General features: G+C 40.4%; 3 protein-coding genes across 8 annotated transcripts; 1 reads left to right on the plus strand and 2 right to left on the minus strand.

The window, feature by feature from the left end:
* Nucleotides 1-39,195: 39,195 nt before the first annotated feature.
* On the minus strand, nt 39,196-80,442 carry LOC111150652 (torsin-1A-interacting protein 2-like). 4 transcript variants are annotated; one of them, XM_022508144.1, is made up of 7 exons: nt 79,235-79,684; nt 75,788-75,921; nt 62,261-62,436; nt 51,346-51,524; nt 47,911-48,390; nt 45,357-45,458; nt 39,196-42,419 (listed from the first exon to the last, which is right to left on the minus strand). In XM_022508144.1, the coding sequence occupies exons 4-7, from the start codon at nt 51,377-51,379 to the stop codon at nt 41,653-41,655; spliced, it is 1,383 nt and encodes a 460-aa protein (XP_022363852.1). In that variant the 5' UTR covers nt 51,380-51,524; nt 62,261-62,436; nt 75,788-75,921; nt 79,235-79,684; the 3' UTR covers nt 39,196-41,652. The 4 variants fall into 4 exon arrangements, with proteins under 4 accessions (XP_022363852.1, XP_022363853.1, XP_022363854.1 ...); XM_022508145.1 differs by lacking the exons at nt 62,261-62,436; nt 79,235-79,684 and adding an exon at nt 80,215-80,277 and having other exon boundaries at nt 75,792-75,921; XM_022508146.1 differs by lacking the exons at nt 62,261-62,436; nt 79,235-79,684 and adding an exon at nt 80,215-80,277.
* Nucleotides 60,980-62,029, minus strand: LOC111150653 (torsin-1A-interacting protein 2). Its single transcript, XM_022508148.1, has one exon. It carries the CDS (start codon nt 61,760-61,762, stop codon nt 61,367-61,369), a length of 396 nt encoding a protein of 131 aa, XP_022363856.1. The 5' UTR covers nt 61,763-62,029; the 3' UTR covers nt 60,980-61,366.
* LOC111150651 (torsin 1A interacting protein 1) lies at nt 79,919-121,653 on the plus strand. 3 transcript variants are annotated; one of them, XM_022508140.1, is made up of 12 exons: nt 79,919-80,554; nt 82,175-82,252; nt 86,068-86,127; nt 87,052-87,096; nt 97,446-97,487; nt 98,313-98,399; nt 100,842-100,898; nt 104,017-104,058; nt 104,577-104,645; nt 115,957-116,001; nt 116,364-116,420; nt 119,253-121,653. In XM_022508140.1, the coding sequence occupies exons 1-12, from the start codon at nt 80,080-80,082 to the stop codon at nt 120,035-120,037; spliced, it is 1,842 nt and encodes a 613-aa protein (XP_022363848.1). In that variant the 5' UTR covers nt 79,919-80,079; the 3' UTR covers nt 120,038-121,653. The 3 variants fall into 3 exon arrangements, with proteins under 3 accessions (XP_022363848.1, XP_022363849.1, XP_022363850.1); XM_022508141.1 differs by lacking the exon at nt 115,957-116,001; XM_022508142.1 differs by lacking the exons at nt 87,052-87,096; nt 115,957-116,001.
* Nucleotides 121,654-121,896: the final 243 nt, after the last annotated feature.

Consider the following 121,896-nt stretch of genomic DNA (forward strand, 5'->3'; position numbering starts at 1 on the left):
CACTCCTCTAAGGCCTGGATTCTCCAGATTTTACCCGTTTCTGGGTTTCTGGCTTCCCTGAATTGAGCGGCGGGTGCTTGTGCATTAAGGAGGCCATCAGCCACCCTGGGGCTACCTAGACCGTCCAGGCAGGTGGAACTCCGGCAGGTCCCCAACCAACTGCATGGCCTCAAGGGCAGGAGCCCAACCACAAAATCCATTCTGAAGCAGCAGCTTTTAACAGGGAGAGTCCAGATGGGTCCCAGCTTACCAGTTCAAGGCTCCCAGGCCTCTCTCGGTGAAGGACAGATACTCCAGCCCTGTCTGCCCAGCGGTCCTGGCAAGGCAGTCCAGAACCCTCCAGCATTGCCTTCAGGGGAAATGTGCATATTGGTGTAGCTTAGGGCTTAGAATCAGGCACAGGCTCTGCTGCCCCATGCCTCAGGTTTTCCCAACTCTTGCCCTATTTTACTTCCTGCCTAGCCTGACCTACACTGCCCACACGTTTCCGGTTTCCCCCCATCAGCTAGCCTTAGGCTACAGGGGCAGCCAGGCCCCGTGGAGCTCCAGCTGACTCCAACCAACCTGAGTAACCTCAGGCTAGAGCGAACACTCTCCAGAAAATGCTTTCTGAGGCAGCAGCTTTAAACAATCAACAGTCAGTCCCCATTTAGAGAAGCTGCTTGACGGGGTCCCAAGCTCCTCCAGGAACCAGACTTCTGGTGTCTCCTCATGGACGATCCCCTATCCTGCCCACCAGGCCCCTGCCTGGAAAAGCAGTTTAAAAACCTGCAGCACTCCCTGTAGGAGGAATATTCCCCAGTGAGCCAGTAGGCCTTACGATCAGGCTGGCATGTGGTACCCCCAAGAGCTCCTCCCTGTGACCCAGCCATTCCGGACGCTCAGCCTGGTAAAAGAAGATTCCGAAGTGAAGTAAGCATCGCTAAGAGAGTCATTCCAAACCGGGTCTGGATGATATTGAGGGGGAAAGGCCTATGCAATGCCCATCTCCTTTTTCAAGTCTCAGAACACCCTGAACTTTTTGGCCTTTGTCAATTGCAACTTGTCAGTTGCAACTCCACTACCTTCTGGATCCCATCCTACTTGGGGCTGAAATAGAGACTATGTAGCACTTGTTAGCTAAAGAGCCAATTGTGTATTAGTTTAATCTTGCAGGCACCAGGCATTCTTTCAAAACAAGCTCTATACCTGGAGGATTGGGCCTTTGCAAGCCTGCTGTCTCTACTCCCTGTTTAGAGCAGGCTTTCCATACTGGTCAATTCAGTGCCTCCCAGATTGCAATCCCTGAAACCCCAAATTAAATGTTTTGGTTGTTTTGCAGCCTTGTCTGGGTCAATACCCTGTTTTAGGAACCTGGCTACCCAAAATAGAAGCTCTCCACCCACACCCTGCATTTCCAGAGCCCCAGGCTTTTCAAGGGAGGGCGGGTCCCCACCCATATACCCTGTGTCCAGGATGGAAGAAGTTCAACCCTGAATATCAAAAACCACTGGGAGGCACCAGCAGGTTGGGTGATAGTCTGCCTCCACGTGCAGCTGCGGTCTGCAGGGGTCCCGGGCTTCTGCTGTAACCCCAGGCTCCCAGAGGTCTCCTACTGGAGGGTGGCCCAGCCCACCCACCTGGCCCAGTCCTGCAGGGCCTTCGGATTACTCCAGCTCTGACTTCAGAGGTTACACACGCATTGGTGTAGCTTAGGGCTTGGAATTGGGCACATGCCAGGTACTCCTTTAAATATAAGTAAAGGACACCAAATTAAAAAAAAAAAAAAAGAATCAGAGGGGTACACAGTCGGTTAAGTGGCTGACTCTTGATTTCTGCTCAGGTCATGATCTCAGGGTCGTGAGATAAAGCCCCTGGTCAGGGTCCACCTGAGCATGGAGCCTGCTTGGGATTCTCCCTCACCCTCTCCCTTTGCCCCCAACCACCTCCCCACCCCACGCCACCACATCTGCCCTCACCCCCACCCCAGCTCAAGTGTCTAGCTCATAGCTCACTCTCTCAAAAACAAACAACAAAACAAAACAACAACAACAGAAAAAAAACCACCAGCATCAGAAGCCCTGAAGAGGGAGCTGTCATGTCCCTACAGGTACATGTAGGGTACAAGTGTCCTTGAGAGGACACTTTTCACATTGAAATTTACTTCCTACTTTTAAGAAAAGAAGATCCCTCCCTGTCCCAGTAACAAGCACTGACCCCCATTTGCAGCTAATGGGACGCCACACCTCAAACTCTTCTCTGTTATTCAAAAAACCTTCCACAATTTCTTCCCAAAACTAAAAGCTGACCTTCCCTTTGCCTCTTCATACTTGACTGTGGTTTGCCCTACTTTGCTTGTCCCAAATTGCAATTCCTCGGCTATTCCCAAATAGACTCAATTTGCTAGGAAAATAACTGGCTATTTCATATTGAAGGTTGACTTTAAATGGTGTCACAGAAATGAGATCCAGAGAAAACCCCCAACAACTCCAAGGCTGGTGAGCAGACAGGTGCCCACAGAGATGCCCAGGGATCCTGTCCGACTCACTGCTTTGTTGCTGACTCTGGAGTTGGGTAAGTCCCTCATGGGCTTCAGCTTCTGGAGCTCTCAGGCTTTATACAGGATCTGCTTTTTATGAAGGCATCCCCCTTGCGGGTTTCTGTTGCTGAAGCTTACTCTAAGTCACCCATCCTGTTCAAGAGGTGGGGGGGACATAATTCCCAGTGTTTCAGCATCGCTGCTGGGAAACAGGGCCACTTAAAGTTAAGATATTTTAGGGACTTCAAAGGCAAAATAGGTCCCACCTGCTCCTTGGACTAGGCTCTTGTGCTTTTATGGAAAAACAGGTGAACTTTCGGATATTTTGAAATCATAATGGCCATTCTGGAGAACCCCTGTTTTAGATAAGTCCATCTTAAGGGGTACCCTTAAAAAGAGGATTCTAAGCCTCTCAGACACAATGGAATGTATTCTTTGATTGACATGTAGAATCTTCTAAAAGATAAAACTGACTCTAACAACAATTCTGAAAGAATCCTTACAGTATGCAAACTTCCACCATGGAGCTCATAACCTTAACTTACTTAGACCATCTGCCAGAAATACAGCCTGGATGCAGTTATTTTTCTTCTGATTTATATACCTGAGACATGTTTTTTTTTTTTTAAGATTTTATTTATTTATTTGAGAGATGTGGGGGGGAGGGGCAGAGGGACAAGCAGCCTCCCTCCTGAGCACGGGGGGCGGGGGGGGGGGGGCGGGGGGCCCTCCCTGGGACCCTGAGCCAAAATCAAGAGTTGGTCACTTCACTGATGGAGCCACCCAGGTCCCCTGACATGGTTAACAAAAGCTATGAGATCTCTATGCCTACCTACATGTTACGTATTTCTATACTATATGTGTTTTAGGTACATCATATTTTTCTATCTCTAGATGGTATGAAATTTAATTATTTAATTTAATTTAATTTAATTAATTTAATTAATTTAATTAAAGAGCTCTAAGTAATTGGCCTAAAGAAAATTAAGAATTTATAGAAATCAGGTATACTCTAAAGAAATATAGAAACCATCCCAAATCCTCTTCAAGTTCATATGATCTTAGATAATCTTTCATAAATAAAACCTGAATTTTAAATTGTTGCTTTAATAAAAACGGGCATGTCCTCAGGGTTATTTTATTAGGTTTATTACACTTAATGTAGATAAACAAATTTTTCTACCTGGGTTTACAAATCAAATAAGCTAATACTACATGTTACAAAATTTGTCAGTAAGAGAAATAAGATGGTGGTTAGCTGTTTGATGAGTAATCCAAGTATAAGAATTGAAAGCAAATAATTCAAATAAGTGTAAATAAGATCACAGTTTATATTAAATTATACTAAATAAAGGATAGCCATTGAAAATCTAACTTGTTTCCAAATAAGACAAATATTAAAGGCTAAACGTAAGTTTATCTACTTTTGGCTCTGTCATGAACACGCTATAAAGGCACACACGTGAGTTGTGCCTTTCCACAATGTCAGTTTTATTTGCTCATAAAGCAAAATGAATCACAATTATAAAGCAGGATCTGGACCCCAAATTCAGTAGCATTTCACCATGTTATTAAACTTGACCTTTTTGGGTTTGGTTTTGTTTCGGACGTACAGGTCTGTGATTCATCCGTCTTATGGAATGCGCAGAGCTCATCCCAACGCATACCCTCCCCAGTGCCCATCACGCAGCCACCCCATTCCTCCTGATGTGTGGAATTTGAGAAGCAAGGTAGAGGAAGAGAGGGGAAAAAATGAAACAAGATGAAACCAGAGAGGGAGACAAACTGTAAGAGAATCTCGGGAAACAAACTGAGGGTTGCTGGAGTGGAGGGATGTGGAAGGGATGGGTCTTTAGTCTTTTACCCCCCCCAAAACATGACCAAGGCTAAAGTACAGTTTTAAACTATCCCAAGCATGAGACCTTTTTTTTTTTTTAAGTAAGCTCCACACCCAATGTGGAGTCCAACACAGGGTTTGAACCCACAACCCGGAGATCAAGACCTGCACCAAGATCAAGGGTCCAACACTTAACGTACGGAACCACCCAGGCACCCCAAGATGTGACCTTTTAAATATCAAACTGAAATTTGCTTATTAGCACCAAAGGAGGTAATCTGCGTGAGAGAAAACCAAGATGTTCTCTTCCCCATGAAAGATGTTCTGGCCTGAAACATTCTTTTCCTTTGTAAATAGCTTCTTTACAATGCCTCCTTCCTATAAACAAACAAACAAACAAGGAACCAACCAACCAACCAACCTTACATGTGTGCAACGCCTCCCAGCATCTCTCTACTTGCTGGATGGGATTCTGTCTGATACATGAATTGCTTACTATAGCCAATTAGATCTTCAAATTTACTCAGTTTAATTTTAACAAAAGGTACAGCTCAACTAAATTTGAACTTTGTTCCTTTCACTTCCCCTTGCTGAAACAATAGTGTGATTAATCTTTCATTTGTTTGGAGTATGTTATTTCTTTGTTGGCTTATTAAAAGACATTATCCTTAATGCTATTGGCTCATGAAATTCCACAGTGAACCTGTGCTGACTATATTTTTGGTGAAGACAGAATCAGTCTCTGAGTGTTAATTTGCCTCCCGAAATAAAACATTTGGCGATGTCAGCAACCCAACCCAAAGTAATAATTAGCATTGGTCAGTGCCATGGGATATATCATACTTCATGCCAAATATGAAATTATAAATATAAATGATGAATTATCTTAAATTTGTAATTGACCAAAACCTGCTAGAGCCCATTACTGGGGTTTGGGTTTGCTATTCGGGTTTGGGTCTTGGGTCTGACAAACTTTAAATTTAATATACTGTTTACCATCTATAGCAACCTCCTGAAATTATAAACAGCTTTTGAATAGGCAAAACTGATTAGAGCTGTTTTATAGCTTGGATGCTAATGTTGACCACAATCATTTTTTTTTTAACAAGACTACATCAGATTTAAAAGCATACAGACAGAAAATCCACACAGACATGGAAATTCCAAAGACAGGCAAAATGAATTATTTATGTCATCTTGAATTAAGGAGAAGTTAAGGATCTGTGTCTTCAAAGGTAAGGAATGTCATCTTCAGAAAGAATTAAAAAGAATAAATGGTATATAAATGTTTGCTGGGTGACTCAGAAACAATGGGACAGAGAGAAGACCTTGATCTAACAGGCCCTGCTGGGTTCCTCCCTGTCCGCCATATCTAGCTCATAATGTAATGTAGTTATCTCTGGTGATAGCCCTCTTCCTGAAGTAGGTTCTCCATTTAATTTCTTTTTTAGGCAGTTATGGGGGAGGTAGAACTTTTCCTGAATCTGCTGGGATTTGAATGCTTTTTGTTTATTTATTTATTTTTAAAAATTTTTACTTATTTATTTATTTGATAGAGAGAGACCCAGCAAGAGAGGGAACACAAGCAGGGGGAATGGGAGAGGGAGCAGCTGGCTTCCCACAAAGCAAGGAGCCCTATGTGGGGCTCCATCCCAGGATCCCGGGATCATGCCCTGATCTGAAGGCAGACGCTTAACGACTGAGCCACCCAGGTGGTCCTTGATTGCTTTTTAACTCAAAAGAATCTTCATGCCAAAGTGGCCTGTCTTAGGGTCGCCCACCCTTGGCCCCTACAGTCCCTACTCCAAAGCATCCTTGAAGTTTCACAGATAACCGATTGAGCTGGTCAATAGCTTCATCTTGTTGAACCCACAGAAATTATCTTAATACTGCTTTAGTATATTATAAACTATTTGGAACTTTCTATTAAGCGTCTCTATAGGAGTGCCCACAATACTGACTCCATTTTTGGCCCTCCATCTTGCTCATGTTCACATGATGACCTTTCTTTGGGCTATGTGTTCTGGGCCCCTTGGAGATTAGTAGACATACTTTAGAAATATCCACCAAGGCCAGGATGGGGAAGCTTGCTTTGATCTCCCATGAATCTGTTAGAGATAACATAATCTTTCCCCCTTCCTGATGCACAGATGGTGCCACAAGATCTAATTAAAGGTTAGCTGTCAATTAGGTGCGTGCAAACTCTTTAATCTCACTACAGTGCCCTTCTGCATGTCCCCTCACTCTGTAAAATTGTTCCTGAATGATCTATCACAGCCACTAACTTAGGAAACAAATGGTAAGTCTTGGCATGCTGCCCTGGCCAACTGCTCCATCCTAGAGAATCCCAAAATTCTGGACAAATAAAAACATGGTTCTTGGATGGGTTTGCCAACAATGTTACTGAACAAACTTGGAAAAAAACATTGCAACAGAAGCCAATGACTCAAGAGATGAGGGTTTGGAAAAGAGAAAGCGAGCAATTTATTTCATGTGCCCCCAATCAGGGGAGGTGGCAGGCTCAGGCCTTAACAACCAATGCCTCCACCACCAAGATGGACACCTAGAGTTTTATAGAGATAGGTTTGGGGAGGGGGATGGTATATGCAAGACAGCAGCCAGAGAGCATAAGATCGTGGGTGGGTATCAGTGTATGTTCAGCCCATAATCATAGGCAGGGAAGGGATCATGCAGGGTGTGGTCTTCTAGGCATTCAGTCATTGCTATCAGGGAATTTACAGTCTGGTGGGTGGAATGTTCTAGTCATTGCAAAACATCTTCATCAATGTCTTAAGGTCTTAAGTGCGATATGAAGTATGCACAATGGGTTTTAGTTAGAACATGAGTTAAGTGGTCTTGTCTATTTGTGGTTCTAATTACTAGGGACTATTTGAGTAAGAGGGTCCATTGACAAAATCTGTGGACTAAAGTCTTGACTTTGCAGAGAATATGCAGCTGCCACGGAGAGCCATCTGCCTGATTTCCTGTCAGTAAGTTACCTTGAATAAAACTCTGTGCTAAGTGTATGGGGTTATCTGCTTCGTGTTCTGGTCTCAAAGTGCCTTCTCAGCTTGGGGGATACATTACTGTCTCTCCCCCACCTTCTAACAATCTTCATAAGAAAACATATTTGGAGCACTATTGTTAAAGGCAGGAGGACAATACCAAATATGGCTTCCTCATTAACCCTACAAAATTATTCAAGAGGTGGTTAGAGATAGAACAGACTATGTATATTGATTTCTGAGAATCCCTGGAGTCTAAAGCACATGACTTCATCATTCTTTCACTCTCAATTTCATTATTGGGTCTCCATGCACATATAACCAAATTTGGGGGGTTCTTCCTCCTATTAATCTCTTTCATGTCAATTTCTTAGACCAACTAGAAGAGCCTTGAAAAGTAGAAGAAATTTTCTCATCCCCAAAATCTGGAGTCAAGACTCCCAGTTATCTCTTAATGAAGGGTACCCCAGCTAGCCTACTTGGCCCTGCCCTAGCAAGATGGTTCAGATTCCTCCAACTTTGCCTTCAGAGGAAATATGCGCATTTGTTGAGTTTAGGGCTTGAAATAGGAAATGCCATGGAACCTGATGGCCCATTCCTGAGATCTGGCCTCACCCTAAACTTGGTCTGTTCCATCCCCTGCCTACCATGACCTGTATGACCTACCATGACATATGCACCCTACACACCCTGTCAGCTGACCCTTGGCTGCCATGGTACATTTGTACATTTGCAGGCCTGGCAGAGATTTATTATATAAATGTAATGTCACTCTAAACTGCAATGGAAAGAGTGTTTTTATTTCCTTGCCATCAGACCAAGCCCCAAATTTTGTTTTTACTGTGTTAAAAAGAAAACCACAGGCCTAAAATGACATCACTTAAGCCAAGTCCAAAAACCAAGACTTACTACCTAACTGAACTGCAGGTTCACTCCCCAGGAGGGTAAACTTTCATTAGTCAGCAAGGAAAATCTGGGTCAATACCAGCATAGACCACTTCCACTCCACTTGAGGAGGACAACCTTTCCTAAAAAATGCATTCCTTGCTAACAAATTCCTTCTTTCTTCCTTTCCTTTCCTTTCCTTTCCTTCCCTTCCCTTTCCCCTTTCACCTTTCTCCTTTCCTTTCCTTTCTTTTGCCTTGTCCAAGGAACACCTCTTTTAATAACTTTCTTGTCCCATCCTTCTTCTATAAAAACCTTCCATTCTGTACAACTCCTTGGAGCTCCCTTCTCCTTGCTAGATGGGATGCTGCCCAATTCATGAATCATATAATAAAGACAATTAGATCTTCAAATTTATTCAGTTGCCATTTTGTCCTTTTAACATATTTGGTGATGGCATTGGGAACCAAAGTGAACTTCTGTAGGCATTTGGGGATAATAAGAGACACAGGAGTGGTGCCTCAAGAACCCTTGTAAGTCCACTGTCTTTCTCACCATTTCTGAGAGCTGTTGGTAAGCCCCTCTCCATTTCAGCTCTGTTATTTTGCATTCAAGCTACACATCTAATTGGCTTTCCAGTCTAGGTTAATGGGTGAGTCTAGATTCTGACAGGAGGCTCTAACAGAGTGCTGGTCCTTAGCTCTTGGTTCAGTCCACAATTCCACTTTGCAATCTTTGTCCCAATTTCCCATCTGCAGCCTCCCTGAAGGGAGTCTGCTGGTGTAGCCCATATTGGGAATTGCTCGTGGTGCCTATGGCCTTCCCTTGGCCAGCCTGCCATGACATTTTGGTTACTGGTGGTATGTTGAGGTGTGCATGTTTGTCTTGTGTTGTGTAAATAAAGGCTAGTGCTAGCTGAGATCTCAGAGGTGAAAAAGCCATAAAAATTGGGGAACACAGCTACCCATCTAACTGGTAACAATTAGCTAACATTTAGGAGTTATTAGAGGGCCTATAACCTCCAGAAAACTCCTATGTTAGATTAAGTTTATCACGGACTGGATTAGATTGACATTAGGTCATCCACCAACTAAGAAAACTACTATGCAACAAGGCGCACTATAAAACACGCGCGATCCCCAGCCCCACAGCAGCTGTTTCCTAGTTTTAGTTTGCCTCCGAGAAACCCAAAGACCTAGCTAAAAAAGATGGGATTCTTTTTATCCGGAAGTGAGGAAAGGGATTCTTTATATCCAGTACCTTCTGGCACACTTACTTGTTTTTTATCTCAGAATAGAAAAATTGTACTGAAAACAACATGGAATTACAATGGCCATTATGGGGAACATTCCAACTAGATAAGATCATTTAAAAAGTGCACTTGAAAGCCATTCCCAAATTAAGTGGAATGGGACACCTGTTTTAATTGGCAAGCAGAAGCCTCCCGAAGGTTTCAAAATTCCAAAAGTTTCATTAAAAGATTCATTGCAAATAGTGAATGAGAAAGGGAAAGGACACCTAAACAAGACTACAGGACTGACATAACTCCTCCCACTGCTTCCCTCTCTCCTTTGTTACAGGCTTTCCTTCTCCTCCAGTGCCTGCAGTTCTTGGTCACACCGCTTCAGAGAATGAAGAGGTAGACCAGACAGAGTGGAAGGCAGCAAAGCAAGGTTTATTAAGAGATAGTAAAGTTTGGGGCGCCTGGGTGGCCCAGAGGGTTAGGTCTCTGCCTTTAGCTCGGGTCATGATCTCAGGGTCCTGGGATTGAGCCCCACATCGGGCTCTCTGCTCGGCAGGGAGCCTGCTTCCCCCTCTCTCTCTGCCTGCCTCTCTGCCTACTTGTGATCTCTCTCTGTCAGATAAATAAATAAAATCTTAAAAAAAAAAAAAAAAAAGAGATAGTAAAGTTTATTGAATGATAGGGTACAAAGCTCCCAAAGGGGAAGGGGACCTGAGAGGGCTGCCACTGGAGTTTCTAAGTTTAGGGGTTTATAGTGGGCTGGTTGGCAGGTTATTTTAATCTGATTCGTCCTCCATGTGCCTGTCATCCAATTAGGTTTTTGTCATCTATCTGTCACGTGGGAGAGGATGGGGGGCTCCTTCCAGGAGGGTGTTAGAGCCTTGTAAGGGTGGTTTCCTCTTAGGGCAGGGGCCTCTAGTCCCTGCCTGCTTTTCTTCTAACTATCTTCATCAGTATTCATCCTAGGGATCCTGTCTGAATTGCTTTTCTACTCTTGAGAGGCTGGTAAAATTAATATTTGTTTGTTTGATTGTAAGTACGGTCCACGCCAGCATGGAACCCAATCTGGGGCTTGAGTTCATGACCCTGAAATTAAGTCAGATGCTTCCCAGACTGAGCCACCCAGGTGTCCCAAACATTACCTTTTAAAATAAGATCCTGTGAAGAAAAAAAAGACAAAAGAGAAAATTTATTAATTAATTTGTGGATTCATTAAAAAAAGACCCCCTCAGGCTACAGGTTCTCTTCAGATCTATGTTGCTTAGTCAACTTAAAGAATTTCTTAAACTTCAGGAGGATTCTCACAAGCTTGGGGGCGGGGGTGGTTGAGGCTTTTCTTTTTTAATTTTTAAGTAATCTCCATACCCAACATGGGGTTCAAACATATAACCCAGAGATCTAGAGTCACATGCTGTACTGACGGAGCCAGCCGGGCACACCTAGCTGTTTGTCTTGCTTGTTTGTCTCATTTTACACCCTAAGAACATGACTTGGTTTCTGCCTGCTTGGGATGGGTTCTGTCTGTGGCTGCCTTTGGGAGTGACTCTAGATCTTACAAAGATAGTATCTTTCACACTCTCTTTAAGGACACCTCTTTGGTTCATGAGGTTGTTTGATACCACCAGAAATATTAACTATTTGTCCTGGTTGAAACCTGGTAAGATAGTTTAAAGGATTTAATAATTCTATAATCAGAAATCTGGCCAAATTGGAAGCTGATATCCAGAGCCTTACAGGAGGTTGAGGTTTTTTGGGGGGTTTTTTTTGTTTTGTTTTGTTTTGTTTTTAGGTCTTCTTCCCTAAATTGTATATACCCAGAGGGAAAGAAGGCATTTTCATAGATGGATGGTCCTTTGATACCACTTAGGTGGCAATCCAGTTCTTTGAGGAATTAAAAAATAGTTGTCCTTGTTTTACAAATCTGGTGTTCAAGCAGGATCAGAGGTGTAGTTCCAGAAACAATTCAAAGACCACATATCCTTTTTACAGATTCAAAAACCTTGCCTTTTTTTAATCTCAAACAGCTTGGAAGTATAAAGATTCTGGTCCTAAGGGAACACAAGTCCTTCTAGGGAAAAGTTGCATTTTTCCCCCTGTGCTTTTAAAATGTAAATGTTCAATATTCTGCCTGGTACTCTCCAGGAACCCTATCTAGTGCACCTCTTTTAAATGCAAATTACAAGGAGGTAATTCTTATCAAGAAAAAACAAACGGGGGGGGGGGAATTATTTTGGAACTTGACTTGCCAAGGACAAATATGAATCTTAAGTGTCTTCTCTACAAATGGAAAAATAAGAAAGCTTTAGCCATCTAAACAGGTATTATCCCATCCACCAGAAAAACAAACTCAGATCCAACTTCTGTAACTAGTAAATTTTGTACCTATTTCAATATGGCAATAATTTTAAAACAGAAGCTGTAAGTTCTCTATATCTGTATGTTCATCTGTGTCTATATATATATATATATATATATATATATATATATATACACACACATTATAGTTACGTGGTATTTTCTACCTCTAGATGGTATTGCTAAAATTAATTTGTAAAAGATCTCTATTTAGTTGGTTTGGAGGCAAATGCTTGTAAGGATTGGGCATTCTGAAACTCTCAGGCAGTCGCCTGGGTGGCTCAGTTGGCTAAGTGTCTGATTCTTGATTTTGGCTCAGATCACCCTCTCAGAGTCCTGGGATAGAGCCAAGTGTCAGGCTCCCCACTCAGCAGGGAGTCTGCTTGAGATTCTTTCTCTCCTTCTTCCTCTGCCCCTCCCTCATTTGAAGGCCCCCCCCCTCAAATAAATAAATAAATAAATAAATAAATAAATCTTCATTAAAAATAAAACTCCAGGGGCACCTGTGTGGCTGAGGTGGTTGAGCATCTGCCTTTGGCTCAGGTCATGATTACCAGGTCCCCACGTCGGGCTCCCAACTCAGCGGAGAGTCTGCTTCTCCCTCTCCTCTGCCCTCTCTCCCTGCTTGTGCTGTCTCTCTCTCACTCAAATAATCAAAATCTTAAAAAAAAAAAAAAAGAAAATACACTCCTTGTACTAAGAAGTAAAAAGACATCCTTCTCCCCAGAGATAAGAAGGACTATGAAGCTAAGAAAACTATAGAAAAAACTTTATGACCTTTTTTCTAATCTACGACCTCAGCCCAAATTCTGCTTAGAATTCCTTATGAATAAAAGCTTCTAAACATGCTTTCTTTATCCTGCCAATGTCTCACAAATTTATTGTCTCTTTGTCTAAAGTGCATAAACACTGTCTACCTTGGTCATTTCTTTAGTTCTCAATTTCATTATCTAGCCTCTGGGGGCATATAATAAAATTTTGGGTTGTTTTTTTTCTCCTATTAATCTTCTATGCATTTCTTACTCCAACTGGAAGACCTTGAAGGGTATAGAAAGAATTTTTCCTTCCCTGCGTCTTAAACTAATCAGCCACACACACACACACACACACACACACACACACACACACACACACACACTTTTTTTCTTTCTCCTCTAAATAGGCTCTAAGCCCAAAGTGGGGCTTAAATTTGCAACCCCGAGATCCAGATTTGCATGCTCTACTAACTGAGTGAGCCACGTGCCCCATCAACTAATCAGGCATGATATGTAGATTACACGGAAAACATTGTCAAATAAGTAATACTAAGCCTTCTTTCTACTGTATTTTTGAGACGTGGCACATGTGGATAAAGTCATTCTGTTTCTGCAAAAAACGGCCCCTTGTTGCCAGACTTTCGCCATCCTGGTGTCCTGGTAACAGTCTCCTTCTAAATTAGAAAAAATAAGGTACATAATCAATAGCTACAAATTAAACAAATATTTGGAGCTATGGGAACCCCTAGATGGCCACTTGGTTCTTCCCGGCTCCCTGGCAAATACTGTTTTCCAGTTTTTGCGTTACGTTACCTTCCACGGGGCATTAAGATGAACTCAAATTATGAACTGACGTTGGTAGAGAGACTTCTGTAAAACTGTAGAAATAGTTTACCAGCAATGTCGGATCTGCCAGCCCATAGTACTAGAAAGACGATTTTTGTTTGTTCCCAGAGGCCTCCTCCCTCTGGACCCCTGAAATGCCTACAGTGGGACTTCATTCCGTTGCCACTTAGCATGGGTTATCAATATGCTCCTGTTATGATGCGTGTGTTTTCTGGATAGATTAAAGCCTTCCCCTGCTGCAAGGCTGATGCCCCCACAGTAGCAAAACAACAACAACAACAACTTAAAAGTATATTTCCCACTTGGGGAAATGATCTCCTGTGATCTAGCACCCACTCCCCTGGAAAAATCATCTGAATAGTAACAAAAACCTTGCAAACTTCTTGAAATTCTATCAGGGTACAACCTCTCACTGACCCTTCTTTTTTTTCTTTTTTCTTTTTTTAACATTTTATTTCTTTATTTGACAGAGAGAGACACAGCGAGAGAGGGAACACAAGCAGGGGGAGTGGGAGAAGGAGAAGCAGACTCCCCGCCGAGCAAGGAGCCCAATGCAGGGCTCAATCCCAGCACCCTGGGATCATGACCTGAGCCGAAGGCAGCCTCTTAACCAACTGAGCCACCCAGGCACCCCACTGCTGACCCTTCTTGTCTCCTGCTATGATGCCCAGTTACTGTAACTCTCTAACATCTTATCCTCAAGACAGTCATCCACAGGTCAGAGAGGCCTCTCTGGATCCCAGTTCAAAGGAACCTGTTGGTCACAGCCTGGAGTCTGGTGACTGGGTATTCTAGAAACATCATCAAAGGAAGACAGCCTTGAAGCGCACTAAGAAGGAACCTTACCAAGCGCTCCTGACCACTGACACTACGGCAAAATGTAAAGATGCTGGAGACCTAAATCAAATTGATGAGGAAGAGAAGGAGCGGACATCAAGGTAGACTCCTTCCAAGATAGGTCCAAGATGACACATGAAGACTTCATACTTTATTTTTTTAATTTGTATTTATTTTTTATAATTTTATTATTATTATTTTTTTAATTTTGAGGGGCCCCTGGATGGCTCAGTGGTTTAAAGCCCCTGCCTTCAGCTCAGGTCATGATCCCAGGGTCCTGGGATCTAGCCCGGAGTTGGGCTCTCTGCTCAGCAGGGAGCCTGCTTCCTCCTCTCTTTCTGCCTGCTTCTCTGTGATCTCTGTCTGTCAAATAAATAAATAAAATCTTTAAAAAAAATTTTTTTTGAAGTCTTCATACTTTATTTTTTTAATCATTTTTTAAATTTATTTTCAGCATAACAGTATTCATTGTTTTTGTACTGCACCCAGTGCTCCATGCAATCCATGCCCTCTCTAATACCCACCACCTGGTTCCCCCAACCTCCCACCCCCCCACCTCTTTAAACCCTTCAGATTGTTTTTCAGAGTCCATAGTCTCTCATTGTTCACCTCCCCTTCCAATTTCCCCCACTCCCTTCTCCTAACTCCCCATGTCCTCCATGCTATTTGTTATGCTCCACAAATAAGTGAAACCATATGATAATTGACTCTCTCTGCTTGACTTATTTCACTCAGCATAATCTCTTCCAGTCCCGTCCATGTTGATACAAAAGTTGGGGATTCATCCTTTCTGATGGAGGCATAATACTCCATAGTGTATATGGACCACATCTTCCTTATCCATTCGTCCATTGAAGGGCGTCTTGGTTCTTTCCACAGTTTGGCAACCGTGGCCATTGCTGCTATAAACATTGGGGTACAGATGGCCCTTCTTTTCACTCCATCTGTATCTTTGGGGTAAATACCCAGTAGTGCAATTGCAGGGTCATAGGGAAGTTCTATTTTTAATTTCTTGAGGAATCTCCACACTGTTCTCCAAAGAGGCTGTGTACTCGAGGAACTACGGAACACTCATGAAAGAAATTGAAGAAGACACAAAAAGATGGAAGACCATTCCATGCTCTTGGATCGGAATAATAAACATTGTTAAAATGTCTATACTGCCTAGAGCAATCTATACTTTTAATGCTATTCCAATCAAAATTCCACTGGTATTCTTCAAAGAGCTGGAGCAAATAATCCAAAAATTTGTATGGAACCAGAAGAGACCCCAAATCGCTAAGGAAATGTTGAAAAACAAAAATAAAACTGGGGGCATCACGTTACCTGATTTCAAGCTTTACTACAAAGCTGTGATCACCAAGACAGCATGGTACTGGCATAAAAACAGACACATAGACCAGTGGAACAGAGTAGAGAGCCCAGATATGGACCCTCAACTCTATGGTCAGTTAATCTTCGACAAAACAGGAAAAAATATACAGTGGAAAAAAGACAGTCTCTTCAATAAATGGTGCTGGGAAAACTGGGCAGCTATATGTAGAAGAATGAAACTCGACCATTCTCTTACACCGTACCCAAAGATAAACTCAAAATGGATAAAAGACCTCAACGTGAGACAGGCATCCATCAGAATCCTAGAGGAGAACACAGGCAGTACCCTCTTCGATATCAGCCACAGCAACTTCTTTCAAGATATGTCTCCAAAGGCAAAGGAAACAAAAGCAAAAATAAACTTTTGGGACTTCATCAAGATCAAAAGCTTCTGCACAGCAAAGGAAACAGTCAAGAAAACAAAGAGGCAACCCACGGAATGGGAGAAGATATTTGCAAATGACAGTACAGACAAAAGGTTGATATCCAGGATCTATAAAGAACTTCTCAAACTCAACACACACAAAACAGACAATCATATCAAAAAATGGGCAGAAGATATGAACAGACACTTCTCCAACGAAGACATACAAATGGCTATCAGACACATGAAAAAATGTTCATCATCACTAGCCATCAGGGAGATTCAAATTAAAACCACATTGAGATACCACCTTACACCAGTTAGAATGGCCAAATTAGCAAGACAGGAAACAACATGTGTTGGGGGGGATGTGGAGAAAGGGGAACCCTCTTACACTGTTGGTGGGAATGCAAGTTGGTGCAGCCTCTTTGGAGAACAGTGTGGAGATTCCTCAAGAAGTCTTCATACTTTAGACATAAAACCCTTTCTCTTTCTTTTCCTTTCTTTTACTCTGACGTTGCCCTGGAAAGATAATGCCTTTATCTTTATCTGCCAAGCCATTGCTAGGGGCAGCGCTGGGGGTGGGGGTAGGGATTAGAAAGTAGGTGACCTCTGGAATTTAAAACAACCTTTTATTTTAGCCTAGGAGAAAATCTAACTGTGCCCCTAACTTTTCACAAGCAAAATAAGACATCTCATTGGTCACCTACCCTTAATTTACATTGTTGAGCTTAAAAGGACCTACCAGGAGGCTTTCCGGATTCAGGATTCACTCCTTTTGGCAGGTCCTTTTGTCCCTAGTTAGAGACAAAGGTAGATGAGGCTATGATCAAGAACTTCTCCTTAACTCCTGAAATTATTGCAAAATCTACTGCTAGAGCCATCGCAGCCCAGCAAAGAGCCTCACACTCTCTAGCCAAAGTCATCCTTGATAATCAAAGAGTCTTGCTTGTCTGTTAGCTAAGCAAGAAGTTATCTGTGCTATGGCTAGTACCTTCCAGGCCTGGATTAACACTTCAGAAGAAGTGAAAACTTGATTACATAAAACCAAAGACTAAATCACTTGGTCTAAAAGGGTGACTCCTTCTGTAGAGAGCAAGATGAAATGTCTGATGTCCAGCAGGGGCCGGGGTCAAGCCGTGATAGCGGCAGTTACCGCACTGCAGCCAGAGATATCGCTGAGACCAGCGCCAGTTGCCGACACCCCAGGGCTGATCCTGAGCACAGGCACAGGAGGTCCGCAGGGGCCCCAGACCCATTCAATCCCTTTGAAAAGGGGAAGGTTTTTGCAACAAACTGTCAGCCTCTCCAGACACTGAACTCTCTATGTCCCACCATTGAAAAGAAAAGCAGTTGCCCCTGAAGGCCCTGCCCCATTGATCTGCAAGAGAGCCGAGACCGGTCACCGCCTGAACATCAGAAGCAGTGAGTGCCCAGCGCTGACCCGGACCGGACCGAGGCCTCATCTCCACTGCGCAGCCACAGACGGACTTTGCACTTGGTTCACTCACTTCCTACATCCTTCTGTTACCTTGCTTGTCGCCTGGCTTGTCTTCGGTTCTGCTCTGTGTGCCGTGTAAGAAGTCAAATTTAATTACATGGGGAAATGTCATTGAGTTTGGAATCCTGAACCTGCTTTATAATTGTGGTTCAGTTTCCTTTACGAGTGAAAAAAGCTGTGGACGTTGTGGAAAGACACAGCTCATGTGTGTGCCTTCCTAGAGTGCTTATGACACTTTCCATGAGTCTTTCTATGATTGTTTGATTTTGATTTGTTTGGGTCTTGAGACTATGGCTCTCAAGTGCAGCCCAGGGATGCCTGGGTAGCTTAGTCAGTGATGCGTCTGCCTTAGGCTCAAGCCCTGATCCCAGGGTCCTGGGATAGAGCCCCGCCTCGGGCTTCTTGTTCAAGTGGGGAGCCTGCTGCTTCCTCTGCCTCCCCTCCCCCTGCTTGTGTTCTCTCTCTCTTTCCCTGACAAACAAGTAAATAAATAAATAAAATCTTTTTAACGTTTTTTAAAAAGTAAAGTGCACTCCAAATATTAGGAGTAATCCTGTTTATAGTAATCATGATAATCCCACTCGCACATTGCCTTCTCTCACAAGCTGTAACCGCCTGATTGCTGTCATTAACCATCAAATAAATGATCTGAGACGGCAACGTGTAAGGAACAAAAAGAACGACCAACTTAATATGAAACTGAAGCCATGGGGCACCTGGGTGGCTCAGTGGGTTAAGCCTCTGCCTTCAGCTCAGGTCATGATCCCAGCGTCCTGGGATGGAGCCCCACATTGGGTTCTCTGCTCAGCAGGGAGCCTGCTTCCTCCTCTCTCTGTCTGCCTCTCTGCCTACTTGTGATTTCTGTCAAATAAATAAAATCTTAAAAAAAAAAAAGAAAGAAAGAAAGAAACTGAAGCCATGACCTGTGAATATCAAGGAAAAAAAGTCATGATCCTGATGGGAGTTGATATTAGAGTCTGAAAGTGAACTGTCAAGAATTCTTGAGACGGTTTTGGTGCAAAACGGTGGTTTCATTAAAGGACGGGGGCGGGACCTGCAGGCAGAAAGAGCTGCACGGGGATTGTGAGGAATGACTGATTATATACTTTTTAGTTAGTGGGAGTTGGGGATAGGGTTAAGTCTCTAAGGAATTTGGAATGAGGGCTCCCAGGACCTTGAAAGGTTAGCTGTTGCTAAGATAAGGTTATTTACTACTGTCTAGTAAAACATTCGGCATGAGACCCTTCAGGAGTGTATCACTGGGTGGGCCATATGCTTGGAGGATGACTCCTAACATACATCTCGGTGGGGGGGGGTTACGGTTATCAAAGTGAAGTTACATTAAGCAGAGCAAAGCCTCAGTAGGTCAAACATGAAAGGAAATCCTTGAGGAAGGTGTAGGAGTGTTAGAGTCCGAGTGCCTCCAGAATCCTGCTTGGAGACCCTACACCACAGCAAAGTCTGGCCTTTGTCCCATTTTCCCCCATCAATACCACTCAAAAGAACAACAAAAACAGTGAGAACATCAGTGGTAGCCAAGAGGGAGGCTATGCCTTAAATTTTGACCACGTCTTTCAGTTAAGCAGAGAGCTGATCGGAAGGGGTGAATTCCTAAAAAGAAAATCACAGACCCAAAATGGTATCACTTAGGCTGAGACTCCAAACTGGGGCTTAATACATCATCTCACTGTAGTCTCAACCTCCCCCAGAAAAGTAGTTTTAACTGGTTAGTCAGGAATTTTTTTTTAAGATTTTATTTATTTAACAGACAGAGATCGCAAGTAGGCAGAGAAGCAGGCAGAGAGAGAGGAGGAAGCAGGCTCCCTGCTAAGCCGAGAGCACAATACAGGGCTCGATCCCAGGACCCTGAGATCATGACCTGAGCCGAAGGCAGAGGCTTAACCCACTGAGCCACCCAGGCACCCTGGCACGATGGGTTCTTAAATTCTGCAGGCATTTCTATCACTAATGGGCATATAATTGCTATTTGCCTTCCTTCTAAAATCACTGTTGTTCACTGTTCAGCCCATAAGAAGGAAATGAATGCTAAATCTTTAGGAAACAATAGGGCTGACAGCTGCTAAGTATGAACCCCAGATGGGCCCCCTTATCCTTTCTCCACTCAATTTTCAAACCTACCTTCATCCCCGACTAATACTATTATTAGGCAGGTGCCCCACAATCTGAGAAAGACAGTTGGATACAAAAGGGTGTTGAACAGTTATCAGATGGATGACACGCTGGGCCAAGCTGAGCCCTATAGCCCTTCTTCTGTTAACCTATTGACTCGCCACCAAATGGGATACAAGCGCTGATAGGAAATAGTTAAGGAACTAAAAAAACAATTGGTTTTGTCTCTCATACACACAATTTCTGACCAAAATACTTGTCAAGTTGTGTACGATCTCACCAAAGTTCTGGAAGAAATCAGAATACCTCAGGAAAGTTTTCCAGCACTCCAAATGGATTTGAAAGGTTTGCCACCAGTCTCAAGGCTATTCTCACCGTCTGGATATTGTCTGCCTGTTTAGTGGATGGTCTGACGCTAACCAATCGGACGTGCTCATGCCACAGCAATGGTAAAGAAATTAGTAACTGAGAGGCGCCTGGGTGGCTCAGTGAGTTAAAGCCTCTGCCTTCGGCTCAGGTCATGATCCCAGGGTCCTGGGATCGAGCCCCGCATCAGGCTCTCTGCTCGGCGGGGAGCCTGCTTCCCCCTCTCTCTCTGCCTGCCTCTCTGCCTACTTGTGATCTCTGTCTGTCAAATAAATAAATAAAATCTTAAAAAAAAAAAAAAGAAATTAGTAACTGAGATTATTCCTCATGTTGGCATTCCTTTATGGATTGAGTTAGACCAAGAAACTCACTTTATGACAGAGATAAACCACTTGCTTACAAAAACTTGGGGTCCTCATGAAAATTTCATACTCCATATCATCCTCAATCATGATGGCAAGTAGAACATAAAAATCTAGACATAAAAGGGACCTCAGGAAAGTTCTGTCAAAAAAATTGGACTAAAATGGCCAGAAACATTGCCGTTAGCCCTAAGACCCAGAATACTCCAAACAGGAGACACTATTTTGAAACAGTGTTTTGTTCCCTCAATACCTACTGACATGGCTGAACCTGTCGATGTGACTACCTGGTGGATGAAATATAGAAGATGGATAAATGACAAGGTATGATGTCCATGACCAGAAGAACATTTCCCCTGATGAGCTACTTGGGCTTTAGACAATCTCTACAGAAGCTCAAGGATTATCCCTTGTCTTAATAATGACAACAGTCAAATTTTTTTCCCTTTGCATTGAAAACAGACCCACCATTGGACTTCTCCTGAGTGATACACCAAGACTATATTGCAACCAAACTCTGTGGTTTGATGCTAAAAATGGCATCTTCATTTTTTTTAATTAGATTTTAAAACTTGGGTATAGTTGACACACAATGTTACATTAGTTTTTGGTTTACAACTTAGTGATCTGGCAAGTTTATACATTATGCTACATGTACCAAAGTATAGCTACTATCTGTCCCATTACATTGCTAATATGATATCATTGACTATATTCCTTATGCTCTGCTTTTTATTCCTGTGACTTACTATTCATTCCATAACTGGCGACCTATATTCCCCTCTCCCTTTTATCCATTATGCCCAATGTCTCATCCTCCTCCCCCTGTCCACCATGTTTGTTCTCTGTATTTATAGTTCTAATTCTTCTTTTCACTTGTTTATTCATTTTTTAAAGATTCCATTTATGAGTGGAATTATATGGTATTTGTTTTTCTCAGTTTGATTTATTTCACTTAGCATAATACCTCTAGGTCCATCCATGTTGTCCCAAATGGCACAATCTCATTCTTTTTTATGACTATGTAATATTTATACATACACACACACACACACACACACACACACACACACACACACATTTTCCTTATCTAATTATCTATTGATGGACACATTGCTTCCATGTCTCGGTTATTGAAAATAATGCTGCAATAAACATAAGGGTACATTTATCTTTTTGAGTTAGTATTTTCATTTTTCCTGCATAAATACCCAATAGAGCAATTACTGGATCATATATTTCTATTTTTAATATTTTGAGGAAGTGCCATACTGTTTTCCACAGTGACTATACCAATATACATTCTTACCAACAGTTCATGAGAGTTCCTTTTTCTCCACATTTTGCCTATAGTTATTGTTTTTTGTCTTTTTGATTTTAGCCATCCCCTCCGATGGTGAACGTGACGCCTTCAACTCTGACAAGAGTAAAAGTAACTGTAGCATAGAAGTTTGCCAAATCACCATCTATTTTATGGATCAGCCCTGTACAATATGGGATAGCTCAGCTGATGCCTTGTTAGATGGCCCAATACCACAGATTATATTTGCCTGGATCAAAATTCTGGTCTGATTAGGCCAGGGGACAAAACTAAGCTGTACAGCTGCCTGAACGGAACCACAGGCCTCCTACATCAGATGTTTCTCAACTGGTTTTGCTCTCACAGATTGACAGAAGCACATGGAAAAAAGGAGATGTATGGATGTTAACATTATCAGTGGAAAAGGTCATGGAATGCTCTAGACCTTGAAGAGTATAGGTTCCAACCTAACCTTCTATAAACCACACTAGTCTTTTTTATTTCATGGATCAATCAAGTATATACAGAGTTCCCACCTAAATGGTCAGAGTGATGTGGAGTTGGATACCTAGCTCCTTCTCTCACTGCATACTCCACTCCAAATGCCAGCCAAATTACAAATGTGGGCTCCTTTATTCATGAAGTTGTGCCACATGGATGTGCCATTTGAGAACTTATAGAAAACTGCTTGTGTATCACAACTCCAAGGTTTTTGTTTTTTGTTTTTTGTTTTCAGCCTTAAGGTTCTTACTCCCAATCTTCGGAGATTATGAGTTGAAACAAGCCATCCTAAATCTCTCTTCGGTAACGGAACAAGAGTCAATATCACCATGCAAACTTTGAAAATACTCTAGTCAGAAGTTAACAGCTTAGCCTCTGCGGTACTTCAGAATTGTCACATCTTAGCTACACTAACTGCCCAGCAAGGAGAAATTGGTGCAATTGTCAGTGAAAACTGTTTCTTCTGTGTAAACTCAATGGGACAATATCTAACTTAAATCTACTAAGGGAAAGGATTAAAAATTTTCATCATATAAATGAAGCACAGACATTCTATCAGACTAATCTATTTCCAGGGTGGGGGGTGGAGACTGATTTAATGGGGTGTGGGAAAATGTGTTTTGGTTTGTTCTTTTCTTTTGTTCATTTTCATTCTAATTGGTGATCTTTTCTCTCTTTGCCAATCTCCTACCACTCAATTACTAGCTCGATTTCTTTCTCCACAGTGACCACCTCTGCTTTCAGTATAGGAAACTTCCAGGAAAGTTTCAGAGGAGAGAACTGTCCAGTCCCAGGGCGGGCTGCCTCAGGAGGTACCCCAAAGGCATACTGATTATGTTGAGTTCAAATTACCTAAGAAATGACCAGTGCAGGAAGAGCACTCTGACCTTCCTTTTTTTCTAGGAACCAAGAAATAGATCTCTCATGTGAAAAGTACCCTTCCCCTTCCAAGAGGTAGAAAGAAATAGGGAATTCAGGGCTGAGAAGGCTGTATAAACCAATCTCGTTGCTTTACCAATTTACAACCCAGCTCCAAATCCTGTTTAGAATTTCTTACTATTTGAAGCTCTCAAATATAAGTTTTCTTTGTCCTATCGATTCTTTACAAATGTATTGTCTCTTTGTCTCAAAAGTATATAAGCTAGATGTCCTGGTTATTTCTTGCTTATTCAACTTAATTCTTAGACAAGCTGGAAGAATATTGGAGGGAAGAGTAAAAATTTTCCTCCCCAACAGGGATAATAGTAAGACACATTTATGAAATAACAGAGAAGAGTGGGGAATTTAGATGGACAGAGGCTTAAAAAACAGCCTTTACTTATTTGAAAAATGCTCTCAGAACTGTTACTACATTGGCACCGACTAATGAGGACTTTAGTGCCTATACTCACAAGAGTCTGCAACATGGTCACTGTGGACTAAAACAGCACAGGACCTAAAATCTTATCCAATTGCATTTTGGACTCAGAAGTTCCCATGGTCCAAGAACAGATAACCCCCAATTCAAACATTCATCTGGGCATCCTATAAAGTCCTACAAAATACAGAGCCACTAACAGAAAATAAACTAATTATACTTGAACTGCAACACCCCATCCTGGAGTGGGTAAAGCAGACCTCTGACAAACAAAGGGGAACTCTTTCTCACAATAAGGTCCTAACATGGAAATGTTATATTTCCAAGCAAGGCATACAGATGGGGGGTTGACCCTCCCAAATAAATAAGGAAATCTCAGCAATGCTATTGGTAGATTTTTCTGGGATATCTAAGCTCAGGCCATTGGGCAGTTGGGACTATCCTGGTCCATGACACTCAACAAGGCATGGTTTATAGATGGGTCAGTCCCCATAATGCCACATGGAGTACACTGACAAGCTGTGGTCTTAAGACTAATGATGGTCTGCTGAGGAGAATCAGTTCAATATGCTGAACTAATAGCCATAAAATTGGCTACCAATCTATTAAGGAGAATCAGAATAAGATATTTCTTTTCTTAGACTCATGAGCAATCACTAATGAAATAACTCTTCGGTCAGGAACATGGTCAGAAATCAAGTGGAAAATAGGAAATAGGAAAATATAGGTAAGGACATATGGCAGAAAATATGACTGGCTGAATGATCAGTTTCTTCCCACAAGTCTCTGCACATCAGAAGAATAAGTCTGAAGTAACCACGTTTAATAACCAGGTAGACAAACTCACTAGGAAAATGAGTGAGGTGAAGATTCCTAAAGTTTATGTTTAAAAAACACACTGAGGGACACCTGGGTAGCTCAGTGGGTTGAGCCGCTGCCTTTGGCTTGGGTCATGATCCGGGGGTCTTGGGATGGAGTCCTACGTCGGGCTCCTTGCTCAGTGGGGAGCCTACTTCTCCCTCTCTCTGCCTGCCCCTCTGCCTACTTGTGCACGCTCTCTATCTCTGACAAATAAATAAATTAAATCTTTAAACAACAACAACAACAACAACAACAACACATTGATTTGTGGCTGAGGAAACCAATTAAAAATATAACCATGCATGGGGGCATCTGGGTGTCTCAGTCGCTTAAGCATCCAGCTCTAGATTTTGGCTCAGGTCATGATCTCAGGGTTGTGAAATTGAGCCCCTTGTGGGACTCTGTGCTGGATATGGAGCCTGCTTGAGGTTCTCTTTCTCTCTCTCCCTCTGCCCCTTCCCCCTGCTCCCCATATGCATGTGCACATGTACTCTATTTCTCTCAAAAAATACATTATATATAATGTATTTTATATAAGGTATATATAAAATACATTATATATACATATTATAAACTGTATATTATATATATAGATAAACCATACACAAGAAGGGCAAGGGATCATGCAACCTGAACAGAGATATGCCAAATGATAGGGTCCTTGCGTGGGCACCTCAGCAAACAGCTCATGCTGGCACATGTACCACTAGAACATGATTAGAAAGAAGAAATACGTACATACCTACCAAATACCTCCAAATTCAAACTAAGAAATGTGATTGCTACTGAATATTTAAAGCTTGGAGTCCTTTAATGAATACTCCAGATGTCATGAAAACGACAGACCCCTCCAAAATAAACAAATTGATTCTATAGGAGCCCTGCCTATATCGGGATAGAGTATACACATGCTCCATTGTAGACACGTGGTGAGGAATAGGATTACTCAATCCCTACAGGAAAAATGATCAAAAATGCACCATCGGAGCATCAGAAATCTAGATGCTTGCTGTGGTATCCCAGCCATCGAAAAATCAGACCACAACACCCACTTCCCAGGAAGGGGAATATAAGAAAGCGCTATGGAACCAGGCCTAATATGAAACTCCCTCTTATCCATAACCCAACTGTCTTTGGATCAACAGAACGGTATAATGGTTTATTTGAGCAGAAGTTCAGGTTGCTTACTGATAATCTAGATATGAGCGCTTATACCAAAACAGTCTGGGAGGTGGCAAGAGCTCTAAACCACAGATATAGAAAGGATGGAAAATTCCTATTGAATTAGTACTGCAGGCACCCAAGAGAAAAGAATTAGCACTAACTAATTAATCTAAATTAATACCCTAGAATCTAAATTAAAAGGTAAAGAACTGATTGTTATTAGCAGCACGCGCAACTCATAACACCTTTAGGGAGATCAAAGGAGAAAGCCTATTACATCAATTAAAGAAAATAATTTGATGCCACAATAAAAATTTCAGGCATGAAAAACCCCATCTTTGACAGTAGACGCCTAATATTTAGCCTAGCATGATGCAGAGCAACTGTGCTTGGGCCATCATAACAACAGATTTTCTTGGGCAGCAAGAAGAATAACAATAAAGGATAAAAAATGGACACTATTAAAATAGGACAGTCCCTTGGGCGCCTGGGTGGCTCAGTGGGTTAAGCCTCTGCCTTCGGCTCAGGTCATGATCTCAGGGTCCTGGGATCGAGTCCCGCATCGGGCTCTCTGCTCAGCAGGGAGCCTGCTTCCCTCTCTCTCTCTCTCTCTATCTGCCTCTCTGTCTACTTGTGATCTCTCTCTGTCAAATAAATAAATAAAATCTTTAAAAAAAATAAAATAAAATAGGACAGTTCCTTGATGTTACAGGCAGAAGACTACGCTGCACGGTTAGCTAAGCTACCGCTTGCTATTAGCTGCCATACCCACTGCGGCTACCGAGACTCTGGCCATGCCGGCAAGAGCTGTGCGCCATGGTTCCAAAGTGCAGCGCCACCTTCTGGTCCAGATTCAAAGCCACTGTCTGTGACATCCTCACTTCCTTCACAGATCACCGTCCTGATCACCTGATTGCCAATGAGGGCTCAGCGTCACCGACATCGCCAGCATCACCAAGCCCAACCTCCCCACTCCACCCTTCTTTACCAGCACTGCCGACTTACTGGGAAACCTTCACTCAGTGGAGAAACCAGATACTTCGGGAAGCTGATGGAGCAGGGCAAACCTCCACTTCAACAGGGATCCCAAAGTGGAAAAATGTCTACTGGATTAGTACTGCAGGCATCCACAGTGGTAAGAATGAGCACTAATTCGTTAATCTAAATGAATTCCCCGGAATATAAATTAAAAGGAAAAGGGTTTTGTGGTTTTGTTTTTGTGTTTGTGTTTGTTTTTGTTGAGAGAGAGGGAGAGTGCATGAGCATTAAGGGGCAGAGGGAAAAGGAGAGAAAGAATCGTAAGCAGGCTCCATGCTCAGCGTGGAGCCTGATGTGGGACTCAGTCTCAGGACGTGATTTCATCACCTGAGCCGAAATCAGGAGTCAGAGGCTTAACCAACTGAGTCACCCAGGCACCCCCCAAAGGAGAAGTATTGATTAAAAAACATAATGATACATATAGTACCAGGGAAATTATAGCACCTGCTGCTATAGTACCCCCAAAGGATACTGAGGTGTGGGATGAAGATTGGCCTGAACCACTAGCTGGCTTTTGGTGGTATGACCCAGCCCAGATACCAAGACGACAGGCAGTGACCTTTGTACTTCTCCCTCATCTTGCTGAAGCAAGAGGCATACAGCACACATGGCAAGAGACTCCATAAAAATGACCCCAACTTAATTCCCAGTTTTCATTATGTTCTAGCATTTCGTTGGTAAAAGAGCAGTGGCTGATTTTGCAGAACGGGCAATTAGATCTTTAAATATAAATAGGCCAAAAAATGGATCATATATGCACTTTTTAATCTACATCCACTGTTAGGAAAATAAGAATAGATCCTTAGTCACTATATGGAGACATTAAAAGAGCAGGGACACCCTATAAAGTGTATGGAGGACTCATAGGAAATGCAGCATAGAACACATATCTTCTGTCATGGTACTTATCAGGCTCCTCACACCCCAGATTTCTACCCCAATACTTACTGTATTGGAACCTACAGTAGTAGCCTATACCTTGAAATTTAATATAGAGAAATTTCAAGCCGGATACAGATCTCCAAATGTTGTTCCATTTCACCTACATTTGTTTATGTCCAATTTATACTCTATGACCAAACCAGATTTGCTAAAAGGAAAGAAACGCGTATGGGCGCCTGCATGGCTCAAATGGTTGAGTGCCTGCCTTCAGCTCAGCTTATGACTCCAGAGTCCTGGGATCAAGTCCTGTATTGGGCTCCCCACTCAGCAGGAAGCCTGCTTCTCCCTCTCTCCCTGCCTGTGCGCACGCGCTCTCTCTCTCTCTCTCTCAAATGAATAAATAAAATCTTTAAAAAATAAAAATAAAGGAAAGAAACACTTATAGTTCCTCATTGGACTTGCAGGAGGTTTAATTGGAGGAACAACGACAGCCACTTTTTCTCAACTTCAAATTGATCAAATCACATTTGATTTTAAAAATTTTGAAACCAGGGGCGCCTGGGTGGCTCAGTGGGTTAAAGCCTCTGCCTTCGGCTCAGGTCATGATCCCAGGGTCCTGGAATCAAGCCCCGTATCGGGCTCTCTGCTCAGTGGGGAGCCTGCTTCCACCTCTCTCTCTCTGCCTGCCTCTCAGCCTACTTGTGATCTCTGTCTGTCAAATTAAAAAAAAAAAAAAAAAATTTTGAAACCAAACAATCTCAGTTGAACACATATGCATGGCAGCTTTGTCAACGTTGTATACGCAGGTGGATAAACTTAGCAATACATCACAAAACAGAAATGAATTTCACATGGAAGTAAACAGAGCAATGGAAGTTTGACATAAAGCAGTTGGAGAAAATGCTAAAAATAATGAAACACTTTTAAAAAGTTCATAAACGGGGCGCCTGGGTGGCTCAGTGGGTTAAAACCTCTGCCTTCGGCTCAGGTCATGATCTCAGGGTCCTGGGATCGAGCCCCGCATCAGGCTCTCTGCGCAGTGGGGAGCCTGCTTCCTCCTCTCTCTCTCTGCCTGCCTCTCTGCCAACTTGTGATCTCTGTCAAATAAATAAATAAAATCTTTAAAAAAAATAAAAAAATAAAAAAATAAAAAGTTCATAAACTATGTTTCTCCAAGTGTGGATTGTCAATGTGATAGTTAAACTTGGTTGATATATGAAATCTTAAAAAAGCTATAATCTCAGGGCAGTATTGGTCACCTGAGATCATAGACAGCCCAACGAGAAGCAGAGTAGACACCCCACATCCCTAGTGGTTCTGATTCCTTGGGCAACTGTGAAATCAGATATTGACACCTGAAGGAGGAAACGTGACATTGGGTCCCACACTTTTGCAGTTCCCCAGTATCGAAAGGGAAGGTGGAGTCTACAGGCCACAGAAAGATCCCTTACGAGAGAAGGAAAACACATTCCTGAAGGTATGTTGTTGGAATGGAACCAAAACACCTTTATGACTGTTGGACTTTTGGATATTCATACTTACGAAACAAGGACTGGTAATCATGGCCTTGGTGCCTCCTCCACCAGTTAATACATAACACAGAAATTAGACCAGGATAGTAGGCTCTAAGCCAAATCTCATACTAGCCTATTGGGGTCAGGAAAACATAAGGAGCATAACATGATAGGATGTGTAAAAATAGAATAGGTAATGAACGCATCAGTAGAAGAAAAAATATATTTGAGGTCAATGGGTGATAAAGGAACTATTAAAATAACCAGAGAAATATTTCACATTAGACCTCCTAAAATTAATCTAGTAAATATAGGGGTACCTGGCTGGCTATTGGTGGCATATGTGGCTCTTGATCTCAGGGTCATGAGTTCGAGCCCCACATTGGGTATGGACATTAAGGAAGAAAGGAAGGAAAGAAGAAAGAAAGGGAGAAAGGGAGGAAGGGAGGAAGGAAGGGAAGAAAGAAGGAAGGAAAAAAGAAAGACATTTTGTTTTTAAAAATATCTAATAAAGGTAAATCATACATTAGAAGTAAAATTGTTTTGTTATTGATTAAGGAAAACTTCAACTTTTAAATTTTTATTTATTTTTAAGTTTTTATTTATTTACTTGACAGAGAGAACACAAGCAGGGGGAGTGGCAGGCAGAGGGAGAAGCAGACACCCCGCTGAGCAGGGAGCTGGATGAAGGGCTTGATCCCATGACCCTGAGAAGGTGATCTGAGCTGAAACCAAGAGTTGGACACATAACAGACTACACCACCCAGGTACCCTGACATCTTTAACTTTTAATGTTTACGGGCTGTGTTCCTAGACTCCCAGGGAAGCTTTACTTCAACATTTAACAAGATCACAGTGACTTGGCCAAACCTCAAAGCATGGGCTCTCATGTCTCCCCTGAGCACGCAGTGTTCATCTACTACGTTAAAGAAAGTAACCAAAAAGGAACATTCTGAACACAAAAGAAAAAGGAAGAAAGTTCCCTGGTTTCCCCACACTGAAGTCATTCAGCCCCACGTATACTAGGAACTTAAGGTTTGCAACTTTATGAAATGTCCTTTGTCTAATAGTTTGTAACTTTTTATGTAAAAAATGTGGATAACCCTACCCCCAAATGTTCTTTTCCTGGATTTTTGTGAAGATTGTGTAGCCTGAGCAGCAGCTTGTCTGGACTTGGGCTCCAACAAAACTCTCCTTTTTTTTTTTTTTTTAAGGCATTCTAGAAGGGTTGTTCACTTGGCACTAGCAATACAAACACGAAGTAAATGGTGTCAGGATGTCCTCATCTCATCTGTCCTCATGGATGAGATCTCAGTCCAACAGCTGCTGAGGGCCCTGCTGGGGTTTGTCAAAAGCGGATGAAGAAGTAACTATGGCAAGGGGACATGTAGACGGAGTTTGCGAGGACCGGCCGGCAGTGTTTGGTCTGGGCAAGCCTACCATTTGCTCATCTGAAATCGCGACCTGAAAACCACGGGTCCCAGGGAGTAAAGGCAGTTCTTTCACGAGCAGTGGCCAAAGCCATGCTGCGGCTCTCGGCAGATTCTCTCGCCCTTCAACACCATCCCCCTCATTCTCTAGCAACAGGCGCTGCACTCGGTCACGAGGGACATCTACTTCTGCACGGGCCGCACCTGCTCCCCCAATGCCAACTCACGCAAAGGTGCATCTCAGCTAAAGCTGGACTTTATCCCTTTCATCTCCCTTTACAGGAGTGATTAATCGATCATTGGTTTGGATTAGGTCTTCATGGTTTATGAGGAGACCTCCAGTAGGCTTGTGAAATTCACAAACACAGTGTGTGGTGTACATTAATTTGCCTCCCCAAAGAAAATGGTCTTCAGCAGGAATATGTGCATTTGTGTTTAGGGCCCAGGATTACTCAGCTGCCCGGTGCCATCAGCTGCATCAGTGGCCTGCCCTCACTCAGCACTTTCTCTATAAATTGGTTTCTGGCTGCTGTGAACTGGGAGGCCCATTCATGTACCGGGCATGCTCCTTGGGCCGGCCAAGGGCAATCAGACCCTCCACGCCTGCGGAGCCTGGACCATCCTCAGGCATCTGCATAACCTCCTGGACAAGGGATTCCCACCCCCCGCCAAAAAAAATCTTTCTGAGGTGGTACCTTTAAACTGGTGACAGTCCCATCTGGACTGGCCGCCTGGTGGGGTCCCAGACTTGCCAATAATCAAGATGCCCAGGTGTCTTTTTTTTTTTTTTTAAGATTTTATGTATTTATTTATTTGAGAGAGAATGGGGAGGGGCAAGGAGAGAGAGAATCTGAAGCAGACTCCTCGCTGAGCTTGGAGCTCGACCCCACGACCCTGAGACCACGACCCAAGCCAGAATCAAGAGTCAGACACTCTGAGTCTCTCAGGTGCCCCTAGACTCTCAGGTGTCTTTTCGTGAAGGACCCCCAGAGCAGCCCACGAGGCTCCACCCTGGCCAGGTGGTCCAGATTCTTCCAGCAGAGTCTTCTGAGAAAGATAGAACATCTGTGTAGATCAGGGCTGAGAATCAGGCAGGTGGCGTGGACAACCAAGAACCCACTCGGAGTCCTACATACTCCATACACTTCCCCAGTTCCGAAATCCTGCCGGCCCTGTCCTGCATAGCCTGCCTATGTGCGACACACATCCCATTAACCAGATCTGGGCACCAAGGCCCTCAGCCTGCGAAACTCAGGCAGTCCCAGCCCTCTGTAGAGGCTCCATGGCAGAGTAGCCCACTCACTGGATGTCTTCCTAAAGTAGCAGAGAGAGAGAGCACACATGCGAGAGCAAGTGAGAGTACCATCAGGGGCAGAGGGACGTGGGACTCGATCCCAGGACCCTCAGATCATGACCTGAGCTGAAGGCAGATGCTCAGCTGACCGAGCTGCCCAGGTGCCCCTAAAGCAACAGCATTAAAGGGCCAGCACTCGGGCCCCACGTGGCCTGACTGCCGAATTTCTGTTGCAATCAAGGTGCTAGGTGTCTCTGAGGTGCCCTCAGAAAGCAGTGCTGGCCAGGCAGGCCAGATTCCCCCAGCTCTGCCTCCCACCCTATTCTAGATCCCCGGCTGTCCTGACCTGTGCACACTGCGTGCACAGCCCACCCTGTGTCATTGGGCCTTGGGCTGCAGGGGGCTCTCCCGGCCTGGGGGGCTACACCTAGACCCTAACCACCTGGTCGGCCTCATGGTAGAGGGAGCCCATGCTCTGAAATCTTTCTGAGACGACAGCTTTAAACTGATGACAGTTGGTCCCCCTATGAACTGGCTGCTTGAAGGGATCCCAGGCTTCTCCAGCATTCAAGGCTCCCAGGTGTCCCTTATTGGAGGGTACCCCAGCCATCCTGCCCAGCCTCACCGTGGCAAGGCAGTCCAGATTCCTCCACCACTGCCCCAGGGGAATATTCACATTTGTGTAGGTTAAGCCTTGGGATTAATTGGATGCCATGTTCTCCCAATACCCCGTCTTGTGACCTCGCCTCACCCGACGTGGCCCTGTCCCAGGTCACCGGCTCTCCAGGCCTGCAAGGCCTGCTCATGTGCAGTCCGCACTCTGTCAGCATTTCTCTGGCTGCCGAGGCCCTCTGGCCCTTGGAGCTCAGGCAGGATGCCCACCATCCAAATAGACTTTACAGCGGAGGAAGCCACCTTCAGCAGCCACTCCGAGCCCACAGTTGCAAACGGTGCTAGTGCGTATGTGGACCTGTTGCCCAATGCGGTGCCAAGCTTCTCTACAACCCAGGATTCTCAGGTGTCCCCAAATGGAAAATAGACTTCCCTGCCAGCCTGGGCCCTGCCTGGCCCCGCTGAGAAACCTCCAGCTCTGCTTTCGAGGGAAATATTCCAGCATGGGTGGATAGGCCTGTGCGTCAGGCCTCTGCCTCCTACCCCCCACAGCCTCCTCCTCTGACCTGGCCTCACCCAGCCCTGCCCTGCCCCAGATCACCAGCCCCACTGACTTCCATACTCACTCAGCAAACATCCGGGAAGTTGGCCTTGGGCTGACCTGGCCCTCCGAGCTTATGAAACTACCACAAGGCCCCAACCTTGGGAAAATTGCTTCAAGCCAACAGCTACAAATGAAAGACAGTGAATCTCAACATGGACTTGGTGCCTATGGGGTCACAGGCTTCACAAAAACCAGGCCTCCCGGCTGTCTCCCCGTCAAGAGCTTCTCTGTCCTGCCTACCCAGCCCCTCCTTCACGAGGGAGCTGTAAAACCTCCATATCGGCCTGTGGAGGAAGATAACACAATGGTAGGTAAGCCACGTGATTAGGCCAACATTCTGGACCCCTATCAGCCTTCTCCTGGACCTCAGCCTCTCCTGATGCCTGCTCTGTTCCAGGTTCCAGGCAAGCCTCACCTGCACGTCCCCTCACCCACCACTGGGTATCCAGGGCCCCCCAGGCCTGCGGAGCTAGGACCCAGGCCCAATCACCTGCATTGCCTCAAGGGTGGAGGTAGACCACCCCCCATGAAAATCGAGGGGACTGAAATGGGCTACCATCAGGCCCCTGGAGGACCAGCTGCCTGATGGGACCCGGGCTACAGTGGCCGCCCAGCTCCCAGGTGTCTCTTATTGGCAGATGCCCCAGTCAGCCCACCAGATCCAGCCTTGGCAAGGCAGCCTGGATGAGCCCAGCTCTGCTTTCAGGGGACCATACCTGTTTGTGTAGGTTAGGGATCAGGGTCAGGAAGATGCCAGTTATCCCCCATAACGTCCAGGCCTGTCCCAACATTGCACTGTTTCAGACTCCTGGCTATCTGACCTTCAAGGTTTATTCACATGCAGTCTAACGTCTTTCAGCTGACCTTGGTCTACAGGGCCGCTCCAGGCCTGTGGAGTTCCACCCCGGCCTCAACCACCTGCTTGGCCTCAGGGTGCAGAAAGCCCGCCACCCGAAAATCTTCGAGAGGCACCGGCTTTAAACCAGCCACGGTCAGTACCTGTCTAGACTGGCAGGCTGAGGAGGTGAGGCTCCCACAGCAAGTAGGGCCCCCAGGCGGCTCTGACTGGAAGGTACCCCAGCCCTCCCGCCCTGCCGCCTGGGTCCGCAGCACACATCCCTCCAGCTTGGCCTCTGGAGGGAATATACACATTTGTGTAGAGTGGGACTTGGAATTAGGCAGACGCCAGGTACTACCAATAACCTGGTCCTGTGACCAAGCCTCTCCCACCACTTGCCCTGGTCCAGGCCCTGGGCCAGCCTGCGCTGTGTGTCCCATGCATGCGCCATCCAAATCCGTCAGCCACTCTCCGGCAAGCAGGGCTCTCCACGCCGGTAGAGTAGGGCCCATCCCCAACCGCGTGCATAGCCACAAGGATGGAGAGAACCCACCCCCCAGGCCTCACTGCGGCAGCCACTGAGATGGGTGCAAATCAATGTCATGTAGTCTGACTGTCCTCGGGGGGCCCTGGCTTCAGCAGCAGGCCGGGCTCCCAGCTGTTCCTCTTTGGAGGTGACCCCGGCTTGTACAACCCACTCTGGCCAGGCAGCTCGGGTGACCCCGGTTAGGTCTTCAGTAGGAACATGCACATTTGTGTAGGTTAGGTTTGAGCACTGGGCAGTTGCCCTTTCACCCCAGGAGCCCACCCCAGTGCTCTTGCCCGGTTCGGATCCTTAGCTCCCCTGATCTGCACCATCCGCGTACGTGCCACATGCACCTGTAAGACGCCCGGCAGCCCCGCCCTGCGAGCCTGGGCACCCCAGCCCGGCCTCACTCACCATCGCTCTGGGGTGGCTGCGGCAAGAAAATGGGTAACAGTCGGTCCCCCGTGCGGTCTTGCTGCCTGACGGGGTCCCCGGCTTCACAGGTGACTCCTAATGGACCGATACCCCGTCCTGCCTGGCCGCCCTCTTCCTCACCAGGGAGTCAATAGACTCCAGCTGTGACTTAGGGCGGGGCAGGGGCCATACCCCACCGGGGTAGGTAAGCCTTGCCCTAAGGCTGAAGTTCCGGCCCCTAAGGGCCCTCTCTTGTGACCTGGCCTCTCCTGACAGGTGCCCTGTCCCAGGTCCCAGACAACAACAATCTACTCATCCAGGAGATGCACATTTCATATCGCATCAACCGCCCTTGGGTGGTTGGGGGCCCCCACGCCTGTGGAGCTACAACCCGTCCCCAACTACTTGCTCAGCCTCAAGGATGGAGGGATCCCACCGCCCCTCTGGGGACATGGCTCTGGGGTGGCTGCTGAAATGAGCGACAGTCAGGGCCCACCTGGACTTCCCAGGACTCCCACATGGACTTCCTCCCAGGTGGCTCTTAATGGAGGCTACTCTGGCCCATTTGGCAGATCCGACCCCGGCAAGGCATTACAGATGATGCCAGGGAGGCATTCCTGGGGAATAGGGACATTTGCATTGGTTAGGCCTTGAAGTCAGGCAGTTGCCTTGTAACCCCAAGAGCTCTGAATACCGGAATTCCCCTCGCCCTGCTGGCTCACTGGCTACACCGACCACTGGGATCCACGCACATGCACACTTACACTGTCAGGGGCCTTTGGCAGCCTTGGCGCTCCAGGCCTGGGAGCTGGGCCCCCACCAACTGCTTCGCGTCTTGGGCATCAGGAGCCCACCCTCCAAAATCTTTCTGACTTGGGGCACCACACTGGCCACAGTAAGCCCCTATGTGCAATTTATTATGCCTTTTGGGTCCTGGGTGGATCCGTTGTCAAGGTTCACGGGTGTTCCTTAGTGAAGGACACCCAAGCCATCCCGTACCCCCTGCCACACCCTGGTAAGACCGTCCAGATTCGTCGAGCTCTGCCTTCAGGGGTAATATGTGAATTTGTGTGAGTTGAGGCTCGCAATTAGACAGGGGCCTTGTATTCCCAACAGACTGTCCTCATTACCAGGATTCTCCCAACATTGCCCATCAAGGGCCCAGCTTCCTGACCTGCAGGGCCCACCCACGGGCAGTCTGCCCTCTTTCAACAGTTTTGAACAAGTGGGGGCCACTCCTAGTCTGTGGAGCTCAGACTGGTCCCCACCCATGTATATAACGTCCTGGGTGTAGGAAGACCACCCTTTGAAAGTCTTCGTGAGGCGGCAGCTTTATCCTGGCAACATTCTGTCCTCATTCACGCTGGCTGCAGAATGGAGTCTCTGGATTTCCCAGTTATCAAGGCTCCAAGTAGCTCTCAGTGAAGGAAACCCCCACTGGGTGGGCCAGGACCAATCCTGGAAGGGCAGTCCAGATTCCTGTAGTTTCATCTTCAAGGGAAGTATGCCCATTTGTGTATGTTAGAGCTTGGAAGTACGGAAGAGACCACGGACTCCCAAGAGCCAGCTCTGGACCCTAGATTCCCCTGATGTTGCCCAGTCCCAGTCCCTGGTTTTGCTGATCTGTATGATCTGCGTGTGTGCAGTGTCCAGCCCATCAGCGCCCCCATCCGCATCATGGGCCTCTGGGAGCCATGGCCCAGGCCGGCCACCTTCATGTAGTATCAGGTGTGGAGTGAGGCCGCCCACCATTCAGTGCTCTGAGACAGCTGCTGAAATGGGTGAGCCTGTCCCTTTCGGACTTCCTGCCAGCTGGGGTCCCAGGCTTCTGCAGCAACAAAGGCTCCAGGCGTCTCTGATGGAGGATACGTGGGCCAACCGCATTTTCCACTCTCTGCCTTCCACAGCCCTGACAAAGCAGCCCAGAATCCTCCGTGTGGCCTTTGCAGAGAATATACACATCTGTGTAGGTTAGGGCTTAGAATCAGGCAGATGACTTAGACCCATGGTAGCCCGCTGCCATGCCTGGTCTATCCTTACACTTACCCTGTGCAAGTGCCTGGTGACCTTGACTGCTGTGAACTGCGCGTGCACAGTACGTGCCCTGCCATCCAAACTTGGGCAGCCAGAACTCTCCAGAACTGTGGAGCTCGGGTTCATCCCTAGCCACCCGCATGGTCTGAAGTGTGGAGGGAGCCCACCTGAAAATCACTCTGAGGCATCAGCTAAAATGTGTGGCAGTCCCCATGTGGACTGGCTGGCTGTCGGGTCCTGGGCCTCTGCTGTGATCAAGGCTCCCAGTTGTCTCTTACTGGAAGATACCCTGACCAGGCCTTGAAATCCAGCCCGGGCAAGGCAATCCACACTCCTCCAGCTTTGCCTTCAGGGGAAATATTCACATTAGATGCCACGGATCCCCAAGAGACCCTCCTTGCGATCTTGTTCTCCTGATACTGCCCAGTTCCAGTGACCTTGGCTGCCCTAATGAACACAGACCTTATCAGCAGTCCTTCCCAACCACCTGCACAGCCCCCGGGCAGAGGAGAGTGCCCCTCGGAATCTTTCAGAGGGGACAGCTTTAAACTGGCAACAGTCCCCATGTGGACTGGATGCCTACTGGTATCCTGGGGGTCTCTCAGTGAAAGCTATCGCAGCCAGTGTGCCCACCCCACCTTGGCAAAGCCGTCCACGGTCCTCCAGCTGTGCCCACAGGGCAGTATGTGTGTGAGCATAGATAAAGGCTCAGAATTAGGCAGAGGCTTTATGCTCTCAACAACCCACTCTGGGAGCAGCCATCACCCGGCACTGCGGGGAGCCCTCGTGAAGTCTGTTCACACCCCTGCAGCCTGCCTGGGGCAGTGGAGACCCTCTAGCCCTGTAGAATGTCTACTGGTCTTTAACCATCTGTATGGGCTCCATGGTGGAAGAAGCCTGCTCCCTAAAATCTTTCTTAGCCGGTTGGTTCATACTGGAGAAAGTCCCCATTTGCTGGCTGCCTGATGTGGTTTCGGGTTTCTCCAGCAATCAAAGCTCCCAGGTGTCTCTGTGTGAAGGCGAACCCTACCAACAGCTCTCCTTGACAAGGCAGGACTGAGTCCTCCAGCCTTACCTTCAGGGGAACTACTGAATTGCAATTGTGTAGCTTAAGGACTGAGAATTAGGCAGATGCCATAGTGCCGCCAAGATCCTGCATTTTAGACCCGGCCTCTCCCGACACTCGCCAGTGGCAAGTTCCGTGGTTTCCTTGACCTGCACCGCCCATACACGCACAGCACAAGCTGTTGGCCAGTCTTGGGCAACTAGAGCCTCTGGGCCTGTGGAGTTCAGGCCCGTCCCCCATCACCAGCCCTAACTTGATGTAACATCAAGTCCTCGTTTTGACTGCTTGATGGAATTCAGGGCTTATCAGGAATCTAAGCTCCCAGGAGTCTCTTAGAGGATCTCCCCGATAGCTTGCCTGGCCCTGCCCTGGCAAGATGGTTCAGATTCCTCCAGCTTTGCCTTCAGGGGGAATATGCATATTTGTCGAGGTTAGGTCTTGAAATAAGGCAAATGCTGTGGACCCCCATGGCCCATTTGTGACATCTGGCCTCTCCCTACACCTGGCCTGTTCCATGCCCCTGCCTACCATGACCTGCATGGCCCATGTATGCACCCCCATGAGTTGGCTCTGGCCGCTGTGGTCCTGCAGACCCATGGAGCTCAGGCTGGTCTCCAACCACCTGTATAGCCTTGTCCAGTGGGAGCCCAACTACGGAAATCGTCGAGGCTGCAGCTTAAAACTGGCAACAGTCATTCCCAGTTGTGGTGGGCTGCCTGATGTGGTCCCAGGCTTCTCCAGAAATCAAGCCCCTTGGGTGTCTGTAATCAGAACATACCCAGGCCAGCTCTGCAGGTTCAACAGGGTCATGAGCTGGAGGGGGATAGGTCACAGGCTTGCTGAGCCTTACCACAAAGCTTGGAGGCTTTCAAAGGAAATACATTTAAACTATTTTATTAATTTTTTAAAAATACAAACAGAAACAATAGCATTATTACTTTTAGTGATAGGAAGTCCCTGGAACTTCTCTGCCAATCTTTGAAAACGAACTGGGAAACTTAAATTTACCGCAAAGGTGAAAAACCTCCAAAGTCCAGAGACAGTGTCTGATTCTACACCAGTTTCTTCTAGAAGTCTGGTATCACTCAAGAAGTAATTCGTCTTAAAGCAGAATGTAATTAGAGTTTTTCTGTGATAATAATTAAACAGTGATGTCTGGTATCATGTATGGTATCATATGCCCACAAGTCCCTGTTCTAAGTAAAAAAAACAGACTCCGAAAGTAATGAAAGATTAACTACCAGATACCCAAAAGAAAATCTAGAAACTTGAAAAACAAAACAACTGAATAAAAATTAACTTAAGAGGACATTAGATAATAAATTTTAATTATTTCACATTTAAAAAATATAAAGTTTTATGTTTTAAAAATAATCATTTTATTCATGAACAGAGCCAAAACGAATATACTGCTTCTTTTTAAAAAGTAAGTTTTGAAATAGTAGATAGAAAACTGACAATAGTTTTAGTTGATTGCACTTATACAAGGAAGGAAAAGTGTTTTTTTAACAAAGCCTGAACATTAAAAAAAAAAAAGTGCCATTTTAAAAGCTTTTGCTAAATTATATTGAAAGGAAGTGATGAAAAACCACATTCAACTGAATGAAGAAACAAAAGTTTTTGTTTCATCGGTGATTCAAATCACTGATAGAGGAAATCGTTATACACATTTCATACTGGTTCTTCATAGATCTGAGGTAGCACAGGTCAGCAGGCCATCAGAACAATTCTACAAGGCACCATTGGTTTTGTGTGACAGAACACTAGCTGGCACCTGAGATCTAGAAATACAGAAAAAAATTCAAACGTGATATATAATTTTTCTTCAATTTTCTCTGATTTTATATTGGATTGATACTGATATGATATTTACTATGCTTTGTCTTTTTGTTCAGGCAGGTCTTTCCTCAAATCTACTTGAGAGATTCCTTCACAAAGTTGCAAATGTAAATAGTTCTTTCAGGTACGTCCCTACACTCAACTGAACACCACCTTAAGGCCCCGGTTAGAACAGATTGATATGTTTTTCCTGTGACAGATATTTTCCAATAGGTTCCTCTCCCATGTCTCCGTAATCTCCTTTTCGGGATCAATAAAGATCCCTGTATCTTCCTAGTGTTTCAAAAAATCCTTCCATGTTTTAATCATGTGACTTCCTTCATGCTTTAATCGTCAAAATGCTTAAAGCATGAAGGAAGTCACATGATTAAAGGATGGAAGCGTTCTGGAAACACTAGGAAGATCTATATACATACACACACATATATATTATATATACATACATATTCCACTCTCACAACAGCAGATGCCAAAATTTAGTTGCAATATTCCAAGATCATTGTAATAGTCCCCAGGTATGCCGTGTCATGGAACAGACCTTTCCTTAGGTCAAGATAATTTTAGTAGAGTTCTGCCTTCAGAGCTGCAAGGCCCACCAACTACTATCTCCATGAACACTGTTCTCAATCTTTCTTATAATCACAGAACACGGTTCAACAACTAATATTGGTCACTAAAACCTCTTAGAATCTATTTACCATGTCTGCTTCCTTTTGCAAAGTATAATACCTCTTGCATTTAATTGTTAGCCTAATGGTATTTCTAACCATCTAGTCGAGAAATGAGCTGCATTATATAATGTTCCATCACTGTGTAACAAGTAAACAGCATGGTGCAGTTAGTTACTGTACCCATATAAAACCTACTGTTCAATTAGTTCTTAAAAATCTGCATTCTGCTTAAATGGCACTCAAACTCTCATCCTAGACAATTATAAAATTCCATTCAGGGGAGACAGAAATGATGGTCAACAGAAATTAACAACAGCGTCAGAAATATGCTTACCAAATACTAACTTATACATTCTTCTTTTCATCTGTACGTCTTTATCTTTCATAAATAGCACGTCTGTACAATAAACCTATATTTCATCTTCTTCCAACTCATAAGATTTAATACATTCATTATTTTCCTATCTTCTAATTTTTTTTTTCACTTAATCAGCAATTTTCAAATTTCATTATCAGTGGAACTCTTTGTTCCAACGAAATCTTATGGAGGGAGACTCCCACTATATAAAGTGGTCAAAAGCAGAACTGCTCTGATCAGAAGGGGAGAGCTGTCAGTAGACACAGCTTAGAAACCACTGCTCTAAAACATTCAAGAAGCTGAAGAAAAGATATCGTCCACTGGAACTTCTTCATTTCCAATGATTATAAACAATCTGCCCCTTGTTTCCACTTTTTAAGAACATTTCTTAAGGACAGCTACTTTTACCTCAGCCCATTAATGGAATAAAAAGCATAGAGCCTTATATATAGCTAAGTATTTGAATTCATATTTCTTTTTAAACTATTCAAAAATGCAAATTAGTGTAAGATGTAATCCCATGACTGGTTACTAAAATCAGTTTAAAAAATATTTAAGATGTGATAGAAAAAAGTTTTTAATTACCATTGCTTCGTAACTGTAATTGCTCTAGTCCAAGTCCAACACTAGCCAAAAGGCTCGTTAATCAAGAAAACAAAAATCACTCTGTAGTCATTCTGAGAAGGTTTTATCTTCTCATGAAATGATTCTGTGGCTATATTTTTGGATTAAAAAAAAAAAGTTATATATTCTATGCATATTTTAAACCTGATTGGCTTGAAAGGCCAGGAAAAGAGGTCACGTTTTGTCAAACTTAGAAAGATAATACAAAAGTTAAAAAATGAAAAAAATTTTTTTTCTAAAATAAGCTCCTTTGTGCTTGCCAGGCTTTTCATCAACCTCCTTCCACAGAAACAGGTTTTTACACTGACTTTTTAATAAATCCGTGCCTTCCGAAACCGACTCGGTGCTTAGCTTATAAAAAAACACCCCTGTTCTTCTATGTTCCTCACAGGCTGGACGGGCAGCACCAGGTGTGAAATGCGGCTCCAGAGCCCACTCAGCTTGTCTGAGTCCATGTGGTTGAAGGAGCGGGGAGTGTCGGAGTTGGTAAACCTGGCCCAGAGTAAATCTCTCACTTTTTCCTCAGTTTCTCTTGGGCCAACACTTGCTTCTAACGTTTCCTCCTCCAGGAGAACAGTCAGCACCAGGGCCACGTCTTTGAAGGCAGCATTCTCATGGTCACAATACTTGTAGAAGATCAGGGTAGAGCCCGCGGGAAGGGATTCGAAGTGGTGTACCACAGCAGCCTTCTGGCCATTCTCGAATCCCGAGCTCAGCTCCATGTCAACCAAGTGCTTGACCGTGTCACTGTCCTCCAAGGTTCTTCCAGCCCCGTCGATCTGAATGGCGGAGACTTTCTGGGAGGAGGTGTAGGCATCTGCGACGAGGTGACTCAGGCACTTCAGGGTCTCTCTTCCCTCTTGAGCTGCTGTAAATATGATGGTGGCTGGCTCGGTGGGGTTCGAAGCATTGAGGTGCTTCTGGAGAAATTTACGTCCTCTCTGCCACAAGAAGGAGCTCTGGCCTGGGAATTTATCCTTCAATTGGCTAAACTGAGCCAAAAAGGCCTCTAAAGCTGGATTTTTGGGCACTTGCTGGGCTGGAGAGGAACAGTAGCTATTAACAAAACTTATCAAAACAACAGTCATAACCAGGGAGCAAAGAAAGATGGAGCCTGTCAGAAAATAGGATAAAAAAATACAAAATTAGAACATCGACCAGAAACAAAACCTGAGGTAAACTGAAATGCATTAGAGATACTGTCAGATTTTACTAACTGTGGAGAGTTTCTTCTACCTATATCCTCTAAAGTTTGAGATATTAAGGTCTTCCAAAAATACTTACTCTCTAAGTTCTTAAGTTATTTGAAGATAAAATATTTTTGTTAAAAGGTGTAAGTTAAGTTTATGTATTTGTTGCTATGACTAATGATGTGACTTGGAACTACCGGGACAGTCTTCCACCTTCTCGTTACCCACAATAAGCCAATTCGTTCTTTATGGGTCAAAATGTGGAAATGCCACTTGAGAAGTTAATAAATACTCTGTAATAAAAAGCAGTTTTAGTTTCTTATTTATGAAAAGCCTTTCCTCCTATGGGAATTCCCATTTTGTTAAGGATGGCAAAATACATGCCACGGCCCCTAAAGGAAAAATCCTTAAAACTCTATTGCTCTGGGGCGCCTGGGTGGTTCAGAGGGTTAAGCCTCTGCCTTTGGATCAGGTCATGATCTCAGGGTCCTGGGATCGAGCCCCACATCGGGCTCTCTGCTCAGGAGGGAGCCTACTTCCCCCTCTCTCTCTGCCTGCCTCTCTGCCTACTTGTGATCTCTGTCTGTCAAATAAATAAATAAAATCTTAAAAAACAAACAAAAAAAAACCCCTCTATTGCTCTATTTCACTATTAGTTATTATCAAACACTTTTTAAAAACATATTAAAACAAGCCATAGTAATTAGACACCAAAGAGAAATAAGAGGCTTCTAAATTGGTAAGGAAGTAAAACTTTCACTATTTGCAGATGACACAATATTCTATATAGAAAACCCTAAAGACACGACCAGAAAACTACTGGAACTCATAACTGAATTCAGTAAAGTCGCTGGATACAAAATCAATGTGCAGAAATCTGGTGCATTTGTATAGGCTAATAATGAGGCCACAGAAAGAGAAATCAAGAAAACAATCCCACCTGCACACCAAAAATAAAAAGATACTTTGGAATAAAATTAACCAATGAGGTGAAAGACCTGTACTCTGAAAACTAAGGAACGCTGATGAAAGAAATTGAAGATGGCACCAAGAAATGGAAAGACATTTCATGCTCATGGACTGGAAGAACAAATATTATTAAAATGGCGAACTGCCCACAGCAATCTACAGATTTAATGCAATCCCTATCATGACATCAATAGTATTTTTCACAGAACTAGAACAGATAATCCTAAAATATATATGGAACCACAAAAGGTCCCGAAGAGCCAAAACAGTTTTGAAAAAGAAAAGCAAAGCTGGAGGTATTAGCATTCCAGACTTGCAGGTACATTATGAAGTGGTAGTGATCAAACAGGGCAGTACTGGCACGAAAACAGCCACGCAGATCAATGGAACAGAACCGAAAACCCAGATATAAACCCACGCCTTTATGGTCAATTAGTCTTCGACAAAGAGGAAAGAAAATCCAATGGGGGAAAAAGATGATTTCTCCAACAAATGGCGATGGGCAAGCCGGACAGCGACATGCAAAAGAATGAAACTAAATCACTTTCTTACACCATACACAAAATCAAATTCAAAATGGATTAAAGACCTACATGTGAGACCTGAAACCATAAAAACATAAAATCCTAGAAAAGAACACAGGAAAGTAAGACCTCTGACTCAACCATAGCCACATTTTTCTAGGTATGTCTCCTGAAGCAAAGGATATAAAAGCAAAAATAAACTATTGGGACTACAACAAAATGAAAAGGTTCTGCGCGGCAAAGGAAACAATCAACAAAACTAAAAGGCAACCTACCTAATGGGAGAAGGTATCTGCCGATGACACGTCCGATAAAGGATTAGTATCAAAAATTTATAAAGGGCTTACACCAATCAACACCCAAAAAACAAATAATCAAACTAAGCAGTGGGCAGAAGAAACGAACAGACATTTCTCCAAAGAAGACATCCAGATGGCCAACAGACCCATGAAAAGATGTTCGACATCATTCCTCATCAGAGAAATGCAAATCAGAAGTACAAATAGGTATCACCTTACACCTGTCAGAATGGCAAAGGTCAACAACGTAAGAAACAACAGGTAAAGATGGCGAGGATGCGGAGAAAGGGGAAGGTTCTTACACTGTTGCTGGGAATGTAAGCTCTGGTGGTGCAGCGTCCTCAAAAGTTAAAAATAGAGCTACCCTACTACCCAGTAACTGTGCTATTGTATTTACACAAAAAATACAAAAACATTAACTCAAAAGAGATACACGCACCCCCATGTTTACTGCAGCATTGCCTACCACAGCCAAATTATGGAAGCAGCCTGAGTGTCCAGCAGCAGAGGAGTGGATAAAGATGTGGTGTGTGTGCATATGTACACACACATAATGGAATATTATTCAGCGAAAACAAAATGGAATCTCATCATTTGCAACAACGTGGATGGAGCGAGAAAGTATAATGCTAAATGGAGTCAGTCAGAAAAAGGCAAATACCATATGATTTCAGTCATATGTGGAATTTAAGAAACAAGACAAATGAGCAAGGAAGAAAAGAAGAGACAAACCAAAATCACAGACTCTCTAGAGAGAACAAACTGATGGTCATCAGAGGGGAGAGGTGGGGGGATGGGCACACAGGTGACGGGGATTAAGGAGGACACGTGCCGTGATGGGAACCGAGTGATGGATGGAGTTGCTCAATCACAAGACTGTACACCTGAGACTAACAGAACACTGTAAGTTAACTGTGCTGGAATTGAGACAAAACAGAACAACACGACATAAAACAGTGTTAAAACTGTTGGAATCTGTTAGTTTTCTAGTTCTAGTTTTCTCCTTTTCTCTGAGGATTTCTGAATGTGAATCAACACAACAATAAGACCAATTTTTTTTTTCTCCTACCATAACTCAAAAGATCCTTTTTATCCATCTTTCTTATGGTATCCAGTGCATTCTCTTTGTTTTCTTCCAACTCTTGTGTTTCTTGCTGATGACTCTCAGCCTCTGGGGAGAAAAGGAATATTATTTGCAGAAAATACACTAATGGGGTATCATATACTTTAAAACTCTTACCAAACCAAATCATTAGATTGAGAGGATTTCTGTACTCTGTAAAATCTTATACAAAGCTAACTTTTTTTCTGTCTTTTCCTTAAGGCTAATACTTTTACTCTACTTAGAAGAATAAAATCAAGTGCTGTAAATTCATGTAGGGTTACTGTTGCTACAGTCACTATTCCTCACTGGTCCTCACGTCAAGGACAAAGAAACCAGCATCCTAATATTACAGCCAAACTTATCTACAATGTGTCTCGAGAAAATGTTCAAAATCAAAAAGGGATTTAAGAAGTGTTAGCTGCGGGCACCTAGCTGGCTCAGTTGGGAGAGCATGCAACTCTTGATCTCAGGGTCATGAGTTCAAGCCATACACTGGGTACAGTAGAGCTTACTCAAATAAATAAAGCGTACATAATAAAACACTTAAAAAAATTAAGTGTTAGCTGAACACAAGACTCATTATCACAGGGCAATGGTACTCTAACTCCAGGGCTCAAGTCATGTGGCGAGACTCCAAGTACACAAAAACAGAGACTCTAAGTTTAGAGAGAGGAGAGATTACTGTACAGTTACAAAACAGCTTATAAAAGCAAGTTTGAACTTCTTAGTGAAGGAAGTACAAAAAGCAAGGAATACAAAGTAAAGAAAATTGGTGAAATACATAACAATGTAGGTGTGGGGCGAGATATCAATCTTAAAATGTGTGGGCGAAAAGGAGGGCAGTATTTTGTAGCCCTCTCGGTCACTCTACAGCCGAGATGTGTGCTTACGGTGTACTCCATTAACATAAAGAAATAAGATCATCTCCACCTATAAAGGGTCATGTATTTAGTCAAAGCCCACCCCAAAAAATGGACTTTAAAATATCACATCACAGACTATAAAGGGATCTTTACTGATCCCCTACTGTAGCCTCACCTTACCTATCATGGCAAAAGGTCTAGCGATGTTAAGGGCTTTGCCCAAGGTCACATAAAGCTGAGATTAGAACAAGGCTTCTCAACTGCTAGGTCAGCTCATTCCATTATATTAAGTTGCTTCCTGTGCACAGCGTGCATTTTTTTTTTTTTTTTCACAGCCTGCATTTTTAAAACAATATTTTCTTCCTCTACTCAGTGAACCTGCATACTGGTGAAAATCTCATGGAAGATTAATAGTTCATATAAGTCACATTCATTCATTTATGTAACAACTACTCATAAAGTTGCTTCTCTGTGCCCCGTGCCACAGAAACACAATGAATGACAAAGACATAGTCCTTGCCTTCACTGAAGTTACAAACTATGCTAATTATTAGTGAATGAAACATATTATTTGAGATGTGTCACTGACTTATTGTGAAACACGAATTTCCAGTCCTTAGTCGAGTCCCTGACGAACAGAATGTCTAACATTTTATATTCCTTTGCACTTGGCAAATAGGCATTTTATACTTAGCTCTTCTGTGTACTTACGAAATACAAATCTGACCGTGCAATTATAGACAGTGAGAGCTAGGAGAGACCAGCTTTTGGATAGCTCTTATCCAACTTTTTCATACTACAAATAGGAAACTGAAGTACCAAGGAGTTAAGAAAAACCTGCCCAGGGTCACCCAAGTTAGCAAATGGTAGGGCCACAACTAAAATTCATGTCTCTTTTGTGTTCCAGTTAAGGACTTAGCCACTGCAACTATTATCTTCATAGAAGATAGGATGTTTACTCTCCTTAATATACAAGTGGGGAAAATCATACAGAGAGAAATTAACTGACCTGCTCAAAGTCCTATAAAATATGACTGAGTTAAGGGCACTGGACCATTGATGCTGGTTTTTAAATATACCCATCTCTTGATTTACGTAGCATTTAGTTAAAAAAAAAAAAAAAAGATTTAAAAAATGTTAAGTAAAAATGTGTTCCTAAAAATAAATAAAAGCCAGAGGTGAAGTTTTAAAAAGTCAACCTCTTTTTAAAAATCACACTACATTACTACAAACAGTAAGTAAATAAAAATAGTTTAAGGGCACCTGGTGGCTCAGTCGGTTAAGCGCCTGCCTTGGGCTCAGATCATGATCCCAGGGTCCTGGGATCGAGCCCCACATCAGGCTCCCTGCTCAGCGGTGAGTCTGCCTCTTCCTCTGACCCTTCCCTCTCTCATGCTCTAACTCTCTCTATCTCTGAAACAAATAAAAAAAATTTTTTTAAGTTTAAAAAGGCAGTTTATGTGTTGGAAGCTACTTAAGTAGTGCAACGAGCTAGTCAACGAGATGAGAAACCTCACTATAACCTCAGCTCAGTCACGTCTCTTTAAGTGGCCTTGATCCTATGAAGAGAAGTTCTCTAAAAAGAAGGCCCCTGACCTATGCTGTGTCCTCAGCAACAGAGCAAGACAAAACAGAAGTCCAACGGGCTTCCTCACCTGATGCCAGCAGTCGCCTCCTCACGGTAGCCTGGCTCTCCGGCGCTGCAGGGGAATGCTCAGGGCTCGGGGCACCCCGAGGGTCTGCGGCAGGTGGCTCCGGTGAAACTCCAGGTCCGCTGCTCACCTCCTCAGGCAGGGCTGCAGAGCCGCTCAATAAGACTGCATCTTCTCTTTCTACGCTGTCACTTGGAGATCTGGTGGGTTCTGGTAGGTTCTGTTCTTCCTGAAAACTCTGGTTGTTCTCATGTTGTGTTTTAGCCTTTGGATAGTTCCCATAATTTGTCCCATCTGGACTGTCTGATTGATCATCTGTGTCTGCACTTCCTGTATCTATGATTTCTACCTCTTGGTGGACGACGTCATTGAGACCAGACGCAGAGTCTGGGGTCTGAGCTTCTTCAACGGTACTTTCGGGGACTGTGGTCTCCTGTGCCTGAGGACTTATTGATACGTCATTTTTCAAATCCTTTTGAGGGGCTATTGAGATAAAAATTTATAATTTTTATTGAAAAAAATTCCCTATTTTTTTGTAGTTTAACAAGGTCCCTGATTAATAATGAGTATGTGTATAGATTTGATGGTTTACAGGCACTCTTCCCAAACATTACTTCTCTTGATTTCTACTCAAGGTGGTGAAGAAGGACTTACTATGTGTTAATAGATCTAATAATACTAATGTAGAACTATTTTGAATGACAGAACCAATTTTTGGTAGTATTAAATACATCCTCTTCCCTAACAAAATAATGAACCTAGGCAAAATTCGTCAAGAACAATTAAAACCACTATGCAAAAACCTAATGAGACATTTTATAATGAATGAACCAACTGATCAACCTTAACATCACAGAAAGAGGGAAAAAACAGACATCATTAACCTCCCAATTCAGTGCAATGGGAAGTACACTATACCACCTATGAAGTATTCTTGCCAAATGAACTGGTATCTGATCAAGATTCCAGAGCTAATTACTGGCTTCCATGAAATATATGGATAGAGGAACATATTAAATCATGCCTCAAGAAAATTAACATAATTAATAATTACTATAATAATAAAATCGATTATTGATTAAATATTTTTAAAAATCATGCCTCAGACTTATAATCGGTAAAACCCAAAATGTGAGAAATGTGTCAAAGGGACAAGAGACTTTGTTTCTGAAATAACAGCAAGAAATAAAAATGGCAAGAAAAGGAAAAAATAAAAAAAAGAAGGGTGACCTATTAAGAGAAACTTAAACAGAAGAAATATGTCAACCAAATGCGATGTGTGACCACCTATTTAGATCTAGTGTTGAACAAACTGTTGAAGAAATATTTATGAGATAATCAGGTAATGTGAATGCCAGATATTTGGTGATACTAAGGAATGACTATTCATCTTTCAAGTACAATATATTGTGATAATTTTTTAAAGATTTTACTCATTTACTTGAGAAAGACAGCAAGAGTGAGTACAAGCTGGGGGAGTGCCAGGCAGAGACAGAGGGAGAAGGAGACTCCCTCCCCCGGCCCCGCCCCCCCAGGAAGGGAGCGTGATATGGGGCTTGATCCCAGGACCCTGGGACCATGACCATGTTCAAGTGACTGAGCCACCCAGGTGCCCCAGCGATAATTTTCTTAAAGCATCCTTTTTAGAGATAAGAATCGCATATTTAGGGGCGCCTGGGTGGCTCAGTGGGTTAAAACCTCTGCCTTCAGCTCAGGTCATGATCCCAGGGTCCTGGGATCGAGCCCCACATTGGGGTTTCTGCTCGGCAGGGAGCCTGCTTCCCCCTCCCTCTCTGCCTGCCTCTCTGCCTACTTGTGATCTCTGTCTGTCAAATAAATAAATAAAATCTTAAAAAAAAAAAAAAGAATCGCATATTTATGACTAAAATTACATGATGTCTAGAATTTGCCTCAATTCAAGAATGGGGAGAAAGGAGCAAGACTACAGATGAAATAATGTGTTGACAGCAGATGAAGTCATTTGATGGGTACGTGGGATTCAGCTCATGTCCATCTCCACGCTTATGTATGTCTCACATTTTCTATGATAAAGCTTAAAAAAAAAAGCAACCTAAAAGATGTATCAATCAAATATAGTGAGTAGTCCACTATTAAAAAAAAAAACCCCAACCCCAACTGTGGAGAAAAAAAAGATTAGGGCGAAAAAAAAAGATATGAGGTAAGCGGGGAAATGTACATACTGATTAAATATGTTATGATATTAAGGAACAACTATTAATATATTTTTCAGGTGTCATATGCTATTTTGGTTACTTTTTAAAAAAATAATCTATCTTTAAGAGACGTAAACTGAAGTATGCACAAACAAAATGATATAATGCCTTGGATTTGCATTTAAATATTCCAAGGCAGGCAACATGATCAGCATTATAGGAATGCCTGGGTGGCTCAGCTAGTTAGGCATCTGCCTTTGGCTCAGGTCATAAACCTGGGGTCCTGAGATCGAGTCCTGCATCCGGCTCCTTGCTTGGCAGGGAGCCTGTTTCTCCCTCTGCCTGCAGCTTCTCCCCCTACTTGAGCGCACACACAGGCTCCCTCTCGGACAAATAAATAAAAAAAATTTTTTTTTAAATCAGCATTATGTAGGTTATAATTGAAATTTAGATGTTGAGGGGTGCCTGGGTGGCTCAGTGGGTTAAAACCTCTGCCTTCAGCTCAGGTCATGATCCCAGGGTCCTGGGATCAAGCCCTCAAGTTGGGCTCTCTGCTCAGCAGGGAGCTAGCTTCCTCCTCTCTCTCTCTGCCTGCCTCTCTGCCTACTTGTAATCTCTGTCAAATAAATAAATCTTTAAAAAAAAAAAAGAAAAAGAAAGTAAGAAAGAAATTCAGATGTTGAAATTACCATATTGTTTGCCTGAAACTAGTATTACACTGTATTTCAACTAACTGGAATTTAAATAAAAACTTGAAAAAAAAAAAAAGGAATTAGATGTTGAGTATGTGGGAATTCATTATAGTACTAACTTTTATATATTTTAAAATACCCTCAATAAAAGTTTTAAGTAAATATGCCCTCTTCTGAAATATCTACTTATTTTGCCTATTTTTATCTTCTACCTATACAAGCAAGATAAAGAATTTAAATTTCGTCTTTCCCTATAACTGAAAGTAGATGGAACGTCAGTTTTCTTGATTTTTAAAAATATAACTCTAAAAATTAGTCTACTGTCCCTACTGTATTTTTCCTAGGTTTCTACTACTGGAATCTCTAAAACATTAATCTTCCTTATAATTCGGGTCGGATACTATGGTAGACTTCTAAATACAAAAGAATAAGAATAATCATACCAAACTATCAAACTAATCTTTTTTACTTCCGAACTCCAGGTTTCCATCATCTGAGATCCTCCCTTAGAATAGATCTAGATTCCTACAGCACAAATCTGGACAAACCAGTGCTGTACAGACTAGTCTTACCCTCTGCAGGATCCCTAAGTCCTCTGTCCGCCATGTTTGTTTTCTAGCTCTTCAGACTTTGGGATACTTTTTGTTAGTGTCTGGTTTTTCTTGTGAAGATGTCTTGTTTTCTTCTTGTCCCAAGTCCCAACAGACTCATGCTTCCCGTGGACCCAGGAAACAAGGCATTTATACAGTGACTAAAATAAAATGAAAAAAATTAAATGACTTTTTATTCATACATGGAAGAAATGCCAATTTCAGCTTTATTTATTCAATCTGTTTAGTTTAAGTAATAGTTCCTCTTTGAAACTTTTCTAGTGAAGAAGAAATGTTTTCTGGCTTTGGTGAGGATCTTCAAATCCTTGACTACAAGTAGAAAAAAGCTTCAGATTATTAAATTTTGCATAGATGCCATAGTCTCCTAATACATTCCAGTGAGTTGAAAGGATGGAAAATGCAAAATGACCAGAATCTTAAAGAGAATGTCTTTGAAAATGGAATAAAAAGTAATTCTAAGAGTAGACATTTAAGTCACTGCTCAGTTAATCATCACTACAGATTTCCTTTATGTCTTCATTTTCTGTCCCATACAAATCTCTCGGCCCATCAGCAGCTTTCACTTATCATTACTAAATAACAATGCACAGGGAGCACACTTACAAACTAAGGTAGCTGCCTTAGTATCAGGAGTAGGAAATACACATTAGGAGTTTTATCATTACCTTCTCAGAGATTCCCTCACAGTATTTTCTTAGATCTCTTTAATGCCTTTCCATATGGTGCTCAAAGAAGACTGATGTATAATTGTGAGTTATAAACAAAAGGAATCAAAATCAGAGGCAATTCATAATCATTAAAATATTTCTATTATCATATATATTATATATATAGCATATATATAATATATATAAATGTTATATATAAAAAATCACATTTTTTTGTCAGGAACAATAATACCTAAAATTACTTAACTTGCCTTTATCTGTAAAAATGATTAAGGACTGCTATGAGGATTAAATACAAAAGTATATGTGAAAGAGGTTTGGAAAGGGTTACATTTTTGATGGCGTAGTTGAGAGGCTAGCCAGTTAACATTTTGTCTTTTTCACCAGCACTCCTCTGTAAAATTTAATTTTACAAGTTAAATACTTTAATCCCAAATGCCTAGTATAATGCCTAGGGTAAAGCAGACTCCCTATTTTAATTTAAAAGAATATGGATAAATAAATGTATGAATGTATAGAGTGGAGCCAATTATAAACGTGAAAGGAAGGGAGGAGTTAGAGACAGGCCTTCTTTCTGCTGGTGTAAACATTCAGAGAGAACATGTCTCAGATTTGGAGAGTTCATGGTCACCCTTTTATCTTCTTCGATCTCCTAAGACTAGGCTTTCAACTCTACTTTTCATTAGCATGATACGTTGCAATGAGGGTTTCTCTCCTATCCTAGGTTCATAATAGGAAATAAAAAGTCCTCAGTCTTTTTCAGATTTGTTACAACACTTTTTTTCTGTTAGCCCAAACCAAGAAAACGATGGGTAAAACTTTCTTATGCACCAGTGACAAAAATTTTAGAAAGCAAAGATGCTATTCATTATAACAATAAGGAATCTCATAATAAAAACTAAAAGATACCTGGTAATAAATCTAACAACAGATATGCAAGAAATTTAGAATGGGGTGAATTTTATGGTATGTAAATTACACCTCAATAAAGCTGTATTTTAAAAAAAGAACTTTAGGAAGAAAAGCATGAAACTTTATTGAAGGACATAAAAAAGACCTAAGTAGAGAGATACATCATGTGCATAGACAGTAAGACTAAACCATTGATGCCAATTCTTTCCAAATTAATCTATATACTCACTGTAAATTGAAACAAAATTGTAAGACAATTTTTAGATTGTTGCATGTTTCTTAGAGAATGGACAGCCGACCCTAAAATTCACACAGAGCAGTAAAGGACTAAAAAGAGGTAGGATAATTCTGAGGGAGGGGGGCTATCTTTGCCCCATACATCAAGACTTATTATAAAACTTACAGTAAATAAAAACGATAGGGCAATGGTACAAGAACAAACAGAACATACAGAATAGAAAGCCAGGAAATATATGCACACATAGATAAAGGAAACTGGCTAAGCGACAAGAGGGAAAGAATGGATTAATGAGTAGTTTGAGGACAAGTGACAGTTTATTTTTTTTTTTTAAGATTTTATTTATTTATTTGTCAGAGAGAGAGAGAGAGATCACAAGTAGGCAGAGAGGCAGGCAGAGACAGAGGGAGAAGCAGGTTCCCTGCCGAGCAAGAAGCCCGATATGGGACTCGATCCCAGGACGCTGGGATCATGACCTGAGCCGAAGGCAGCCGCTTAACCAACTGAGCCACCCAGGCGTCCCACAAGTGACAGTTTAAATGGGAAAAAAATAGATTTCACCCTGCCACCTGACACAAAATCAATTCCAGATTAGAGACCTACGCGTAAAGAGAAAAATTTTCAATTTCTTTATAATCTCACGGTTTTCTTAAAACAAAATATAAAATACACAAACCACAAAGGGGAATTCTGACGTGATCACATTTTAAATGTTAATTTCTATACAAATCATCAAAATCGAAGTTAAAACATAAATTCACGGACTAGAAAAATATCAGCAACACATATAATCAGCAGGGGATTAATATCCAGAACACATAAAGACTCCTAAGAGACAGATAATGCTATGAAAAATTAAGTGGACAAAAGAGTTTAACAGTTTTAACAAATTATTAAAATGAAGAGGAAACCTACCATTCTAATGAATCAATAAGAGTGATCAAGGAAATGCAAAACAAATTAATGACATACAACAGCTTTTTACAACCATTGACTGGCAAAAATTTACAAATAGGGCAATACCAGGTGTTGGTGAGGATATGGATATACAGAGTTCTTAAATGCTACTGGCAACGAGGCAAACTGTTACAACTTTGGAGAGCAATATGGCAATATCTGGTAAAGTTAAGATGTGCATGTTCTACAAATTGTCAACTGCACTTTTAGATTTATGCCTCAGAGAAACTTTCCTGCAAGTGCCCACCGAGGTTGGTGGCAGCATCGCATAAAATGAGCAAAAATGAGAAAACCACATAAATGTCCATTAATAAGGAAGTGGATTTTAAAAAACTGTAGTATATTCTTACAATGTAGTAGTATATATGGCAATTAAAACAATGAATTATAGATCTCAAAAATTTGTAGAAGTACAGCATTATCATTTTTACATACAACTTAAAAAATAAATTTATACTAAAGTGTTTCAAAAGAAGTGAACAAATGGCATAAATAAGAACTACTGATACAAACCACAACACGGATATTATCTAAAAAGTGTAAGTGAAAGTCACACATAAAGGAGTATTATGCCAAATGGTTTCATTTATATGAACTTCCAGAACAGGCAAATCATGGTCTATGGTGACAGAAGATCTATCAGTGGCTCCTGGGGAAAAGAGTACTGACTGGGAAAGGGCATGAGGAAACCTTTTGGGGTTAAGAAAGTATCTCATATCTTTACTGAAGTGTTGGTTACATTTGTCATCAAACTTAAAATCTGTACACTGCATGTACCCTCAATATACTTTATTTCCAGAACTGAACATTATTTCCAAAGACTGAATGCTTTCAAAAATACATTGCCTGCTAACTAGAATGCAGCCAGTACACATTCTGTAAAAGGAACCATCACAGATCTTTCTATAACCTTACAAATGCTCAGCATATACCTTTCTTGTCACCAGGCACACATTCCTGCAGCCCATTTCATTCAGGCCTTTTGTAACATATCACTGTCTTAATAGCTGAAAGGGTATCCCCTCAAGGCTACAAGGAAGAAGTGGTATAAACATGGAGGTTCTCGACACATCCTTGCAAGAAGTCACATGGTGGCGCAGCTAGGAGATCTTGAGGCCACTATTCCCAAAGCAGGTCACCTTTTGAGCGTTGTCCAATCCATATGAGGAAATGGAACCTCTGGACTGATTATTGGAAGTGAGGCAGAGCCTCATCCTGATGGAAAATGGGAATGTTGGAGACATTTTGCAGCGGCAGTAAAAACCCTTCCATAATCATGTCCACAAAAAGATTCCTTTGATGGTATCGTTTGCAAAAATAACTGATGAAGACCCATGTGCTTCATATGGCACAAGAGATATTTACTTTCAGCAAATCCCTTACAAGTTTGTGAAATGTTGGTTTTCAGTGCCCCATACATGGGATGTTATGATTCATTTTGCCACTTCAGTAAAACACAGCCTCACCAATGGTGACTATCTGCACTTCCCTGCGACCCTGAAGCCTGCAGCAAAAGTTGTATCATTTTACTTTAACAGTCTCTGCATGAAGGCTTTAAATAGGATAAAGCAATAAAGTTTTATTCTCCGTTTATGGAGAACGCCATAGATGGTATCCTGAGGGATGCCTTCCTTCATTTCCACATCCTGGGACTTCTCTAAATAGGGACACAAATTTGCCTCCCTACTTCCTCTGCTGCTGTGATTGCCTTGGGCTCTTTTAAGATGTATCCTTTCTGTTCCATCCATTGTACCAATGGTAATGCTCTGACAGCTCGGTATGTGTTCACTGACTGGTACACTGCCTGACCTTTGCACCGCAGCAATTCAACCAAGTTTAGTGGACTCGACACACAAAATGAAGTGTCGTAAGGGGAACTCTACAAACTGGTGCACATTACATCTTTATGCACAAATGTTACTGATGTTACTGGGTAGTAACATATTTAAAGCAGTCGATTGTCTTTTACTGCTCTGTACCATTGTTTAAATACATATAAAATAAAAAATTAAACACAGGAACAGGAAGGATACACATCAGCTTCCATTTGATGCTTGCTTCTGCTGATGGAAGGACCGGAACAGGATGAGGACAAGAACGGGTTCCAACTCTATTTGTCAAGTATCTTAAAAAAAAGAAACTGAGGAAAATGTAGCAAAACATTAATATATTTTAGATCTGGGTACCTGGTGAATGTTATTTTCTGGACTTTTTCTCTATGTTTGATATAGTTAATACTTTTTAAAAATGAGTAATACAATGTATCAGCCTCTGTGAGGAAAAGTAAGAATCAAAAAGGCAGGGCCTATGATGCTAACTCTTTGAGCTCGCAAGCAATGACTTTATGTTACACAGGCACGCTTCAACCACAGCCTCCCAAACATTTTGTCACAACCAGCTGGGAGGAGACAGGACAAGAAAAAGCTGCCTGTGAGAACAATATCAGGGCTGGGAGAGCAGCAGGACTTTACCCAACTTCTACTCATCCTGAAAACCTCTGGTCCCACCATGGGGCTCAGGCAGGAGGGAGGGAGGGGACAGAGACCTAGAGGAGACCTGGGGAATAAGGGGGAGGTAGCAGGAAGCACGGGAATCTGTAACACTTAAGTGATAATTCTTTTTTTTTTTTTTTAAGGATTTTACTTATTGTACAAAGAGGGAGAGCAAGAGGGAGCGTGAGTGAGCATGAGTGGGGGAGGGGCATAGGGAGAGAGAGAATCCCAAGGTGGGGATCAATCTCACGACTCCGAGATCATGACCTGAGTCAAAACCAAGAGTCAGACGCATAACCAACTGAGCCACCCCAGGTGCCCCTATGTGGTATATTAAAAAAAGAGAGAGAGAGAGAATGAATCAGAAGCTTAGCAGCTAAGGACAAAAGAGAATCAGTCAATTCAAGAATGTAATTTAGATATAAATGCCATCATGACTAACATGGCAGTCAGGGCCCAATAAATACATACTATCTTTTTTCTATTTTTAAACACTTTTATTTTTTTAAAGATTTTATTTATTTGAGAGAAAGAGACAGCGAGAGCAGAAACACAAGAAGGGGGAGTGGGAGAGGGAGAAGCAGACTTCCTGCCGAGAAGGGAGTCCTATGTGGGGCTCTGGGATCATGACCTGAGCCGAAGGCAGATACTTAATAGACTGAGCCACCCAGGCACTCCTGCTTTTATTTTAGTAAATGGTGTCATTTTAGGCTCTAGGAAATACAAGCAGGTATCCTGGCCCTCAAACCATTTATAATTCTGCTGTAGAGACAACATACAAAACATACACAACAAAAGTAACTGGTAACATTTATTGAGTGCCTTGTTTATGCCAACAGCATCCAAAGCACTTTATGTACTAATTCATTTAATCTGCACAACAGTCTTATGAGGTCTGGACCATTAATATTCTTACTATTTTACAGACAAGGAAACTGACAAACACAGAGCTTAAGAACCTTCCCCCAAAACACAACTAGTAAAGGCAGAGTCAGGATTGGAACACAATCTGTGTGACCCAAGCTTTTACCCATGCCACTAAAAAAAAAACAAAAACAAAAAACAAAACAAAAAATGCCTATTGTAAACATAGTATAAAGCGCCCCGTGTCTAGTTCTGAATTGTGACTCTGGCTCCTATGACCTGGTTCAACCTACACATAATCTTAAAGTTTTCTCAAACTGCTTGTTTTGGTGCTGCGGAAAGTCTCAGGTGATGTAGTAAATCACACAACAATTACATCTACTACAATAATGACTGTAAACGAGCCTGAGAAATGTGATAAGGATTTGCTTGGGGTCCTCCATCCCTGTAGACTTGTCTTTACACCTAAGACGTATGGCTTAACTCAACTACAGACTCACAGTTATCTTCACTGGAAGGTACTGGTCCTTCATTGGAAGGGACTTAAGAAGTTTCCAGTAATTCAGCATCAAGCTCTAACAATTGGCTTTAATCCCTCTTTCTGCCTCATTCTCCTGTACCTTTTCTAGTTCTAAAGACTTACTACGTGCCCTAGGATTGGCATGTATTATCCCATTTCAAACCCAGAGTAGGAGGTAGATATTACTGCACTACCTATGTGGCAGATAAAGTAACTGGAGAGAGAGAGGTTAAAATGCCCAAACTCATCTAACAGTACTAGAACTTGAAAACACACACAGGCCAGCTGGTTGCAAGACCATTATTTTTCCTATATTATAAGCAATTTTCATGCTGTGTTCTCAGGACTTCGCGGACAATTCCAGGGCCATCAGGGAAGACTGAAGAAACAGAAGGGGTATGGTTCATCTCACTCTTACAGATAAGTGTATCCTGCTGATTGCTACACATTCTTTGGATTCCATGGAATTCTTTTACGCTTCTCTGCTTGCCTGGGCTTCTTTCTCCTCCTACCAAGTAAGAGATAATCTTAACTCAGTTACTCCCAATGCAGGAGAGCCTCCTCTTCAGTAAGGTTATTTCCTTCCCAGGTTACCCCAGCACATGTCTCTCAATATTCCACTCCCAGGTCTGCCATAAAATAACTGGAAGTGGTTTTAACAGTCATTTTAAAAATGGCCACCAATCCATGTAAGCAATAGTATCAATTCTGCCACAGTATGAAGATGATTAATACGGCTCATATAATCTAAAATAGCGGATAACCCTCTACATCATTTGTTGTGAGACTTAATTTTAGGAATATATTTATACTTTATAATTCACTATCTGGAATCATGAATGAATTGGAACATTGTGGAGCACTTTAAGCCAAGTCAAGTCATACTGAGAAGACCAAAGCAGAAGAGCTACAAAGTCCCCTGGATTTTCTGCTTTGCTCCATTTTATGAACTCTGCCACATTATGTTATTTCTGAGAGCTGACCATGTAACAGGTTATGCGATAATACAATCACGTCTGAAGGTATTCTTAAAGTAATTTTTAATATTTTTGATTCCTTTCTCCTGTCCATATACTCACAAAGCTTAGAATGACGCCACACAGAACTACAGCAGTCCTGATTATTTTAATGAGAAACATGTGACTAATAATCTGAACTAGCACAGTCACCCACCTGCAGTCCTACAGGAAACCTCTTTATGTGGTAGCAGCAAAGCACAAGAACTATCAACACCTTGTGGTATTGGGAGTACTCAGTTCCCATCCTTTGAAGCCAGATAACTAAACACCATGGGGGTGCTACTGTTGTACTTCTCGAAGTATCCATAGAGCACCTGGGTAAGAATCTCCTGCACCACTACTTAGAAATGAAGATTCCTGGGCCCTGGAGCAACCGAAGGAATCAAAATTTCTCTAAGATCAAGAAATGTACATGTTTTGAGAAACTCATCCAGGTACTGATTTGGAAATCAACAGTACAAATCCGTCTACTTTTTCTTAACTATTTAAAGGAAAGACTGGTTAAAACAATCTTTGGTTGAAACATTTTGTTGAGGGGCACCTGGGCGGCTCAGTGGGTTAAGCCTCTGCTTTCAGCTCAGGTCATGATCTCAGGGTCTTGGGATGGAGCCCCGCTCTCTGCTCAGCAGGGAGCCTGCTTCCCCCTCTCTCTCTGCCTGCCTCCCTGCCTACTTGTGACCTCTCTGTCAGATAAATAAAAATCTTAAAAAAACAAAAAACCATTTTGCTGATACTTAAAACTGCACGCATGTAGAGTGTTTGTCAGTATGTGTTTGAAAAAAATTTAGGGACCAATAATATTGGTCAAAAGCATTACCCCTAAGTAAATTTTCACTTTTTAGAAAGAGCTTTGGTACCTTAAAGGAGTTCTTAACCGAGGGTTAGTGATAAACTAACTCGTCTTCACTCAATTTAGCAGTCCACACAGTTTATTCCGCAGTAACAGGAGAGAACTTCCATTGCAACAGACATAAGGCAGATACAGGGTAGATCTCTGGGGTACATCCTTTATACAGATGAACAAATAACTTTAGGTCTCACATGTGGCAGGCATGATTTGTTGCATACCAACAGCCATTCATTCTTCCCTTCTCCCTTCCTAAAAGGGCCATGATTTTTATTAGGGGAGACTATGTGCCCTACCCACCCAAGCACTGCTAACCCCATTCCCCTTTGCCAGGTTCCCCCAGCTTATGAACCAGTACTTTCTAATGACACATAAGAAGAAATCTGTGAGGGACTTTTAAGATTTTTTTTTCCCAAATAAAAGACACAGACTTGAAAGGCAAAAGCTTTTGCTTCCTACTTCCAGCCTTTGGGAATGAAATGTCTGAATAGCAACAGCCACACTTATGCTCACCGAGGAAACAACTATGAGGACAAAAAGCCACCATGATAAGGATCCCAATGGCGAAGAACAGAGCGAGCCTGGGACCTTAGAACATTGTTGAGCTGCTACACAAGCAACGGGTTATCTAGGATCTTAGGCGGAATTTAAAAATTGTTCAGTGGCCTCTGAGATGTTTTCAACAGATATTCTAAGTTTTCTCCTGTACTCTAAGTTCCATGATTCTCATCAAGTGAAGGCCAGCATGTGGTCATTGTCCAGCAAGACATTCTTAGTTCTCAGAAAGACGCTTCCTTTAGACCATTCATCTTGTCTGTGGAGTCAAGCTTGGTAACTCCTTGCCACCTATCTCATAGCACAAGTACTTTTCCATTTCCAGGGGAGGACATTCTAAGTTCACTCACCACTAAAACAGGACAGCCTTTGTTTATGTGGCGTCAAGTAAGTAAAGACAGTGGCATTTCTGCATGTTTTTGTGTATCGTATGTAGGTATTACCACTGGTTGATGTATGAGAGGTGGAATTTAGAACAATGCAGTTTCTAATCAAAGTATCTAGCTGTTTTACTGGAATAATCTATAATCCAGCTACAAAGTTGCTTTCCCTGTTACAAAAGTTATCACTAAAAGTATCATTATGGTACACACAGTACAGGGCCTCTCCTCCAAGACCATCCTGTCATAGATCCATAATAAGGCTGTGGAGCTTTTTAGGATGGGGAAGCTAATTCCAAAACATGGGGAACATAGATTAGACTGGTTCTAGATGAACAGCCTGGCTGGAATACTGATTAAATTCATGCTGAACAAAGTATGTGTAGACAATGGGAATAGATCCAACAATTTAAGCAGTTCCCCAAGGGAGTGACAGTTTAGATCAGATTTAGAAAGGAGACATTTTCCCATTCTCCCTTGGGCTACTAGTACAAACTCTAGAGTCTCCATGATTTTGACTGCTTAAGAAGTTACTTGTTTTGGCCAAGTTTTTTGTTCAAGGTTTTGTCCGTTCTGGTCAAGATTAACTGCAATGCAGGGTTAAAGCCAGCTACTCTAGAGTCATGTATCCTTTTTCTAACCAGTGGAGGACCCAGAAGAAACGGGTGGCAAGCTTTTTCAAAGGTCCATCTGGTAAGATTTTGGGGAGCCCACTCCAGTGGGAAAGACCAAGGCAGAACAAGGCTTCTATTAGCAGGATTATCAGGGTAACATTCAGGGCAATAATCAGCTCTGTTAATGCGGTCTAAGAACACCTGGTAACATTCATTTTCAACTAGTTCAGTTTGGTACAACCAGTGGCCTAGTTCTAAACTAGGGAACCACTGCTGTCCACAGTCCGGGCAATGTGAATTATCTGAGAACATCTGGGCCTAGAGAGGTAACACAGAAACCAACGTAACAGTAAAAGGCAACAATGACAAAGAGAGATACCCAAATAACCAGTCCTAGTACAGGTCTGGTTGAGCAATTTCTCAGTCCAACCAACGATACTTGGCGACCGGAGTTAAATTTGGCTTGCACCTCCGTGCAATTCTTCAAGATTTCGTTGTCTATTTTTCACTCAATTGCAACTCAGTCTCTGAACTCAGGGGCCGATCCGTCTACAATGTGATCAGTCACTCACTAGCAGCACAGATCTCAGAATAGCTCCTTCAAAAATCCCAGCTTCTCGAGAAAAGACGGGGCTCTAGGCTAAATTGGTTACTTTTTCTTGTGTGTTATCAGCTGGTGGTGTCATGCAGAGGCACGTGGCTTACTCTGCTTTGCTGGTAAGTTATTATATCTGCTTGGTGAAACAGAGCAGCTGACAGGTCCAATGGGTCTTTTGTGGGCGCTGGCACTTGCCGTTGTAATACACGTACCCAAGTCTTAAGGCCTTGGCACTTTACAGCGATGTAGGGGGGTCAGGAAAACCTGGTAGAGTCCTCTTGAATGTGGATCCAATGAAGTCTTTCTTGGGAAGACCTTAATCGGGACCCAGTCACAGAGAAGTAGCTGATGCTGAGTTGGTTGAAGCCTCTGGGAATGCTTCACATACCTGTAAATGATAAAACTTCAGACGACTCATATGGGCTTTGAGTTGCTCATATTATTATTAGAAACATGCATTTGGAAATCATTTGGACCAGTCAAGGTGGATGAAAATCGTCTTGTGGGTCTCTTTATGACAATTTCATAGGGGTTCACACCAATTTATCCATTGGCAGTTATTCTTATGCTTATTTTGGGCACTAGGAACGGTTTTTTGGTTCACTTAGGATTCATACTAGATTGGGAGGCCTGGGTGGCTCAGTCGGTTAAGCGTCTGACTTCAGCTTAGGTCATGATCTCAGAGTCCTGGGACTGAGCCCCAGGTGGGGCTCCCTGCTCAGTCAGGAGTCTGCATCTCCCTCTCCCTGCTCACGTATGCACTCACGCTCTCTAAGGCTCTCTCTGTCAAATAAATAAAATATTTTAAAAAACTCCTGTACTATCTTAAAATTTTTAGGACTGTATTTCTTTCTTCTACGTCCTTCTGCACTCCAGTAATAGTAAAGTCTATATAATCATATTTAATCTAGTAAAACTCTGAGATTTCTCGTGTATCTTTTCTGTGAAATGGGTACCATATATGGCATTCCTATAATGTGTGGACTAACATTAACAATGGTGACAGCTTTTCTATAATATACTTTAATCCATCCAGGAAAATGCTTATAAAATCATCAGGAGATATTCTTAATAGCTAACTGTAGGAAGTTGGGAGGAAATCTTTCTGAAGGCTAAAAAAGAAACCAAGAGGGGTATGTCTCATTACCCATATCTATCTTCATAGGTTTATGCACATTATATATTTAAGAAAGAAAGTAAGGTATAATCTTGAGCAATAGTTCTGAGCAATTTTTGGAAAATATTTAGAAAATCAGTTGGAATTTGCAGATGCTATCATTATTTTTATTCCCCTTCATGACACTTAATATAGCAAGTAAAAAAACGGTGGGGTTCTAGATGTATGAACAACTACATAGCCACCTAGGGAGTGCTACATATCAGAAAACAACATAAACCTTGCTTTTCTCCAGTGCTCTTTTTTGTGAATTCTGAGGCTTGATCCTGGGAAAGCATGTAGAGACACTGGGGAAGGCATGAGTGCTAAAACTGTACAAAGATTTGGCCTAAAAGCAGAGCAGTAACAGCCTTAGTTGTGGTCAAAGCATCTTCCTTGCAGACCATCAATAGTAGCTGTGACTGTCAGATTTTAAAATGGAAAGTTTAAAAAGGCAACCAAAGAGCCTCTGACAGTGCTGCAACACAGAGCTCCTATTCTGAGGAGAGCCCAGGCTGAGGTGAGGCAGTCAGTGAAGGTGCACTGAAGTATTTTCTGAGGTGAGATAACAATGTATGGGCGTGGGCTACCAACTCAGCCCCTCAGGTAAAGTTAACAGAAGGTGTGGCAGGGTTCCTGACTCAATACCTTTGTAGAGACAATATGGGGCATAAAAGATTTCCCCAAGAGCCTACTGACAAGAGCCACCACAGTAAAAAAGTGTCAGTTGCTGAACTGGGAAATCTTCCATGTTTAGTACATGGCACAGACAGATGATGAATAAAACCCACACAACCATGGGGTTCAACATAAAAGTTAGTAGTAAAGTTATATGGCTAAGTCTAACGTTGAAAAGATAAAGAATTTTGGATTTTTTGAGTGAAAAGGGGATATGCAATTGAAATCACAACAAGATACTATTTCACATCCACCAGACTGGCAAAAATTAACAAGGCTGACAACTGGGGCTGTATACACTCTAGGCAAAACCACCCTCAGGATTCCACATCTCCACTGGCAGTGTCAGGAGGGAGCCCTAAAGCTGGAAATACTCAGAATAAACCCACCTTTCCCCCAACTTTTATCTCTCCAACTTCAACAGTCAACAAAGCATTAGAGCTCCAAATACTCCTCCAATTAAGAGAATTCTAGTGTTCCTTATGTTTCAGACAAGACAGCCCCTCCCCTGGTCCTCTAAAAACCACTATGGGCAAGTGTCAAAAGGGGACCCCAAAGCACTAAGTGCTCACATTAAGATTACTTGCCACCATCCTCCTTGTTCACTCTTAGCCTTACCACTAACGGATGAGTGAAGAGGGCCTCTTGAAAATGGTCCCGGCGTTATCCTCAAACCCCACCCCACCCCCACTCACAGCTTCACTACCCTTATGGCCGACCAATCTCATCATACTGTATCTCTGTTCATACTGACCACTAAACGAAGCTCAGGGCTTCCTGGTTGTACCTCATCCCCTTAATCTCTAATCCCCATATACAGCCAAGAGCAGCCAAGGTAACATCCCCTTTTCCTTGCTTTATATTTTCCATTTTGATATATTAAATATTTTAGGGCTTTGTTTCTACAAAAATACACACTCCTTGAGAACAGCGCTTTTTGCCTTTATTTACTGTTGTACATGACCCATAAACATAAAAAGAACGAAAAAACATCATGTGAATCCTTATACCATAGAAGCATAAATTAGTACAACCATTTTTGGAATTAATCTGGCATTATCTAGTAAAACTGAACATATACGTGCCTCCTATAACTCAGTAATTCCACTCAAGTATATACCCTAGAAAATTTGCACATTTGTGCTTAAACATGTGAATGAAAATATTCATGGTAGTACTGCGTGCAGTAACAAAACAGCCAAAATGGCCATGAACACTAAAATGGATAAATAAATCGAGGTACAGGCATACCTCGTTTTACTGCACTTTCCTTTACTGTGCTTCTCAGATACTGTATTTTCAAAACATGAAGGTCTGTGGCAACCCTGCATCACCAAGTCTGACTGCACCATTTTTCCAACAGTATTTGCTTGCTTTGTATCTCTGTGTTACATTTTGGAAATTCTCACAGTATTTCAAAACTTTGCCATTATTAATTATATTTGCTACGGTAATCTATGATCAGTGATCTCTGATGTTATGACTGTTACTGTTTTAGAGTATCTGAGACCATACCCGTAGAAGATTGTAAACTTGATAAATGTCTTTTGGTGTTCTAACTAACTAACTTGCTCCCCTGACTCACTGTTCCCCCATCTCTCTCCCTCTCCTCGGACCTCCCTATTCAGAGACACAACAGTACTGAAATTAGGCCAATTAATAACACTACAATGGGCCCTAAATGTTCAAGTCAGAGAAAGAGCTTCATGCCTCTCACTTTAAATCAAAAGCTAGAAATGATTACACTTAGTGTGAAAAGCATGTCCAAAGCTGATAGGCTGAAAAACAAGGCCTATTGCCCCAAACAGCTGAGCTGTGAATGTGAAGGAAAAATTCTTGAGGGAAATTAAAAGGGCTGCTCCAGTGAACACACACATGATAACAAAGTGAAACAGCCTTCTTGCTGATATGGGGCAAGTTTAAATGGTTTGGTTTGAAGATCAAACCAGCCACAACATTCCCTTAAGCCAAAACCTAATCCAGAGCAAAATCCTCTCTTGAATTCTACGCAGTCGGAGAGACGGGAGCAAGCACAGCAGAAAGCAGAAGTCTGAAGCCAGCAGAGGTTGCTTCATGAGGTTTAAAGAAAGCTGTCTCCATAACACAGTAACAGTGCAAGGTAACGCAGCAGGTGCTGATGGAGAAGCTGCAGCACGTGGTCTGGAAGATCTAGCTAACTTACTGAATGAAGGTGGTTACGCTAACAGCAGATTTGCAATGTAGATTAAAGCAGCCTTCTACTGGAATAAGATGCCATCTGGGACCTTCAGAGCTAGACAGAAGAAATCAATGCCTGGCTTTAAAGGACAAGCGACTCTTGTTAGAAGCTAATGCAGAGGCGACTTTAAGTTGAAGCAGCCACTGCTCATTCCAAAAATCCTAAGGCCCTTACGAATGATGCTATATCTACTCTGCCTGTGCTCTAGAAATAGAAAACAAAGCCTGAATGACAGCACATCTGTTCACAACATAGTTTGCTGAATATTTTAAACCTACTGTTGAGGCCTACTGCTCAAAAAGAGATTTCTTTCAAAATACTACTGCTCCTTTAACAATGCAACTGGTCACCCAAGGGCTCTGAGGGAGATGCACAAGGAGATTAATGTTGCTTTTGTGCCTGCTAACACAATGTCCATTCTGCAGCCCACGAATCAAGGAGTAATTTAGACTTTCAAGTCTTATTACTTCTGAAATATGGCTATGGCTGCCACTGGAGAAGGATTCCTTTCATGGATCTGGGCAAAGTAAACTGAAAACTTTCTGGAAATGATTCTCCATTTTAGATGCCATTAAAAACATTCCTGATTGGGACGCCTGGGTGGCTCAGTTGGTTAAGCGGCTGCCTTCAGCTCAGGTCATGATCCCAGTGTCCTGGGATCGAGTCCCACATCCGGCTCCTTGCTCGGCGGGGAGCCTACTTCTCCCTATGCCTCTGCTGCCACTCTGCCTGCCTGTGCGCTCGCTCGCTCTCTCTCTCTCTCTCTCTGGCAAATAAATAAATAAAAAATATTAAAAAAAAAAAAAAAAAAACATTCCTGATTCACGGGAAAAGGCCGAAATCAACATTAATAGGATGCTGGTAGAAACAGATTCCAATCCTTATAGATGACTGAGGGGTTCAAAACGTCAGTCGGAGGAAGTAACTGCAGATACGATGGAAATTGCAAGAGAACAAGAATTAGGAGTCAAACTGAAGAGGTGAGTGAATTGCTTTAATTTCGTAATAGAACTTCAATGGATGTGAAGTTGATTCTTATGGATGAGCAAAGAAAGTAGTTTCCTGAGATGAATCTATTCTTGAAGATGCTGTGAAGACTGTTGAAATGACAACAAAAAATGTTAGAGTATTACATAACTTCGTTGATAAAGCAGTGGCCGGATTTAAGAGGATTGAGTCCAGTTTGAAAGAAGTTCTACTGTGGGTAAAGAAGTTCTACAATGGGTGAAGTGCTGCCAAACAGAATCACACGCTCTACAGAAATCATTCATAAAAGGAAGACCCAACTGATGCCCCAAACTTCACTGGTGTTTTATTTTAGGAAATTGCCACAGCCCCCGCAGCCTTCAGCAACCATCACCCTGGACAGTCAGTAGCTATCAACATTAAGCTAAGACCCTCCATTCATTAAAAGCTCAAATAACAGTCATTATTTTTTTAGCAATAAATTATTTTTTATTAAGGTATATACATTTTTAAAAAACACAATGCTACTGCACAATTAATGTACTACAGTACAGTGTAACTAGAATTTTTAGGTACTTTGACTTGACTCCCTTTACCGAGATACTTGCTTTACTGCAGTGATGAGGACAAAAAACCCTCATTATGGCTATACAGTGGAATACTGTATATACAGACACAGATGAAACTCAAGAATATTAAGCTAAAAAAATTAAAAGTAGCAGAACACCCCATTCCACCCACCCACACACTTATACAGTTTGCATTTACATTAAATTTCAATATATTATCTAGGAATATTCAATAAAACTATAAAAGAATGAAGGATAAGCAAAGGACGACCATTACCTTTGATGGGAGAGGAAAGGGGATAGGGCTGGGGAGGGCATACTAATGCATTTCAAAGATAATAATCTGGGGGGATGGGCAGATGGTGTAACTGGGTGACGGACATTAAGAAGGGCACGTGATACAATGAGCACTGGGTGTTAGATGAGACAGATGAATCAGTAAACTCCACCTCTGAAACTAGTAATACACTATATGTTAGTTAAATGAATTTAAATAAAAAAATTTTTACAAAGATTAATTTTTTTTAACTCAGTGGAAGTACAAGGTTCATTGTATCACAAGTTGTTAATGGCTTACAGAATCTCTCTATTCAATATGTTATAATTTTAAAAAACAGTAGAGTGGAAATAGCAATGGGCTAGAAAGAGAGATTTAGCAAAACCAGAATTCCACATTGTGGACAAGAAGAGCAGCAGTAGTTACTTTGCCCAGAGGGTAAGTAACATACAGAGGATAAAAGCCTACAGAAGGATATAGATGCGGGCACCTGGGTGGCTTAGTCTGTTAAACATCTGCCTTCAGCTCAGGTCATGATCCCAAGGTCCTGGGATGGAGCCTGCTTCTCCCTCCCTCTGCCACCCCCTCCTGGTTGTGTTCCCTCCCTCCCTCAAATATATTTTTTTTTTTAAAGGAAGGATACAGATCTTCATTTTTCTCATAAAATTGTAAGCAACTATCTCTTCATAGATATAAAAGAAGCCTACCTGATGCTGGTGTGGAAAAGAAAGTTCATCTAAGCATATTCCCATAAAGGCATGCATCTGCGTGCAAAGATTTTCACATGGTGACTTTGTGCTAAATTAGAAAAAAGAACTCTTCCTGCAAGTAAGCTGTAGCCCAGAGAACCTCACGTAGCCCAGTATTCCACAGTAATCCTTTGTCTGTGAGATAAAAAGGCTTACTAACAATAACTAACACCAAGTACCACTACGCGTTCTAAGCACTTTATATATATTAACTCATGTAATCCTTACAATAATCAATTTTATAGTTAAGGAAACAGAGGTTGAGCAACTTGCAAAGGTCACAGGTCACTGCAGAGAAATCAGTATCTGAATCCAGGCAGACTGGTTCCAAAGCCTGTATCTTAACTACCAAAGATAGTACCTTTTTTTTTTTTAATTACATAAATGATGTTTTTTTTTTTTAAATTAACATATAATGTATTATTTGCTTCAGGGGTACAGGTCTATGAATCATCAGTCTTACACAATTCACAGCACTCACCATAGCACATACCCTCCCCCGTGTCCATCACCCAGCCACCCTATCCCTCCCCCCAACACCCCCGCAACCCTCAGTTTGTTTCCTGAGATTAAGATTCTCTTAAGGTTTGTCTCCCTCCCCGGTCCCATCTTCTTTTTTTTTTCTTTTTTTTTTTTTAAGATTTTATTCATTTGACAGAGAGAGAGAGAGAGAGAGAGAGAATGAGCGCGAGCTAGCTCACAAGTAGGCAGAGGCAGGCAGAGAAGAGAGGGGGAAGCAGGCTCCCCGAAGAGCAGAGAGCCCGATGCGGGGCTTGATCCCAGGATCCTGAGATCATGACCTGAGCCGAAGGCAGAGGCTTAACCCACTGAGCCACCCAGGCGCCCCCCATCTTCTTTCATTTTTTTCCCTCCCTTCCCCCCATGACCTTTTTGAAGCAGAAACAGTTAACCTTTAAAAAACCCCTTCAAAAACTCTTTGCTACTCTTCAATGGTGTGTATGTACTGAGGTGCGGGTGGAGAAAATCACCTACCACAATTTTCCATTTCCAGACAAAAAAATCTAGGATAGGTTTAGGGAGTCCTGAATCCCTTGAAATTACATCAAAATTTTTTATGTACACTTGTGCTTTTTTTCTGGAAAGAGAATAGATACTTTTAAACTCCCAAAAACCATTAGGTTGTTAATGGTTCCTAATCATTTTCTACCAAATGTAATTTTTATTCCAGCACATCCCTCCTCAGATCTCATTTTGGAAGGATGTCTAAACAACGAGCATTCTTCCAATAATTTCATTTTCTCATTTTTTTATTAATCAGATGTCTGCCAATGTCAATCTGCCAATCAAAACTTCAAAGAAGATAATTATTGTTACTAGCCCTAGTTTAGAAATTTTCAGTATTTTAAACTGCAGATAAATATTCAAAATGCCTCTATCATGAAGTCGGAAAGATTTAGATATTCTGGATTTGTTTCCTTCCTCAACTCGTTGTTAGCTTATGTTAAAAGCAGTTGACTTAAAGTAAATATATAATTACTACTTGGCTCATAGAAACGCTGAAAATACCGTGACAACCACCATTCCTCTACTGATTATTAAACATAATTGTTTAAGTTACCCAGGAAACTAACCATGTAGTTGGCTCAACGCCAAGTACTATGGATATATAAAGAAAAACCTTACAGGACTTCCAGATGTCCATGGAATCCAGATTGGAAACAATGCTTTGGGTAAAGGTTAAAAGTCTTCAGATGGATATTAAAAGACTGCATGTAGAGTTCATAGGAAATTCTGGAAGGCCCACAGAAGAAGCAAGGTTTTCAAACCTTTTAACCAGCAACAGTGGGTAAAAACCAAAGTTTAAAGAGTTTCCCTACTACACAAATGCTATACAAGAGGAAAACAAAAATCAGGTTTTTCCTGTGTGTAAGAACTACAGTAAAGTTAGGATTCTTCCTGAAATTTTGAAGACAATTTAGAAAATAGCACTTTAACTGCAAAATGAAAATGAAATTCTAACCCACTGAAATCTGTATCTACTAATAACGGCAGCTTAATACACATTAAATATTTATCTTCTCTAAATATTCTATTTCATTCTTTGCTATTTCCTGAATGGCTGTTAGTAAGCAAGCTCAAATCTGCCTTTGTCAGACAAAAATTCTCTTGTTCTTTTTATGGTAGGATAATGTAAGTCTCAGACTGAGTCAGGATTGGGGTGACTTCTCCAGGCAAACATATTCCTTAGAATTCAGCCTCCACTAACTCTTTAAATATATAAAATCAGAAGACAGATATACAGAAAAAATATAAAAATATAAATTAAACCATGAGTTCCCATTTTAATTATTTTCTTCCATGGAGTATTATATTCTAAGGTTAACCAATTAAAAAAAATACCTCTTTTTTATATGAGACAATTTCTCTGATAAGTTTCATACACAAAGTCAAACCATTCAAGTTTCATATTTTTTAGTAGTTTGGAATTTATAGGCAGGAGATTAAGGAGCATGGGCATAAACAGGAACGTTCTTTTTAAGTTCTCATAATCTAAAATAATTGTGTTAAATATATCATGAAAATAAATGCTCCTTAGAAAGTCTTCAGACTGTTTTGTGAGAAACTATTTCTAATTTGGCAGTGTTGGAATCAGTGAGAAAAGACATATGGATGACAATCTTCAGCACAACTTACCACATACACTGTTCCCTCTTATAAAGAACACATGAGCCAAACAAACAAACAAACAAAAAAACGATCCTGAGTTGGAAAACAGCTGCCTCTCACTCCGGCAACTGACAGACAAAACAGGTGTATGTGTGGCCTGCAAGCATACCTACAACAGAACAGCTGCTTCAGACATTTATGCGTACATTTCAATTGACCTTGCCCTAATGGCCCAAAAGTCACGGTTCAAATTCAAACACCAGCAGTAAAATCTTTAAGGTTAATACACAACTTCCAATAGTGGGACCTAGTGCCAAGTTCGGGTATTTCTATTCCTATACGTATGCTATTTGTGTCTGTGTTTAAAACTAAATTTCTAAGTCTTGCTCACTCCTCTGGACTATATTTATTGTCATAATATGCCAGTATTATTCTCTATCTCGTAAAAAAACTAAAATCTTAAATAAAAAAACCAAGAAACTAACATTGGTACACATCAGTTAACTAAACTACAGACTTTTTAAATTTCACCAGTTTCTCCATTAATGTCCTTTCTCTGTTCCAGATCCTATCTGGGATCTCATATCACATTTAGTTGTTAATTCTCCTGAATCTCTAAACTCTGACAGTGTCTTAGTCTTTAGTTTCTTTTGTCTTCTGTGAACTTACTTAGTCTTTGTGACCTTGACACTTCTGAAAAGTAACTGTCAGTTATTTTGTAGAATGATCCTCAATTTGGGTTTGTATAATGTTTTCTCGTGACATTTCTCATGCATTTTTGGCAGCAGTATTACTGAAGAAATGATGTTGTATCCTTCTATCTGCATCATATCACTGAGTTCATGATGTCCATGTCCTGCTATTGGTGATGTTAACTTCAATCATTGGGATAATATGGTATCTCCAATGCCAAGTTACTGCTTTTCCTTTCCAGCTGTAATTACCTTGAGAGAGTTTTTCAGAATATTCAAATATCTTGATTTTCCTCAAACTTCCATCCACTAGCATTATAAGTGAATTTTGTCTGCAGTAATTACTACAAGGGCACCTGGGTGGCTCAGTGGGTTAAGCCTCTGCCTTCGGCTCAGGTCATGATCGCAGGGTCCTGGGATCCAACCCCACATCGGGCTCTCTGCTCAGTGGGGAGCCTGCTTCCTCCACTCACTCTCTGCCTGCCTCTCTACCTGCTTGTGATCTCTGTCAAATAAATAAATAAATCTTAAAAAAAAAATTATTATAGTGCTGTATGCCTGATGATTTTCTACTTCCTGCTTTTCATTCATTTCATTCACTGGACTTCCTCAGTTAAGAAAGAGTTGTCCCTTTTCCTGTTTGTTTATTCAACTATACCCATTCAACGTGGATACTTAATTTTGTTCCCTGCCTTAAAATTCAATACTACCATTATTCATTTTGTTGCTTAAATTGTTCCAACTTTGGCCATTTGAAGCTCCTTCAAGTAGGTTCCCGTGTCCTTTCGACAAGCCTCTAAATTTTTTTGAGCATTTCCTTAATTTCAAGCACAAGATGTTCCAGGCTCCCTGCTTCAGCCCTGGGATCAACAGTGTTTCAAAAAAAATCCTCGGTCCTTTTAGCAAAAGATAATGCTTAAAAACCAAAGTTTCACTGTCAAATCAACAATTTGGATAGCCACCACTATTTGTTTCCTTACTAAACTCATTAGCTGGAAATCATTAGCGTCATCTTGGAGCATATTAGAAATGCAAATTCTTGGACCTGACCCCAGACCTACTTTAACCAGAATATTTGAGAGGCTGATGCAGGCTATGTTTTAAGAGGTTTGACAAAAGATTCTAATGCTTCACTACGAAGTTTGAGAAACACTACTTTGAAGAAGTTTTCTTTCAGTGTAGACCCTTTGTTTAATAAACATAGGAAAATTTACTCTTAGTAACTCACCTTGTATATAAATCATACTTTTACTGACACAGCTAATAAAACTATAGGTGAATGCTTCACTTGTTCAGACAGTCTACACTTCCCTATTCTTCACTATTTTCCTATAAAAAGATTTTTAAAGTGGTTACAGTAATTATAGATACTGTTATACTTTTATACAAAGAAGTTTTAAGTCAGCCTCCAGGATCAATTCCTGCCTACATATACGACCTAACTTCCAGACACTGAAGGTACGAAGATAAAGCCCTTGCAGCACTGTACTCTAGAGTCAGACTGCCTGGGCTTGCACAGTTGTTGAACTCCTCTCTATGTCTTCTGTTTTCTTAACCACAAAAAGGAGTAACACTACCTAGAAAGAAGAGGCACTGAGGGTTAAAAAGATAATGTACCACATTTGCCACTATGAGGACACAAAAGAAGCCCTCAAAAACTATTATTATTTGAACTTGGGCTAAAATAAAGTTCTGCTGTTTCTTCGCTAGATCAGAATAAAGGCAGACCCAGAGAGCTTTATTTATATAAAACTCTCAGAAGTTAACACACCATTCTTTCAAATTTGACTTTTTGTAAAAAGGTTATTATATTTACATTATGTATACCTATGGTGAAGGGCTAAAGGAATACACTTAAAAAAAAAACAACAATTTGATCTGTTGAGGTAGTGAATTATAGGTGAATTTTCTTCCTTTCTGTTTTGATTATCAAAATCATGGACCAACTTCCTCAGTGTTAGTAGCCCAATTAGTATTAACAGTTCCCATCTATTGAGTCCTTAAACTATCCTATTTAATACTCCAAATAACCCTATGCATCTCAATTTTGGAGATGAGGAAAGGAGCTCAGAGCAATACAGCCACCTGCCCAAGTCACACAGTGACAGAACAGGAATTCAAACTCAGCTCTGACTCCAAGCTCAGTCATGATCAATGATGGGGACAATCATTCTTTATTCACAACAAGCTTGAGGGGTGCCTGGGTGGCTCAGTGGGTTAAGCCTCTGTCTTCTGCTCAGGTCATGATACCAGGGTCCTGGGATCTAGCCCCACATCAGGCTCTCTGCTCAGCGGGAAGCCTGCTTCCCCCTCTCTCTGCCTACTTGTGATCTCTGTCTGTCAAATAAATAAATAAAATCTTTAAAAAAAAAAAAAGCTTGATTTGCTGTGCAAAAGTTAAAAGTGTAGTCACTATATGGACTTACGTCTTGTGGGACACAATAGTAGTCATAAGATGTAAAACACTAATGAGATTTTAACACAAATTCTATATGCAAAATGAGAAACAGAAAGCAGATAGGGCTACTCTGAGCAAACTTCCCGTAAGGAAATTCAAATGGAGCTTCAGAGAAAGGTGGAGTTCCATAGTATACAGTTTAAAATAACATCTCAGGCAAAAATGAATTACATACAAGACATAAGACATTACTAAAATACTCCAAAATCCTCAAGTATTATTAGCTAAATTTGTAAGTTACTCTATTCATAAAGTTACAGGAGCTCTCGGGCTAGTATTTTCTCTATGGTAGCAAGGAAGATACGGGAAATAGAACTTAAGTGAGTCACTCATGGTTATGTGATGAACCAGCAGTGAAACTGGTAATCAGGTTGTGGCCTCTGCCTTCAATATAATAAAAAAATTACTGAGGAGAGGATCTCAAAGTTTCCGTAGCAAATACCAGTTTTTCAAACCGTTGTAATCCACGCAGGTGCTTCCAAGGACATTTTTAGTTCTTCTACAATGAAGTTCCTTTTTTTCATTAAATGATTTTCCACTAGCCATGTATATGTTAATCATGTACTTAAAAAATAAAACTGATAAATATGGATAGATTCCATGGCCCTAAATCTTTTCCTTGCCCCCCAACAGCCCCAATTCTTTAAAAAAAAAAAAAAAATACGGACAAGTAAAGGGTTTCTCATACAGATCAAAAATAAAATGTTTTAAAACTCAGAGACAGGTAAAACTGAAACAAAAGCAGTATGTAGAATCAGATTAAGAAACTCTATGTAGAAAGTCTAACAAGCCTGACTGATAGAACACTACACACTTTCCTGAAGGAAGAAAAAGGGGTAAACTTTCACAACGGGTATGAAATTCAACTGAGAAAAAATATGTATGTACATATATAATATGTAAACAAAAAAATAAATGTAGGTTCTTACCAAAACTTCAAACTTAGCCCTTTTTAGCACCATTAAGGCTAAAAAAGCGGGGGGAGAGTACTGTTTTATAGGATAAAGATGACGAAATAATGCCACCCTGTTAGGCATGCAGGTAAAGAGTGTAATCTCCACCTGCACTGGCCGATTTCCCGTTTATATTTTGAGACTTATAGGAATTCTAATTCTCGTCTCAAAGTCCAAACCAAACAATTATTCCCACCTTAATTTGTTTAGTGTTTGTAACATCTGATTTCTCTTGTTTTACTCCTAAACAAAAATATGCCCCCAAACTGCTCCGCTTAAGGTTTTTTGCAGTACCGAGGTGGGGGTGGGGAGGGATTATTTCAGAAAAATCTCTCCAAAGAAGATATCAGATAAAATATTAGCACACGGAAAAGTTGTATATACATTTTACTTACTTACAAATTCTAGCAGGGTCTTAAACTGTGAACTGTCAACGTCAGGGGAGCCCTTCGGGTGTTCTTTCCGCTCCACGACGCAGCCGGGCTGCACCCCTCCTTGGACGCGGCGGATCAGAACGTCGTCCCAGCTCCTGTCCACGTGACACGACCTCAGTGGGGAGGGGAGGAGCCCGCGGAATGCTGGGACTGGTAGTCGGCCCGCCCCTCCTCCTCCTCAGGACGCCCCCCCCCCCCTTCCTCCATTCTCCCCCCTCCACCCGCCAAAGCCCGGGCGAGAGGCGTGGCGAGGGCGCCCCACAGAGCCGCCCGGGACCAGGTCCCCTGCAATCCCACAGGAAGGCACCCATCTCTGCAAAACCACCACAGACTCTAGTCCTTGTAAATTTACAGGCTGGAACAACCCATGGCACCAACTCTGTGAGGGGCACTACCCAGTAATGGCAAGCACCAGGCAGACGTGACTTGGAACCTCTGCTAGGTGTGTGTCCGCAAACGAGTTGCTTAATCCAAACCTCCGTTTGCTTGTGTCAAATGGGGGCAAGGCTCTTACATACATACCTCATAAGGTTATAGTGAGCAAACGTGCTAATTAATAAACGTAACGGTATTTGCTAAATGACAGTAGTAAATTTTTTAAAATAGCTATTATTTTGATTATATAAATGTTAAGATTGAGAGCAAGGAATTTACGCTAGAACGCGTGATCAGCCAGGGGCAGCCAAGGAAGCCTAAAATTCCTGTTCCTGATCAACACCAATTCAAAACAACACAGAAGAAATCCCTCTTAAAGCTCACTCTTCCCTTATTTTTTCCTCGTAACATTTCTGACCAAGACACTATTTTACTTACTTTTTTATCTGACTCCCATAGAATATAAATTCCAACGCAGGGTTGGTTGTATTTTAGTCTAGTCTTGCACTGCTTTATCCCCAGAACCTAGAGCAGGGTTTGTCTAGAACAGAGCAGAAGCTCAAATATTTATTTGGTTAACGATTCTTCATGTAGTGGTGATTTTGGGTGCCTTCATCTCTCATTCTTTCTGCGGAAATCACAGAAACACTGTGATTTGGGAACATTCCTAGATGTTGCAATTTCTAATTCAACAAAGAATAAGTATTATATCCCACTTACTTTAACTTTTTAAAATTTCAGTATAACATTTCCAGACACTTTCGTTTGTATTAATGGTCTTTAAAATATTTTTACTTTTACTTGTGAGAATGGGGAATGAATGGAGTAAGCTACTATTTCTTTAGTTTACTTTCTGAATATTTTAATCTTTAACTTATGTTGCTTTTCTACTAAGATACAAAGTTCTTTCCCTACTGACCAGAAATGTGATTATGCTCAAAGAACTGATAGATGCTTTCTCAGTAAATAACTGGATTTCTGCTTACCCTAAACAAAAAACTCTCCTACAAAAATTACATTATTTTTAAATGTTTCTTTTAGAACAGCTGCTTTAGAAATCCAGTGTCAACAACACTAGACTTCTAGACCTAGGCATGAGAGCTGGGTATATAAATGATGCCAGTCATTTAATCTGAATTATAATTTTTGGTGTATGTCTTTCTCCGAATAAATGGCAAATTCCCTAAGGATAAAGAATACACGTTAATTTAACCCATACATTTACCAAACGTCTATTCTGTGGCAATACGGATGTTTGATAAATATGTAAATTAAATTATTTGTTATAATCATTTCTTCTCTTCCTTGACTTTTCTTGTGATCCACTGAATTCCTCTATATACCTCAAATTCCTGAAGTAACTGTCTAACCTCCAGAGCTCAGGCTCCATCTTGGGATTGCTGACCCAGCAAGTCCCTTACACTATTGGCTATGAATCTACTGCCTCTAATGTCACCTCTTATGGGCCAGCCTTGTAGTTTGGAAAATATCTACAGCAGCAAATCTGGTTTGACAAGAGCTTAGCTCTACCTCACAGTTAGTGATGAAAGCTGGTATTCGTAAGGTTGCTAGGTGTGGGAGGCAGGTATGGCAGAGCTAGGAATACGTATCGTTAGCTAGACAAAAGAGAGAAAATCCTAAGCAAATATATGTGTTATCATCAAAGTTACCATACCTGTGATTTTATGATTCCCTATTTGTTTCTTTGGAAAGCCAAAACCATTAGTTTCTTTCCTAAGCCTTTACAAGCAGCTAGTGTAACACAGTACTGATTATTCAATGATATGAAGATCATTTTCTTTGATTGTTCAGTAACATATAGAATCTCTCATCCTTTCTTTCTTAATATGTCCCCAAACCTAAATTTAAAAGGCTGTGTCCAAGTTCCTACATAGAAACTGTACTGGTAAGTGTTTGAAAGAGGTACTTACTATGCATTAATGTTCATAATATGAGTTTTGTATATTAATACTATAAAGTTTTATATTATTTAATAATTACATTATGAAACTTTTATTATGTTAATAATGAGCAATATTATAGGCACCTTATAGAGAAATCATTACTTAAATAAAAGCCAGATTAAAAATTAAAAATTAAAAAAAATAAAAGCCAGGTATTACCATGTATCAATCATTTCAGCATTTTATCAGAGAAGAATTAAGTCCCACAAATTTTCCAAATACTCTATCATTTTATCCAAGCCGATAAAGGAGAATACACTTTTAATTTTAACTTAAAAGATTAAAAAATAAGTAGCACCTCCTTTGTTATTCTTCCTCCAATTTCTTTGGCTATGTTGTATATTGTAAACAAAACTAAACTAAGCTCCTGACAGGCTAAGCATGTAACCAGGTCTGAAGCCGAATTTATGAACTATTAATGAAAACATAGTAACACCTGAAGATTAAATTGAAATTTTTGCCCAGTTATGCAACGGAGTTGCTGAAAAGCATTCTAAGGTGATTTAAAACACCTGAAGTAAACATCTTCCGTTTTCAGAATCATTCATTTTAACTGGTGCCCGAAATTACAATTTTTTAAAAAGACTTTATTTATTTATTACTTGAGAGATCACAAGTAGGCTGAGGGACAGGCAGAGAGGGGACGCAGGCTCCCTGCTGAATAGAGAGCCCGATGCGGGACTCGACCCCAGGACCCTGGGATTATGACCTGAGCCGAAGGCAGAGGCCTAACCCACTGAGCCAAGCAGGCGCCCCCGAAATTACATAATTTCTTCACTCACTAAAATCAATTCTAGGAAGCCCTCCAAGAAGACAAGTGTGTATGTATGAGGTAACATTACTCTTTCTCCCAAATACTGACCACCTCTATGTCTAAATTTGTCTAAATATCTGCAGATTACCCACGTCTGTAAACATGGTATAGAGAGGTGAAACAAGTAACTCTCAGCAGGTTCTCTTACTCGGTAAACTAAATACAGGAATCCCTAAGCCAAATTCAGTAGATCACATCATACCCAGAATCAAAATAAAAACAACGGATCACAAGTTAAAATTATATTGCTCTTACTTAATCCGAGTATTTCTCAATGTCCATAACACGGCACCACTTGGGTTTCTGAACAATGCTACCGGAACAGAGCTTTTACAGGAATGCCAGAAAGAAGACTGCATAAATTCTGCAAATGGAAATCCACCCGTGTGTGTGCGCCTGCAGATACGATTTTGGACTCTCAACAGGTGACTTAAAATTTAAAACTCGCTGCCTTCTTAAGGAGCTCAAAACTGAAAAATTTTTCCAAGAAAAGACGGCACTTGTCGACCTATCTTTAAACCATTACTCCTCCTAGAAACACCTGGAAAGGCACGGCTAAGGTAGCAGTCGCTCAAAAACGTTCCAGGAAAACTGCGCAACAGCCTGGGGGCGAGGACAGAAACTTCTGCACCCGACTTTCGCTCGGCCTTTCCCAGAGACTCGGAACCCGGTGCCAGGACCGGCGTCTCCTGCGTGCGGGTAACACTCGCCACGAGCAGCTGGGTTTAGGAAAGGCAATTTGCCCGGCCAGTTGTCCATTCTTCGTCGTCCCCTCCCTCCCTCCCCCAAGGGCAAGGACAGCGACGTCGTCCTCCCTCTCCTCCTCTTTGGTGCCTTCAGCCAGGAGGCGGGAGTGACCCGCAACAGCTGACCCGGCATAGGCACTGCCTCTCCCACAGCCCTCAGGACACACCATGGGCCCAGAGGCAGGTTTGCAGCACAGCAGCGACGACGCCGGCGGCGGCCCCGGCGACTCTCAACTGCCTCCCTGACCACCGCGACCACCGCCCAACACCACGAGAAGTCGTCGCCACCAACGACAGGACAATCTACGGACCCCCAAACCACCTTCGCGATCGACTCAAGCTAAGTCAACAACTATGGCGGGCGACGGGCGGCGGGCGGAGCCGGGGAGGGAAGCTTGGGGGATGTACGTCACAGCCCGGGCCCCCCTACGGGAGGGAAGACGCCGGCTCGCCCCTCAAAATGGCGGTGCCAGTGACGCGCCTGCGTACCGAACTCCTTCGCCGTCGCGCCACGGCCGGCGGGAAGTGAGGTTCTCAGAGGAGCCGCCAGAAGTGTACGGCGACTTCGAGCCCCGGGCGGCCAAAGAAAAGTCTCCGGCGAGAAGACGAGTCCCGCTAGATGAGTTCCGGCCTGATTCTGCAAAAGAGGAAGTGAGAGAAAGCGCCTACTACCTTCGGTCTCGGCAGCGGAGGCAGCCGCGACGCCAGGGAGCCGAGGAGATGAACACGCGAAGGACTATCCGCCAGCAGCAGCAGTCACAGCAGCCCCTGCTCCAGCCGTCTCCGGTTACCACCAGGAGAGGGTTACGGGACTCTCATTCCTCCGAAGGTGAGGCCGCCGGAGGGAACAGTCTCAGCCGCGAACCGGGGAGCGAGCGCAGCGCGCGGGTGCTAGCGGCGCGTGTGCGCGTGCCGGGCGGGCGTGCGTCCCCGCGCAGCTCATCCCCGCCCGGGCTCCTGTGGCTCCGCGGCGCGGATGGGCGGGCGCCCCCACGCGGGGTCCGCCCCGACCGCAGGCGGGGAAGAGGCGACGGCGGGAGGCTTGGAAAGGCGGTCGGGCGGAGCGACCTGAGCGGGCAACTGTGCGCATCCCTGGGCATCCCCTTGGAGGCTCCGAAAGGCCTCTTTCTGCAGGCCTTTATGGGGGGACGGCGGGTTGGGGGGCGGGCGGGACAGCGGAGCACTTCAGGCTCGGTTTCACTTCGGTCCCCTCTGTCCTGCGGATGTTGCTACCAAAGCCACTTCCATTTCCTCTAACTCTCAGAGGCCACAAGTCCCCAGCCGAGAGTTAGGGTGCCATGTAACCCTCCAGTCCTTTCCCATCGCCACCCAGGTCGGGGGAGAGAGAGGGGAAATTTGGTCAGTGGGCGTTTCGAGGGATAGCGTAGTGGGTGAATGGACTGGAGTCAACCCCCCCCCCCCCGCCAGTATTTACACCGAGGTGGGTTAAGGCAGTTATACGGAACTAGATCCCTAATGCCTGATAAACTTGAACTCTTTCTCAAGTATGGTGGTCTCTGCAAAAATTCTTAATTAGTTTTCCTCTAAATGGGCAGAAAGGATGTTGGCAAAGCGAGTGTATGGTTTTAGGTAAGTCACTGGGGAAGAAATTCCCTTAAGCCGTCCACTCCCACCCACCACCTCTTTCCCCATCTAACACTGAGTCACAGGTGAAGTTTGGTGTTGGCCACCTGTAAGGCACCTATGAGCTAAAATTCCCGGGGTTTGAATCACAATGGAATTACATAGTTAGTGGTAGCCCATTGCCAGATTCAAAGAGGAGGTGGATTGTCAGCTCAGCGGAGTACTAGACAACGCTTGTACCTGCTGATCCATGAAGTGCGGACACATTTGAAGATGCGTTGATTTTGAAAACTTTACGTTAAAGAGATGTAAGCTGTTGTTGGGTGTAGCTACTCAAGACAGTTTAGCCCGCTTAGTTTTATCTCTCTTTCAAGATTAGAAACTTCCTGAAGACAAAAGATCCCATCATCTTTGAAGTTAATTTTATCTCCTTCGATATCTGAAGACAGCTTTGCGCTTTGCACCGGCCCGCAATAAATAGGTTACATTGTATTGACTCTGCCGCAGAGCCTAGTGCAGTTGTACAAGCTAACTTTTTTTTAATACATAAAGGATTTATTTCTATATTAGTCAGTCTATGAGGATCTAAACATTCTTCACACTTCTGCTTTCTTCCACATCATTTCTGAAACTCTGGCCCATCTTTTACATTTCTAAATTAATATACCTTTTTTGTAAAGCATCAGAGCTGAATAGTTGATTTTAATGCTGCGTTAAGAGTAGTTATACCCGAATTCCTTTGTTTTGGTAGATCTAATTACACATTTCTAAAGAAATGAATTACTTGCATTTCTGCTTATGTATTGCATAAGCTCTACCCACGTCATATGTTCTGAATATTGACAAATGTCATGTCTGTTTTTAGAGGATGAACCATCTTCACAAACTATTTTAAGCCAGACAGTCCCAAAGAAAACTATCCAGAGAACACCAGAAATTCCAGGTAAGAAAAGTGATTTTTGTTGCCTGATCTGCCAGCTTCTTTGTATGTACACATTATAGCCTGGTTCATCAAGGATCCCATATCATAACTTAACTCAGAGGTTCAGCGAATCTTCTCTATAGATTGTTTCTGGAATTAAACCATACAGGCATATGTCAAGAAAAGATGGGATGGATACTAATTACCAGCCACTTTGCATATTCATTCACATAACTCTGCCGGGTAGATGTACCCATTTTATAGGTGAGGGAACAGGAGCTCAGAGAAGCTAAGACTCTTCCCTACAATTAAATGATGTATGATGGAACCAAAATTTATGCTCAGGTTTGTCTTCTCCAAAGCCTTTTCATTTTCCCCCAAGTACCTCATTGTCACTCTGCTCTGTAACAATTAGCATCTCAGTGAAGTTCATTAAGTGTATCTTGCATGAATATGTAGCACTACTTTCCATTTAAAATGGATTAACTGGGGGGTGCCTAGCTGACTCAGTCAGTAAAGCATGGGACTCTTGATCTCAGGGTAGTGAATTTAAGCCCCATGCTGGGCATGGTGCCTACTTAATAAAAAAATAAACAAAATAAAATAAAATGGGTTACATAGTCTGGATGATAAAATCATGACATGATATGGTCAGTATTTCATCAAATCCAAAATGTCATCAGTTGTAAGATTCACATCATTGTTTTATGTACCACCTAGAAGGAAGAAATGCTGCCAGTTAAACTCCTAATATGCCAGAGATGGTCTGATGCCTCCCAATTTCAGAGATATTAAAGTGGCAGAATATTTGTGTCTTAGTATCTATGTAACATAGAAGTGGGTTACATTGATCGTCTTAAAGTCTTTAAAATTGAGTTTTAAAAAACTGTTTAAACTATTTTAAAAAGCAGGGGAAAGGATTTAGTTCAGTTATTAATGTTTAGTATCCTTTGGTTTTTAGTTCCATTTATTTTCAGTTTGCTTTTTTTGATATCAGGAAAGTCCCACAACCATAAGTAGTGGTAACTATGAAATTGACCATCCCTGACCTTTTTTTTTTTTTTTTAAACTCATATCTTGACTTGTTTCCTTATCCATTGCTCTGATAAGATAATGCTTTGGGGTGCCTGGGTGGCTCAGTCAGTTGAGCATCAGACTCTTGTTAGCTCAGGTCATGATCTCAGGGTCTTGGGATTGAGCCCCACATCAGGCTCTGCACTCAGCGTGGAGTCTGCTTGAGAGTCTCTCCCTCTTCCTCTGCTCCCCCTCCTATGGATGCACACACTTTCTCTCAAATAAATAAATAAATCTTTAAAAAAAAATTATGCTTTATAATTTATTCTATTCTCAATTTAGAATAAAGTTCAAGTTTAGTTCCAAATAAACATACCCTTTATATTTAATGCCTATGTTACTATATTAAGATTATAAACTCTCTTAGGAAAATGCTTCGAGGGGCACCTGGGTGGCTCAGTCAGTTAAGCGTCCAATCTTGGTTTCAGCTTGGGTCATGATCTCTTGGGCGGTGAGATCAAGCCCTGCATAGGGCTCCCTGCTCAGCAGGTAGTCTGCTTAAAGATTCGCTCCCTCGGGGCGCCTGGGTGGCTCAGCCGGTTGAAGCCTCTGCCTTCGGCTCGGGTCATGATCTCAGGGTTCTGGGATCGAGCCCCGCATCAGGCTCTCTGCTCAACAGGGAGCCTGCTTCCTCCTCTCTCTCTGCCTGCTTGTGATCTCTGTCAAATAAATAAATATAAAATCTTAAAAAAAAAAAAAAAAGATTTGCTCCCTCTGTCCCTTCCCTCATTTGCACGCATGCATGCTCTCTCCCTCCTCCTCTCTCAAATAAATAAGTAAATCTTTAAAAAAAAAAAAAGACTAAAGACCTAAACCAAGGGGCCACCTTCTAAAGCAGCTTAAAAAAGACAACTACATCATTTGTCATCCTGTTTTTGTAAGTCATGGTAAACATCGATCATATTAATTTAGAACAGGTATACAGTTTGAACCCTTATTGTTCGAAGTTCCAGAATTGATTTATTTTCACATTAAAATAGCCATTGGGTTGTTCATTCAGGTTACTCCATGTACACTTATATAACTGTTCTGTAATCAGATTCATTCTTTTCTGGAAATCATGAAGCTGGTGTTACAATGTGAAATTATATTAGAATTTCATTTGTTGTTCTAACGATGTGGTTTCTAGCTAAACCATCATAGATAAGTTTTTCTTAATGCCTACTATTTTGTCACAAACATTTGATTCTTTGGGTGCTGAACATTTGACTCTTTGGAACATTCTTTCATTCTTCAGATATTTGTTGAGCACCTGCTTTTTGCCAGTCCCCATGCTAGGTGCTGGGCGTGCAGTGGTGAGCAAAAGCAGTCAAGGGACGAAGATTGCTACAAAAGAAGGACACTTGCTATTTTATTCTCTAATTCCTCTCTTTGGTACTCCTTCTCCTTTAAATATCTTATACAAGGCTATGTATATCATAGAGCATAGGGAAATTGCTTCTTAAAAGATGGAACTGAAATAGTAATTGATGTCTGTAGATTAAATTGAGCTTTAGGTTTTAAACCTGAAAAGGGTGGGAATACAGAAGAGGAAAAGAGGAAAGTTGTAATGATGGGATTATGAACGTGTACAGGATTTTTAAAGCTGTTTCTTTAAGTTCCAATACCTGATGTGTGAAGCACGAGCAACTAAGGTAGATAGTTCATAAAATCCTAAAGCTGGAAGATTGAGGGAAGTCATCTACTCAAAGTTTTTATCAGGGCAGGTTGTCAGCCTCCATACGTATAGTCCCTGATCATTTTCACTGAAGTGGAAATCATTGCCTCACTATCTGTTCTGTTTTGGAGACAACAGCAATAATTTATTTGTTTAAGTAATGAACTAAAATCTACTTTGTTGTAACTTTCTCTTATTGATCTTAGTTCTGCCTTTTTTGAGCTATGTAAAATCAGTGTAATCACTTCTCTACATCTGTGTCTTTAAGATGCATAGAAACATGCTCAGTAAGTATTTTTTGAACAAACGAGCAACTGATCCTTCAGAATATCTCTTCTAGATACTTGAAAGGGGAAATTAGGTTAAGTCCGTTTTGTCAGAACAAATACAGGCAGTTAGTGTAACGGAGGGGACCAGTGATAACCAGTTCAGAATGATTTTCACAATTATACCGAGACAAACAGAATGCTTTTTACAGAGACAGATGAAACAAATGTATTATAATCCAAATTTAGATGTATATTGGACTTTTAGTTCACGTTGTTTAGGGCTCTCTGATAAAACACACCTTGGTTTGCTAGGTTAACATTTTATCTAATGGGATTGGCTTTTCCATTAACCCTATGCCATTGAATCTTAGTCTGAAACAAATCCTGGCTGAATTAACATTTCATTTAAAATTAGAGCTTGAATTTCTTGAGTACACCCAAGGTTAAAATTTGGACGGACTATATTAACTCTAAGGAAGTTAACCCAAAAATTAAAATATGCCAGGAATAATCCCTAATGAGGATAAGCCCCAAATGGAATAAATAATTGAGTTGCTGTTGCAGTGAAAATTTTGGTTCTTAATTGGAACTATTAGAAGAGTTTTATTTGGTATTCTTTTCTTTTTATATAAATGTGGTCTGTTCAGAAGAACTGCTTATCTTTCCATCACGTTCATAAACTTTTTATGGCAGGAAACTTGTCTATAGTTGACCATTATATTCCCATACTTAATGAAAGGCTCAGAAAAACCTTTGTGGAATAAATAGATGATTGTATAATAAATTTGTATGTTTGACATTTCATATTTTTTTAAATGCTTTTTCTTCTATATTAGTGGTGAGTGAAGATCCTATAATCAGCCTGCGTAGACCCCCTCTAAGAAGTCCAAGATTTGGTAAGAGATTGTTTTGTCTCTTGGTTTAACTGTTTTATAAATATAGTTTTATTTTTAAATAGGTTAGTACATGTATTCGTATGGTTCAAAATTTTAAAGTTACTAAAATATACGATGAAAAGTCTCCCTACCTTCTCTGCCCTTTACCTACTAAGTCTCCTCATCAGAAGCAACCAATGTCTTCAGTTTCTTAGGTCTTTTTTTAGAGATATTTTATGGAGATACAAGGAAATTCATGTATTAATGATATTTTCCTCCCTTCTTAACACAAATGTTAGCCCAGTTAACACTCTTATGCACCTTCCTATTGTCTGTTTTTATTTTTACTTATTTTCCATTTACATATATAAAGGGCTTCCTCATTATTTTTAAGAGGTTGTTCTTATATGTTGCTATGATTCTTTTTGTTAGCATGATGATTTTAAACTAGGATTGGGAACTTTTTATTCTTCCCAGCATAATGCTACTAAAAAAATCAAAACTGAGGCTTTATACCTCAGGGCTATAAAATTTTTCTGCCTCATTTATATTTCTTTTTGACTAAGACCTCTGAAAATGTTACCCTTAAGTTGATTTCATGACTATGAAAGAAAACTAGTAAAGTTATTCCAAGCAGTTTACTTCTGCTTCATTTTCAGAGTTTATTAGTCAATAAGGGGGCTTTATCATGGGAACTAAAAAAGAACCTTATTTATCTTCCCATTAGGTTTTTACTCCTCAGTCCTTTTCTTTAAGAAAAAGTTAGGATGGTTTGCTTTTTTTTTGTTTTGTTTTTTGGGGTTTTTTTTGATGGATGGATAACTGTTATTTTAAGTATTGTAATGATAAAGATCTGTTAAGGTTTTGATGATGAACCTGTGGTAGAGTACCATATGATGCATTTCCTTTTAAGCTCTAATCATTTTCTTGCTATCTCTCTTGCAGATTCGGCATACAAAACAAATGGAAATACTAAAATGAGTGAATTAGGTTTGTTTACTTCTAATTTTTATAGGTTTTTTTTTGAGGGTTTTGGTTATCAGAATACAGGAATATACACATTTAGTCCCGGGCTTGAGAATATTATTTGTTCATTATCTCAGCTTGTGGGACACTGTCCCTATGGCCTTTATCTTTCTTAATTGCCCTTCTCTGAAATTACATCATTTGTCATATTATTTAAATTCATAAATGAAGATGTAATAACAAATACATTTTAATTTTTATTAGACTTTGTTAAACTCAGACTCCTGGGAGAAAAGGGATATCAACTTTCGCGTTCACATTTTTTCTTGATTTAGAAAGTAAATTCAAGATGTCTTTTGCAGTAAGTTCAGCATCCTTTCCGATGTTTGCTGAACTGGTTTAAATGCTTTTCAGTGTTTGCTTTGGTGTAGGACATGAGATACCAAGAGTGAACCTACATTGATTGTGGTTGGACTTAGTTTTAAATTTAGAGATGAGTCAAAAAGGAAGGAAGTCTCCCTTTTTTTTTTTTTTTTTTTTTAAGAACTAGTTGCAACTTCTTTGAAATTCATCTTTCACTTAGGTTCAGGCTGATTTCTTAAAGATTCAGGATTTAGTGTCTGGCTACTGAAACGTTCTTTACATTATGCAACTCGTGCACTCATACCCACCAGTTTCTCAAATGCTTTATTTAAACCCCCCCCCAAAATTTTTTTTAAGTTATAATCTCTTAATTGGAAGAGAAGTTGGAGCTGAAATAATTCAGCACTTTTACTTTCTATTGTAGATTTAAAAATTATTTTTATAAATACTTTATAATAAGAACTAACTTTTTAAAAACTGCTTTCCAGTTTAAAGAAAAATTTCTACACGATTGCCAGAGAATGGCATCTTCTGATTCTTTTTTATGGTAATATTCTTAGAGTATTAAAAGTGGCTATTCATGGAGCTTCAATATTATTGATATCCCCAAACTGTTTTTTACACTCTCCTTCCTGCTGCCCCATTCTGACCCTTTCCTCAAAATCATGGTTGACATTGAATATAAAGGTAGCTCTCTTAAAGTATGGGGAGTCAGCCTCTGAGTAAAATCTTACTTGCAATCCTGTTTTTGTAGAGTCTATGAGCTAAGAAAAGAGACTTTGTGTGGCTGGCAGAGTCTCAAATATTTACTATTTGGCCCTTTATGGAAAAAGTTTACTACTCCCTGATTTATATCAGTGGCAGGAATAGAGACCACAAATCACCCAAAGTGACATTTGTTTAAGAGTAAATTCAGACAGTTACATACTTGCCTGGATGTAGATTTATTGTAGCACCCCATTATTAGCCTCTGTGGACACCACAAGAAGACAGGAGATACAACGGCTCCTGTATTCTAGCTTGTCTTCTCTTTGAGAAAGCATGAGAGTTTGATTTATGAAATTTCTTTGTCCTCAGACAAAGCACAAAATAAAAGTTTTATTTCCTTGCATATCCTTCACTTCTCACACCAACACATTTGATAAGTCTCTAGGAATAGAAACTCTGTAATACAAATATACCTGGAACTTTGTATTTTCCTTAAAAACTGTAACCAAGCAAAAGAAGGTGATACAGTTAGTAATTGGTTTCCACCAGAAGAGATGGTTGTAAGTGATCTATTCTTATAACAAGCAAGTTCCTAAGACTTCTGAAAGTACCTTTCCCTAATTGGTCGAGATTATTGGAAAAGTAGTACCTCCTTAACAGCTCCTTTAATTATTGCCATTTGTCTACTAAATGGCACAGCTTTTATGATTTTTTTCCCTCTTGGGCCTGCTTTATTTGGAATCGGGGGCCGGTGGGGGGGGGGCTCTAGGCCTGCTGGGCCTGCAGCAGTGCTCACACTGAGCTGATCTGCCTGTCAACAATAGAGCCCACTGTGCCACTCAAGGTAGTATACTGCTCCGTGCTGTGTCTGTAGTACCACAGGCAGCCCATGTGGCCCACGAACAATGACCCATTGGGCTAATGACCCATAGCTCCTTCGGCGATAACTGGTTGAGGGCAACCCCTTTGGTCTTGGCCATGAACATGGCCTTCTTGGAGATCTTGTGGTCCTGATGGAATGGCATCCCTTTGCGGACCAGGTAGTAGGTGATGTCAGTGGCCAGAATGTCTAGGCTAAGACCTATACCATGTTCTCACAGTGGATCTGAGGGACACCAGTGGTAGGGAATGCTGAGTCCTGGAGATCCTGGGTGGTGAAGCTGCCAGCCCCAGGCCCAAGCTCTACTCCCCTCAGCCAGGATGTCCCCAGCTATGGGCAGATGTACTCAGACCTAGCCTATTCTCTCTGTTTTGCCACAGCTTTATAATATTTTAACTTTTTTTTTTCTAAAATTAAGGGTATTACTGCTCCAAATAAGAGTTTAATTTCTCAAAGCTTCTGTGTAAGCATAGTGAAGAATAATACCTTTAAAAAAAATAAGTGTTTTTAACCTTCTACATGCAGAAGCCAAGGAGTTTAAAAAAGAGGAAGATGAATACAAAAGAGGGAAATGAAATTAAAACTTTTGTATAGTCCTAGATGCTGCTGATTCATCATCAGTTGTATTTAAATATTTATATATTCTTTGCAGCTTAGGTTAAAAAGATGAAAATGGAATGTTTAAAACCTTGCATGAAACCTAATTATTAAGCACAAATTTCACATTATTTTCTTGAGTTGTTAAGTAATGTTGTCATGGTGTGAGAAATATTAACGAAAGCCTTAACTTAAAAATTTATTCTGTGATATAAAAATCTATTCATTTATTAAACAAACATTTTATTTTTAATAACCTTCTCTATATCAGTGACTGGCCTAAATGCTAGAACCATAACGAGCCATGGGATTTTTTTTCTCTAGCTCTTATACTCATGATCTAATGGAAAAGAAAAACATGTTGGAAAAATTATTATAATTTTGTAAGTGTTAAAATGGTACTATGTGTATGTGATAGCGTGGAGGAGAGGTTGGGAAGGTTTCATGAAGGAAATGGCATTTGACCTGAATTTTGAAGGGTCAGTAGCAAGCAGAGTGGGGAAAGAGATTTGCGGGTACTTGTAAATGTCGTGTAATAGACATCTCTATTTATCTTCAGAGTCTATGCAATATGAGAAATTAAACCCTTTTGCATTAGAGACAATAGTCTCAGATTAGCTGTGACTCTGAGATATGTTAAATAACTTATAGGATGACATTCTAACAGTAGACTTGGAATTCTTGACCTTCATTTACTAAAATGAAAACCATGTTAATCATCTGCCTTCAGTTTGGGTCATGGTCCCGGGGTCCTGGGACCACGCCCTGCATCAGGCTCCCTGCTCAATAGGAAGCCTGCTTCTCCTTCTCCCACTCCCCCTGCTTACATTCTCTCTCTCACTGTCTCTCTCTGTCTGTCGAATGAATAGAATCTTAAAAAAACAAAGTTAGGGAAACTTAGTTTTAAAAAAATTGTAAATACAGGCAAGACAATGGGTAGACTGACATAGTGATGATTATTATCAAATCAAATAAATGTATAGGTTTTATTGTTATTTAGAACATCTGATTCATGACATATCATTGGATTATGCATAAGGCATAAGGATATTAGTGATATTATCAAGATAACCTTGTTTAGCAAGTTACTTTTCATGTCTTGAATACTATTGATAAATATTGTTAGAAACATAAAATTCTATAGAAAGGGCTTTTAAAGACTAGAATCAAAGTTTTAAAAGTGTTCAAAAATCGATAAAATCCATGATATATTGAATACCTCAAATATAATGATAGAAAAAATGGGAGCTCCCTTATATAAATTGGTTAAAAATTTTTTTAAATTATCCCCAGACTGATTAGATAATACATACATAAACAAAACAAAGGAAATCGAATTTTAGGCAACCTGTATATGAGGGATTGATTATTAGGTGAATCGGCTCTAAAGAAATTGACCTGGAGTTTAAAAAGTACATGGAAATAAATTAGGATCGAAAAGGGAAGGATAACTGCACTATATACCCCCCCACACTGGTAGCTCAATGAAGGAATATACAGATTCTGAAATCAATTCAGCCTTAAATTTTGCTATACCAAATAATTTTTTAATTATATTTATAATTTATATATTTAATATCATTTAATATAAATGTGACTTCAGCAAAACTGCTTTGTAAATGAGTTACACTTAGAAGTTGTTGGAACCTCAGAAGAGTTCAGCACTCTGTCGTTTCTTTATCATTAATTTATCTTAAAAATTGAGGTATTTCTGGTTTCCCTCCTTTTGCACATGTAAGAAGCTTGGAAGTCACCATGCCAACCTAACAATAAATAAACACAACTGAAAAATCAAAAGCTCTTTTTGGATCTGTGAGAAAGGAGAGAACACAGGGCAAATCCCTGCCTCCCAGAGTAGAGAGACAAATACAGGATATCTTGGCTTCCCAAGAGCAAAGACTGAAAAGTGGAGACCTCTGAGGAACCAGTTCTGGGGTAGAAAAACCTGAGCTATAACTGATCAATTGTAAGAGGCTCCATGTGAAGTCTGAGAGTGAAAAATGCCAAGGGGACCCAGTCATCATGGTGCCCCCACTGTACTGTGAGATTTACCTCCATGAGCTCGACCAAATCCCCATAGTAAATATCAGAGAAAAATTCTCTCATGCTTTGGCAGGGAGAGGGGGGAAAGGAATCATTTGGAAATAGTCCAATTAACAAGGTCTGTCTTCAGGGCAGTCTAGTTAACCAGACCCTGACCTACTGGAGTATTATCAGTATGCAACTGGGGGGGAAGGAAAAGACCATACTGCAGGCTACTCTAGACAACCTGTCCCACCTAAGGAGGAAAGAAAAACATTGTAGAACCACTTGTGAAGTTCACAGTTCAGAGGCATAAACTCACTGAAAGACTAAGAATTACAGGACTATGGAGCCCCTTCCCTCCCCCCAGACCTTATCACTGCATTACTGAAGGCTTGTTTACAGCAATTCCTTTTACCCAGTCCATCATGTTCAGCTCTCAGGACAAACTCTTGAGATTAAGATTTGGTGTCAAGACATACACAAAGGTGGGTGCCTGATTTCGGCTCAGGTCGTAATCTCGGGGTCGTGAGATCAAGCCCTGCATCAGGCTCTGAACTGGTTATGGAACCTGCTTAAAGATTCTCCCTCTTCCTCTGCCCCTCCCACATGCATATGCATGCATTTGTTCTCTCTCTCTCTCTCAAAAGAAAAAAAAAGGAAAAGACCTATCAAAGGGAAAAAATAATTGGAAGAGCCCACCAACATCAGAACCGGATATGACAGGAATGTTAAGAGTTATAAGACCGGGCGCCTGGGTGGCTCAGTGGGTTAAGCCACTGCCTTCGGCTCAGGTCATGGTCTCAGGGTCCTGGGATCGAGTCCCGCATTGGGCTCTCTGCTCAGCAGAGACTGCTTCCCTCTCTCTCTCTCTCTGCCTGCCTCTCTGTCTACTTGTCATCTCTCTCTGTCAAATAAATAAATAAAATCTTGAAAAAAAAAAGTTATAAGAACAGAAATCTAAAACAACTATGATTGATTTTGCTAGAGAGTCTAACGAGTAGAGTAGACAGCATGCACAAACGGACAGGGTAAACAAACAGAAATCCTAAAAATCAGAAAGAATTGCTAGAGATAAACAAACACTCTAATAGAAATGAAGACTGCCTTTGACGGACATTGTAGATTGGATATGGCTGAGGAAAAGAAAGTTCTGTGCTAGAGGGCGTATCGATAGACTACTCAAATAAATGATAATGTGATGTGATAGAGGCGTTAACTATGCTGTGATCGTGGTAATGCAATATATAAATGTATTAAGTCAGTATGTTGTAGACAGACTTACACAATGTTTATGTGTCAGTTACATCTTAATTTTAAAAACCAGAATTCTCAACCAAAAAGAAGTATCAAGGACTGAAAAAAACAACACCCTATATAGCTATAAATGTTTAACACACATAATGGGAGTGGCAAAAGAAGAAAAAAGGGACACAAGAAATACTTGAGACAATAATGATTAAGAATTTCTTCAAGTTAATATCAGACACCAAATCACAGATTCAGGAAGCTAAGAAAACACCAAGCAGAATAAATGCAAAAAAAAGAGAGAGAGTAATACACCTAGGTGTTTATCATTTTCAAACTACAGAAAATCAAAGACAAAACCTGAAAGAAGCTAGAAGAACTGACCTATAAAAGAAAAAAGATAAGAATTACATTCAAATTTTCTTCAGAAACCATACAAGCAAGGAAGGAGTAGAGTGAATGATTTCAAAAAAAGTGTAGAGAGTAAAAGACCAAGCCTAGTACCTTGCAAAATTACCATCAAAGGTAAAGCCTTTAGCCAGGCTAACCAAGGAAAAAAGAAAAAAGAAGAGATAAAACTAAGAAAAAATGTCACAAATTACTACATATAGAAGCAGAGGAATTGCTTCCCAGCTCATCCTGTGAGGCCAGTATTCCCCTAATACCAAGCCTAGACAGATACAAGAAAACAAAACTACAGATCAATATCTCATGAATATAGAAGCAATAGTCTTCCACAAAATATTAGCAAAATGAGTCCAAACTACGAAAAGAATTGGGCACATGACTGGTTCAAGTCAGTAAAGCTTGTGACTCGATCTGGGGGTTATGAATTCGAGCTCCACATTGGGTGTAGAGATTACTTACAAAAGATACACTACAACCAAGTAGAATTTGTCCCAGGTATCCAAGGCTGGTTCCACATTTGAAAGTCTATCACATCAACAAACTAAAAAAGAAAAGTGACATGATCCTATTGATAGATGTAGAAAAAGCATGTGACAGAATCCAACACCCATTCGTGATAAACAGGAATAGAGGGTATCTTTCTCAGTTTCACAGTACTACAAAAAATCTAAACAGCTAACATCAAAATGGTGAGAAACTGGAAGCTTTTGTATTATTACAAGTGCTAAAAAGAAATAAGCTGTCAATCCATGAAAAGACATAAAGGAACCTAAATGCATACTTAGGCAGAGATGGTCCTGCTCACCTTTCCTTGTTAACATTGTGCTGGAAGTTCTGGCAAATGTAGTAAGACAAAAGGAAACAATAGGTATACAGGTTAGGAAGAAAGAAATAAAACTGTCTTTGTTCAATGGTAATATAGTCATCAATGTAGAAAATCTAAAAGAATGGACAAAAATAGGAACTGGTAAGTAATTATATAGCAAGGTTACAGGATGCAAGGTTAATATACCAAAGCTAATCACTTCTACATACCAGCAAAGAACAAGAGAAACTTGAAATTAAAAACAATGCAATTTACAATAGCATGCCCTCCCCAAATGACATACTTAACTATAAATCCAAGATTTGTACAAGATTTATATGAGAAAAACTATAAAACTGATTAATAAAATCATAGAATTTCAAAAAAAAATGGAGATATTCCACATTCACGAATAGGAAGACTCAGTATTGTCAGATACGGCTTCTTTTCTACTTAATCTATAGATTCAGTGTATTTACAATGAAAATCCCAACAACTTATCTGAAGTTAGAAACCTCTGCTCTGCAAAAGTCGGTAACGAGAGAATAAGAACAAAAGGCACAGACTGAGCGCAAATACTTGCAAGTGACACATCTAATAAAGGACAGTTATCCAAAATATACAAAGAACTCTTAGCACTCAACAATAAGAACACAACCTGATTGAAAAATGAGCCAAAGACTTAACAGACACCTCAATGGCAGATACACAGATGGCAAGTAAGCATATGAAAAGATGCTCTACATTATACGTCATCAGGGAAATGCAGTTTAAAACAATATACCACTACATATCTCTTATAATAGCCAAAGTCCAAAAAACTGGCAGTGCCAAATGCTAACAAGAATGTGGAGCAAGAGGAATGCATTCAATGTTAGTGGGGATATGAAATGGTACATACACTTTGAAGACAGTTGGATGGTTTCTTACAAAACTAACCACATTCTTACTATATGATCCAGCAATTACGTTCCTTGGTATTTACCCAGAGGAGTTGAAAACTTAATGTTTACACAAAAACCTGCACACATATATAGCATCTTTATTAATAATTGCCAAAACTTGGAATTAACCAACATGTCTTTCAGTAGGTAAATGGATAAATGACCTGGCATGTCCAGACAATGGAGTATTATTCAATGCTAAAAAGAAATGAGCTATCAAGCAATGAAAAGACATGCAAGAACCGATTATGACTTTCTGGAAAAGGCAACACTATTGAGACAGTAAAAAGATTAGTGGCCATCAAGGATTTGGTGGTGGTGGTGGTGGTGGTAGGGGAAGGATGAATAGGATGGAGACCAGGATTTTTTTAGGGCATGAAAATACTCTGTATGATGCTGTAATGATGGGTACATGTCATTATACATTTGTCTAAACCCACAGAATGTGCAACACCCAGGAGTGCACTGTAATGTAAATTAGGGTCTTTGGGTGATTATGGTGTATAAATGTAGATCCGTCAGTGGCACCACTTTTCAACAAATAGACTACTCTAATGGGGGATGTTGATAATGGAGGAAGGAAACTGTGCATATAGGAAACCTACCTATCTTCCCCTGAGTTTTACTGTGAATCTTAAACTGCTCTTTAAAATAGAAGAATTAATTTAAAAAGTAATGATCATTGCTGACCATATGCCATTATAAACAAGACTAATGCAGTGGTAGATGGGTAGTAGACTAGAAATCAAAAGAGCCCTGTGATCAAGTCTTTTTTTCATCATCTGTTCTGACTCCCTTAGAAAAGTCATTTAATATCTATGAGCATTACCTAGGAAATTATTCCCTTATGACCTTGTGAGAATCAGATAGAAGACATGAAGGTTTTTAGAAAATTAACTAGCAGCATGTAAATATCAAGGGCTTAACTATTATGAAGATAACGACGTAAGACATGACCACTGATTTTTAAGAAAACATCTGTTTGCATGCTGTGGGGTAAGTTATATATATATATATATATATATATATATATATATATATATACAAAAGATAAGTATAGTAATACATGCCTAGAAAACTCCAAAAAGGGAATGATATCTTTTTATACGAATGGAAATATTCATGAAAAAAATTTAAGAGAATAGCACTAAGGCATATTTGGCTTTCCATTTTTTGTTTTGGAAAAGAAAATTGAAAAGACAGTCTCCCTAAAGATCCTAGATTAAAGTGGAATCTAGGGGCGCCTGGGTGGCTCAGTGGGTTAAGCCGCTGCCTTCAGCTCAGGTCATGATCCCAGGTCCTGGGTTCGAGCCCCACAGCGGGCTTTCTGCTCAGCGGGGAGCCTGCTTCCTCCTCTCTCTCTGCCTGCCTCTCTGCTTACTTGTGATTTCTCTCTGTCAAATAAATAAATAAAATCTTAAAAAAAAATAAATAAAATAAAGTGGAATCTAATATACCAGATTCTAGCTTTTTAAGAGTAACATAGTTACTATGTGCAGTTACAGTTAGTTATACCAAAAATTTTGCAAATATATTTCACATATTGATTTTCATTTGCCACTATTATAGTAGGAATAGTTTGACCAGTGTTATATTAATGTAATTAAACTGACCTGAACAGAAGATTCCTAAATTCACCAACTAATTTGTTGACACTTGTCTTTCACAGTAGTTTTCCCTTTTGGAAAGCAAATACAGGTTAAGATAATTAGAGGGAAAAGAAACAGATTTCGGCTTTGTGAGCAATCTGATTCATGCTACTTCTCAAATGATCACTCTGCAATATTTTAGCCCAATTAATGCAAGGCCACATTTGGATTTATCTCCCTTCAATTAAAAACCTTTCAGAATACCCCATATAAAAATACTACATTTAAAATTTGTTTGATACATTGTGTCATTTATCTTTGTCCAGATTCTCTGCCTCTGAGAAATAATGGTGTTCATGAACTTGCTGGAGCTAGACAGAGTTTGTTTCCCTTTTTCTTCGTTTTTGGCTATATCAGTGCAATAAAGAACTGGTTTGTCAGTTCTACCAGGATGGTGGGTGTCTTAAGAGTGTAGGGACTCTGGCAAATAGGAGAATGAGAATACAGTTAACCTATATAGGGACTGGAATATTTGTCCACAGAGAATTTAATGTTTTCTGCAACAGGTTACATTTTAGAGTTCAAATGGACCTGGAGGCTAAAGGAAAAATAAACTTTCTGATTCTAGTTTGTGTCAGACTTATTTCTCACATAACCTAGAGGTAAATGATGCATATATTTTTAAGATTTAATAGAAAAAAAGTTAGTTGGTCTGTCTTTATGTTCCCTTTCCTAAATTACGTGCTCTTACTTATTTCTGAGCTTTAGCTTTTGGTATTACATGTGACATGTCTGCTTTTCTTTTCTAGAAGCCACCAGTATCCAACAGAAAGTCAATTTTTCTGAAGGAGGTATTTTCTTTTAAAATATTCTAAATGGTTGTTTTTTTGTTTTGTTTTGTTTTGTTTTTTGCCCATTAACATGAGGTGTAGTTTTGATAGTACTTTAGAAAGAGTAGAAAATAGTGTTTTTCTTCGGGAAAAGAAAAAAATCTATGCTTATCTGAACTCATAATTGGGCAGGTAAAATAGGACAGAGTGAGGGATGATAGTCTTTATATGCATTTTAAGCATCTTTTGTCTGAGTTAATAATTTTAAGCAAAGTTAATAAAAAAAGATTCTGGCATATGCTGGCCTCTGACTATGGTATTAAAATCATCATTTTTCCAAAATCAGCCTGTGAATAGTACAATAAAATTTAGTCCTATTTTAGAACCCACGTAATCTAAGGTTACCTGCATACTAGATGTTTGTATATGGATGTATGTGTACATCCCCCTTTCAGAAACACAGAGGGACATATGTATACATGTGTGTGCCTATATAAATCTTACCTGTATTTACACACTGACTATATATAGTTCCCCCCATAATGTAGAACTTTTCCACTACTTAATGCTCAATTGTTTACTCTTTGACTCTATAGTAAAGCCTCAGAATATAATCTTGTAGATATTACTCTATTTGTTTGAGAGATAATTATGTGCCTCAGAGAACATTAATGAGCTCATTTTAGCTTGTATGAAAATTTGTGATCCAGAATAGTAAGCATAATAACAATTCTATATCTGATAATTTGAGAGGTCTCATTTTAATGTTGAATTATTTGTTTTTTAATCTATATCATTAAAGTATTGAGTAAAGACTCTACTAGTGTATGATTTACTTCTTTTTAGGAGAAACTGAACAGGACGATCGAGACAGCTCTGACAGTGATATTACTACTGTTAAGGTCAGATCCGGGGATTCTCTTGATTCTGGAGGTAATATTGCTTTATATACGTATCACTTTATCTTAGGAGCTGTCTTTTTAGTTAAAATATAAAGGTATTTGTGAATTTGTTTTTAAAACAAATACTTCAAAGTGTTTTATTAAAAGTTGTGTACTTTTTACTATTTATTAAAATTACTGATTTCATGTGTACATCTAATTAGTAGTAATGCCATGTAACATCTAAATAAATAAGTCACTTTTTAGCCTACTTTGATATTAATGGAATAGAAGATACTTTTTGTGCTTGAAAGAAGAGTTATTTGTAGTTTTTTAAAAACATATTATGGAGAGGGATGCCTGGGTTGGCTTAGTGGGTTAAGCATCTGCCTTCAACTCTGGTCGTGATCTCGGGGTCCTAGAATTGAGCCCCATGTCAGGTTTCCCTCTTAGGGAGTCTGCTTGTCCCTCTACCTCTGGCCCTCCCTCCTCTTGCATATTCCTGTGTGTGTGTGTGTGTGTATGTACACACTTGCTCCCTCTCCCTTTCAAAGAAATCTAAAAAAAATTTTTTACATCTTATAGAGAAACTGATCTCATTGGCATTGGTACTCATTACACCAACAGGAATGTTAGTTAGATTTTAGGAAGTTTTAATATACCTAGGTAATTGCTTTTATCTCTGGATTGTTCAAATTCACACCAGGTCAATAATAACAGTTTATGATTGTTCACGTGAATTTGTGTAGTAAAGGAAAGAATTGACTGAAGAGAAAAAAATACCAGTTGAGTCTTAAGAGGCTGCTGAATCAATTTGTAAACTCTGCAGATAATGAATTTATATTTTAGTCCTATGAAAGAGTAATTTTTTACTTTCCCCTCACCACCTTTTGAGAATTTCTGAAATTCCTGTTTTACTTAATCGTTCCATTTTAAAAATAAGCTCATAAGCTGGCATATGGGCATTTGGTATTCTCTCTATTTTCCACCCTTCCTCATTTTCCCCCATTCTTTCTTGATACAGAAATCCCAAAGGAGATATGCACCATTCTAGCATAGTGGTTAAGAACATGGGCTCTGGAGCCTGAATCCCGGGGTTCCACTCCTCCTCTACTAGGTTGGTGCCCTCGGGCCATTGTTTAACTTCTGTGTTCCTCAGTTTCCTCATCTGGGTTTTTAAGAGGTTAAATTAAGTCACATGTGCAAGCACCTAGAAAGTACCTGTCACATAGTAAGCACTGAAATTCATCATTCTTATTAGTTTTGGTATAAGTTTTGGTATAAGTATACATAAGGCTCTAAAAATTAGAGACTGATTAAGCCATTCATATAGCCAATAATTTGACGCCATTGCTACTAGCATATAGCTCTTCGAAACTACGTAAACCACAGGCTCTGTGATCCCTTTAGAATTCTAGTAATTCTTAATGAAGCACATACCCGCATGTGGAAGAAAACTCTAGCTAAAGAACAAAAAGGGGAGCATATTAAGAAGAATACATATTTTCCTAGATTATTTCCTGGGCTAATTATCATAGAAGAGGTACAAGAAGAAACAAATGAGCCAAGGGGGGAAAAAGAGAGAGAGAGGCAAACAAGGAAACAGACTCTTAACTATAGAGGAAAACCCGACCAGTAGGGGAGGGTGGGTGGGGAATGGGTGAAGCAGGTGATGGGATTAAGTAGTGCATTTGCTGTGCTGAGCACCAGGGAGTATATGGAAGCGTTAAATAACTTAATCCTACATCTGAAACTAGTAGTATACCATATGTTAACTAACTGGAATTTAAATAAAAACAAAACAAAAAACAGATCCATTGGAGTGCAGGAAGAAAATACTAAAATTTCATGTATATTTATATTTCATCCATTGAAAATGTCTGTTTTTATTTTATAATAAATGTAACACGTTAGTTAATATATTATTTCAGTAATATGTTTTAGAGATTGATGCTTGGAATTTTTTAGTAATAGAATATGGTAAGAAAAATATTTAGCTACCACCTTGAATATGTCAAATGCTCCTGCTTCCAAGATAACAATCTGATTGCTTTTGAATGGGTTTAGTTATGATTCCCATCTTTATATGAAAACAAGTTTTTAAAGAAGAGTAGACTAAAATATATAATGTATTGGCCACTTACAAGAAAAATTTGAGGCAAAATGGGTAGTAATGATTTCAAGAAGATCCATCATAAACTATATGTTCCCAACTCAAAGCTTTTATTATCTCCCTTACCTCATGGCATGTTCCATACCTTACATTTTTCTCTTTAGGAAGTGGTTAGGGAAAGAGATAATTAATTTTTTAGATACAATATGACTCTTTAGAAACTTTTTAAAAATAAATTGTGTGCCCAAGTGTTGAATTCCCTGGGGTTTTACTGAATATCTTTGCTTCTTTATTACTCATTGTTCTCCTATAAAATATGCACTTAAAAAGTATACTATACTTTATAGTGTACTGTATTTATTTTTGTTGCTGTTTTTTTAGATCAGACCACCAGATCATCAACTCAATATCCAGAATCATTTTGGCAGCCATCACAAAGTAAGTAAAACCGTGTCTTCAGTTCTTAAAAGTCTATCTGTGTGTGTGGTCAAATGCTGTTCTTTTTTAAAGATCCTCTTTTCCAATTTAACATGCAGTGTTCAAAAAGAGATCTCGTGAATGCTAAAAAACTCATTCAGCATCTTGAATTTGCTTCAGTTCTGTACTTAAGCTTGAATTTAAAAAACAAGCATCTGCATTCTGTGACTTATTGAATGTCCTTGCTTCTCATATAAATTTGTTGACTGTTTTCAGTTTAATTTAACTAATGTAGTTTGAGTCTCCTTACGTGTACATATTGTAATAAGGATATAAAATTTTATATGTAGTATGATTTGGTCTCTGTTGCAAAAGTTTGGAAGGTTGAATAAGTAATAAACCAAGGTATAGTAAAAAGTTAATGATAAACTAGGTGGTAGGTATATAAAAATCTTATAGCCTCACTTACAATCTTAAAAATTTTCACAATGTGTTGAGAAAATTTAACAAAAGAAAAGATTAGAAAGTAATACAGTAAAATGCTAATAACAGTGATTTGTTTAGGATGGTAGAGTAATTGGTGACATTTTTCTTTTCCTTCTGTATTTTGCAGATTATATACCGTGGATATGTATTTCTTGGGTTAAGCAGAAATGATAGTTTCTTCCCTTCCATTTATAAATCAAGTCCCAGAATTTGAGTTAATTATTAATCAACCTACAATATCCTTGAATATAAAATTTTCAAGGACTTTTTTTCCTTTCCACATCACCTTTTTTTTTTTTTTAAGATTTTATTTATTCATTTGACAGACAGAAATCACAAGTAGGCAGAGAGGCAGGCAGAGGTGGGGGGGGGAAGCAGGCTCCCTGCTGAGCAGAGAGCCGGATGCGGGGCTCAATCCTGGGACCCTGGGATCATGACCTGAGCCAAAGGCAGAGGCTATAATCCACTGAGCCACCTAGGCGCCCCTCTACATCACCTTTTTTAAAATACGAGACTGTCTGTTTACTTACTAAATAAATAAATAAAGATTTTTATTTCTTTATTTGTTGCAGAAAGAGAAGCAGGCTTCAGCCAGGTATGGGACTTGATCCCAGGACCCTGGGATCATGACCTGAGCCAAAGGCAGAGACACTTAACTGACTGAGCCACCCAGGTGTCCCATGAGACTGTTTTTAAAGAAAAAGTCTTTAGAAATCTGTTTTGTAATTACTGTGTTCATAGAATTCCATTTTATTTCACTTTTTATATATTTAGTTTTTGGAAGGTTTGGGTTTGAACTTAAAACTGCAATAAAACAAAAGCCACTGAGACAGGAAAATAAATCCTTTGTGTAAAATTACTTGCTGAATCATCTGGTATCTTTGCCCTTTGTTATTCTATATCTTTGATCTTTGGACGCTCTTAAAAGTATCTCCATATAGGGTACCTGGGTGGCTCAGTGGGTTAAGCCTCTGCCTTTGGCTCAGGTCATGATCTCAGGTTCCTGGATTCGAGTCCCGCATCGGGCTCTCTGCTCAGCGGGGAGCCTGCTTCCCTGCTCTCTCCGTCTGTCTCTGTGCCTACTTGTCTCTCTCTCTCTCTCTTTCTCTGTCAAGTAAATAAAATCTTTAAAAAAAAAAGTATCTCTGTATATAAATTATGCTACATGCATACAGTAGAATACTTTCTAGTTATGAAAAATGAGTACTTCGTATACTAATGAATGGGTGATTGAGATATATATCCTCAAATCTAAGATGCCATTATTTTATGTGTCACCAATTAAACTATGACACATCCTTGATTATAAGATACAGATCTAGGGATACCTGGGTGGCTCAGTCAGTTAAGCATCTGCCTTCAGCTCAGGTCATGATCCCAGGGTCCTGGGATCGAGTCCTACAGCATCAGGCTCCTTGCTCAGCGGGGAGCCTGCTTCCCCCTCCCTCTCTGCCTGCCTCTCTGCCTACTTGTGATCTCTGTCTGTCAAATAAATAAATAAAATCTTAAAAAAAAATAGATACAGATCTAAGTCAGAGATTTTTTTTTTTTTTAAAGTACTTCTTGGAGTGCCTGGGTGGCTCAGCTGGTTAAGGGTCTGATCTTGGTTTCGGTTCAGGTCATTCCGGTTGTGGGAATGAGCACTGTGTTGGGCTCTGCACTCAGTGCAGAGTTTATTTGAGATTCTCTCCCTCTCCTGCTCCCTCTCCTTCCCCTTCTGCCCTCCCACTTCCCATGCTGCTCCGTCTCTGCTCCCTCACATGCACATAGGCTCTCTCAAATAAATAAATCTTTAAAAGACATTTTAAAAAGCATATGTCTGCTTTTTTTAAAAAGTATTTTGTTGGTATAGACTGAAAATAAATCTGAAAGAATGTTCATACGTCTTATTCACTATGGTATTCCTGCCCATAGTATGTACTTAATAAATATTTATGAATTTCTAAGTTGTACATTTCTAAAATGTTTTATTTCTTTTACAGCTAGCGTATATTGCATTTGTATGCTGAAAAAAATTGACAAATTTACTGTGACATTTGTATCAATCTGTAGAAATAACTCATTTCTTTAGGGCAGATTTGAATATTTATTTTGTTATAGTTGTTTGAAATACCATTTCTAGTTGTCCCATTGTATCATTTTACAGTTGTCTTTAGGTACCATCCCAAAACAAAAAATAGCATCTTTCTCTCCATAACTGCTTTGCAATGCCCACAACATTGCTTATATAGTATATATTAACATATCTGGACTGCCTGGGTTTATATCTCAGCTCTGCTACCTCTAGATATGTAATCTTGGACAAATGATTCGTTTCAGAGTCCTGATTTGTAATTAGGAATAATGGGATTCAACCACATAAAATGTGAAAATTAAGTAAAATTATACTTCATACTTGGTAAACATTCACTGCATGCAGCCATTATTTCGATGGTATTGGTCCAAAAGTTGACTTACTAATATTTAATTCTTGAATACTTTCAAGTTTAGAAAAGGGAAAAAATGGATATATCGCATGTTTGGGACTGATGAAAGAAAGGTTTGATTTGGGGGGGATTTTTTTGGTTTATAGTATCCATATTATATAACTAAAATGTCTGTGCAGTTCTTATTTCCATATGTTGAATGACCTTATCTTTCTGGTCTGTTTTAGGTCGAGACTTCATAACTGTTGATAAGCACCCTTCTGTGCTAAGTATGTGGTTGGTTGTTCTTTTATCAGTCAAGTAATTTTGACTTTGTCAAATTTAGATTTGAATAGCATTTTAAGTAATTTTATCCTCTTTGCTTTTTAATCCCACCACACATTGGTACCAAATGTGTAATTACTCTGTGATGCAGAAATGTGTTTAGGACTATTTGACCTGAAGTAACTTATATACAAGAATAAATGGTGAACTTTTTCTTCTTAATACTGAAATCAAGTTCAGTTATTATTGAATTCAGTCATTCTCAGACCAGAACAAAGGTCTTGTACATAGGTTTGTCTATTAGGTGATTATATATTTATTTACTGCCTATTTTACTTTAAGTAGTGGTTCATCCTTCATGGTATGATATTTTAACATTATCTTTTACTTCTGAACCTATTGATTTTGTTATTTTACTCCCCAAATTTGTTTTGCCTCTCTGATAAATTTACCTTGTAAATTTGTATGGTATACATTTTCAAAGTATGTGAAATGATAATCTTGATGTATGTATTTGCTTCAGGCTCGGGATATAAAAAAAAACCTCAGGAATGGTTTGAACAAGCTGCAAGAATAAGGGCTAGGACACAAAGTAAGTTGATAAATCTTTACCTATCCCTGAAGTAATTTTAAGTTTATTTGTTGTCTTTATTATTCAACATACAAAAATACTTAGTTCTTCAGATAGGGATTTAGACTGTGATTTCATTAATAAAGAACAGCTATGATTACTGGTTATTTCCATCTGCTTGGAGGAGCAGAAGATGGTGTAGGAAAGCCGGTGGATGATGGGTCCAGACTTCACAAGTTGTCAGTTCTGTCTACTCTCCTGACAGTACCTGGTTTTTATTTGTAGTGGACTTTGTTTCCTTTTATATAAATAACCACTTAGAGCAACTCTGCCTGCCCATTGTATTAAGTAATAAAGATTGAAACCTACAAATTGTATATTCATGTTTAGGTTTAAATGTCACAAAATTTGAGAAATACCGTAGATAGATATGATGAAATAATCGTGCTTTGAGTTCAGTGTCTTTCATAATTTCTATAGCTGTGTCTGGATTAAATCTTGACTGTGTTAAAAAAAAAAAAAATAAGTCACCCTTAACCTTTTATTCCTTCTTTATTCATCTAACCACAAAAAAATCTCAAGGTCATCAGGTACTCCCTTACTTTTTGTTTAGATAATATGAAAATTCCCATCACATATTTCTTGCTCAAGAAATGACTAGCTGTAGGGAGGCATCTGGCTGGCTCAGTTGGTGGAGTGTGTGACTCTTGATCTTGGGGTTGTGAGTTCAAGGCCCACACTGGATGTAGAAATTACTTAAAAATAAAGTCTTAAAAAAAAAACAAAAAATGAAAGGAAAGGACAATTCTGTAATAGGACAAGATTACCTTGTAGTAAACAAACCTCCGTGGCTTCACTTTTCTATCATCAGCAAAGTAGTGACGGTCACAGATCATTTTTTTTCCCACCAGTGAATTTATATCCCACATGTGAGTTCTTCAGCCATCTAAAATTGAAAAAACATTCTATCCTTGCTTTATTGTTGGCTGTCATTCCATATTGTATGTACCTTGCTATCAGAAAACCATTTCTTGGGGCGCCTGGATGGTTCAGTTTTAAAGTGTCTGCCTTTGACCCAGGTCATGATCCCAGGGTCTTGGGATTGAGCCCCACGTCAGGCTCCCTGCTTGGTGAGAAGCCTGCTTCTCCCTCTCCCACTCCTTCTGCTTGTGTTCCTGCTCTTGCTGTCTCTCTCTCTCTCTCAAATAAATAAAATCTTTAAAAACAAAAACATTTCGGGGCGCCTGGGTGGCTCAGTGGGTTAAGCTGTTGCCTTCGGCTCAGGTCATGATCTCAGGGTCCTGGGATCGAGCCCCGCGTCAGGCTCTCTGCTCAGCAGGGAGCCTGCTTCCTCCTCTCTCTCTGCCTGCCTCTCTGCCTGCTTGTGATCTCTCTCTGTCAAATAAATAAATAAAATCTTAAAAAAAAATAAAAAATAAAAAATAAAAAAAAATAAAAACAAAAACATTTCTTCTTACAGTTTGCTCTTTCTGACCTATTATAATAAGAAAGACAAATATTAATTATTTAGCTTACTAGGATTATGTTTATAACAAGTATCAAAAATTAAAACTTATGGGGTGCCTGAGTGGCTCAGTTGGTTGTCTGATTCTTGACTTCAGCTTAGGTCATGATCTCAAGAGTTGTGAGATCGAGCTCCAGGTCAGGCTCTGTGTTAGGTGTGGAGCCTGCTTTAGATTCTCTCCCTCTGCTCCTCCCTTCCCCCACTTCTCTTTAAAAAAAAAATTAAAACTTACTTTATAGATCTGAGAAATATATTCTTTTTTTTTTTTTAAGGATTTTTTTTTAAAGTTTTGTGTTTTTTTTTAAGATTTTATTTATTTATTTGACAGACAGAGATCACAAGTAGGCAGAGAGGCAGGCAGAGAAAGAGGGGGAAGCAGGCTCCCCGCCGAGCAGAGAGCCCAACGCGGGGCTCGATCCCAGGACCCCGGGATCACGACCCGAGCCGAAGGCAGAGGCTTTAACCCACTGAGCCACCCAGGCGCCCCTTTTTTTAAGGATTTTTATTTATTTATTTGACAGAGAGAGATCACAAGTAGATGGAGAGGCAGGCAGAGAGAGAGAGAGGGAAGCAGGCTCCCTGCTGAGCAGAGAGCCCGATGCGGGACTCGATCCCAGGACCCTGAGATCATGACCCGAGCCGAAGGCAGCGGCTTAACCCACTGAGCCACCCAGGCGCCCCTGAGAAATATATTCTTAGAAGTAAAAATGGCTGGGGCGCCTAGGTGACTCAGTGGGTTAAAGCCTCTGCCTTCGGCTCAGGTCATGATCCCAGGGTCCTGGGATCGAGCCCCTCATCAGCTCTCTGCTCGGCGGGGAGCCTGCTTCCCCCTCTCTCTCTGCCTGCCTCTCTGCCTACTTGTGTTCTCTGTCTGACTTGTAATCTCTGTCTGTGAAATAAATAAATAAAATCTTCAAAAAAAAAAAAGTAAAAATGGTTGAGTTTAAGTATATACACTATATAAATCTGGGAGATCTGTTGTGTTAGTTCTTAACTATGTAGTCTGTATAATTTATAGCAGATACATTTCTTCCAAGTAAGTGAAGTATAGTACACATTGTTACCAAAAAAAATGTTTGTATAATTTTTATTTCCTCTGATAAGACACTGTGCAAATGCAGTGCAGAAAGGAAAATAATGATGTTGAAGATCTGATTGGAATGTAGAAATAGATCTTTTTAGTTGCTAAATTGATAGCTAAGTCTTGGTACTTTATCTGTTTGCATCCCTACTTTATCTTAACTTAGTGTACCTAATATGGTTTAAGTAACTGTATACTGATTAATAGCCATCTACCATATATAGTTTTGAGAGTTATATAGAAATTATGTACCAGAAGTAGGATGCAGATACCAGAATTTTTTTTTAGACGCTTAACCACATGAGGATTTTAAGATAAGAACAGTGAACACGAAGAAAATATTTTCGATGAAAGTGGAAGACTGCAATGATTGTCATACAGCCTTATAGACCCTTTCAGTCCAAAATCATTTTAAAAAATTGTTTGCTTAGCATTCTGAATTTCATATTTCATTAAGTTTACATTTCTGCCTGCTTTAGTGCTAAAAAAAATTAATATTTAGGTGTTCAGGAATCTGGGATTTTAAATTTTTTTTTTTTTAAGATCCCATTCATTGATTTGACAGAGATCACAAGTAGGCAGAGAGGCAGGCAGAGACAGAGGAGGAAGCAGCTCCTTGCCGAGCAGAGAGCCCGATGAGGGGCTCCATCCCAGGATCCTGAGGTCATGACCTGAGCTGAAGGCAGAGGCTTTAACCCAGTGAGCCACCAGGCACCCTGGGATTTTAAATTCTTATTGTCATCCTGTGTTAGCACCACTTCCCTGGGTAGACAGGTCCCAATTTGGGTTTCTGCCTATGTCCTACCCTTTTGGGGAAGATGGTACCACTATCTTTATTTTTCCTATTTCCCAGATGATAAAATGGTGAGAATAGGGAAGAGTTTCTATGCAGGAGTCAGACCTCTGAATCAGTGGTTCATCAGTATACGTGCTTTGGAACTTCTCTAAAAGTAGTGCAGAGACACGAAAGAGAGTTTAGAGTTAGAGCTCCAGTCCCAACTCTATTACTTACTAATAGAGTGATCTTGGTAAAGCTCCTTAACCTTCGTGAACCTCAATTTTCTTTCCTTTAGAGATAATGGTGCCTATAATTAGGTTACTCTAATTAGCTTAAGATGTATGTGAACACAATTTTTAAGTCTAAATAATAAATGAATAATTACTAGTGTTTATTGTTAACAATATATTGTGTAATAATAATGACTATGAAAGAGTCATGCCCTCTGCTCTTGACATTTATAGAGTGACTGATTGTTCCTGTACTCTTCAAACTGGAAAATCTTGAGCTTTATCCTTTGTGTGTGTGTTTTTAAGGAATTTCTGTCACTGTTTTTTTTTTTTTTTAATATTTTATTTATTTATTTGAGAGAGAGATAGAACACGAGCCAGGAGAAAGTCAGAGGGAGAAGCAGACTCCCCATGGAGCTGGGAGCCCGATGCAGGACTCGATCCTGGGACTCCAGGATCATGACCTGAGCTGAAGGCAGTCGCCTACCCAACTGAGCCACCCAGGTGCCCCTCTGTCACTGTTTCTAATAATATTTTTTAATAAGAGGGATAGAGATGCTCTGCCTGAGCAGTAGATACCTTATTAAGTTTGTTCCTGTTCTGTGAAGTTTATATTGCATGTTATATAATAACTGTTCTTCAGCTGTCCATCATTAAAATCATTATAGAAGAGAACTTAACAATTTTCATACATTATCTCATTTGAACTTTGTAACCGTGGAGTAAGATATTCAAGATAAACATTTTTTTTTAAGATTTTATGTATTTATTTGACAGACAAAGATCATAAGTAGGCAGAGAGGCAGGCAGAGAGAGAGGGGGAAGCAGGCTCTCCACTGAGCAGACAGCCCCATGTGGGGCTTGATCCCAGGACCCTGGGATCATGACCTGAGCTGAAGGCAGAGGCTTTAATCCCCTGAGCCACCCAGGCGCCCCAAGATAAACATTTTCTTGATGGCTTTTTTTTTCTAAGACAATTGTATTATGTTTCACATGTCCTTTCACTGCAGTTTCCTCTGCTGCCATCCTCATAACTTTTTTAGTCATTTTATTAAAGTATGATTGCATACATTTAATGTATACAACTCAGTGAGCTTGGAGATAAATATACATCTGGGAAACTGTGACCATCTGGGAAACTATGCCATAAGTATATCACCTCCAAAAGTTTCCTCCCACCCTCTTTATTTATTATTATGTGTGTGTATGATAAGAGCACTTAACATAAGATCTACCCTCTTGGCAAATTTTAAATATACAGTACGGTATTGTTAACTATAGGTGCTCTGCTTTATAGTAGAGTTTTAGGACTTACTCATCTTGTATAACTGAAGCTTTGTACCCTTTAATACCTCCTCATTTTCTCCTTCCCCCAGAAACCACCATTCTACTCTCTGCTTCTGTGTATTCAACTATTTTAGATTCCTCATAAAATGAATTGCTTGTCAGAACCTACCACTCTGTTGTTTTATATGATGCAAAACATTGTAGATTTTATATGTATTATTAACACTATTAAAAATTAGAGGATATGGGATGCCTGGGTGGCTCAGTTGGTTAAGCCACTGCCTTTGGCTCAGGTCATGATCCTGCAGTCCTGGGATGGAGTCCCAAATCTGGTTTCTCCTGCTTTGCGGGGAGCCTGCTTCTACCTCTTTCTCTCTGCCTCTCCCCCTGCTTGTGCTCTCTCTCTCTCTGTCAAATAAATAAATAAAATCTTTAAAAAAAAATAGAGGATAATGTGAAAAAGATACTTGTATTTACTTACAGGTATAATGATTCATACAGGGGCGCCTGGGTGGCTCAGTGGGTTAAAGCCTCTGCCTTCGGCTCAGGTTATGATCCCAGGGTCCTGGGATCGAGCCCCACATCGGGCTCTCTGCCTGACGGGGAGCCTGCTTCCTCCTCTCTCTCTCTCTGCCTGCCTCTCTGCCTACTTATGGTCTCTGTCTGTCAAATAAATAAATAAAATCTTTAAAAAAAATAAAAAATAAAAATAAAAAACATTTACCTGTGATGATAGGCCAATAGGCAGTTTCTTCAGTTACTAGAGAGAGAGGTATACAGTATCCTATTTCTTTGAAAACAAAGTTATGAAACAGTAAGAAAACTGACATTATGAGTTTTATATGAAGTATCACTCCTTTTATGCCTATAAAAGGATAGGCTATCCTCTTCCATACAAGTCTTGCGCACCATGTTCTACACAGTGACTACTTAGGAGAAGACAATGACACAGAAACATCTCCTACAGTTCTTGTCGTACAGTTAATTAGATTTTCACACCAAGACATTCATACACATAAAACAGATAAGCTCATTGACTGTACAGCATGTTGGTTATTTATTGTTCATTAGGTGGAAGTGCATCATCATAAAGGTCTTCAACCTCGTCTTTGTATCAAGTAGGCTGAGGAGGAAAAGGAAGCGTTGATCTTGCTGTCTTAAGAGGGCAGAGGCTGAAAAGGTGGAGAATGTAGAAGGGGAGGCAGAAAAGGCAGGCACATACCAAAATACTTAATTTCTGTCTGATTTTTTTTGCCTTCTCATATCTCAAAAAATGTGTCTATATGGCACCAACTTTCTTCCACCATAACCTTTAGTTCCAGTGCCTCTGTCATAAAAGAGTCCATGTTGTAAAAGAAGTCAAAGGCAGTCTTGAGTAATTGGAAGCCTTCTGCCAGATTATCTAACGTCAGTTTGTTTTCGGACACTTCTCGGTTTTCTGCCTTCTTCCTCAGTGCAGGCACACTCATCTCCATCAGGTCATCTTTTAATTCCTCTGGTGTGCTCTTTGCTCATGAGTGTCTCTAAGATGCATATCTTTGTTTTTAATTCCAGTATAATTAACATACAGTGTGATATTAGTTTCATATATACAGTATAGTGACTCAGCAGTTACTCAGAGCTTCTCACAGAAAGTGTACTCTTAATCCCCTTCACCTGTCCCCCCTCCTCCCACCTACCTCCCCTCTGGTAACCATCAGTTTGTTCTCTAAGAGTCTGGTTTTTTCTTTTGTTTCTTTTTTCTTTGTTTGCTTTCTTTGTTAAAGTCCACATATGAGTGAAGTCATATGGTAGTTGTCTTTCTCTGACTGGTTTATTTCACTTAGCATTATACCCTCTAGATTCGTCCATGTTGTGCAGATGGCAAGATTTCATTTTTTATACACACACACACACACACACACACACACACCTCAGATCTTCCTTATCCATTCATCTATCAAAGGACACTTGGGTTGCTTCCATAATTTGGCTATTGTAAATAATGCTGCTGTAAACATAATGATGAGTGTATCTTTTCAAATTAGTGTTTTCATATTCTTTGGTTAAACACCCCATAGTGGAATTACTGGATCATAGGGTAGTTCTATTTTTAGTTTTTGGAAGAACCTCCATACTGTTTTGCACAGCGGCTGCACCAGTTTGATTCCCACCATTAATACAACGAGGATTATTTTTTCTCCTCGTCTGTGCCAACACTTGCTTCTTGTGTTTTTGATTTTCTCCATTCTGACAGGTGTGAGGTGATATCTCATTGTGGTTTTGATTTGCATTTTCCTAATGATGCGTGATATTGAGCATCTTTTCATGTGTCTGTTGCCGTCTGTGTCTTCTTTGTAGAAATATCTAGTTCATGTCTTGTGCCCTTTTTTTTTTTAAAGATTTTATTTATTTATTTGACAGAGATCACAAGTAGACAGAGAGGCAGGCAGATAGAGAGAGAGAGAGAGAGAGGGAAGCAGGCTCCCTGCTGAGCAGAAAGCCCGATGCGGGACTCGATCCCAGGACCCTGAGATAATGACCTGAGCCGAAGGCAGCGGCTCAACCCACTGAGCCACCCAGGCGCCCCATCTTGTGCCCATTTTTAATTGGGTTATTCGTTTTTGTGTGTGTTGAGTTATAGTTCTTTCTCTACTTTGGGTACTAATCCTTTATCAAACATGTCATTTGCAAATATTTTCTCCTATTATGTAGGTTGTCTTTTAGTTTTGTTGATGATTTCCTTTGCTGTTTAGAAGTTTTTTTATTTTGGTGGAGTCCCAATAATTTATTTTTGCTTTTGTTTCCCTTGCCTCAGGAGTCCTATCTAGAAAAGAAGTTGTAGCAGCCAATGTCAGAGACATTATCACCTGTGCTGTTTTTTAGGATTTTTGTGATTTCAGCTCTTACATTTATTTAGGTCCTTAATTCATTTTGAGTTTCTTTTTGTAGATGGTTTAAGAGAGGGGTCCAGTTTTATTCTTTTGCGTGTAGCTGTCCAGTTTTTCCAATACTGTTCGTTGAAGAGACTGTCTTTTTCCTGTTGCGTATTCTTTCCTCCTTTGTCAAAGATTGACTGTGTAATAATGAGTTTGTTTCTGGGCTCTTTATTCTGTTCCACTGACCTTTATATCTGTTTTTGTGTCAATACCATACTGTTTCGATTACGACAGCTTTTTAGTATAGCTTGAAATACAAGATCTATATCTTGAAACCCTTCACCCCTTACCTTTTCTGCCACATCCATGATTTCTTTCATGATTCCTTGGTTGGCTCTATTGTAAATCCTCTGAGGTCATACACATCTGGACAGTTTTCTCTGGCAGGAATTTATTGTTTTGGGTTTGATGGCTTTTTCTGTAATACCTATGGCATTATTAAAGTATTAAAGTCGGTTTTATGCAATTATTAATACTGCATCTTTATGTTCATTTACATTTCTTTCAGCTGCAAATGGCACCATGTACAGTCTGTGTGCATAAATTCTGATAAATTTTGACTTTTGTCATTTGTGTGTATTTTATGATAGCAAATGATAGAAGAGTATCTACGTATATGTTATGTGTTCACAAAATATCTTTTTCTTAATATTTGAAAATACTTCTAGGCTATCCATTTCTACTGTAAGTTTTTTTCAAATTGTTCCAAATCATTAAAAAATTTTCCCATCTATTTATTTTAAAAAATAAACATATGGGGGTACCTGGGTAGCTCAGTTGGTTGAGCGTCTTCCTTCAGCTCAGGTCATGGTTGCAGGGTCCTGGGATCAAGCCCCGTATCAAGCTCCCTGTTCAGCAGGGAGCCTGCTTCTCCCTCTGTCCCTCCTCCTATTTGTGCTCTCTCTTTCTCTCTCTCAAATAAAGAAAAATCCACATATAAGTGGACCTGCACAGTTCAAACCTATATTATTCAAGAATTAAGTGTGTATGCCACATTTTTTTATCTATTCATCCATCAGTGGACGCTTAGGCTGCTTCCATGGCTTGGCTATTGTGAATATTACTGCAGTGCACATGGGCACACAGATATCTCTTCAAGACCCTAATTTCATTTCCTTTGGGTATACCAAAAGTGGGATTGCTGGATCATATGGGAGTTTCATTCTTTAGTTTCTGAGGCGCCTTTATACTATTTTCCATAGTGGCTATAGCAATGTAAATTCCTACCTACAGTGTACAGGGATTCCCTTTTCTCTGCATCCTCTGTACATACCTTGCTCTTGTTTTTTGGATAATAGCCAATCTTAACAGGTGTGAGGTGAATCTTACTGCAATTTTGATCACATAGCTCATCCTGTTTTTTAAGTGTGCTGTAATCCCGTGGCCTGTTTTTGCTTTTGTTTCCTGTGTTTTGGTGTCATATATAGGAAATCATTGCCAAGACCAATGTCAGGAAGCTTCTTCCCTGTCTTTTTTTTTCTGAGAGTTTTATGGTTTGGGGGTCTTTTTTTTTTTTTTCCTTAAGTTTTCTTTTTTTAAGCAATCTCCACACCCAACATGGGGCTCAAACTCACGAACCCAAGATCAGTTGTCACATCCTCCTCAACTGAGCCATCAAGGCACCCCCTATTTGATTCTTATGTTTAAGTCTTAAATCCATTTTGATTTTTTGTGTATGGTGTAAGAGTCCAATTCATTCTTTTGCTTGTGGATATCCAGTTTTCCCAGCAGCATTTATTTTAGGAGACTGTTCTTTCCCCATCATTTATTGTTGGTACCCTTGTTAAAGATCACTTGATCATATCTGCATGGTTTTATTTCTGAACTCTGTTCTCTGCTGTTGGTCTCTCTGTCTGTTTTTATGCCAGTGCCATACTGTTTTGATTACTCTAGTTTTATAATGTATTTTGAAGTTAGGAAGTGTGATACCCCCAGCTTTGTTGTTCTTTCTCAAAATGTCTTTAAACTATTTGGAATCTTTTGTGTTTCCATACAGATTTTAGGGTTGTTTTCTATTTCTGTAAAAGATGTCATTGGAATTTTGATTGAATTGTCCTGAATCTGTATATTGCTTTGGGTAGTATAGACATTATAAGAATATTAATTCTCCAGTCCACGAACATGGGTGTCTCCATTTAGTTGTGTCTACTTCAATTTTTACTTTAAGATTTACTTATTTGAAGAGAGAGCATGAGAGGGGAGAGGGTCAGAGGGAGAAGCAGACTCCCCGCTGAGCTGGGAATCTGATGTGGGACTCAGTCTGGAGCTCTGGGATCATAACCTGAGCCAAAGGCAGTCACTTAACCAACTGAGCCACCCACGCACCCCGTCTGCTTTAATTTTTTATTAGTGTTTTTATAGTTTTCAGTGTACAAGTCTTTCACTGCCTTAAGTTTATTCCCAAGTGTTTTATTCTTTTTGAAATGAGATTATTTTCTTTGTTTTTTTAATTTTAAAATTTAAAATATTCTGAGTTATGTAACTATTACATTTGTTACATAATAACTATATAACTAATGTTATAAGTATAGTATTATTATAGTTATATATTATATGGTAGGTCTTACATAAAAATATATCTCATTTGATCTTTTTATATAATAATGTATAGTACAGTATTATAGTTTTATATTATTATAATTATGTATTATTATAATATCATACATTGTTTCATTTGATCTTTGCGACCATAGAGTAAGGTATTAAAGAGAAACATCATTTGATGGAATTTGTTTGTTTGTTTTAGTATTAGAGTTGTTAACTTTGGTGACCTAACTTTGAAGTTTTAAATAATGTAATTTCCTAGGCTAAACCAGTAATTATAGAACAATATGCCTTTAGAATGCAGGTTGATGTCATTTTGTTTCATATGAGGTTTTTTTGTCATATGACCAAAAATAAGACTATTTCTGTATCTTAGCAGTACTAATTTATACCTCTAGTTTAGTCCATTCTTTCTCAAATGAAAGCTCTTGGCAAACACGTGGAAGGTCATTTATAGATACATAAGTTATAAAACTCCAGGCAAATGATGGGTAGCAGTATTGGTAAATATAGGTCATACAAATTAGTAACTCAGCTTCTTCACCTTCTGAACCCTGTCTTTCCATTTCTTCTTTCTTTTATGTTAAAATCTGTGGTCATGCCAAGAAGTATGGAGGGGGAAAGTAAAGAGTTAGGATAGTTTTTGTTTTCTAAACTAATGATAGAAATAGAGATTTGGTGGAGTCATGATAATATTTTTAAAATCTGTGGTTTAACCATAAACCTAAATAAAACTGAATTGTTTATCAATAGAAATGGTGAATAATTTTTAATATAATTTTTAAAAATATTACTCATACTTGAAATGATCAGAGGCACCAGAGTAAATATTTGTATCAGTCTGAGGTAGAGAATAGAGGTAGAGGTAGAGAATGCAATTAACATTGCATTTTACCTAAAACCCTTGTCCAGTTAGCTCAGTAATCCGTAATCCATAATCCATGTTTTGTCCTTTTTTCCCTTTTACAGCATCATCACCAGGCAAGAGCTCAATATATGGCAGTTTTTCAGATGGTATAACATGTTTTCTTTTTTTAGTTGTGCTTATTTTCTTTGTTCTCTTAACTTTGTGCCATAAGTTTCACTACTTCCACTAAATAATTTGGGTCAAATACTTTAAGGCTTTCTCACAAAACAAATGTATTTTATGCTTTATACTAGACCCCATGGCATGCTGTGAATAATTATGAAAGAAATAACTCTTGAGTCTCAAGGAGCTGTCAGTCTAACGGGCATTTAGATCTTCCCACATTTTCTTCTATTTCTGGCTGATTTCTGCTTTATATTCTCTTGGTGGAATTTGTATTTTCTTTCTCTGTTGGAAATACTTAAATTATGAACCATAAATTGATAGTCTTTATTATTCCTATCATTAGATGACAGCATTCAGAAATCAGAGCTTGGAAACCAGTCTCCTTCAACCTCTAGCCAACGTAAGTTTGTGTATTCAGTTTCTATTAAATGAGTTTCTAAAATTGGTCATACATAATTGTTTTAAACTTTTTTGACAGCAAAAAATAATGCTATTTGAAGAGTTGTATTTTAAGCACTTAGGAGGAAAATGTATATATTTTACTAGCAGTGAGATTCTTTAAGTTCAAACTATATGAAACAACATCTGGTTTTCCCTTTCACTGAATTAACCATAAGACCAAAGTAAAAGCAGAACTGCTAATACCAATAGCCAGGTGAACCTTGCTGTGTCAAAAGAAAGATGGCACATGGCCTGATGTAATAGGATTACCACGGGTTTTAGAGTCCACAGACCTGTATTTGGATTAGATTAAACCACTTAACCTTCTGTCACAGCCTTCCAGCAAGTTTCTTTAATTCTCTAAGCCTATTTATTATCCCAAAGAGTACTAAGAAAATAACAGTGACTCTCACTTTGGTCTCAGTACTACTTTCCACTAGCAAAATTAGTACCTTTAAAGAACTTTTCTTATGTAATATGGGCTATACCTATCCATATTTACCTAGAAATTAAAATTGAAAAACTTTAAAAATACCTACTTATTTTTAAATAATTTAGTAAGAATAGTGACAGATTGCTTATATTTTCTAATCTCTTCAATGTCTGGGTTAATAAAATAGAGCTGCATTCTCATATCAGCTTCTGTATTCAGTCTGTTAAATATATTGTTTTGGTTGCGGTATATAGAAAAACACAGCTTTATACAGATAATGTGGATTTTTTTAATAGTCTAAATATAATTTGGGATATTCTCTTTTGATACTGTCCAAACTCAAAAAGTTACTTAGTATGTAAGATCTGAAACCAAATTAATGAATTTTTTGTGTTTTATTACATTAAAATTGGCCTTTCTTGCACTTCGAATGGAATATCATGCACTGATCATTGGGAAAATACTGGTTCACTAAATTATGTAGATCTTCCGAATGTTGACACATTTCTAATACAGTATAAAAAGATCACATTTGTTAATATCACCACCAATCTCGAGAGAAAAAGTCTTTAAGGGTTCAGAAGCTATCGAGTTTATAGTGTCAGATACAGTATTTCCACAATCCTAATTTTCACTTTAAACTGTGAATTTTATAATTGGCAACAAATATTGTCAGTTGTTTTCCTAGAAACAACAGACTCACTTTGTTCATTTTCAAAAACTGTCTGGCAAATAAATACTCAAGTCTGACCATAGTTTGTCCCTTGTTTTTAAAAGTACTAGTTCAGCTCAATTCAGTTGCACAAAATTCTTTTCCCTGAGAAAACTACTGTACTGTGCCAGGTATCAGAAGCGCTTTATGTTCCCAGTTATTCGCATAGTTTATCGAGATTTGTATTCAAGGGTTGAATTTTAATATGATAAATAATTTTAACTGCTTTATGAAGCAGTTTCGCTGATAGCCTTAAATGCATGGCTGTGAGTACGAAGACTACGTTAGCACTGCCCTGTGATCTATGCTAAGGTATCATTTGTTTTTCCCACCATGGCTTTGCACCATCAATGTAAACGTCAACATGGTGAAAAGTCAGATAACATCTTAGTGTTACGAGATTAACTTTTTAACCTCAAGGACCCTCTTGGAAGGATCTAGAGGTACCCAGCAATCACAGTTTGACAACCATTCTCTAAAAGGTTCATAGTACAAATAAAATAGAAGGTGTAAAAGTATTGTTCCTATTCTATTTAAATGAAGTGGTATATGAGAAAGTATTTATAAACTGAAAAGCACTAGATAAATGTAAATTGATATTATTATTGCCAGTAATAATTAGGAATGAATTGCATAATCAATTTTACTGGTATTAACTTGCATTCCACAAAAGGTGGGCATTGGTGCAATTAAAGGGACAGCTAGCTACTATAAAATATGGAAGACTTTCACTTACAGTGCATCCTTTTTTAATCCCTTTATATACTTCAGAAACATTGCATGTCTGGATAATAAGCTGTATGAATTTGGGGTGTCTGAATTTAAAACTATATTATCAAGTGACTTTTATTATTGTTTGCCTCCCAAATATTAGCAGTAGTAATAATAGTTCGGCCTTAAAAATAATATTATTTCCGACTTGCTTATGCCATTTCATATCTTTGAATTCTGCTTTTTCCTTTTAAGGCTTTTTATTATTTTGACATTGGAGAGACACATGCATACTTATATGCCTAAAACCTATGGGTGTGAGATTTTCTTAAATACATGTGAGGAACATTTCTTTTTTTTTTTTTTTTTTAAGATTTTATTTATTTATTTGACAGAGAGAAAGAGAGAGATCACAGGTAGGCAGAGAGAGGGGGGAAAGCAGGCTTCCTGCTGAGCAGAGAGCCCGATGCGGGGATCAATCCCAGGACCCTGAGATCATGACCCAAGCTGAAGGCAGAGGCTTAACCCACTGAGCCACCCAGGCACCCGAAGAACATTTCTTTAAGAAAGTAAATTCTGGGGCACCTGGGTGGCTCAGTGGGTTGGGGCCTCTGCCTTCAGCTTGGGTCATGATCTCAGGGTCCTGGGATCAAGCCCCGAATCGGGCTCTCTGCTCAGCAGGGAGCCTGCTTCCCCCTCTCTCTCTCTGCCTGCCTACTTGTGAGCGCTCTCTCTCCGTCAAATAAATAAAATCTTAAAAAAGAAAGAAAGAAAGTAAATTACTAGCTCCATTCTTTAAATTCCTTCCTCTTTTATCTAATGTTTATGAAGAGTAATACTGATTTTAAGTCACTTGTCCTTGAATCTAAGAAAATGGTATTCGAATCTGTCATTTCTTTCTTTTCTTTTTTTTTTTTTTTTCCTGTCCTGAGCAGAAGTGACTGGACAACCCAAAAGTGCATCTTATAGCAAGATGTGGTGGTGGCTACTTGTTCTGATAGTTTCTTTGGCTCTTGGGAGTTACTTGTTCCCTCATCGTCCTGAGGTGGAAACCACTGCTGTTCAAGAGTTCCAGAACCAGATGAAACAACTTATGAATAAGTATCAAGGTCAAGATGAGAAGCTGTGGAAAAGGAGCCTTACATTCCTGGAGAAACATCTGAACAGCTCCCAGCCCCGGCCTCAGCCTGCTATCTTGCTGCTCACTGCAGCTCGGGATGCGGAAGAAGCACTCAGATGTCTGAGTGAACAAATTGCCGATGCCTACTCTTCTTTCCGGAGTGTCCGTGCCATCCGGATTGATGGGGCAGGCAAAGCTACTCAGGACAGTGATGTTGTCAAACAAGAGGTAGATTGGGAACTGAGCAATGGATTCCAGAATGGCCAGAATGCTGCCGTGGTACACCGCTTTGAGTCACTGCCTGCAGGTTCCACTTTGATCTTCTATAAATATTGTGACCATGAAAATGCAGCCTTCAAAGATGTAGCCTTAGTCCTGACTGTCTTGTTGGAGGAAGAGACACTGGGAACCAGTCTAGGCCTAAAGGAAATTGAAGAAAAAGTGAGAGATTTCCTCAAAGTCAAGTTCACCAGCTCTGACACACCCAACTCCTACAAACATATGGACCCAGACAAATTGAGCGGGCTCTGGAGCCGTATTTCTCACTTGGTCCTGCCTGTCCAACCTGAAAATGCCCTGAAAAGTGGCATCTGCTTATAAGTGTGACAGAAGACAAATCATGTCTCAAGTTCTGAGAATTTTTCAGACTTTCTAGCTAGAGACGAGATTCAGAGCTCTTTTTGAAGGAACTGGTTCCTTTTTAAAGAAAGTTAAATTCTTATGTAAACATGGAACATCTAAATCACTTATTCAACCTAATTATCTGTTACCTGAGAGAATCATTTCTCTGTTTCCATTGAGATCTGTGTTAACGATCTCTGAGGACTATAAATCATATGGGATCCCATAGAGGATCTGTTTAGGTTCAGGGTTGAAACATTATTGCTATGGTATGACCAGACCAGGTTGCGGGGGGGGGGGGGGGGGTTGGGGTCCTTCCTATGAATCCTCTCAATTTTTAAATTAGATTTTTCACAGAGTTTGCTATTAGTAAGGCAGCTCTCTAAATGCAACTGTGGGTTTTCCCATTTTGTTCTCTTTTACATCATTAGGTGTGAGTTCCTTAGCTTCCCCTTATAGGAACGAGAGTAATGAAAGGTCACCAGTGTGTTTTGGGATTTTTTTTTCTTTGTTTTTGGAGGGTGGGAGAAGGAGACAAGGCAAAAGAGAAATTGTGGAATGAGGAAGGAAAGGGGGGGAAAATCTTCAAGATGAAATTTAAAATAAGCCGCTGAGACAGGTCTCTCAGACATAGCCATATGAACTCCATTCTTGGTGAATTCTGTTCGGGTTTATTTTTCACATATCCTTTTCTTTAAGAAATTTTTGGTCCTCCAAAGGATTTTGAAGCATGTATATTATAAGGTTTAGCATATTTGTTCATTTGACTCTGAAGGGTGTGGTCAATTCAGAGCAGTTTATTTTTGACATATCCCGAAGCCTTTGTTTTGAACTCAGAAATGCAGTTGCATTTGTTCACCAGCTTTCCTAGACTGCTGAAGAAGGACTTGATTCTCTGCGTGCAGTCCTAAGTCCTTTAATGACACTCTTACGACAAATGTAAAGATTTACTGTACATGTGATAAATTTTATTAAGAGTGCCTCAAGCCAAAATGAAAGTAAACTTGGCCATATGTGAAGAATGTTGAAATGTACTATTGTGCATTCCTGTGCTACTGTTGTGTTTCAGGTGTCACTTAGCTTCTGTAACTGAGCTTTCTCAAAATTTGTCGACCGCTTTGCTTTTCTTAAAATCTTAAGATTCTGGATCCACCATGGTTTTGTTTAGTTTTTTATTGTCTACAAAACTTAAAATGAAAATACTGTTTTTAGAATACCAGAGGCAGTCATTGACTTAACCATTTACCTGTTGAGGATCCCATGCCTGGTAGTGGGGTGTGGTCTGGTTTCCTCCAGCTAGGACAACCAGTATTCCTAAATTTATACCCTTTATTGAAATTTGCTCCTGACTGTCAGAAGTCAGGCCATCTGATTTATAGAGGATTCTGAAACAAGAGTTTTTGAAAAGGCTTATTTTATACACATATATTATATGGAGAAACAAATGTTTTTATTAAATGTTTCGCTGACCAAAATAATTTTAAAGAAATTAACATTACTTATATCTTTCAGGAAAAATAATTGTAGCAGCTGATCTGGAAATGACTTTAGAAGCTATTTTAGTAATTTAAATAAATTTACTTTCTTGGTTTGTACTCTATGTCTTGTAAACTTAATGATTCATAAACTTTTGGGATTTTTGCCAGTTAATCCTAGAGCTTTCTTGATACTTGAACAATTTTAGTAACTTCCGCTAACAGAAACAAAGGCCAAAGAACTGGAGCCATTCACAAGTGTATTGGTTAAAGATGTAATCACCATGGTTTTCTGTTTTGTGCAGGTGTTTGAAGTATCACTATGTTGGAATTAATTTAGGTTTTCCTGGCTTGGCAAAAGTA

The sequence above is a fragment of the Enhydra lutris genome, unplaced genomic scaffold, assembly GCF_002288905.1.
Source record: "Enhydra lutris kenyoni isolate GAN:26980312 unplaced genomic scaffold, ASM228890v2 scaffoldscaffold24, whole genome shotgun sequence".
NCBI classification, from domain to species: Eukaryota; Metazoa; Chordata; class Mammalia; order Carnivora; family Mustelidae; genus Enhydra; species Enhydra lutris.

Excerpts from the sequence above, each read along its gene's own strand:
- LOC111150652 (XM_022508147.1), bottom strand. The coding sequence starts at position 51,379 with ATGGCGGACAGAGGACTTAGGGATCCTGCAGAGG. Across the intron at positions 48,391-51,345 it reads ACTTAGGGATCCTGCAGAGG|CCCCTCAAAAGGATTTGAAA; the intron begins GTAAGACTAGTC and ends TTATCTCAATAG. Across the intron at positions 45,459-47,910 it reads GAGGCGACTGCTGGCATCAG|AGGCTGAGAGTCATCAGCAA; the intron begins GTGAGGAAGCCC and ends TTTTCTCCCCAG.
- LOC111150653 (XM_022508148.1), bottom strand. The coding sequence starts at position 61,762 with ATGTTCTCAGATAATTCACATTGCCCGGACTGTGGACAGCAGTGGTTC.
- LOC111150651 (XM_022508140.1), top strand. The coding sequence starts at position 80,080 with ATGGCGGGCGACGGGCGGCGGGCGGAGCCGGGGAGGGAAGCTTGGGGG. Across the intron at positions 87,097-97,445 it reads TACTAAAATGAGTGAATTAG|AAGCCACCAGTATCCAACAG; the intron begins GTTTGTTTACTT and ends TTTCTTTTCTAG. Across the intron at positions 104,646-115,956 it reads AATAAGGGCTAGGACACAAA|CATCATCACCAGGCAAGAGC; the intron begins GTAAGTTGATAA and ends TCCCTTTTACAG.